The sequence below is a fragment of the Mustelus asterias genome, chromosome 5 (assembly GCF_964213995.1).
Source record: "Mustelus asterias chromosome 5, sMusAst1.hap1.1, whole genome shotgun sequence".
In the NCBI taxonomy this organism is placed as follows: Eukaryota; Metazoa; Chordata; class Chondrichthyes; order Carcharhiniformes; family Triakidae; genus Mustelus; species Mustelus asterias.
In genome coordinates, this window is record NC_135805.1 from 104,445,263 (window position 1) to 104,589,441 (window position 144,179).

The 144,179-nt window shown below is 43.0% G+C and overlaps 3 protein-coding genes across 14 annotated transcripts in view; 1 reads left to right on the forward strand and 2 right to left on the reverse strand.

Moving 5' to 3' along the window:
- Positions 1-12,261, forward strand: part of rock2a (rho-associated, coiled-coil containing protein kinase 2a) — a 193,398-nt gene extending 181,137 nt beyond the window's left edge. For 6 of the 12 annotated variants that reach the window (XM_078213127.1, XM_078213134.1, XM_078213130.1 and 3 more), the window contains 3 exons: positions 1,435-1,651; positions 6,350-6,448; positions 10,599-12,261. In XM_078213127.1, coding sequence (XP_078069253.1) covers positions 1,435-1,651; positions 6,350-6,425 — 293 coding nt within the window. In that variant the 3' untranslated portion in view covers positions 6,426-6,448; positions 10,599-12,261. Of the gene's footprint in view, positions 1-1,434; positions 1,652-5,772; positions 5,831-6,349; positions 6,449-7,559; positions 7,595-10,598 lie in introns of all 12 variants that reach the window. The other 6 variants (XM_078213128.1, XM_078213135.1, XM_078213129.1 and 3 more) reach the window with 4 other exon arrangements.
- Positions 12,262-22,858: 10,597 nt separating this feature from the next.
- On the reverse strand, positions 22,859-58,215 carry slc66a3 (solute carrier family 66 member 3). Its single transcript, XM_078213126.1, has 7 exons — positions 57,873-58,215; positions 43,947-44,029; positions 42,755-42,824; positions 36,469-36,526; positions 29,827-29,947; positions 27,931-27,972; positions 22,859-26,932 (listed from the first exon to the last, which is right to left on the reverse strand). The coding sequence occupies exons 1-7, from the start codon at positions 58,022-58,024 to the stop codon at positions 26,841-26,843; spliced, it is 618 nt and encodes a 205-aa protein (XP_078069252.1). The 5' UTR covers positions 58,025-58,215; the 3' UTR covers positions 22,859-26,840.
- An 18,842-nt stretch (positions 58,216-77,057) lies between these two features.
- cimip5 (ciliary microtubule inner protein 5) lies at positions 77,058-84,209 on the reverse strand. Its single transcript, XM_078213584.1, has 3 exons — positions 84,004-84,209; positions 80,360-80,399; positions 77,058-77,249 (listed from the first exon to the last, which is right to left on the reverse strand). Exons 1-3 carry the CDS (start codon positions 84,207-84,209, stop codon positions 77,058-77,060), a joined length of 438 nt encoding a protein of 145 aa, XP_078069710.1.
- Between the last annotated feature and the right edge of the window lie 59,970 nt (positions 84,210-144,179).

The window sequence follows — 144,179 nt, forward strand, 5'->3', positions numbered from 1 at the left end:
ACTGTAAAACTTTATCTATGAGTCAGGAGCAAGAAGCAGCATCAGCATATGCATCAGTGTAATGAACTAAGAGGTGAAAGGGGGGAACACTTAATTTTGGGACAAAGGATGTTCCACATATCCAATAAAGTCAGCTATAGCTGGGATCTTTAGCAGCACCTTTTATTTGGAGGAATTGAGTTGAATCAAGTGAGACATTACATAATGTGAGAAAAGTTGTGGTGGATGGAAACGAGTTGGTCCTTTATTCAAGGAAGAACTGAGGAGTCTTTGGGCTGTCTTGTGTGGAGTTTGGGCAGAAGTGCAAAAGAAAAATTTGATGTAAAAAGGAAGTAGTTACGGCCAGGACATTGGAAACTACTAAATGGGCAGAGGCTGTTGAAGAGCATCCACATTATTTTAGGGAGGCGCTGGCATTGTTGTATTGTCACTGGACTAGTAATCAAGAGACCCAGGGCAATGGTCTGTGGACCCAGGTTCAAATCCTACCGTTGCAGATGGCGAAATTTGAATTCAATAAAAATCTGGAATTAAAAGTCTAATGATGATCATGAAACCAACATTGATTGTTGTAAAAACCCATCTGAATCACTAAAATCCTTTAGGAAGGAAATCTGCCAACCTTACCTGGTCTGGCGTACATGTGAGTCAAGACCCACAGCAATGTGGTTGACTCTTAACTGCCTTCTCAAGGGCCAGCGAGGTCCATGTCCCATGAAGGAATAATTATTGCTTTTGATTCATTATTTTCTTGACTCTCCCACTTTCTCAGTCTCTCTTGCATCCTGTCCAATGTGCAGCCTCTGTTTCCCTCCAACACACTCTCACTATATACCTCTATATCTCTATCTCATTATTAGTGAACCTGCCTCTGTCACTCTTATATATGCATTTTCTCTTTCAGCTGCACACTTGCTATCTCAATTTCTCTTTCCCTTGGGCTCTGCATGCGCACATTCTCTCGACAGCTCCATTCTCACCTTCCTTGTATGTCTCTCTTTCCATGTCTTCTATTTCCCATATCCCCTAACAATCGTCTGGTATTTGCCTCATTGTTAGCGACCCCGACTTGACTGTAGGTCATCACAGCTGTCTTCACCCTGGCATTCAACATATAAAGGTGACCATTCTAATGGAAGGTCTCAGAACTGAAACGTTAACTTTGTTTCTCTCTCCACAGATGCAGCCAGACCTGCTGAATGTTTCTAGTATTTGCTGTTTTTTATTTCCGATTTCCAACATCTGCAGTGCTTTGCTTTTGTACTGTAAAAAGGTCACTGAATAATGATCTGGAGCAAAAACAAGATTTTTTTAAAATTCTCCTTAGCCCACAAAGGCTTTTAAATAATGTGGTACCCAATTGAGAGGGTCTAACCCAACATTTACATTCGATCAATACTGAAGATCATTAAACTCATTCTTTTTCCTTTGCAGTGAACTATGATGTTTCATCTGCAAAAGATCTGCTTTTATTAGCTAATTCAACAGAAGAACAACAAAAATGGGTGAGTCGACTGGTGAAAAAGATTCCAAAGAAACCTCCTGCACATGATCCCAACTTCCACAGATCTTCACCTAGGTCCTCAATGCGGGTTCCACCTAACCAATCGATGAGGCGGCCGAGCAGACAGCTTCCCCCAACCAAGCCAAGGTAAAATATTACTGATCTGTTCATTTTAAGCTTATATTTTTTACATTAATGAGAATTGTATACTGTGAGATGTGTTGTAAACTAGTGTAGCTCTGTCTTCGCAATGTTATTGACGATTCTGCTATTAACAGTATGTTTTGCAACATTTGGAATACTGAACATCATCTGCAGTTTCCAAATATGTTTTTTTTCAGCGTTAAAGATGTATGTCCCACATTTATCTAAATTAAAAACCAACCAGTCCAGTTCTGGATTTTATAGCCTTTCTAAATGTTGTTGCTTTGCCTCAATTGCTAGGGAGTGATTATATTATTGGTCTCGCATCCCAAAGGCATTGAGTTCAGTTCCCAACATATTGAGTTATGAAGTTGAATTTAAATAATCTGTTAATTAATGAAATAGCAACAAACAATTCACGACCAAACTCAACTGTTTCAATAATGTCTTTCAGGAAAAGGAATCTGACATCCCTCCCTATCCATTTCATGGGACCCTAGTCTGCACTTTGTGTTTCACTTTCAATGCCCTTAAGTTAACAGAGATGGGCAATAAATGCTAGCTTGTCTGTGCTGCCCATTAATATAGATATGAAAACTACATCCAGACCGCTCTTCCTTGGATACCTCTCTTCACTAACCAACCTCCTTTCCTTTTAAATTGTATGCTAATTAGCAAAAGGCATTCTTCATCCTAGCACAAGTAAGATTAATCTTTGTTTGTGTCTCTTAACAGCCTTTTAACATGTATCCAATTTGTTCTTACTATGTAGCTATATAATATCCACTATTGAATCCCAAATCTTCTCTTGTCAGCAACCTGATTGCTTATTCTGTCTGTAAGTTTTCTCCCACTACTGTTGAAGCTAACTTCTTATAGATATCAATCATTTAAGTTTGTCCTCTCCTCCGTATTGTGATCTTCATTCACAGAATTTGTAGAATCCCTACAGTGCAGAAGGAGGCCATTCGACCCATTGAGTTTACCCCGACTCTCCAACAGAGCATCTTAGCCAGCAAACACCCCATCCACCAACTCCACCCCACACACATACCTTATATCCATAACTCAGCGCATTTAACATGACTAAATGGACTGCGGCAGGAAACCACAACACTCGGAGGAAACAGACACGGGGTGACTGTGCAAACTCCACACTGTCATCCAAGGCCGGAATGGCACCTGGATCCCCGGCGCAGTGAGGCAGCAGAGCTAACCACTGTGCCACCCGTTGAGTTTCATTTTTATCCTTATGTTTCTACAGGCAACTTTCAGGCAAGTTTGCTTTTATTAGCCCTGCCTATGCTTATAAATCAACTATATTCCTATGCTGCCCATTGTAATGGCTACTCTTTTCCACTTATAGTCCCAGGAACATAGGACTTGGAAGCAGGAGTAGGCCATTCGCCCCTTTGGGCCTGCTCCACCACTTGGTAAGATCATGGCTGATCTTGTTACTGTCTCAACTCCACCTTTCCTGTTTGCCCTTCATAACCCTTGACTCCCTTGTCTATGAAAAATCTATCTAACTCAGCCTTCAATAAATTTAATGAACCAACCTTCATTGCTTTCTGGAGAATGGAATTCCACATATTAACAACTTGAGGAAAGGAGGGGCGGGGGGTGTGATTTATCCTTATCTCTTCATCTTAAAAGATGCTTAAACGTCTCCCTAGTTGCCCCCACAAGAAGAAACATCCTCCTGTTATTCATCCTGTCAAGTGCCCTCAGGATCCTGTATACCTTGTATGTTAATTATTGGTACATTGAAAACACTATCTTACTTTTAGGAAACTATACTATTTACTACCAATAATTTGTTGGTCATTTAATAGTCCTTTGTTATTCTCCTTATGCTGTGTAGTGCAACAATGTCATGGTCAAATGAAGGACATGATGCACAATTTACTTTTTATCAGTACAGAAAACCAATTTAGCTCCACCCTCAACATTAGAATGAAAATTGTGGGACTATACAGCTTTAACACTGCCAATTTTTTTTTAATGTAAGAATTTGCTTTGGTGTAAGAGACCAAAATTTGAATTTTGGTCCTAACTAACATTTGCCTACCTTATAAAAGGGAGAGAAAGCAGGTTTTTAGAGTATTCAAACACCACATGCACCATGCAATTGTTCCTTCTCTGGCAGCATTCACAGTACTTTGAAGAAATCTACAAATTTTGCTAAGCTACTGAAGAAGGACAAATAGCTCTGCCTAACTTGAAGTGATGGCTTGCTAATGCTGAGTGATTCTTCCAGGTTCTAACCTTTGATATCATAGAATCCCTACAATGGAAATGGAGGCCATTCGGTCCATCAAGTCTGCAACAACTCAGCATCTATCCAGGCCCCCTCCTTATCCCCACAACTCCACACACTTATCCTGCTAATCTCCCTAACCTACACTTCCTGGGACATTAAGGGGCCATTTAGTATAGCCAATCCACTTATCCTGCACATCTTTGGACTGTGGGAGGAAATCTGAGCATCTGGAAGAAACCCATGCAGACACGGGGAGAATGTGCAAACTCCATGCAGTCACCCAAAGCTGGAATCGAAGCTGTGCCCCTGGCACTGTGAGGGAACAGTGCTAACCACTGTGCCACCATGATGCTCATTTTGTTCGTCACATGAACAAAATTTAATTGTTCTGTGTAGGAAGGCACAGGCATGGGAAATGAAGCACTTCCTTAAAGAAATAGTGGTCAAATTCACTATACCTCTGTTTTTCCAAGTGAACAGGAAAGTTCCCATTCCCTTGGCCAGAGTAACTGGCATCTGACAGAAATTAAAAAGGGTAAGAAATAACTTTCAGAAACTTTGGGCAGCAGAGTGGCACAGTGGTTAGCACTGCTACCTCACAGTACGAGGGACCCAAGTGCAATTCCAGCCTCGGGTCACTGTCTGTGTGGAGTTTGCACATTCTCCCCGTGTCTGCGTGGGTTTCCTCCGGGTGCTCCAGTTTCCTCCGTAGTCCAAAGATGTGCTGGTTAGGTTGATTGGCCATGCTAAATTGACCCTAGTGTCAGGGGGAATTAGCACGGTATATATATGGGGTTACGGGAATATGGCCTGGATGGGATTGTGGTTGGTGCAGACTCAATGGGTTGAATGGCCTCCTTCTGTACTGTAGGGATTCTATGAGAAAGGATTAAATGCTGCTTTGTTTCTTGGGTGAGGGGCAACCAAGAAATACAAATAATATGTCTGGGTTGATATATTTGGAATTGTATCTTTTTTAAGGAACCAAACTCAAAATGTGTTTTTGACCCTTAATTTTGTTTGATTTCCTCTTTTGGAATAACTATTTTCTCCACGGATGGCTGTGGTTTCTAAATTCTTTTTTAACTATCGAAGTATCAGTATATTCTTAAACTCCCATTCTATTACTAGTTATGAACTGACAAAGTCTAATGGTGGGTGCAAGGCATTGTTGGGACTTATAAAGTTGCAACCATTTAGTTGGGATGCAATTTTTGTCACGTATGATTCTGAATTTTCATTCAGGTGTTTCTATAAATAATTGAGGGTTTCTGTAATGCTCCTTAAGCTTTTTCAAATAGCAAAATCACAATGCCGTTTTTAAAATGTTCCATATAATTCTTTGTTAATTTAGTGTGAAGTGAACCATTTTACTAATACCCAATATTTTGAGCTACGATTGCATGTATTTGTCATTTTTTATCATATCCCTTTCATGAAACTCGACTCTCTTGCCAGGTTTTGATTTCCAGACATCTTCCTGGACCTAACTGAAGTAGTCACCACTGTACTAGTGTGTGAGCCTTGACAGTAATTGGCACCAAGGAGCATCACAGCCCAGTTTGACCTGTTCTCATGTACTACCCCCCTTCCATTGCACAGCTATGTGGGAGCAGAAGTGTTGAGTGATTTTTCACTCCTATCCAGGCCAGGGAGATTAATTGTACTTCATCTAATGTTGTTAGCAATGTGATTAGCTAACCCAACACAAACACTTTTCTTTGTCTGATGGTTCTGCTACTCATTTGATAAACAAACTGAGCCAGAAGTGAAGTATCCAGGTGCTGTCGTATTATGTTCGTAATACTTCTCTAACATGTAAATATTTGCTTCATTTCCATCTTTATTGCTATTCTTGTAGCTCTGAGTCTGGCCCTATTCTCCGAATCATCCTACATTGACACATTTTAATAGCATCAGTAAGTTTAGAGGGTCACTTTCATTTTGCTCAGCACGTATCAACACTAATTTTAAGAGTGTTGTTCTAACCACTTTGTCCTGCATGATAATTTGCAACTATATCTTTGTAATCTGCATGGAAACTGAAAGTTGAGTTCCCAATTCATGCTTTGAAATGCAATACCAACCGTGCTTAGGTTTTGAAAGTCACCAGATCACATGCGTATTAAAATGCCCTAGACTTGGTCGCTTCTTGCATTTGTAAAAGCATAAACAACACTGCAAATAGTTTTAATGATGTAATTTCTTCTGCATTTGAATAAAGGAATACCAGAGGTGTATTTTGTTACTGTTTCTCCAAACCAGTGACCCAGTTCCGTGGTTGTAGGCGGTTTTCCGATGCCTTGTCCAATTGCTGTTTGTTCAAACAGGAGTCGTCCATTTGAGGAAAATGTTATTCATTGTAAAGAAATGTAAACTCTGAACACTGAATCAATGAGCATTCACTAAATCAATTTGCATTCCCTGAATTGTTACAGATTGCTTGATATGGCCTTTAAAGACTGGGACTGGCCATTTGATGATGATGATGATGATGATGTTTTTGATTTTTGAAGAAGTTGTTTTACCTGAATGGGGTAACCTATCAAAGTGTTGGTTTTGAAGTCTGCTGTGATGTTTAAATGAAGCATGGTTTGGTTTGTGTGCTACCATAATTTTCATTGAAAGCAGAAATTGCGAGAATCTTGTTTTGTAGCAGTGTGATTGTTGAAATAGGTACAGTTTTTGTAGTATTGCACAGAGTGGACCGTTCTATTGCCTTTTGGCTGCTATAGGTGGTGCAGTCTGATAATTCAGTGCCTGGTTTAATTCATAAATCAGTGATATGAATATTTTATCCTAGTATATTCCAAAAATAATTCAGCAGAAAGTAGTGTGATTGTTTTCAATTAGATATTTAACAATTAAGTTTTGTTTTTTGACACACAGGCCCAACTACTAATCACTGATTAGTGATTCCTTAATACAAAAAAGGGTGTTGTATTTTGGTTTGCACTGGACAATTTGCCATGAAATACCACCGTGAATTAGATATATTGAATAATGAATTTTTCATTAATGGAGGACTGGGTTAAATAAAAGTTGCATTATTCCAAAGGATAGAATCAATCTATGGTCTTTCTTTGGATTTGTAGTGATTTTTGTGACCTTGTAAACAAATGTACAAACATTCTATTTTCTGAATGTATGAAAACTGGCAAGCTTTTTTGGAATCAATCCTTACTTAGGAACAACTTCTAGGCAGATAGAGGATTTCTTAAAACTAGTTTTAATTTCACTAGTTCTGAAATTACAAGCAATGTACTTTAAAGCTCTATAGCTGTCAATTCATTAATTACTAGCATCGAAAATATTAAATTTAACAGAAAAAGATAGAGAATCTTCAGTGAGATAATTGAATCTTAAAGTAGTGTGGAGATATCCCAGGGAACAGGCAGGAAAACCTCCTTTTATGTGATATGGGTATACTAAAATATTTGGCACAACAACTGTAATTTTTGCCGCTTATCAGTGAATCTTTGGTATAATTACTACAATATAATTGACACTAGTTATCTAGACCCCAGCCTTCTAGGTGTTAAACACAAAAAAATGCTGTGTATGTGCAAGATGATTTTATGTATGCTTAACAATTAATTGGCTTTTTAATGAAATATTCTGGTTAATTAAGTTGAATTTATTTTTCAGTCTAGATGTGCACTTGATGATTAACTGCTCTTAGGGTTAGTTATTTACCTTTGGTAGATACAACACATAAAGTAATATGTGTTTTATTATAAGCATGCAAATTATTGTATCTGATGTGGGTTTTTTTCACCGTGCATGTGTTTCCATCAGTTCTATTAATTGAGAGTTTTAAAGACAATATAAGGAGAGATTAAGTTTTATAAAAGCACCACAAATGTTAACAAGTGAAGACATTCAGTGGGATGCATACCTGTGCCACACTGTGTTCATTCAACTTTATTACAATTATGCAACTCTTGCATAACAGCACAATGTTTAGGAGCAGAAGTAAGATATTCAGCCTCTTGAGCCTGCTCTGCCATTTGATAAAATCATGGCTAATCTGATTGTGGCCTCCATCTACTTTCCTACATACCTCTATACCCTTTGACTCCCTTGTTAATCAAGAATCTATCTTAACTTGGCCTCAAAAATGATCCTACCTCCACCGGTGTCATTTGTTGTTTTTTTTCTGGCTTCCTTAACGTATCTATATCCCTTTGCAAACTCCTTATGTCTTCACAACTTACTACCCTACCTATCTTTGTCTCATCAGCAGCCTTAGCAAGCATATATTCTGTCCCTTCATCCAAGTCATTCAATTGCTTGTAAATCGTTGAGGCTCCAGCACTGATCTCTGTGGCACTCCACTTGTTACATTTTGTCAACTCAGAAATGACCCATTTATGCAAACTCTCCCTTTCCTGCTTGCCAACCAATCCATTGTCCGTGCAAAGGTGTCACTCCCTACACCATGAGTTCTTACTTTGTGCAGCAGCCTTTGATGCGGCACCTTGTCAAATGCTTTCTGGAAATCTAAGTACATCATATGTACAGGTTCCCCTTTATCCATGTTGCTTGTTACTTTTCAAAGAGCTGTAATAAATTAGTAAAACACTATTTTCCTTTCACAAAACCATGTTGACTCTGCCCAATTGCATTGCGTTTTTCGTTATAATACATTCCAACATTTTGTTGAAATTCTTCCATTAGTTTTTGAGATATATTGTTTACAGACTAACAAACACTGAAGAAAGCATTACCTCCACCCACTCTCACTGGCAAAAGTAATAAAGCTGCAGCTGGAATTATGAATTTAGGTGATAATTTCATGCAGGAATTCTTGTATTATGGCACCCCCATCAAAATATAAAAGCATTTTAAAATATAAAAACATATAAATACATATATAGTAGTAATATTCTGTATAGATTTTATTTATCATATGGCTGAAGCAACTGGATTTCAGCTGATAACTTTCATGTTATTTTAGAGTGTAGTTATACTAACACTTAGCATTGATGCAAAGTCTAAGTGCCCTGCCCAGGAGGTTATCTTGCACTTAATGTAATCTTGCAGCTAGTTTGTGTGATAGTGTGTCACTAGCTTTGAAATACAAAATAGATAAGCTCAGATAATCTTTACAGATTTTCCAAACTAGATCATTAATTTCCCTGCTCTTTTTCCCTTTAAATCTCCCACCTCACATAAATGACACACCCGATCATGTCCTACATAGTCAGATACTAAGCATTGTGAAAAGCAGCTGGTGCCTGCTTTCTTTGGAACCTTCCTTCCTTGTGATAAAATAACTGGACCCAGATCTTCTGGTCTCCTAATCATTGGCGCACTCCCTCACCCACCCATTCACTAACATACTGAAAGACTATTTAAATGTTCCAAAGCTTTCCAGTGCATTAGTGAACACTACCAGAATACAGCAGCTTGTGCCATCAAATAGAGGGCGTGCTTACCTCCTTCCCCCACCACTGCCGAGACAATCCAGCGCTACGAGGGAGCAGTTCAATGGAAGGCTATTCTGTATTTCGGAAGACCAGGCCAGAAATACAGGGCAGAGTTGTGGTGCAATGAAATAAGAGCAGGTATCTCACCATGATTGCCACTTCATGGAAGATTCAGGCCCTGACCTCCACTCAGTATCTGCTTGAGGTAGCACATTTGATGGGCAGAAGCTATTGGGGATTGCCACCATCTGATACTTGGTGTTCATAATCTCATAGCTGAACTGAGCTTTTAAATGGCACTCGTAACTATTTGACTGCCAAGTTAATCTGCCTTCTTACTTGAAAGTCTACACTTGTGACGTTGGCAGGTGCCAGCAGGAAGGGACCTTAGTCACCTTCATCTGTTCCTAACTTGTTACCATAGTTAATAGCAAGTTATGTAAAACACTTGCTTATCGAGCAAAGCCTATCTGAATTGCCGAAACACGACATAAAAGATAACAAAAAGAAATAATATGTGGAGAATCATGTGGCTTTTCTTTGTACTACTATGGATTACTGTTTGCATTTATGAATTATTTGTTTCTGTATTTCTCTGTGAGAAGTCCAAATTACTCATTTGTGCAAAATTATGTTTTGCTGAGCATTGAATAGTAATTTCTCTGTTCTGCTAACTTTGAAAAATTGTGCAGAACATTCCAAAGTTAGATGAAGTTCTGATGGATTCTTTACGAAAGTATAATATTCAAAATTTTTGAACATCAAACTTGTTATGCTCATAAGGAGCATAAATACCAGCAGGGGTCTGTTGGACTGAATACCCTATTTCTATTACTGTAAATACTCTGGAAAATATTGTGAAAGCTACCCAGTAATGTAATTGATTTCAACTCAACCATACTTCATGTATTTGACATTGAATTTTCAGTTTCTGTTTCTTCCTAAATTGGATGTGACAGCGTTTTGACAATAACAAGTTTGAATTCAGCATTTTCAATTTTTCAGCAAGACTTTCATAATTGACATTGTGATGGGATAGAAGTCTGCTACTAGCATGATGTATTTTTAACAGCACTTCCTAATTAAGTGGATTTGCTACTTTTATCCTCCTTTATTAGAAAATACAACATAAAATAAGCACCCACCGTAATAGCAGTTAGCAATAGAAGGCTGCTGCCATTGCTAGAGGTGTTTGGTATTCTAGTTTGGGTTATAGGCATGCTTTAATTCTATTTATCTTTTGTTTCTTTTTCAGCTAACTGTTTGCTGGGGAATGGAGTTATACTGTTCAAGATGATGGGTTTCCCTCCTAATCAACAAAAAAGATTGTGTAATATGCTTTTTGACATTCAAACAAGAGTGCACAAAATGCTGCAATTTATTTTATATGAAAAAGAGCTAAACATGACTGTCTACGGATCAAAAGTTTCACAATAGTTTACAGCACTTTGCAGCAATGTAAAATTCTAAGCCTGGGAACAGTATTGGTCAGCTGCAATCCCAAACAGCAATAGAAGTTGATGTAAAGATGCCCCAGGTTCCTTGTTGTGCATAATCTCCAAAAAGCTCTCTTGGATGTGATACTACTTGGCAACCAAGTGAAATAAACACTAGATTGGTTGGGACACAGGATGGGAGAAAATGTGCGACTGCCCAATAGACCAGAATATTGTAAAGAAGAACGATGAATTTATGAGGTGTTTGCATCAGTTCAATAAGAATAAGAAACCAAATGTACCAGATGGTCATGTGAAAGTATGTTGTTTTGGAACAGCCCAAGAGAGCTTTGAAATTTCAGAGAGTTAGTCATACCTTTTCAGTTTTATGCCGAATAATGATTAGTCAAAGGAAACCTTCAGTTGTCTTTCAGTTGGCAAAAGTACATCACATGGTATGTATAAAGAACAAGCTTTTGTTATCACAGTTGCATCTATGCACTTGTATAAAGCCATAGAGTTTAACAGATTTGCTTTTGAGCATATTATAGGAAGCTGTATCTGAAAGGAATGTAGGAAACTGTATTCCTTCAGATTGAGGAAGTTTTGAGACTGTTATCGGTCAGAAATACACACTTTATAATGGGCAGCCCGTGATTTTCATTCATATCTAAATAACGCCTTAACTTAACATTTTCTAGATGTTTGCCCATCCTGTTAAATTGAAGTTTACTGATGACTGTTATAATGGAAATTAAATGAAAGTTTATTGTTAAGAGAAATAGTGCACTATTTTTACATGTAACCATTTGCATTGGCCAATTTTGAATGTGTTTCTATAAAATTATTGAAGAAAATATTTCAAATATGAAATCTTAAAAAGAACTAGCTCTAATGTACAACTGTTACTACCCATTGTAAACTAATTATACAAGGAATTACATGGTATTGGCCCTTTCAGTTATATTACTGTAATTGCAAATTTATGGAATTTGTAATCCATTAGACTCACTAAGTGCTATGAAACCTTATTTGCCTTGGTTTGTGTACCAGTCTAGATGTTTTATTTTCATTATTATTTCTAAAAAAAAGAGCATCCGTGTCTGTTATTTTTACTACAATCTCACGGCACATGTATAAAGATTTTCACAAACTCTAAAATGATTTAACTGAAGTCATACTGTAGGTGTACTTTAAAAGTTTGTATAGAGTTCTCTAATACTGTAGCTGTAGTGTAGACTCTAGTACGGTTGCAGTAGTTTGTGATGAGGACTCTAATATGTAGATGGGAAGCTGAGGCCTTGTAAATGGGGCACTCATGCATATATATTTTACATGCCATCTTACAAAAATACATAATTTATATTGGCTTGGCCATTTTGTATTTATAAAGGCTATCATCCTGAAATGCATGTTTTATACAACTACAGTATGCTGAAGATAATGTAAACATATTTGACAATAAAACCATTATGTAGCCTTTTTATTGTTTTGCATAGTTGTTAATGTGGTATCAGCCCACTCTCTTATATACGTGCACATTGTCATGATGTATCAAGTCTTTAAAGCTGTTTTTGGAAGAGTTTTTGTTCGCTTCAATGAAATGTAATCTTGTTTTAACTCATCTGCTTAAAGAATTTTTAATAAGCCTCTTGCTTTAAGGAAGTATTGCTTCACCCTATGTTGCAGAATCACAGAATTGTTACAGCACATTTGCCCAGTGTGTCTGCACCAGCTATCCATAGGAGCAATTTATCGAATGCCACTCCTCCACATTTTCCCTATAGCTCTGCATATTCTTCCTTCACAGATTACAATCCCTCTTGAATGTCTCAATTGAATCTGCCTCCATCACACACTCAAGCATGCATTCCATATTCTAACCACTCATTGTGTGAATAATGCTTTTTCTCATGTTGTCATTGCTTCTCTTGCCAATTTGCTTAAACCTGTGCCTTGTTGTTCTTGATCTTCCGCCAATGGGTATTTTTTTTTCCATTATCTACTTTGTCCAGACCCTTAATGATCTTGAATACCTCTATCAAATCTCCTCTCAACCTTCTCTTCAAGAAAACAATCCTAACTTTTCCTATCAATCTGCATTACTGAAGGTCCTCATCCCTGAAACCATTCTTGTGCATCTTTTCTGTATTCTCGTTAATGCCTTCACATCTGTCTAGAACTGAACACAGTCCTCTAATTGAGGCTGAACCAGTATTTTATACAAGTTTAACATAACTTCCTTTCTTTCATACTGTATCCCCTATTAATAATGATTAGAATGATGTATGCTTTATTAATCATTTTCAGCCTTTCCTGCCGCCTTCAGTGATTTATACACATATACCCCGAGGCTCCTGCATGCCCTTTAGAATTGTACCCTTTATTATATATTGTCTGTCCATGTTTTTCCTGTAAGAAGTTTAACAACACCAGGTTAAAGTCCAACAGGTTTATTTGGTAGCAAAAGCCACACAAGCTTTCGGAGCTCCAAGCCCCTCCTTCAGGTGAGTGGGAATTCTGTTCACAAACAGGGCATATAAAGACACAGACTCAATTTACATGAATAATGGTTGGAATGCGAATACTTACAGCTAATCAAGTCTTTAAGATACAAACAACGTGAGTGGAGAGAGCATCAAGACAGGCTAAAAAGATGTGTATTGTCTCCAGACAAGACAGCCAGTGAAACTCTGCAGGTCCAGGCAGGCTGTGGGGGTTACACATAGTGTGACATGAACCCAATATCCCGGTTGAGGCCGTCCTCGTGTGTGCGGAACTTGGCTATCAGTTTCTGCTCAGCGACTCTGCGCCGTCGTGTGTCGTGAAGGCTGCCTTGGCCGCCAGGTACACGGTACATAATCTTGCAACTCGGCCAATGTTGTCTACCTGATACGCTGCAGGAAAGGATGTCCCGAGGCATGGTACATTGGGGAAACCATGCAGACGCTGCGACAACGGATGAATGAACACCGCTCGACAATCACCAGGCAAGACTGTTCTCTTCCTGTTGGGGAGCACTTCAGCGGTCACGGGCATTCGGCCTCTGATATTCGGGTAAGCGTTCTCCAAGACGGCCTTCACGACACACGACGGCGCAGAGTCGCTGAGCAGAAACTAATGGCCAAGTTCCGCACACACGAGGACGGCCTCAACCGGGATATTGGGTTCATGTCACACTATTTGTAACCCCCACAGCCTGCCTGGACCTGCAGAGTTTCACTGGCTGTCTTGTCTGGAGACAATACACATCTTTTTAGCCTGTCTTGATGCTCTCTCCACTCACGTTGTTTGTATCTTAAAGACTTGATTAGCTGTAAGTATTCGCATTCCAACCATTATTCATGTAAATTGAGTCTGTGTCTTTATATGCCCTGTTTGTGAACGGAATTCCCACTCACCTGAAGAAGGGGCTTGGAGCTCCGAAAGCTTGTGTGGCTTTTGCTACCAAATAAACCTGTTGGACTTTAACCTGGTGTTGTTAAACTTCTTACTGTGTTTACCCCAGTCCAACGCCGGCATCTCCACATCATGTTTTTCCTACCAAAAAGAACCACTTCAAACTTCTCTGCATTAAATTTCATCTTCCACTTGCCTGCTCATTTCGCCAATCTGTTTTTTTGAAGTTCTTCACTGTCCTCACAGTTCACAATGACTTCCAAGTTTTATATCACCTGCACATTTTGAAATTGTGCCCTCTACATTAAGGTCTAGGTCATTAATATATATCAGAATGAGCAAGGGTTCCAGTACCAACCCCTAGGGAGCCCCACAACAAATTTTCCTCCAGTCTATTAAAAAATCTGTTAACCACTAATCTGTTTCCTGTCACACAGGCAATTTTGTATCCATTTTGCTGCTGTCGCTTAATCCATTAGCAATAATTTTGCCCACAAACCTGATGTGCAGCACTTTATCAAATGTCTTCTGAAAGTCCATGAACATCAATCAAATCAATAGCATTACCCTCATTAATGTTGTCTGTTACCTCATCAAAAAATTCAAGCAAATTAATTAAACATGATTTGTCCTTAGCAAATTTGTGCTGGTTTTCCTTAATTAATCCAAAAGCTCCCAAGTGACTATTAATTTTGACCCAAATCATTATTTATAGAAGTTACCCCATCAATGGGGTTAACCTGATGGCCTATAGTTGCTGGTCTTATCTTTACACCCCACAGTGGTCTTACTGCATCATATGTTTTTTCATGTTGACTATCTCCATTCTCCCAGTTTTTTTTATATTGATGCATTTGTGTTTGTTTTGCAATTGGGGAACATTTATTTGCAGATCATCCATTTTAGAACAATGAAAAAACTACGGCAAAATAGAGGCCATTCAACCCATCGTGCCTGCACTGGCTGAAAAAAAATTCAAAACTACCTATCCATTCTAATACCGCTTGCAGCACCTGGTCCATAGCCTTGCAGGTTACAGCACTTCAGATGCAGGTCCAGGTACCTTTGAAATGAGTTGAGGGTTTCTGCCTCAAAATCAGGAAGCAAATACGAGGTGTCCACCACCCTCTGGGTGACGGTTTTCTTCATGTCCACTCTAGTTCTTCTACCAATCACTTTAAATCTGTGCCCCCAGGCAATTTACCTTTGCGAGGGCAAACAAGTCTTTCCTGCCTATATTTTATCTAGGCCCTTATAATCTTTTCACTACACTTAAGTCAGTTGTACAAATTGAGAGTCAATTCCTGTTGAAGCAGTTGAATGACTGAGATTTGTCTTTGATTTGTTAAATTTAATTGATGCATTAAGATTGCAAATGTGGATGAGGAGGAAAAATCGATTCTGAATTGAACCAGCAACCCAGCCATGGGATTTAAAGCTCTCAGCAGATACAGTAGACATGTTAGTTATTTTTTCTCCTGCCAATCTCTTCTCTCATTAATCTTTCATTTGGATTTATTCTCTTCTTGGGTATAATTCCACAGACAAGCTCTTGTCCTTCACCCAGGTGGCTATAAATCAGATAATGCAGTAATGGTGAATGTTGGCAGATTATTTGACTAACAAGACATACCTCAGTCAGTCCAGTCTACATCCAAAACCCATTTACACAAGCAGATGCACATAGCCAGGAAGCTTTGGATATAGAGATTGATCTTGGTTGATAAAGGCAAATTACTGCAGATACTGGAATCTGAAACAAAAACAGAAAATGCTGGAAAATCTCAGCAGGTCTGACAGCACCTGTGGAGAGAGAGTAGAACCAACATTTCGAGTCTGGATGACCCTGTCAGACCTTAGCTGAGATGAACTAACGCATCACAACTGGGATGGAAAATCTTTCTGATCAGTGTGACTCTTACTGGACTAACTCAACCATTAGTGGAGCAGCATGAGATCATTCTAAGGATGCTAGCATGCTGTGAATATCAAAAATGTACTATGTGTGTTGATATTTGTTCATAGATGTCAGTTGAATCTGAATGAAATTGAAGGAAAAAAGTGCAATTGTGTAGGCCACAGAAATTAAAACTTGACTTTTCTAATGTTAAATTTAATATCTGGTTCCTCCCAACTTCTAACTAGTTCTACCGGAAATATTTGTTGCTCATTTTATTTAAACTTTGAAGTTATAACTTTTAAATGTCTAGAATTATTTCACTATAAATTTTTGGTGTGGAATTATAATTGCTTCTGTATTGAATGATTTGAATGTTGGATCTGCAGTTCATACTAGAGTCGCCAACCCTTCTGGAAAGGCTGGGAGTCTCCTGGAATCGGCATCAATCTCCCGGTGGCTTTTGAAAGCAATCCAGGAGATTTTAAAAGGCAAAGATTTTGAACTCCCCATTCACCATGCAATTAAAACAGTTAAATAACATTTCAAACACCCATCAGTTTGAGTAGATCTGTAGGGGATGAGATAGAGTTTTTTGTATCCATGCTGAGATCTGTCTGGCAGTTCAAGGTGCTGGTTTAATTATTCATATCCCTGAATTAGGAGGGTAGTCTGTAGACATTTATAAAGTTTAGCATCACATGAGTTGTAGTTGTCGCAAAAGTTGATGCACTATTAACTCAGTCTGGTGTAAGTGTTTTATTTGTTCTGAAATAAGGATATTCAATGCAACTCATGTTGGAAACCACCATTAAACATTTAGAAGTCCCCAAGGTGATTGTTGTGGGAGAAACCAAAAGGAAATGTCAAACACGAAATCTGGGAGAGTGGCCGAGGGCAATGGGGACAAGTTGGTGGGGTGCCTGAGAAACTGGCCTGTGGAAAAATTCATTTCCCATGCCGAGCTGCTGGCTTTCCATCATGTCACTTTCACTGACCTCTCCTGGAATATGTCCAGGCAACCCTGGTTCATACTAATCGAGAGGTGTCATCAATAAGAAAGGAAATTGGATCATTGGTGCAGACTGATGCTTGTACACCAAGAGCTACTGTCATTGGAGGGGCTTTTCCAGAAAGAAGGCCTTTGCCATTCTTTTATCTTTCCAATGAGATGTTAAATTGTGGCTCCATCTGCCCTCTCAGGTGAACGTAAAAGATCTCTTAACATTCAAGAGAAGGGAAAGTTATCCTAGGTGTCTTGAGCAATATTTATCCCTTAACATCAGTAAAACAGATTATCTGCTCATCACCACGTTGCAGTATAGGAAAGGATGTTACGTACAAATTGGCTGCCTTGTTTCCTACCTCACTGACTTCAAAAAGTATTTCTTGGATGTAAAGCACTTTGGGACATACTGAGGTTGTGAAATGTGTTGTATGAAATGTAAGCCTGTCTGGCTATTTTTCTTCAGATTACACTTCACAGCCCACCACCTGCTGACTTTGGGCCTGGTGACATAACAGCAAATTTTCAACCATAAGAGTATGTGGAATCCATGATTGTGTCTTGCAAGTTTTCTTTGTAGTTATTGATGGGTAAATCCTTGTGGTATAGGCCATGACACTTTAAAATGTCATCTGTAAAATTGTAATCTGGCATTTCTGTAAAGATTACATAATTACACTTAATTTTAGAATGTGTCAAAATTATGTTTATTTTCCTTTAATATTCTTAACCTATTTATAGTGTATTCCCTTTTTTATGCACTGCATCGTGTTACTTTTGATATCTTACAAAGTATGGCCTGTCTCCAACCTCCCTTCCAAAATCCTTGAACTTGTTGTCTCCTAAATATGTGCCCATATTGCCTGGAACTTCCTGTTTGAATCTTTCCAATCAGGTTTCTTTCTGTGCCACCAGCATTCCTTCTAAAAAAATTTTTCAACGTGCAACTACTGTTAAAAAAAGTATGAATTTCAGACCAATTTTGGGGTTATTTGCTATTAAAATTGTAGAGAACTGCCCCTTATTTTCAATACCACCACTTTTTAAACTTAAAAGGGAAAATTTGGCGGAATAAATTTAGTTGTGAGCTGTGTTGTACTGCACACTTTTGCCTATTGAGAATAAAATTGAGATTTTTCAAATTATTCCACTTGGGATCCTTACACTGAGCCGAGACAGGAGAATTACCCTACCATTCCAGCTGAATTCATACCCAAGTCAGAAGAGCTGAAGGAACAATACCTTGACCCTTGAACAAGATTTCTGCCTGTTCGTGGTCAATGGGTGGGAGGATGCCTGGCCTTCTGTGTTCTCATCATGGCTGTATCTCTTACTTAGTGTGCAGAAGCCTTGTGTTGGCTTGGAAATTGAGGAATGTTGCTTACAAAAACTCTCATTATTCCTGAATCTGATTATGGTCTAATTGGAGTTAAGAGGGCGATAAAGAGAGGCTATGCTTAAAAACAAATTTTAAAAATGTAGAAGACTGGATAAAATACAAGTGTGTTGACAACTGTGCAAGATAACCAAGGGACTATATACATGTTTATTATCATTAAAGTTATTTTTATTGCTAATCTAGTTGTCAGCGGTCTTCTTAAGAGAAAAATCCAACCAATATTTGGAACTTTGCTGTTGGACTGCAGATTTGACTAATGATTCCTGCTCAGCTCAAGGGAGCAAACCACCTCTAACTGGCCATCAGAAAATTATAAAATATTTATCCAGTATTTGCTGTCCACTAAAAATATAAATTAACTAAAAAATTTTAAATGCTACTACAGTGGCCAGGAGGCATACGATAGCTCAGTTAGCTCTGTTTATAATATTACCTTAACCTGGACCCCGATTCATTGCGTACTATGTTACTGCAATGTAGACAAGTAACCTTGAGGATTCTGTGACAAGTTTGAACTGCCTTCCATCTGGTTGTATGACACTTGAATTAAGCAAACTCATTGGCACAGTGGGTTGGCACTGCTGCCTCACAGCCCCAGGGACCTGGATTCGATTCCTGGCTTGGGTCAATGTGTGGAATTTGCACATTCTCCCCATGTCTGCGTGGGTTTCCTCTGGCTGCTCCGGTTTCCTCCCACAGTCCAAAGATGTGCGAGGGTTAGGTGCATTGGCTATGCTAAATTGCCCCTTAGTGTCCTGGGATCCGTAGGTTAGAGGAATTAGTGGGGTAATTATGTGGGGTTAAGAGGAGAGGGCCTAGGTGGGATTGTTGTTGGTGCATACTTGATGGGCTGAATGGCCTCATTCTGCAGTGTAGGGATTCTATATCTAATTTGACACTCCCTTTCACGTTGGGCAGGTTCAGCGATGGAGTAGATAATATCGTGAGAAGTACGAAGTCATGTTTTGTGTTGGTGTGCACATGTGACACAATTGTGTCATGCCTCATGCTAGTTTTAAACCCACATTTCTCACACAACTGCATTCTATCATGTTATAATCACTGACTAGTGGATCCCGCAAACATGCCTTTTAGGAGCACATTGAACCTGCCCCACGATGTCTTGATTGTGGTCTCAACTCCACATTCTCACCTACACCAATACTTTACTGTGAGCCCTTAATTAATACTGTCTCATTGCACATTACTGGATCTGAAATAGCTGTTCCCTGGTTTGTTCCAGAATGTATTATTCTAAGAAACTCTATGAACTCATCCTCAAGGCTACATTTACCAATTTGATTCATCCAATTGAGATGAGGATTGAAATCACTCATCATTGCAGTACCTTTCTTCCAAGTCCTCATTATTTCTTGACATATACTCTGTCCTACAGTTTATCTCCTATTAGGGACTATTAGCTACTTCTGCCAGTATCTTCAAAACTATTTCTTATCTCCACCCAAAATGGTTCTACATCTTGCATGATCATTTTCACTACTGCACTGTTCTTATTCTTCATTCTTCAGATCCCAGCCTTGGACACCTTGCACCCATGTCTTCGTAAAATCTAACATGTCATACTCACTCTTATTTGTCCTATCAATTCAACTATGTTGTTCCAAACCTGCAGGTGGAGGAGGTGGTTAAGAAGGCGTATGGTGTGCTGGCCTTTATCAATCGAGGGATTGAGTTTAGGAGTCCGGGAATAATGATGCAGCTATACAAGACCCTCGTCAGACCCCACTTGGAGTACTGTGCTCAGTTCTGGTCGCCTCATTACAGGAAGGATGTGGAAAAGATTGAAAGGGTGCAGAGGCGATTTACAAGGATGTTGCCTGGATTGAGTGGCATGCCTTATGAGGATAGGCTGAGGGAGCTCAGTCTTTTCTCCTTGGAGAGACGTAGGATGAGAGGAGACCTAATAGAGGTATATAAGATGTTGAGAGGCATAGATCGGGTGGACTCTCAGAGGCTTTTTCCCAGGGTGGAAATGGCTGCTATGAGAGGACACAGGTTTAAGGTGCTGGGGGGTAGGTACAGGGGAAATGTTAGGGGGAAGTTTTTCACACAGAGGGTGGTGGGCGAGTGGAATCGGCTGCCGTCAGTGGTGGTGGAGGCGAACTCAATAGGGTCTTTTAAGAGACTCCTGGATGAGTACAAGGGACTTAATAGGATGGAGGGTTATAGGTAGGCCTAAAAGGTAGGGATATATTCGGCACAACTTGTGGGGCCGAAGGGCCTGTTTTGTGCTGTAGTTTTCTATGTTTCTAAATGCTGTATTCAGATAAAGAATAAAGTCTTTTTACCAATTTTCCCTACTTGGACATTGCTTTACTAACACTACAACAATCAGGTTTTGTGTTTATCAATAACAATCCATTCCATGTCATCTGCCTGGCTTTGGATCATTAAAAACATTTTTTTTAAAGAAACAATATTCTCATTTCTTTTCTGCTAGAGCAGTGTTTCCAAACAGAATCAAGTTGCTATTTCTTTGCTTACAAAATTGGAACCAGAAGTGTCTGTTGTGCACATACTGGTGTCATGGGTGTAACACATATGCATCTTTCAACCTGAATTTAGGTAAGACAACAGGGAATTTGGGACAAAAACAGAAAATGCTGGAAAATCTCAGCAGCTCTGACAGCATCTGTGGAGAGAGAGTAGAGCCAAGGTTTCAAATCTGGATGACCCTTCATCAGAGCTTCCAGGAATGTCTTCCTTGAAGAAGTACTGCTCTTCTCTCCAATAGAATTTCTGTTAGTCACTTTCACCCTGTCCACCGTCACTGCTTTCCATTTCCCGCCTGGTGTTCAACAAGATGTTTACCAAAACTCGCTTTCACAACCATAGCTCTGATGAAGGGTCATCCAGACTTGAAACATTGGCTCTATTCTCTCCACAGATGCTGTCAGACCTGCTGAAATTTTCCAGCATTTTCTGTTTTTGTTTCAGATTCCAGCATCTGCTTTTGCTTTTTTTCTTGGGAAATTTGGAAGGAGATTAAGTTGTACCAATCCACAACCTGAAAAAAGGACATCTGGAAAATGATGGTGGAAATCAGTAGTTTTTCTTTACCCACATACTACAGCAGGAGGCACGATTAAGAAGTTTGAAGCTGATATAAAAGATGGATGTGTGGCTAATAGGAAGAAATCTGTAAGCTGCAGGATATCAATATACTTGTCAGGTGGGCAGAAAAGGGACAATGGAATTCAATCCAAAACATTGAGGTAATGTATTTGGGGATGATAACCAAGGCAAGGCATTACACAATAAATGGTAGATGTGTGGAGGAACAGAGACATTGGAGTGTACATATATAGATCCTTGAAGGTGTCAGGATAGCTAGCAGGTAAAGGTAGTCAAGAAGAGATCGAAGATCATTTCCTTTATTAGGTGAGGCCTGAAGTATCAGAGCAGACAGGTGCTGCTGTAACTTTTTTTTAAAAAAACTTGTTCAATCACAGCTAGAGTTCTGTGTACAGTTCTGGTCACTGCATTACAGGAAGAATGTGATCCCACTAGAGAGGATGCAGAGAAGATTTAAAAGGATGTGTTAGCGATGGAGAATTTCAGCTATGAGAGAAGATTGGATAGACTGATTGTTGTTTTTGTTGGTTAAGGGGAGTTTTAATTCAGGTAAAATTGAGGGGTAGACAGGACCTATTTCTGTTCGCAGAAAGATCAATAATCGGGGCATAGATAGAAAGTGATTGGTGGAAGGGAGTGATGATTAATGTTTCTCGCCCAGAGGATAGTGAGGTCCAGAACTCTCTGTTTGAAAGGGTAGCTGAGGAAGAAACTCCCGTTGCATTCAAAAGACAATCAGATAAGCACTTGAGGTAGCGTAACCTACAGCACTATGGACCAAGACTGGAGGGTGGAGTTAATTTTGGATAACTATTTTTAGGCTGCCACTGCACAATGGACCAAATGAGTACCTCCTGTGTTGTAAATCATTCTATGTTTCTATTATAGACTGGCTAGTGAACCTCGCTATAATGAATTACCTGTTAGTCAATGGTTCACCTACATCATCTGTTGATAAGAGTTGAAAATGTGAAAGTACACCCTTCAAAGGCTTTAGGCCAGACACAAATATTGCCTCTCTAAATTACAGAATGAGACAAGACACATGGAAATTGATAGTAATTTCTCAGTGCAATGGTGTCTCGGAACCAGGTAAATGATCATTTCTTCTCAACAATGGCACAATAAACTGTGATCCAAAGACAAAGAATAACTAGGATAATCTATAAAGCAAGAGTAATCCTAGAATAGTAAGTAAATGGTGAGAGCTATTATCATCATAACCAAAATGCAGGACATGGAAGCAGGTAATATTAGAGATGAGATACACGATGATAAATTCATAAATTTATGTAAAAATGGGTAGTCAAATGAAAAATATTACATTGTACAAGTGAACTTTCATACAATAATACAAACCTATAGTTTAAGTTTCATGTTTACTAGTTACTGCATTGCACTTGGCTATATATACAAAACTTCCAAATGGGGCAAAGTACAAAAGTAAGCTTCAATGATCTGCATTTTTTATTTCTCATCGGTAATCTGTATTACTATTTAGAGCTACTTATAGGAGTGCAAGCAGGAAATTACATTAAAATGGTTAGTTGGTGAATTTTGACCAACTCGCATTTTAACTAAGTATTAGGAAAAGAAACTTTAAAAACAGCTTGCATAAAGTCATCACCCAATATGTACAGCTGCACCTGTGGAAACCAATGGTGTGCTATTTGTCTTAACTAATGGGTAAGCCAGCATTTGGGTACAAATCCGGCATATACAATCTTCATTTTAAGCCAAATACAAAATACAGGGCTACATTAAAGGAACACAATTAGCTGCATTCCCCATTTATGGAATATTGGAATTAATACACCGCTTATCCAAACAATATTATGTACTGTATTGTATTTGTCTTGCAACATGTAAAGTCAACTGTAGCTGCCTCGTGATTGAGAAATTGAAGAATATTAATGGTTATACTTCCCTGCACACCTCAAATCACTTTCTAAATGTAATTATAATGGCTTTGTGAAGATTTACAGAAGTCTGTCTTCACTTACACTAGATTGATTCAAAGCATAATTGAAAAATGCAAACAAATATGTTCCAATTATTTAAATAAGTAATTATGAAATATTTGAAAATTTCACCACAAAATTATTTATAAAAATGCAGAACTGAAAATTTATACTTTCCTGGGAACGTTTCCTCTGGGGAAGAAAAATCATGATTGGCCTCTGTTTCCAACTCTAGTTATTTATGACATCTCACACAAAACAAATTTCTGTTAAATGCCTGCATGCTACACTGAATTTAGAATTTCAGGAAAACATTTATTTAAACAAAAGTAAAATATGGAAAGTTAAATATGAATTAATATTGTAACTACTTAAACCTTTTAGAACATTAGACATTAACTTGTAAGAAGTCCTACAGCAAAAAAAATTTTTAAGGCCACTTATTTTCAATTTTAAAAAATTCAACCTTTAGTAACTGAATTTCCAATAACTTGGTGGGATCATTTTAACACCTTTGTTCCCAACAGCTGTCAACACTGATAAAATATTGCAATTGCCGTATTCCCTGACCATACTGATTTCATACTTAAAGCATATGGGATCTTGTACTACTTGTATAGAAAATAGTCTGTGTTTTGTTATACTTTAATGTCATCAGTGCTCTCTGTCAAATAACAAGTGGGAGTTGTCACAATGAATAAAACAATGACAGTGCATTATGCATTACATTACTGCACCATCCCTTGTATCGAGTGCTGCTGAGCAAGTATTTGGAATGGTGCAAATAAACTCTTTTGAAAACACCTAATCTCTCCATATAGTACATTTTGATTTCTTTACAGATTGTACTTGCTACTTTTCCATGCTGTTTTTATCCTTCTGATTATCGTTCTCTTTTACTACTGTTCTAGATATCAAAAGTAAGAACTGATGACAAATACCAGGCACATAATGTCCATGATCCAAACATTTTTGGGGGGTTTTGGTAATCTCCCTGTTTCTGTATCCTGCCACTAACTCCACCTGCTCCAGAAGTACCTGTTTAATTCTGCTTTTGAGTTACAGGACACTATTGGGAATTGGTGCTATTTCAGCATCCATTCCAGAGATACTCTGGCATCCAGTATCTAAGGTAATCTCAGATGATAGTGTCATTTATGCTAGACAGCTAACAATGCACATGAATTGACACAAGTAGAATCGACAATCATTTTTAGAAATAGCAGTCTCAATATCATGGTGAGTACGGGGCTGCTGTTATGCGGTCAGGGAACCCAGAAGACCATTTTTTACCTCTGTTTTCTGGCTGCAACCAGCCAGATTGAAAGGCAGGCACTTTAATGAATAGGTAGACCTTCGACGGAGGTGAAGGGGAGAGGCTGAAAGGGTCAGAGTGGGGTGGGGGGAGGGTAGAGGAGTAGAAGCCAGACGGGCAATTGAAGACATGGGTGTCAGAAGGTTGGAGGCTAGAAGCGCATTTGGAAGGGCCAAGATACATCAATCTCAGGATTGGTGGCGGGAAAGTGGAAATTGAAGGCCAGAAGGGATATCAAAGATAGCAGCCAGCCAGTGAATGAAGCGGGGGGGAGGGGGAATGTTTTCCAGTCAAGGTTAAATGTAAAATAGAGATCAACTGTTAGGAAATCAACAGTATCATATTTAAATAACCAACCAGCCTCCTGTACCCTTTCAGCTCCAAGTACGTTGATTTGTGTCGAATAACTAATTTTCTGAAGGTAAATCCATAATGGGAACTCTGTTCCCATTTATATATTTTGTAGTCTTGCCCTTTATCAGCTCAGAAACTGCACAAGATCAAGCCCATTATTCATTACTAACGCAACCGCCTCTGAATATTTCTATGTGGTCCCGTTATTTTCCATTATGGGATAATTGATCACCCTCGTTGATTTTCAGTCCATGTGATAAAAGGGTACTCTGCTTCACAAGACCATAAGACAGAGGCGCACAATTAGGCCACTCAGCCCATGGAGTCTGCTCTGCCATTCAATCATGGCTGATATTTCTCATCCCCATTCTCCTGCCTTTTCCCCATAACCTCTGACCCCCTTATTAATCAAGAACCTTCATCTTTATTTTCCTTAGTGCTATTTTCCTCCAATATCTATTTTGCCACAACTGTGCTTCAACTATCTGCTCTTTCTTATATAATAATTGTTGACTTCTCTTGGAGTATTCCTCCAAAGGCCTGAAGTTCATCCACTCCAAGTCATAATTGTTCTTGCCACTATTGGGCTACTGACTGAGACTGCCACCATTGTACCTTGTCTTAGATCTTTGAGTATTGCTCTTGACTGATCCAATTTTGCTTTAGGTCATGAGATGTAAACATCAAGTACATCTGCTTGATGCAAGTCTGTTTCCTTGAGAGTGGCTGATTGTGGCATGGCTCAGAGAATAAACAAGGGGAATGAATATCCTCAGAGCTTTCCCTGCTGCACCACCACAATATTTCAACAAAACATGTTTGCATTGAAAGCTACAGCAGCATCATCGCAGGAAGCAGCCCTGTGGAATTTCACCTGGGCGACTGAAGAGCAGAATCAATATTATGCTACACACTAATTATGTTGTAATTCTATATTAAATGCTTATATAAGCAAATTAACAGCAGAAGTTGCATTTTACTACCTTTTGTGAATACAAAATATACCTTTAATTCATCTTATTGATGTATTTGCTTAAATGGAGTTGTAGGGCTGTTGAGGTAAGAAACTGATCCACAGTCAAAGGGTTTACACTCCCTTGCCTTTCAGATTTGACTTGAAGGTTAAAATTTAAACTAGTACTCGTCTTTATAGTTGTTACAATATTGTAACTTAGCTGTATTTAATGTAATAAGGGCCTTGATCTATTTTTCATTTGGCTTGAGTTAGCTGTGCAATATTCAAGTAGTAAGGTTTAAAAAAAGGCTTGACAATGGTTTATCCTCATCCACTTCACTGTTGGTTACAGTAAATTTCCAAATGGCATCCGTTGAGGATTAATAGACAAGAACTTGTACTTTAATCAGTTCTGTCCTTGGTTTATTCCACAATAGAATCTACCCACTCCTACGCTGACAGTTCAGGGTTCAAATTGATGGCTGTACCAAGAGCACATCATCTAGACATTTAAAAAATGAAATCAACATTTATTGGGCAAAATTCCTTCAGCGTATTTGTCTTTGCATCATTTTACAAAAGAATAAAGGTTAAAGTGTTCTTCACTGATTGTCAGCAATGCTGAATCTTTGATTCAATCCAGGAGACCAGTTGACCTGGCCACTAGTCCTCACCACGTTTAATCCTTTCTCTTTCCAGCTTTCCTGTAGTAAATGATGGTAGCGAAAACCCATGTATTCAACACACCAATAACAGCATAACGGAAAAGCACTGGAAAGAAAATCAAAAACATTACAGGATGTACCTTTAAAGCATAATTACAGACCGAACATAAAAATCAAGCCTTTTGCTTTTACAACAGAGGTTTGTACAGACCGAACATAAAAATCAAGCCTTTTGCTTTTACAACAGAGGTTTGTACAGACCGAACATAAAAATCAAGCCTTTTGCTTTTACAACAGAGGTTTGTAATAATCAAAGAGATTATTGTATTTTAATTTGCATTTACGTAAGGCACACAAGCATTCCCAAGGTGCCTTCTTGGTTCTAATGATATCAGCCACATACAGAATTGTTATGATGCAGATGGAGGCCATTCAGCCCATCGGGTGTGGTTTTATGAATTAAAGTGCCAAACGATTGAGTGAGAAAACGGGAGAGAATCGCGCTTTTATCTTGAGCTGCTAGTTGCAACCTTTGGCACTTAGTGCCAAACAAGTGCCAGGATGTGATTCTCACCAGCAAGGAGGAGGGGGTGGGGGTGAGGGAAGAGTCTTACCTCATTGGGGAAGCTGGCTGTTCAGCTCTAGGGGCGCCAGTGTACTGAGAGATCTCCTGCCACCTTCCCTCCCACCGCCAAGCGCCCTCTGTGCCAGTCTCTCCCACTACCCACCCCGCGGACATCGGTCCCCCGTTCCCACACCCATCCCATGGACATTGGAACCCCCCCATTCACCCCACGGACATCGGACCCCCCTGCCGATTGGCCCCATCTGCAGAGTTCTCTCCCCCCCGCCCGGGTCACCCTCACTCTGGCTCTGTCCCCACTTAGGCCTCAACCCTTTGGCCCTGCCTTGGCATAGCTGTGGTGTCTGGTGGGGAGTGCCAGGGTGCTTGGTTCTAGTGACATCTGAAAGATGCTTCCATTCAGAAAAAACTCTACAAGGTATTTTTATTTTGGTGACACATTAATCAGTTGAAATGTAGAAATTCTTAAAGTTAGTAATTTACAGTGATGTTCCCTTGGTAATTATGTAAAATCTATTCACCTGCGGTGTCTTGGGTGGTCATCAGAGTGGTGAAAATTCTTGCTGTATAAGAATAATAAAATTATTAGTAATTGCATCAAATACACCAAATATTCCACAGCCGACTGCTGTAGCAACTATGTCTTAAAAGTTCAACATTCTGCTAGCAAATCTTTCTGTTACCACAGTCATCTATTCCAATATTCTCCTGGCATTCCTTCCAGACTCCATCCAAATGTTTCCTTTATTTAAAATGTATTCACGGGTTGTGGGTATTGTTGGCCAGGCCAGCATTTATTGCCCATCCTTAGTTGCCCTTGAGAAGGTAATGGTGAGCTGCTTTCTTGAACTGCTGCAGTCTATGTTGTGTAGGTACACACACACTGTTGTTTGGGAGGGAGTTCCAGGATTTTGACCCAGCAAAGTCAGGAGGGAATTTCCAGGTGGTGGTGTTCCCAGGTATCTGCTGCCCTTATGCTTCCGATGGTAGTGCGTAGTGGTTGTGGGTTTGGAAGGTGCTCGCTAAGGAGCCTTGGTGAGTTCCTACAGTGCATCTTGTAGATGGTACACACTGCTGCAACAGTGCATCGGTGATGAAGGGAGTAAATGTTTATGGAAGGGGTGCTTTGTCCTGGATGGCATTGAGCTTTCGAATGTTGTTGGAGCTGCACTCATCCAGACAAGTGGAGAGTATTCCATCACACTCCAGACCTGTGCCCTGTAGATTTTGGGGAATCAGGAGGTGAGTTACTTGCCACAGGATTCCTAGCCCCTGACCTTTGTGGAGCCTCCTCCTGTTGTTTAATTGTCCACTACCATTCATGACTGGTTGTGGCAGAGCTTAGATCAGATCCATTGGTTGTGGGATCGCTTAGCTCTGTCTATCACTTGCTGTTTGACACGCAGGTAGTTCTGAGTTGTAGCTTCACCATGCTGACAGCTCATTTTTAGATATGCCTGGTGCTGCTCCTGACATGACCTGATGCCACAAGACTTCTGGAGGTCTGGAGTTGATGTTCAGGACTCCCAGGGCAACTCCCTCCCTACTCTATGTGCCGCCCACCATCTCTGCTGCTGGTGGGACAGGACATACCCAGGGATGTAGATGGTGGTTCTTTGGACATTGATAAGTAAGACATGATTCCAGTAGTGTGATTATGTCCAGCTGTTGCTTCATTAGTCAGTCGGACAACATCCCAATTTTGGCACAAGCTCCTAAATATTAATTAGGAAGACTTTTCAAGGTTGACAGGGCTGAGTTTGCCATTGTTATTTTCAAACCCTAAGTCGCATCTGATGGTCCATCCAGTTTCATTCCTTTGAGACTTTTTAGCAGTGCGAGTGGCTTTCTCAGCCATTTCAGAGGGCATTTAAGAGACATTGCTGTGGATTTGGAGTCACTTACAGACCAGACCAGGTAAGGATGGCAGATTTCCTTCCCTAAAGGACTTTAGTGAGCCAGATGGGTTTTTATGACAATTGACAACGGTGTCAAGCTCATCATTGGTCTTTTAATTCCAAAATGTCTTGATTGAATCCAAATTCTACCATCTGCTGCAGTGGGATTTGAATCTGTGTCCCCGGTGCATTACCCTTGGCTCAGTGACAACTGCCTCCCCTATTCCCTACAGATATCCCGTGCCAAACCAAACCTGTAACTCTTGTGCATTAACCTTCATTGGCTCCTGTCCACCTCATATCTAACATCTTCACCATCATGTGAAATCTCTCTCTGCTCTCATCCCTCCATAACTCTACCTCCACCAGGTCTAGCCATCGAGTCTTACAGAATTATCAAAGTTGAAATGAAAGTAAAACTGGAATTGTACAATCCTTTTCTGAGGTCTCAAAAAAGAACATGATATTGTTAAACTTTGCTTTTTATAAAAATGAGATTCCGTTCATGGTCACACTTACCACATATGGTATAGATAGCAAAGCCCCATGTCAGGGCACTGACTTGGCCAGAGTCACATGTCTTCCACAAAGACTGAAGTTGGGCAAACTTACTTAGTGCACTGATAAACGTGGACAAATTCTATAACGAAAAGAGGATCTGTGTTAATCATAAAAATTTAATCAAAATATCTAATCAAGCCCCAGGCACTTGATTTGTCCAAAGGAAATCTGAACTTGAGACAGTCACAGATGTGACTGTTTAAAAAACAGTTTTTTCCTGTTTATTCCCTGTAGGTTCATTCCACATACACATGCATGCACACGTAGCCATTCCAAGTCAAGACGGCATGCAGAATATCACTGGCAAAGCTATTCTTAGTCCAACTACTAAGGAGAGGACAAAATCTCAAATCAGTTCACTCAATGGCTTTCTCCAGCTTCTCCGGTTCACTCAGTGCTGCACTGAAGTATTAGCTTATGGTACATGCTCAAATTATTTGGACGGAAACTTGAACCACAGCCTCCTGATTCAGAAGCAAGAGTGCTACCACTGAGTCAAATCTGACACCTTAAAAGCAGCTACAGTTGATCTCAGTCCACATCCCTAGGTATCCCCATTGATTGGTGAAAACCATCTTGCTAAGGTTGAAGCCTGACTTCGTCACTTGTATTCCACTTCAGGACTTCCCCATCTTCCAGTGTCCACCTTTCTAGGCTCCGTGGGCAGAGAATAGTGAAGAAAAACACGAGAAAAAAAGTTAAGACAAGAGAAATCGAATAAAACAGCAAATAAGAAAAAAGAAATGGAGACGCAGATAGAAAAATAAAAGGGTGGTGGGACACTCAATTTCTGTTAACTTGCAGTTTCTAATTTCCCATTTTAATTTGCGCCATAAGATTAATCGTGAGCCTAAACAAGACCCTTTCTTCTGTTAGTTAAATACATGATGCTACTTGGAACAAAAATGTGTTTGATCCAGTTTTGGATTTAAGTGAAATAATTAACTATGTCTCATCCTGACATGTTATCATTGATAGAGGGAAGCATTATATTTAGAAATAAATATTACCAGTTTCATTCAGTAATTCAATTTGCAACACTAAAAACTGTATCGTCACCATGTCAGGTGGGGAATTGTCTGGGATTAATCACTAGGCCCTACATGATGAAGATAGTTTGCACATGTGATATTCAATGATGCTTCATCCAATGGCTCTTTTGAGAGAGATAACAAAAATGATCATTCATCAGAAAAAATTGCATCAATGTCTTGGGTTCGCAGCATTGGAAAATTTCCAGACTTTGTCATATCCAAGCTTTTCAATACAAAGTTACAAGAAATAAGTAAGTGCATTGGCATAAGTGACGCAGCATATAGCCAGGTAGACTGGCTGACTATTGTTAATGCAAATGAACCAAGTTAGCCCAGTTGTGAACTTTATACAAATTAGGATATTTACTTTCGCCATGGACAATAATAGCAAAACAAATGACTTTCAAAATAGCCTCCAACAGTTCCTGGAATCACAAAACTACCAGCAGAAAGTTCACTGAGGTACTGCTCTTTGACAGATTTTAGTTCAGTCCAATTTTTGCTCCGATAGCCTTAAATAAAAAAAGACAGGACTTCAAACATCAGCTTATTTAGGAGTGCTGTACAGGCAGGAGAATTTGTGAACAAAATCTTCCAGCTTTGTGTTGAAGTAGGCCATTTTCCAAAGCCATATTTTTATTATTATCTCATCAATATTCACCTCATTAAACATATTCATTTATTGGACTGATTTGCACCATTCATAACGTGCCCACAATGCAGAGGGGAACACCCGAATGGACATTCGTTTAAATCCCCCTCTGCACAGCTGAGAGACCTTTAATTCAAATTTGACAGAAGATCCTTATTCTGCCCAGCAACAGCACGAAGCTGCATTTTAAAACGGCCCTTGGCCAGAAGATCGGGATATCTGCGAGTCAAGACCTGGCAGTGGGATATATGGCACAACTGTACTGTAAATAAAATATTATGGGAATAAAATGGCCAAGGCAGGCAAAGAAACTTAATAAACCAGGATAAAAAGAATAAAAGATTAGATTAAATCCCCCGACACACAGCAGGACAAAATGACATTAACATCTAATCTCGCAAGCATAGAATACAGACACAAACATCGGAGGTCGATTTAGATAAGGGGACACATCGAGAGGATAATGGGAAACACATTAAAACACCGGGGCAAGAACAGGCAGTCCCATTAACACGGACACACACCATACAGATGCAAATTGACAAAGTCTACCAGGGAACTTCCTGACCGGATAGGATACATATTCTTAGTGTTAATCTGTTCGAATCGAAACTGCCCGCCAAATCTTCAGGGCAGCAATTAAAGAATCCCGCCACTTTTTAGGTATTGTAAAAATGTATGAGCAAATGTTCCCGCTCGAATTTGGATTCCTATAAATGTCCAGAGCGAATGTGTAAGTGTTGAGATCATCGTGGCCGAGCCACTATTTCTGAGCTGGCTACGCGGGTCTCCCTGGGATCCCAGTAATTGTACAATAAAGAAAAACACTTTGAACCTTGCCTTGAGACTCGACCTCTTGAATGCACTGGTACAAGGGATTTTTCCCTACAACAAAGTGTATCGATACTAGAGGGTGAGATGCAATTACAGATACTTACTGATATTAGTATAGCATACACTAAGCAAAAGGCTGTGGATCCTTCCAGACAGGAGGGGGAGAGAAAAAAAACAATAAAGTAGACACAGTGAGAAAGGTTTGGAAACGGAAGATAAACTTCAAAGCTGTAAGGCCCTTTGACCAGTAAATGAGGTTAGGAATGTGATGGCTCTGCAACAAATACATAGTTATCAGTATAAACATGGTGCTCACTTTGCAATCACTACCATCCTATCCAAACCCACCTTCAGTGTAGAATGGTTTTAGTTAGTTCAGCTTTACAGAAATTCTGGTTAATTCAGTTCCTATTTAAAAAACAACATACAGGAGGCACAATAAAATTGAAAGTGTTTAGATTTTGAATATGTTTGCAGCAGTTTTAAACTGTTCAAGAGATCAGCCATTCCACTATTCTGTTCAATTTTTCCAAACTAAACTGGACACGGAACACAAAATGCTATTTCTTCACATGTCTGCCCTGCAGGGCCAACTATGATATCCACAGCAATCAATGAAGGTCCATATTATACTGCAACAGATTTGTTTCTTTCATCTGATAGCTGACAGATCAACTTGGCAAAGAAGCTCTCATTCTGTGCTCTCGCATTCTTTCTCTGTCAAGCAGGCCACAGTATTCCATTAATACCACAAACTAAACTCTGGAGTTCTCCAGAGTCCATATCTCACTACATCTGACAACCAATGGCACAACTAACTGCACAGCAAACAACCAAATTCTCTCGCTGCTACTGGTGGCTGCTGAACCAATTGCACACCATCAGTTTCTACCAGGATCAACATCACTTGGGGAAATGTTACAATTTCATCATCGAATCCCACAGCAGAAAAGGAGGCGATTCAGCCCATCATTGTCTGCGCAGGCATTTTGAAGAAGCTCTCCAATTTAGTCCTTCCAGACCAGCTTTCTCTGCTTCAATCTATGTTTGTCCTTTTGACTTAAGGGTCCAACTGCCATTGGAAAGTTCCTATGGAAACTGCTTTCACCGCCCTTCCAGATCTTAACAACCCTCTGGAATTTCTCCTTTCCACTCTCACCCTTTCCAACTATTTTAAACTTATTAACTCAGATTACTGATCCACTTGCCTAACATAGGTTTCTCCCCACTTTCTCTTCCATCATTTGAATATTTATTTGATATATCACCTTAACTTGTTCTGCTCAAGAGACTACAACCCCAGCTTCTCCAATTACTCCACGTATCTGAACTCCTTGGTATCACCCTGTAAATCTCCTCAGTACACTCTCCAAAAGCCTTGACATCCTTCTTATAATGTGATGCTCAGAGTTATACACAATACTCCAGGTGAAGCCTAGCTACCTGTTTGCAGATTTAGAATGACTTCCTTGTTTTGTCATCAATGTCCTATTTGTAAAGCCAAATATCCCATTTACTTTCTCAACTGCCCTGTCAACTTATCCCATCACTTTCAAAGATTTGAGAAGATACCCCATATGATCATTCTGCTCTCACATCTCCAGCAATACAGTTCATTAGATTATACTACCTTTCCATGTTTTTCCTCCCAAAGTGTATTACTTTATGCTTCTGTGCATTAAACTGTACCTGCCACATGCTCGCCCGTTTCACCAGTCTATCTACATCTTTCTGAAGTTTGCTAATTTCTTGCTCATTGTCTCCTATGGTTTGTGTCGCCCACAAGTTTTGAAATAGTACTCCCAAGACAAGGTCACATGTACGCAACTAGAGAAGCAATGCTCTCAATGCTGATTGAACAAGTAGCAGCTATTTTTCTTTCATTTCAGATTTAGCCACAAAAATCACTCGGAGGAAACCTACTGATCTTTTCCTCGGGTAGTACTGAAGTGCAGAACAGAAGGATTACAACATACAGATGCAGAACTCAGATAATACATTATTTCAATATTCTACCTTTCCCCAACATCAAAATCAAGTTATGCTGGGTTACAGTTCTGACATTTCTCATTCACTTTCTCATGCTCCCTTTTCACATGTGAATCTGAGCAGCCTAATGACTGGCTAACAGCTGAACCTAAACCAATCCTCATCCAATAACAAGAACCTATACTTAAATAGCATTGCATATAGCACCATTCAATGTGTATGGCACATTGTATATGGCACCATTCAATGTATATGGCACATTGTATATGGCACCCTTCAATGTATATGATACATTGTATAGAGCAACTTTCAATGTATATGGCACCAATCTCAAACTGAAAAGACAGTAGATATATTCTATCTGCAGGGATAAAAACTGAATTTTAAATTTTGCATTAAATTTGTACACAGAGTAGCACAAGCTCCATGCAAGATCTACAATACGGAGCCACAGTTTCATTTGGCTGCTTTGCCACCATTGCATCCACTCGGGAAAATAGTCTGCCACTGAAAGAAGGCTTTAAAACCAGGGACAATACTAGAACTAACAATGCGCCAGGAATCTAAACTGTCTATTAACCATGGATTACCTGAGCCCTTCCGCAGTGGGTATGGTCGCTGCCTCTGAGCCGGAAGCTCCAGGTTTGGGTCCCACCCAAAAACTTGATGGCCAAGGAAGGTGCGTTTTGTAACGCGGCCAAACAGGTCGAGTGTGTAAACCTGTAAGTCCTTCCAAACACACCAATAGCTGGCGGTAAGAGCGGGAGAGACTCCTGGTCTGCCACACTTGATGTAGAGTGTCGCCCCTCAAGCTATAAGCCCCTGGTGACAGACTAGCAATCTGTTCCAGGAATTACTAACTGACAAAAGTATTCCTTAGTGCATCACTAGGTGCAGGAAAAGGATTGGAATAGAATCTGAGCCCTTCGGTTAGAAAAAATCACATGAGTACACACAATATGTGCAGCTAGATTAAACTTGTGTCGCATACAAGAAACTCCAGATTTCTCTAGAAATCGAGGATGCAAACTGTGCATGTCTGTATGGTGCATCACATTGATGTGCAGACAGTATTATGCAATGGCCAAAATCCTACTGACGTTTATGCCGACGGGATTTAACGGTTCTGCCGACAGCACATCCCTGCCACGGGTGTCCCGGTGGTCAGGATGCATTCAAGGGAAACTCCATTGACAATGGCGGGACCGTAAGTTCCTGCCGCCAGTGAGCAGCATACCGCCTCCTACCACTGCAGAACACACTGCGGAAGGGGAGGAAAATGCCACCCATTGTCTCAGCGAAATAGCAAGGCATTATTTTGTGCCAACATTAAATGCTAGTCAAGATAATCATGTATCTTGAAGTGCCTCTCATTCTCTAGTGTATGTAGGTTGTGACCTGTGTAATCTCGATACCTTCAGTCAAGAACAATATCTACTCCTTGCTGGATTCCTTAAAACAAGATTACAAGGTTTGCAAAAGCAACTCTTGAAGAGCATTTAGATGAGCTCTTGAAAGAGCATAGCATACAAGGATAGATAGGTGCTTGATGGATGGTGCAGACACATGGGCCAAAGGACCTCTTTCTGTGCTGTAAACCTTTAGGACTCTAATTACTCAAGAACTCACCATAGATTTACTTTTAAAATATTGTTTTAAAAAATTAGGTATTGTATTAGAAATGTACTTGTACAAAAACCAGTATACTCTCTGTGCTTGTAGAGGGAATACAAATAACAGTCCAATATCTGCTCAAACCTGCCTGCTTTTGTTGGATGCTATTTTTCCATTCACACACAAACTCCTGAAATGATACTTCAGCTGAGAATGCAAGGCAGAGAAAATGGGAATTCTGTTGTGCTCCAATTGAATTTTACTTCCTTGCAGCCAGGTACAGGTACAACTGGATGTCATTGATGCTTTCCTGTAGGCTAAAAGTTTCACTGTCTCTTGCCATTGGTATTACAAATGAGATCACTGGTGTACTAGTCAGTCCATCACTACATGAGGCAAATTAGTGTGGTCCACATCAGCAGCAAATTAATGGTTAAAGTAAAATATCATCCACAAGTTGTTTAATGGAATACTTACCATAGCTAAATCTATAATCAACCTATGGATTGTTATAAGGCGCCAACAAAGGATGAATCTGAATGCTGCTAAGGTAAAAACTAAAAATGGAATGCAAGTCAATTATATGTTGCATGCAAGAAATATTTTACCAACTGTAAACAACAAAAGCAGTTTATATTGTGGAATGCTTAGGAAAATTTAAAGGCATTATTCATTTCTAATACGTTGAGTTAAATCTTTCAGTTCGGTACTTTTTGTATTTCTTTAGTCTTAAATTCTACTGTCCTTATTTTCCATGAGCATTTCACACCAAGGTCACGTTGTGTTTGCTAAAGTCATAGAAGTTATTAACTCTCAAACTATCAGCTTAAAAGTTGTGGTCTTATGCATTTCTGCAGATTTTCTCTTTACTTTGAACTCTTGAATATTTTGGTGAGCCATCTGTTTTTTGCCTTGGACATCTATCTCTTTTAGCGTACATACTTCTGAACATGATACCATTGCAAGCAACCTGATGGATAGATTTTTTAATTCGCTCTCAGGATGTGGGTGTCACTGAGATGGTCATTACCCATCCCCAGGGCCATTTCAGAGGGAATGTTAATGGCGAGTGATTGGATCGGTGGTTTTTCCATGCTTAAAGGGTATTAATGAACCTGTTGAGTTTTTAATGACAGGATAATTGCTTTGTGGTGGCACCAGCCTTTGATTTTCAGATTATTATTTTTTTAAAACCAAACCCAAACTCTCAAATTGCCAAGGTGGGAACTTTTCACAATATTCATTAATGATTTGGAAGAAGGAACTGAAGGCACTGTTGCTAAGTTTGCAAATGATACAAAGATATGTAGAAGGACAGGTAGTATTGAGGGACAGGTAGTATTGAGGAAGCAGGGGGGCTGCAGAAGGACTTGGACAGGTTAGGAGAGTGGGCAAAGAAGTGGCAGATGGAATACAATGTGGAAAAGTGTGAGGTTATGCACTTTGGAAGAAGGAATGGAGGCATAGACTATTTTCTAAATGGGAAAATGCTTAGGAAATCAGAAACACAAAGGAACTTGGGAGTCATTGTTCAAGATTCTCTTAAGGTTAACGTGCAGATTCAGTCGGCAGTTAGGAAGGCAAATACAATGTTAGCATTCATGCCGAGAGAGCGAGAATACAAGAGCAGGGATGTATTTCTGAGGTTGTATAAGGCTCTGGTCAGACCCTATTTGGAGCATTGTCAGCAGTTTTGGGCCCCATATCTAAGAAAGGACGTGCTGGCCTTGGAAAGGGTCCAGAGGAGGTTCACAAGAACGATCCCCGGAATGAAGAGCTTGTCGTATGAGGAACAGTTGAGGACTCTGAGTCTGTACTCATTGGAGTTCAGAAGGATGAAGGGGATCTTATTGAAACTTACAGGATACTGCGAGGCCTGAATAGGGTGGACGTGGAGAGAATGTTTCCACCAGTAGGAAAAACTAAAACCAGAGGGCACAACCTCAGGCTAAAGGGACGATCTTTTAAAACAGAGATGAAGAGGAATTTCTTCAGCCAGAGAGTGGTGAATCTGTAGAACTCTTTGCCACAGAAGGCTGTGGAGGCCAGGTCATTGAGTGTCTTTAAGACAGTGATAGATAGGTTCTTGATTAATAAGGGGATCAGGGGTTATGGGGAAAAGGCAGGAGAATGGGGATGAGAAAAATATCAGCCATGATTGAATGGTGGAGCAGACTGGATGGGCCGAGTGGCCTAATTCTGCTCCTATGTCTTATGGTCTTATGGAGCTCACACTCTTTGAATCCAGCAGCATAACCACAATACTATTTATCCTTCTGCCTCCTTATCTGCTAAAGCAAAGGGATTCCTAGAAATCATCACAGAAGCCGTAGAATCCATACAGTGCAGAAGGAGGCCATTCGGCCCAGAGTCCACACCGACAGCAATCCCACCCAGGCCCCATTCGTGTAACTCCACATATTTACTCTGCTAATCCCTCTAACCTACGCATCTCTGGACACTAAGGGGCAATTTAGCATGGCCAATCAACCTAACCCACACATCTTTGGACTGTGGGAGAAAACTGAAGCACCCGGAGGAAACGCACGCAAGCACACAGACAGTGAACCCAAGCCGGGAATTAAACCCAGGTCCCTGGAGCTGTGAGGCAGCAGTGCTAACCACTGTGCCACCTTTATGAAAAACACAATTTGCAATATTTTTGGCATCAACTACAAGAAAGCCAAACTTCAACCATGAACTGAATACCTCGATCATGTCTGAGGAGTTGCATGTCCCTTGCATTGCTGGACAGAGCACAGGGAAAGGTTCAGATCAAAGCAAAAGACTGAGGATGCAGGATATCTGAAATAGAAGGGAACTGATCTGAAACTGTTTCTCTCTCTATAGATGCTGAGTATTCCCAACACTTGCTGCTTTTATTGCAAAGTAAGAACTGGTGCCAAATTTTCAAATGTTGGTGGGATCAAACCCTGGTGTGGGCAGTCCCAGAGGACCGCTCTGGAACATGATGTCTCCAGCACAATCTACAATTTTCAAAGTGCTGGCAGGTGGGAGGGAACACAGTGTCCACTCTCTTCCAATTAACATCCCATCAAGCTCTTCAGGAGCTTGTTAACTTGCCGGGGCCAATAAGACTGTAATTTTCAAAGGCGATTTCGGCGAACCCAAACAGTCTGAAACATGTTAATGTGCAACTGTTGGATTCCACAAGGTCTTGATCATAAGTAAGGTTCACAAACAATAAATAAGGTAAATGACAAGTTAATATGTTTCAGTTGTTTGGCAGTACAGAACTTGGGTATTGCTGAAAAAGAGACATTTTGTCAAAGCTATTCATCTTGTACTCATCAAGACAATTCACAAGAGTATCATTGCTCGTGAAAACAACACAAATTTATCCTGTATCAGAAGAGAGTACTGATTGGTTGGCAAGTGGACTCTGATTGGTAGAGTTGGTTACTAAGGAAAATGCAGCAGTTGATGCTGACTGACAGTTAACTACCAAGTATTGTTTGAAATTTAAAACAGGCAGCTTCACTGACTGGTCAAGTCTTTGCCCTGAGGAACGGCTCTCACTTACTTTGTTTTGCTGAAACAGATGCACTTTGTGTATATGTTCTTTCTGTCTGCAAAGGGCACTTTGTATCAATATATGTAGCTTCCAATACATGCAAATGCCCCACACTGTGAGCCCAAATGACAATCTTAAATTGGTTATAAGCATAATTCTTAGCACACTGAGGATTATTTAGCAAATGTTGTCCAATTATGAACTTGAATCTAATGTTGGACATAGTGTTGTGAGTTTTGCAAGCATGGGCTGGTTGGGTAGGGTCTGTAACTTGCCTCGTGTGAATAGCAGAAGGGACATGCTGTTTGGTATGATCTGCCAGTCTTTGGCCTGTACGTCTATAAACGTAGCAATGCACTGGCTCTGGAATTCATATTCCAGGTTACTTATTAGTGTGATTGGCAGAACGTCTTTATGACTTGACGGCAGCATCTTGTTAGTGCCAAATTCCACTTGTATCACTAATGCATAGTAGCAGAGTAAAACAGCTAGCTTCACCTGTTGCTCAAATCCAGGGTAATCTAAGGCAGACTGAGTACTTTTCAGAGCAGAAAATGGCGGCCTTAAACCCGTTGATAGGTTTATGTGATATACAGTGCAGCAAAATGATCTGATCAGAATAGCCATTATCCCAAAAGATGTCACTGATGTGTCCTGTTTCAGCATCAAGCTTCCTTGGTGAGCAAATGGCCTGAATCCTATTTACAAGGTTGTCAATAAGGCCAGTCCTATCGCGTGTGGGACTGTATGAATCGCGTTGTGGGTTTTGACCAGTGAAGGCAGGCGTGTGGTAGACCCTGCTGGACATTTCTCAACTAGAACATAAAGGAATAGGAGTTCATTTGACCGCTCCATTTCAGAGGTGAGTTTGAGCGCAGGATGGAGCTCATTAAGACGTGTAACGATATTATTACGTGTTGCTACGGATTTAAATATAACAAATGCATCATCCACAGATCAGAAATGTGCAAGGGCAGGATGCTAGGTGTCATTCCATCAAAGGCATGTTTCTCATGAAAGCCAACAACGATGTTTGTGGGAGCTGGGCCATAGCTACACCATCTATTTGGACATTTGGTGATTAAAACTGAACTCAACTGTGCGAGAGCTGAGTTGATAATTTTAATGAATGCAGATTCACGCAAGGCAGGCCCAGATCACCCCATGGTGCTTCCTTAACTGGAACATTGGTGAATAGACTCGCAATGTCAAATGAACACATGGACACATTGCTATCGATATGCAGTGTCAGAGTCCACTTGCCAACCAATCAGCTCTCTCTTCTCAATCGGTATCAATGAATTGTTTTCCCGACATTAGATTCCTGGATCACTGGGACTGTTTCTGAGTAAGGTGGGACTTGGACAAGTCAGACAGTCTGCATTTGCACCACACTGGGGCCAACATTTTCGTGGGCAAGTTTGCTCACGCTCTTGGGAGGAGTTTAAACCAGTTCGGCAACAGGAGGAGACACAGAGCATTAATTAAAATAGAGACACATCATGCTATAGTAAAGCATGCAAGTCAGCGTGAGTACAGCTATTTGAGTGTCAAGAGAGTAAGGCAAGGCTTTAATACTATGAGTGTAATAGGTAAGTCTGATGAGTTTAAGGGCCTGGATTGACACATGGAAGTGTGATATTGCTGTACGAGTCTATGACTCTACATGTGCAGCACAAAAGATCTTTATTCCCCAAATCAATTTCCAAACAGCAATGACTTGTTACGACTGAACAGCTCTTAGAGTCTAGAAGGTTCAAAACCTCCCCTCCTCTTCTCATTCTCCAAATATAATTTCCAGTCCCTTCAGCTAAGGCTTAATTCCCTGGTGCAGGGGATGATGCTGTCACTTGATTTGTTGTAGTAACTAACTGAACGAGAAGGGAAAGGATGTTGTCACAAACCACAGCTGCATCTCAGTCATCCCCAGTTGCTGATGTTACTCATCATAATATCCTAATCCTGGACAGAGGACACAATATGAACATGGCAATGCAGTATGTTGCAAGGCCATAACAGAACCAGGGTTTAAATATCAAAGTGTACAATTAAACCGTCAGATGGTGAGTAAATACTCACTCAAAACCTAAGACATGCAACAATCTATTCCCGTTGTTGTGATGCTAACATTACTTTCTCTTTAACCCCAACTCACTTCTCTTGCAATTTATACAATTGTGGCCACAGGCATTCAGATTCATCTCATAGAGTCATAGAATCCCTACAGTGCAGAAGGAAGCCATTCGGCCCATTGAGTCTGCACCGACAACAATCCCACCCTATCCCCGTAACCCCACATATTTACCCTGCTATACCCCTGACACTAAGGGGCAATTTAACATGGCCAATCCACCTAACCTGCACATATTTGGACTGTGGGAAGAAACCGGAGCACCCGGAGGAAGCCTATGCAGACATGGGGAGAACATGCAGACTCTACACAGTCACCCGAGGCTGGGATTGAACCTGGGTCCCTGGCGCTGTGAGACAGCAGTGCTAACCACTGTGCCACCGTCTCATTGTCACTTTACAATTAGCCATAGCTGAACTCACTCTAACTTGCTTGCTTTACGATAGCATGATGTGTCTCTATTTTAACTAATGCTCTGTGACCGCTCCCCCTGCCAAACTAGTTTAAACTCCTCCCAACAGCACGAGCAAACCTACCCACAAGAATAAGAGTAGTCCAGGGTGATATTGGGCGGCACGGTAGCACAGTGCTTAGCACTGCTGCTTCACAACTCCAGGGACATGGGTTCGATTCCCGGCTTGGGTCACTGTCAGTGTGGAGTTTGCACATTCTCCTCGTGTCTGCATGGGTTTGCTCCGGTTTCCTCCCACAGTCCAAAGATGTGCAGGTTAGGTTGATTGGCCATGCTAAAATTGCCCCTTAGTGTCCTGAGATGTGTAGGTTAGAGGGATTAGCGGGTAAATATGTAGGGATATGGGAGTAGGGCCTGGGTGGGATTGTGGTCGGTGCAGACTCGATGGGCCGAATGGCCTCTTTCTGTACTGTAGGGTTTCTATCTATCTATGATATTTACTTTGATTTTTTAATCGGCCTCTGCTCACTGCAGAATTGTTTGAGGTCAGAATTAGATATATGATCAATTACAGATAAGTCTCACCTTACCATAACACCAAATTTCAGATGGAACAAAGCAATACTACAATTAAATAAAAGAATTGCAAATGGATCCCTTATTCAGAATTAAACTGCAAGGATACAGTACTGTGTATGGTAAAGCTGTCCCAATGTTTCCATTATAAAAGAGAACACACATCAAGAGAATAGCATCTGCAAAACAAAGAATAATGCTGTAAGTGATATATGCTACAAACATAAGATACACAATTCACAGAAGTTAATCATTAATTCAACTTTTAATTCCCATGAAACCAACCAACTAAAGAAAACAATCTCATTTCTGCTCAAAGGGCCCCACCTGAAACATATAAGATAGGAGCAGGAGGAGGCCATTTGGCCCTTCGAGCCTGCTCCACCATTCATTACGATCATGGCTGATCATTCAACTCAATAGCCTAATCCTGCTTTCTCCCCATAACCTTTGATCCCATTCGCCCCAAGTGCTATATCTAGCCACCTCTTGAATAACATTAAGCATGTGTTTTCTCTTGGAGATGCTGACTGGCCTTGTAGCATTTTCTCTTATTTCAGATTTCAGACATGAACATTCTTTACTTCATCTACACCAGATAAAGTCATTTGTTGCATTTTTTGTCATTACAATACAGTCCTGTTGGTCTGTAATTGATAAACCTTGGTAACGTGCTGTCACAAAGGGTTAAAGTACGAACTCAGTTGTACCAGATTTCTCTGGTTATGTACATTTTGGATCAAAACTTGAAAATTATAAGAGTTTATGTACCACATTTGCCTATTTCTTCTCTACTCCCAAACTGCTAGCTCCTTTTACAACAGGCTGCCCAGGTGCCGGCAAGCACCGAGAGACCCATCGATTGAGTGAGTCAGAACCAAAGCCTGCAGCAACTTCCATGTACACTTTCCAGCAGAGATCGCCGGTTAGTAGTCAATTGAAGGAAGTTAGGGGATTTGCTTTTATTTCTCTAGCCCATTTGACTAAAGCTAATCACACAACCCAAATTCTGTGTTTTTAACTCTGCATAGGCCAGGAGCCAAATTTGTCAATTTATAGTTTGCAGTTTCACCATTTAGTACACTTTTTGTGTGCTAATTATAGACATTAGAGGAGGCGGGGCTGCCATTTAGCCCACTGGATGACTGAGGGCGAGAGCTTTTCAGCTGGAGTCATCCTTTCTTACACCTTAATGCACTGTGAATGTTCTGTTTAACCTTTACACAAAAACAACAGTAAGGTAGCTTTCCCTCTCCCCACATCCAGCCATTGTTCTAGTAGCATGCTAAATAATGAGTTACCTTGTACAATTAGGACTGGATACTCCAGGTATGTTATCAGTGGATATTCATAGTAAGTCTGGTACGTCAGGAAGACCAAAAACCTAAAATAGATGAAATCATTTGTTCTGAAATTTGTACTGCTGAAACCAGTTTGAAAGTCTGAAATTGTTTCCATATAGAGACTGGAACGTTCAGGTTACTTGAATAGGTTAACCACAGCTAGCAGCAAACACATCTGACCCAGAGGAGGATCTTTACGACAATGCCATCACCAAAATGATTTTGAATGAATTTGATGAACTCTTTGCTTCAGAGGCCAAAGCCAATGATTATGACGGGTTGTAAAATGCTTTGATTGAGGTTCTTTGTACAATTAATTGATTCAGTAAACCATGCAACATTAATTTCATATGAATTACAAATGTTATGTTTATTTTTTCACAAATCAATTCACTCCACATGATATCAAAAAATGGTTGCAGTCACTAGATATTACAAAGGCTACAAGCCCAGTCAACTGTCCTGAAGACAACTATATTCCAGAGCCACGTCCCAACCCAGGCTGTTCCTGTACAACTACAACACTGCATCCACCCTGCAATGTGGAAAATTGCTCAGGTGTGTCCTATCCACAAAATCCAAGGCAAATCCAACCCGACCAATTACTGCTCATCAGTCTACCCTCGATCATCAGCAAATTGATGGAAGGGGTCATCGAGCAGCATTTACTCAGCGATAACTTGCTCACTGATGGTCCGTTTGGGATCCGCCAGGGCCAATCAGCTCCTGATCTCTTTAACCCTTAGTCCAAACATGGATAAAGGAGCTGAACTTGTGGTGAGGTGAGAGTGACTGCCCTTAAGGCAGCATTTGACGGAGTGTGGCATCAAGGAGCCCTAGCAAAACTGGAGTCAAAGGGGAATCGGGGGAAAACTCTCCATTGGTTGGAATCATAACTACCACAAATGAAGATGGTTGTGGTGGTTGCAAGTCAGTCCCAGACCTCACTGCAGGAATTCCTCAAGGTAGTGTGTCCTAGACCCAACTATCTTCAGCTGATTCATCAATGACCTTCCTTCCATCATAAGGTCAGAAGTGGGAATGTTCACTAATGACTGCACAATGTTCAGCACCATTTGCTCCTCAAGATACTGAAGCAGTCAGTGTCCCTGTGCAGCAAGACCTGGACAACATTCAACATTGGGCTGTCAAGTGGCAAGTAACATTCACACCACACAAGTGCCACACAAAGACCAACTCCAACAAGAGAGAATTTAATCATCTCCATGGACATTCAATGGCATTGCCATCACTGAATCCCCCACTACCAACATCCTGGGGTTACCATTGACCAGAAACTAAACTGGACCAGCCACATAAATACTGTGAGTGCAAGGGCAGATCAGAGGCTAGGAATTCTGCAGTGGTAACTCACTTCCTGACACCCTAAAGCCTGTCACCATCTAAAAAGCACAAGTCCGGAGTGTGATGGAATACACGCCACTTGCCTTATTGAGTGCAGCTCCAACACTCAAGAAGTTTAACACAATTCTGGAGAAAGCAGCTAGTTGATTAGCCCCTCCCATCCACAAATATTCACTCCCTCCACCACCAACACACGAGGACACTTAGGGATTGGGAAACTTGCACATTATGCAGTTAGACAGTTCACAGTATGTAATGATTTATAAGTCAACCACTGTTTTTGGAAGCTTCAAAGGTTGACTTATACGCCATGTTCTACAGTATCTCAATGCTCTGCATACCAATATCCCATTTTCCTCTGAGATCGCAGCGTTCCTTCCATTCTGGACTTGTGTGCACAAGCAATCTTAATTGTTCAATAATTGGTGACCATGCCTTCAGCTGCCAAGACCTTGAGTTCTGGAATTCCCTCACAAAACCTTTCCATCTCTCAAAATGTCTTTCCTCCTTTAAGATGCTCCTTAAAACTCAACCTCTTTGCCCACTCCTATGAAACATCTTGGGAGGTTTTACTTCCTTAAAGTTGTTGCTATTAATAAACACAAACCATTTACAAAAAATTCTCACCTCTGATGCACAAAATTAATTTTTAAAATACATCAGATTACTTAACTCCTCACAAAATGTATCAGTTTTGACCTTGGACCCTAACTTTGTTAGCTGTTTTTCAATTCTGATCTGAGTCATCATGATGACTACCTCAGCAGTATTTGTCCCACAAACAGTACACATACAGCAATATTGATATACATCAATTGCACACCAGTTTCAGAAGTTTCCTGTATCCACTTTAATAAATGAATTCAGCAGTACATAATGGCATAATTTACTTTGTCACCATTATTCACTATGAAGGAATAATAACCAATTAAAGAATTTCAATGCCAAACACCTAGTTAACCAGCTACAACTGCGTGCACAGCAGATGCATTGATACTTGTCACTAAATCTTTCAGCAACAGTGCAGCTTACTCTGGTCTAATCACTAACATAAAACATTGCCCCTCTATCTCTGTAATCTTTGTGTTGTTACCCTTGAGTGAGACTAGGCTGTTCATTAGGGACTTGATCACCACTTTGGCAAAGGTTTCTGCATTATCTCCTTATACTGATAATTCCAGCCCTACTTAAACTAATGCCCTTAATTTAAATACCTTATCTCAAGGCCTTAACATTATTTAATGCTATACACATTAAGATAGGAACTGGCTAAATTGCTTAAGGTTGACTATTAAGTAGGAGACATCAACCTTAATACGCAACTACTGAACAAGTCTCAATAAGTACTAAGTAAAATTGTTGATAACCACATGCTGAACTTACATAAAATATTGTTTGGGTCAAACTAATGGATTTAAATTTGATAACTAAATGAAATAACCAATCGTCTTTACCAAATAATTTACTGACTGCAGATAAGTGACTTCTGACCAACCAGTAAGTAGACTCATCAGCCTATTAACTGTAGAGTCAGTGTTAAATTGACAAGACCATCTAAGAAATGAGGGATTAAGGTAAAGGAATGGGTGAAATGTCAAACCGTCTCAATTAATCGCTGTCACGATGCAAGTTATCCCAAAATAAATTACAGAGCAGATCATTAGAGAAAACAATTTCTGGATTTCTGAATGGACCATATATTAAATCAGAGCTAGATCAGTGGTTAAGCAAATTAATTTGTAAACTAAGTGCCCTAGTAATAAATTAAAATTAAATAGACTGCTCCAAAAGTTAATAACTAAATAAACTGGATCCTGAAGAGGAGAGAGAAGAGAGTGGCAAGCAGGTTTTACTGTATTGCTCCATTAAAGCTAAGTGTATTCCAGACTGAAATGTCAGATGAAATCGTTGTGAAGCTGACATATGTAAGCAAAATATTTTCAGGCAGAAAGAAAATCAAGTGCGACGTTCATCCTCCAAAAATATCTCAACTCGCCTGCAAAGTAACTTCGGGGAAGAATTTTAACTCCCAATATTAATGGTCACACTCTGTAAACAGTGCAATTCTGTCACAAAGAAAGAGGTTTCATGATGGCTCACTTTATATAACACAGTCTATGAAAGGTTTGCTCCCATGATCTTAAAAAGCTGGAGATTCACACACTACAAAAGTTAGGCAGGTACAAGGCAAAACAGATTTCCTGGTTCCCACCTGTTTTGCAGGCATTTCCAAAATGTAAAACTCATAAAATATACCAAATAACATTGTGCATTTTCGTCCTGGGGGATTCTAATTGGTATAAAATGTATGAAAAGTTTTCTTCTCCGAGGAGAAAGCACAAATTAAAATACAGTGCAATTAATATTTGTAGAATTTAAATATTCCCTGTCTTTATCGGGAGGGGTAAGAGTTCTGTGCAATAATATCTGCCCATTTTAGTTCCTGATTATCAATGCTAGCATCTCAACACCAACAGAGGAATTGTTGTCCATCCACATAATGCATCTGACCTAAAACAGGTACGAAGCCAAAACTCCTCCTGGCTAGATGATGCCATTGTACGCCTTCTAAATTACTAATGAGCTTGTAGAAATAGAAACCTGAAGCATCTCAATATTACATGTACAAGTGCAGCACTAGACGTGTACCTGGCTTTCATTTCCCACTTGTCCTAAAGTTGTATCTTTATACTTCATCTGAATCATTGCCAGCACATTGGGAAACCTATCCAGGACTAAGCTAAAATTTGTTCCCTCAAAATGTCACGCCATTCACTTCAGTTCTTCGGCTGCCCGGATTGCAGTTTTATGTTAAGACACATTATGTTAATATTTCAATTTAGTTTTATTAGCTGTTACATTTCCCATATTTGACAGGCACATGCTCATCAATGTGACAGCAATCAAACCTCAAGTTGCTCAGTTATTCCAGTAATGTTTTATGTCAAAGTTTTTAACTTTAATAGCAAATTTCATTATTTATGTTGTGGTAACCCAATTATTCTTTTGTCTGTCTCTCAGCCCTACCTTACTCAATGAATGCTCATAAAGACAGGACGATTAAAACTCCCTCGCAGTACTTTCCTCGAATCAACCAGGAGAATGCTTTTTGTCGTTAAGAGAAGGAAAATGATCCATTTATCTCCAGGCAGATACGCCTGTAACAGCAGAAAGTCCAATCTGACAAAGCTCGTTATCCAAGTGAAAGCCAAGTTATTCACTCACTGGCTCCCTATTGGGCGGCACGGTGGCACAGTGGTTAGCACTGCTGCCAAAGTCCCGGGTTCAATTCCAGTCTCAAGTGACTGTGTGGAGTCTGCACGTTCTCCCCGTGTCTGTGTGGGTTTCCTCCGGGTGCTCTGGTTTCCTCCCACAGTCCAAAAGACGTGCTGGTTAGGTGCATTGGCTATGCTAAATTCTTCCTCAGTGTACCTGAACAGGCACTGGAGCAAGGGGATTTTCACAGTAACTTCATTGCATGTTAATACAAGTCTACTTGTGACAATAAAAAAAACTATTACAGGTTATATTTCTTAGCTTCACATTTCTATTAATTTACATCTGCACCAATTACAACCACAGCGGCCTTTTGGCTAAGATCAAGTGTAGTTATGCGGATGCTGCACTTGGTTGAGGTCATTGGGTTGCATTTAAGCTTCATATGTTTCATATGAAGCAATTTTTAAAAGCGGTGTCTCGGCCTTTTGGCTAAGATGCAAATGAGATCAAGCCTTGGAGGAGGAATTCTCCGTCTACTCCAATCAGCTTGGCTCATGCAGATCAGGCCCAAGACAGGGTAGAGGATTGCATGCCCTGTCTTGTCAGCCTGGATCGGAACTGTCTCAACTTGTTGAGACTCTGAATTAGACTTGATTTGATTGAATTGGAAAAGTATTTTTAAAAATTACAACCACAGAAATTATTTCATGAAATTCTCAAATTTCAGTGCAAAAATCAGAAAATTAATTCATTTGGAAAATTCCTCTACATATGTGTTGTCACAATTCTGTTCAAAAATTAATATTCACTGCACCAACCACTATGTGAGGTTAGTGCAGTGAATATTGCAACATAAGTTTTTTTTTAAAAAAAGGATTGCCTTGAATTTTAGGTTGCATACAGTCTATCTAATTCTTTGTATCAAACAGGAAACCAATTTGAAGTCCCTGGCAATTCAGTGGAAAGTTTTAACTGCATGGTGCAATTTTGAAATGTGCAGATGACACAAAATTTGCAAATTTGCAAAAACTGGCTGGCGAAATGGGTGAACCTGTGACAAATGAAACTTAACACAGTGTGAGGTGATGCATTTTAGGGAGAAGACATTGTATAACATTAGAGGGGGTACAAGGTCAGAGAAACTCGAGGTGTTTGTGCCCATATTTCTGAAGGTTGCCACCTTCAGACAAGTTAGCAAAGCAGTTGATAAGGCAAATGGGATCCTGAGATAGATAAATATAGGCATAATCTACAAAAATCAGAAGTTATGCCAAACCTATACAAAATTCTAGTTTAGTCCCAGTTGGAATTGTGTAAAATACAGAATATCTGTCACACTTTAGGAAGTAAGAAGTCTCACAACACCAGGTTAAAGTCCAACAGGTTTATTTGGTAGCAAAATCCACTAGCTTTCGGAGCGCTGCTCCTTACCCGATGAAGGAGCAGCAAGCACTCCGAAAGCTAGTGGATTTTGCTACCAAATAAACCTGTTGGACTTTAACCTGGTGTTGTAAGACTTCTTACTGTGTTTACCCCAGTCCAACGCTGGCACCTCCACATCATGGCACTTTAGGAAGGACAGGAAAGCTTTGGACACAGTAAAGAAAAGAATTACTAAATGGTTCCAAGGATAAGGGATAAACTTGAACAGAATGGAGGAGTTGGTGGTGTTCGTTTTCCCCCATTCATTCATGGGATGAGGGTGTCAGTGGCCAGGCCAGCGTTTATTGCCCATTCCTAACTGCCCTTGAGAAGATGGTGCTGAAATTGCTTCCACAATGTACTTATGCAGGGAGGTTGAGACTTCTGAATGAGCAACAGTGAAGGATTAGTGATGTGTTTCCAAGTCAGGATGATGTGTAACTTGGAGGGAAACCTGAAGGTGGTGGTGTTCCCATGGGCCTACTGCCCTCGTCCTTCTCAGTTTGAAAGGTGCTGGTGGAGGGGGATCCTTGGTGAATTGCTGCAATGAATTTTGTAGATGACACAGAATGTCCCACTGTGTGCTGGTAGTGGAGGGAATGAATGTTTAAGGTGATGGAGAGGGTATTAATAGACTCCAGGATGATGTCAAGCTTCTTGAATGTTGTTGGAGTTTCATTCACCTAAATAGGTGCGCAATATTCTGTCAAACTCCTGACTTGTGCTTTGCAGATTGTAGACAGGCCTTGGGGAATCAGGAGGTGGATTATTCGCAAAAATTTACCAGCCTCTGACCTGCTCTTGTAGCTACAGTATTTATATGGCTCGCCTGGTTCAGATTCTGGTCAATGGTGACCCCAGGATGTTGATGGTGGGAATTCAAAGATGGTAATGCCATTGAATGTCAAGGAGAGATGGTTCGACTCTCTTATGTTGGAGATGGTCATTGCCTGGCACTCAGTGGTGTGAACGTTACTGGCCACCTGGAATATTTCTGTGCTGTTGCTCCCTCAGCGCTTCTCCCAAGTAGTGCTCGATATGAAGGAGTACTGATTCGTCAGCTGAGACAGTGCCGTAGGCAGTAATCAGCAGGAGATTTCTGTGCTTATTTTTGGCTTGATGCTGTGACTCTCTCTGTCTCTCTTTCTCTCGCTCTCAACCGCTTGCTGTTTCTCTCTCAAATCACTGGCTCTTTCTCTCTCAAATCTCATCCCCATTCGCTGTCCCTCTCTCTCTACCCAACAATTATGACTCATCGACTCACTCTTCACCCCAAGTATAGAAAGTTGTAATGGGAAAATGTTGACACACACACTTTGTCAAGGATATGTCAGCAGAAATTAAATTGCTGACATAAGTGATACGGACGTAGTAATTTTTACTGAGAAAATAGATCTATTGGGGATGAGAAAAAGCCGAAGGCTTATACATACTTGACTACATTTACCAATGTTTACATTCCAGATCTCTTGGGGTATGCTACAGAGAGGTGTACATCACCAGACGTCCATGCCACCTTAGCCAAGCTGTCTTTCCATTTTGGCTCCAGCCTCCCACCTCACTTCCACACACATTACAAAACCTTATTTTGAACATATTCTGAATTACATCATCCTACCAAAAGGCTTTTGGAGATCTAAGTAGGCGATGTTTGCTGGCTTACTCGATCAACCATTCCAGGCATCCTGTCAACAAAACTGGATCAGCTGAGCATTGATAATCACTGATTTCTGTAGTGCATCCCCGAATGCTCCTTTTAATAGCTCATGATATTTGCCACTAACTTCCCCATCACAGAGGATAGACTCACAGATCGATGATTCCCAGGTTTGGATAAGGAGACCTCCTATGCTTTTCCCTCATTCTCTAGCATCACCCGAGGCCTCAATATGGTATTGAAATTCTTTACCGGGCTATCACATAACCCACAAAAAATTCATTCGTATAGCTAAATATAAATATTAGCCAGGACCCTGGAAATAACTCTTCTAGCCTTCTTCAGAACAATGTCATGGGATCTCTTATATCCATCTGATATGGCGGCAATTTACTGCTTCCTTTGAAAGACAGCATCTCTGACAATGCGGCACCGCCTCGGTTCTCACTGGAGTATCAGCCTAGATTTTTGTGCTCATGTTTCTGGAGCGAGACAAGAACCCCACAAACCTCTTACACAGCCAGCAGTGTCACCTGCAGCTGTTGTTTCTACCCTGAGCCTTTCTAAATTTATCCAGCACCTTTTCCCTTGTGATCTGCCAACCATCTTTCCATAAAGAAACTTCCAGGTTCATAAGTGCATTTTTAAATTAGCATGATTAATACCAGACTAAACTGAAGAAGATAAGATTGCGAGGAATGAGGAAATTCACTGAAAGTTCCCCTCCTTTCACAGAAGACCCTGTCAAGGACTCTACTTACCTACTTAATAGTGAGGAAATGTTCTGCATTAATACTCTCCGATCCTATGTCATACAGAGGCTTACTGTGATTACTTCATTATTTAAAATTTAACCCAGTTCTGTATAGAACACTATACCCACACAACAAGCAAGTCTGATTATGAAACACTCCTTACCAGAGAGACCACAGTTTTCAGACCACTCTGTTTGACATGGTTGCACTGTCCATCACCTTTAAATCAAATTCACCTTTGTAAATGTTTCCATATATGCAAAGATTGCACGAATGATTGCCTGTGTTACCATTATTATTTTTAACAAATAAGTCAAAAAAAAGTTTATCTATTAGTGTCACAGATAAGGCTTACATTAACACTGCAATTAAGTTACTGTGAAAATCCCCTAGTCGCCACACTCCGGCGCCTGTTCGGATACACTGAGGGAGAATCTAGCCTGGCCAATGCACCTAACCAGCATGCCTTTCAGATTGTGGGAGGAAACCAGAGCACTTGGAGGAAACCCACGCAGACTCCACACAGACAATGACCCAAGCCAGGAATCGAACCTGGGTCCCTGGCAGCAGTGCTAACCACCGTGCCGCCCAATAGGGAGCCAGTGAGTGAATAACTTGGCTTTCACTTGGATAAAAATGTCACATTGGGTTTTCTGCTGTTATAGGCATATCCACCTGAAGATAAATGGATCATTTTCCTTCTCTTAATGACAAAAGACATTCTCCTGATTGATCCAGAGCAAGTACCGTGAGGAAAATGCAAAAGATTAATCAGGTATAATTTTTTAAAAATCTTTCTCACAAGCAAATGAATGCCAGGTAGAAAAGAACCAGCCATTTGGTGTAAATTTAATATTCTATTTATGCAATTAAGTCATTGTCCTAGAATTTCAAAACCTTTCAACAGCACAGGGCCTGAGGTTATAACCATCCCTGACTTTGGGCTTGCAATGGCAGTTTAATGATAGAGTTTTTATTTAAGTCTATGCAACGACAAATTTATCCCACAAGCTGAGAAAATAGAGCAAACCAAAATAAAAACTAATCAACATTTGGGCGTGCTGTTACTTTTAAAAATCTTTCACAGGATGTGAGCCTGCTGGCAATGCCACAACTTGCTGCCAATCCCTTGAGATGGTGGTGAGCTTCTTGAACTTCTGCAAACCATCTGATGCAGGTATATCCACAGTGCTGTCAGGGAGGGAGGTCCAGAATTTTGACCCAGTGATAATGAAGGAACAGCGATATAGTTCCGAATCAGGATGGTGAGTGACATGGAGGGGAATGTTCAGGTGGTGGTGTTCCCATGTGCCTGCTGCCCTTGTTTGTCTAGGTGCTAGAGGTTACAAGTGTAGGTGCTGCTGAAGGAGCCTTGGTGAGTGCATTTGGTACAGTGTGTCGGTGGTAAAAGGAATGAATGTTTAAGGTGCTGGCCTGGAGTGTCAATCAAGTTTCTTGAGCTGCACTCATCCAGACAAGTGGAGAGTATTCCATCATCTGACTTGTGCCTCGTAGATGGTGGACAGGCATTGGGGAGGCAGGAAGTGAGTTACTCGCAGTGCAATTCCCAACTATCAAAACAACTCATTTTGTCCAACACTGTAATTTGTATTAAAACAGTAATAATGCTGCTAGTTAAAGCGAGATGAGATATTTTAGGATCCGGTCTAAATTGTGTCTATTTCAATGTACCCACATCATTCTAATTTGGATCCTCTGGGACTTTAGATAAGACTTATCTGTCTAGCTTGTGTACAGTAAATGGGGATTCAGATTTTTGAATACCTCTGATTTTCAGAAGTAAATATTTCAAGTTACAGTTTTATAAAGGGAGCAGTATACCATAAATGGTTCTGTTAATGGCAGAATCATAAATTTCATTTTGCCAATCACTATTATTTTCACATATTTTTACTACACAAAACAATCCATTCTAGATAACGCAATGTCATTTTTGCACTAAAATTCCAAATGACTTAATAATTCAAGTTTTAAATAACTTTGACTTAAGAGCAGAGTCTCATATTTCTACTGTTATTCTGAGATCTAAGCCTCAGCTTGACCCCCATTACCAGAACAGCATGTGGTAAACTCACTTTCAAATCTGTAAATTAAATTTCACTGGACCAGAGTACAGTATGTTCCAAAGTGATGAAAATTGGCTAAGCTAAATACAAAAAGGCATAATTTCAAAGATTAAACATACTGCGGCTTTATAATGGGCAGCACGGTGGCACAGTGGTTCGCACTGCTGCCTCACAGAGCCAGGGACCCGGGTTCAATTCCCGGCTTGGGTCACTGCCTGTGTGGAGTTGCACATTCTCCCCGTGTCAGCGTGGGTTTCCTCTGGGTGCTCTGGTTTCCTCTCAGTCCGAAAGACATGCTGGTTAAATGCATTGGCCATGCTAAATTCTCCCTCAGTGTACCCGAACAGGTGCCGGAGTGTGGCAACTAGGGGATTTCCACAGTAACTTCATTACAGTGTTAATGTAAGCCTACTTGTGACACTGATAAATAAACTTTAAAAAAAAACTTTTAAAACTTTAATGGCTTCTCAAACTTTCCTTAACAAAAGCACAATGTGTTTTTAAATACTATTTTAAAAAATCTATTTAAAGCTGGAAATAATGAAAACATGTTGACCGTTCCTCTTCCCTTCCGATGAAAATGCCATTTTTACATCAATTCTGCTTTCCGAATAGAAAAAAAGAATAGACACAAAGCATTTGTATGCTTCAATCAACACTTAAAGAACAAAGAGAACAATGAACAAAGAAAGTTACAGCACAGGAACAGGCCCTTTGGCCCTCCAAGCCTGCACCGACCATGCTGCCCAACTGAACTAAAACCCCCTACCCTTCCGGGGATCATATCTTTCTATTCCCATCCTATAATGTATTTGTCCAGACGCCCCTTAAAACTCACTATCGTATCTGCTTCCACTACTTCCCCAGCAGCGAGTTCCAGGCACCCACCACCCTCTGTGTAAAAAAACTTGCCTTGTACATCTCCTTTAAACCTTGCCCCTCGCACCTTAAGCCTGTGCCTCCTAGTAATTGACTCTTCCACCCTGGGAAAAAGCTTCTGACGATCCATTCTGTCCATGCCCCTCATAATCTTGTAGACTTCTATCAGGTCGCCCCTCAACCTCCGTCGTTCCAGTAAGAACAAGCCAAGTTTCTCCAACCTCTCCTCATAGCTAATGCCCTCCACATCAGGCAACTTCCTGGTAAATCTTTTCTGTACCCTCTCCAAAGCCTCCACATCTTTCTGGTAGTGTGGCGACCAGAATTGAACACTATATTCCAAGTGCGGCCTAACCAAGGTTCTATAAAGCTGCAAAATGACTTGCCAATTTTTAAACTCAATGCCCCAGCCTATGAAGGCTAGCATGCCGTATGCCTTCTTGACTATCTTCTCCACCTGCGTTGCCACTTAGTGACCTGTGTACCTGTACACCCAGATCCCTCTGCCTATCAATACTCTTAAGGGTTCTGCCATTTACTGCATATTTCCTATCTGTTTTAGACCTTCTAAAATGCATTACTTCACATTTGTCCAGATTAAACTCCATCTGCCATCTCTCCGCCCAAGCTTCCAACCGATCTATATCCTGCTGTATTCTCTGAGGTCCTCATCGCTATCTGCAAATCCACCAATCTTTGTGTTGTCCGCAACTTACTAATCAAACCAGTTCCATTTTCCTCTAAATCATTTATATATATTACAAATAGCAAAGGTCCCAGCACTGTCTCTCTCTCTCGGTATGTCTCTCTCTCTCTCTCTCTTAGGTTATTCCTCTCTAATGTGCCAATACCATCATTAATTAACAGAGTCAACATCTTTTCATCTTTTCCTAGAATTCAGTCCATCGCAAGTATTCCCTTCAATATTCAGGTCTGAATCTCATGTCATCGACAGCCATGTCTCTGTACTAGCTCAGATTTAAGATACCAGACTCAGAATTAAATTTAAAACATGATGTTCAGTAAAATTAATCAGCTAGTTTTTAAGTTTGGAGTAATATCACTGGCATTAATTATTTTTAAATATTTACTAGAATTTAGGAATGAAATGCATGTTTTTTTAAAAATACATTTCAGTTCTTAAGTAATAAGCTAGTTAATTTATTGAGGAAGGGATGCTGATGTCACCCTCCTCCCCATGGAGCCACTCCAGCCACCTGTCAATCACCTGCCACCTGAGAATATGAGAATATAGGGGGCATGGTTAGTAAGTTTGCAGATGACACCAAGATTGATGGCATAGTGGACAGTGAAGAAAGTTATCTCCAATTGCAACGGGATCTTGATCAATTGGCCAGTGGGCTGACGAATGGCAGATGGAGTTTAATTTAGAAAAATGCGAGGTGATGCATTTTGGTAGATTGAACCAGGGCAGGGCTTACTCAATTAATGGTAGGGCATTGAGGAGAGTTACAGAACAAAGAGATCTAGGGGTACATGTTCATAGCTCCTTGAAAGTGGAGTCACAGGTGGATAGAGTGGTGAAGAAGGCATTCGGCATGCTTGGTTTCATCGGTCAGAACACTGAATACAGGAGTTGGGATGTCTTGTTGAAGTTGTACAAGGCATTGGTAAGGCCACACTTGGAATACTGTGTGCAGTTCTGGTCACCCTATTATAGAAAGGATGTTATTAAACTAGAAAGAGTACAGAAAAGATTTACTAGGATGCTACCGGGACTTGATGGTTTGCGGTATGAGAGGCTGGATAGACTGGGACTTTTTTCTCTGGAACGTAGGAGGCTGAGGGGTGATCTTATAGAGGTCTATAAAATAATGAGGAGCACAGATCAGCTAGATAGTCAATATCTTTTCCCAAAAGTAGGGGAGACTAAAACTAGAGGGTACAGGTTTAAGGTGAGAGGGGAGAGATACAAAAGGGTCCAGAGGGGACCACAGAGGATGGTGAGTCTCTGGAACAAGCTGCCAGAGATAGTAGTAGTGTCTTTTAGAAAGCATTTAGATAGTTACATGGGTAAGATGGGTATAGAGGGATATGGGCCAAATGCGGGCAATTGGGATTAGCTTAGGGGTTTAAAAGAAAAGGGCGGCATGGACAAGTTGGGCCGAAGGACCTGTTTCCATGCTGTAAACCTCTATGACCTGTCAAACACACCCCCTTACTGCCAATCACCTGGTGCTGCCTCTCAATTACCTGTCACATATCAACCACATCCACCGCCTGATGTGGTCACATGTCAACCACATCCACCGCCTGATCATCACCCCAATGCCTGTCAATTACCTGCTTCCTTTCAATCACCCCCTGCTGATGCCTGTCACTCACACCCCCTGTCTGTCACTCACACACTGCTGCCTGTCAATCAGCTGGTGCTGCCTGCCACATGTGAATCACCCCCTGCTGGTGCCTGTCAATCACCTGCTATCTGTCAATCACATCCCCTGCCTGTCAGTCAGCCCCCGGCCGGCCTGTCACTCACCCGGTTAGTTCCAGCAGCAGGCTGCGGACGCTGAGCCCTCGGGCATTTTTTGCGGCGATGACTGTGATAATCTGGGGTAGTTTGAGCACCATGCACACAGTCAGAGTGCTAACATTGGCTACCAGCAGCAGCAGCGCCCAATCTGGCTGCATCTTCCCGCCTGCTGCCGCTTTCCTACCCCCGAGGCCGGAATAAATATTTAAATAAATACAAGCAGCTTTTCCGGATACGCCCAGAAATGAATATTGAGCTGGGAGGCGAGCCGTACCCGGCTGAGTGCTGGAGGTTCCTCTCCACTTTCCTTACATCCGCCTCCCTGGCTGTACAGCAACTGCACAAGCTCAGGGGAAAGAGATTACAAAATAAGAACAGTGTGTATCGCTGCCAGTACACAGGCATTGGGAAGATGTGCATGTACTGCAGTCTCAACTCAGCTGCAGCTTGAGTGTAACTTGCCAACATTGTGAGGAGGGGCAGATTTGGAAAGTTAAAGAGGAAGTAAGGGCAAGGCAATGGTAATGTGGGTAATGTGTGGCAGGAAGGGACAGAGTGCACAAACATAAGAGTGCGCCAGCAAATAAGGTCAGAGTGGGGAAAAATTGTTCTTAAAAAAGAGAGGCTGGAATGTTACCACCATTCACGCCAGCAGGATTTTCCTATCCCGCTGCAGTGAATGGAGATTTGGCTGGGCACCAAATTCTCCGACCTCGCTGCAGCGGGAACGTGGCGTGAATGACTGGTAAGATCGCACCCAGAATTTAGAAAGCTCTTTGTCTGAACGCACACCTGTCGAGGCGTGCACTCAGGCCTGTCATTGTAACAAGGTGGAAGAACTGACAGCACAAGTGGATATAGATGAGTATCTGATAGCCAATATAGAGACACGGGGCAGAACGTTCCAACTCTTTTCTCAAAGTCTCAATTTAGGCAGGAAAAGTGGTGTGTCAACCACCAGCTGTGATGTTGGCTTTTCCCGCCGCATTTCTAAACACTTTGGAACAGGAGATGGAAGGCTCCTGAGAGAAACCAGTTACCATATGGACCTCCGCCACCCCCTCCCCCGGATATCTCTCACCAGCAACCCCCCCTGGGCACAGAACTCTTCCTGCATCCCCCTTCCCCAGGGAGCCCTCACAGACAGACCTCCCCCCAAGCAGTGCCAGGGTATTGCCTGGACATGACTATCTCCCCCCCCCCCCCCCCCCGCCGGGGGGGGGTGGTGCTTACCTGCGCACCCCTGGTGGTTTCTGTTTGCCAGTTCCTGTTTTTAAATACCTGCTGTAAAACCTGCTGATGTGACATCATGCCACCCAGAGGTGGGAGGGGGAACTTTTGTAAATGGGGGAATGTTACAGCAGGGAGGCTGCTAATTATATTAAGATGTATTTAAATTGGGTTCCCATCATTGCATGCCAGGAACCCTGTTACATCACTGACAGAGAACAGGGACAATGAAATGGGGAAATCTCACTGTTTTTGGTTGCAAAGCGATCGCCACTGAGACCCGAATGTTCAAGGATATTTGACATTTCAAAAGGAAAAGGATGGGAGATAACTTTGTTAATAAATATTTGAGATCAATACAGTAATGAGAAATGATCTTGCTTCAGAGGACCAAAAGTCCATTTTGCGTGGAAATAAGAAATAGTAAAAGAAAGAAGTCACTGATGGAAGTGGTTTATAGGCCTGCTGACAGAAGTTACACTGCAGCGCAGAATATAAAAGAAATAGTGGGGGCTTGTAGGAAAGCTACTGCAATAATTGTGGGACATTTTAATCTTCATATAGATTGGGCAAATCAAATTGACAAAGTAGTCTGAAGGATGAGTTCATGAGTGTGATTAGAACAATGCATTCTTGAACCAAGCATGTGACAGGATATTTCAGACCCGGTAATATATAAGGCGGCAGGATTAATTAATGACTTTAAAGTAAATGATTCTCTGGGTAAGAGTGGTCATAACGTAATGAAATTTCACATTCAGTTTGAGGGAGAGAAATCTGGGTCTGAAAGGAATGTCTTAAACACAGATAAAGAGAATGACAGGAGTTTGAGGACAGGGTTGACTAAAATGGAATGGAAAATAAGTCAAAAGGATAAGACAATAGAGAGGTATTTCTGGAGATATTTCATAACTCTCAGCAAAGTTATAGTCAATGAAAAAGGGACAACTCTACAAGAAGGATGCACCATCTGTGGCTAAGGAAGTTACAGATGGTATCAAATTGAAAGAAAAGGCGTAAAATGTTGCCAAGATTAATGGTAGAGCAACAGATTGAGAACATTTTAGAAACCAGCAAAGGATGACTAAAACAAAGGGAAAAGAAAACTGGCATGAAATATAACCGCGCATGGTAAAAACTTTACAATTATATAAAAAGGAAAACAGTCATAAAAGTGAGCATTTGTACCTCAAAGGGTGAGACTGGGGAATTATTCAAATTTTCTGTCCCGCCCATGACGATTCCTACTGTGGGCAGGACTGGAAAATCCTGGCCCAAGTTTAACACATGACCACCTTATCATTAGTACTCAATGTCCACTTCATTTCAGCTGGACTCTGATCATGAGTGCTTCAATTTCAGATATTTCTGATCCCAGCTTTGGACACTTTGTCCTCCCATTTGATGCTTCTGATACTCCGAATGGATTTCATGTGGAACCTGTCTGACTAGGTGATCCCAGGCATATGTGATGTTAGGTATTGCCACAGCTTTGTACACAGCAAGTTTTGTTGTAAGTTTGATACCTCGTTTCATCTTACCAGCTGTTACCAGCTGTCACAAGCAGTGAGATTCCTCTCTGGTTGTCGCATACAGATTTTCATCCTTGTCTTTTATTCTTTTATATCTGGGAACAATCGTGGCACACTTTAACCCCTGAGGAAAGGTTTATTGATCCCATACACTGTGATATAATTGTATAAATTGACTGGCTAGCCAGGGTCCCCCCTAGATTTTCAGTCTCTTCTAGGATTTTGTCTGAGCCTGGAGCTTTCCTTGAGGGTTGGGATCTGATGGATTTGTCAATCTCCACAACACAATGGATGGTTTTCACATTTGTGCCAGTCTAGAATTTTCTCTACAGCCACCCCATTTACAGTGGGTGGGTGATTAAACACAATCCTAAAACAACCAGCCCAGTGCTCTTTGCTAACTGCCTTTTCTGTCAGGAGAGAACAGATGAGCAGCTGCCTAAGGGAAGACTATACGCAGTCTGTGGAAATTCCTCATGTTGATCAGCATAGACGCGAAGCTCTTTGACTTCCTGCCATGCATCTTCCACAGCTTCTGTTGTAGGTCGCCTTTACTCTCCAAGTGTGATTTCTGAGTAGCAGATGTATTTTGGTTTGCCAGTCATGTTGTATTTTTCCCCGGTATAAGTTCCTTAATCCGATCATCGTTTTTATCAAACCAGTCTTGGTGGTTTCTTTCCTTTGTTGCTCAGACAACATTGGCAGCCTCCAGTGCTGTTGACTTGAAGTTTGACTGTGGCCACTTAAACATTATCAATTGGGTCTTCTGCTGTTCCCTGGGCCCGACCCCGAATTGTTTGCAACATTCTGCAGATGTAGGTTTGTGCACAACTAGCTTCCCTGGGAGTCAAGGGCATGTTGGATTTTGTTTTGGGTGAATAGTAGATTTCATCTTGGGGTGTAGAATTCAGTGGTCAGTAGAGCACTGCGCTCCTCTAACAATGGTGATCATAACATATTTTATGTTGCTCTGCTGGGTGAGGGGAAAATCTATCCAATACCACTGTTTAGGTCTTGGGTACACCCAAATATTTTTGTACTTTGCCTTCTGTCTAAACATGGTGTTGGTGATTGACACATTCCAGTGGGTGCACTGACTCAGGAGAATCATGCCGTTGCTGTTGCAGTTCCCCACAACTTGATTCCCGAGGACACCATCCCAAATCAGATAGTCAGCTCCTACTCTTGCTTTGAAGCCCCCGTCATAATCAGCTTATTCTTCCGTGGAGTATTTGCAACAGCTCTGTTCAGGTCCTCATAGAATTTGTCCTTGGTATCCTCAGGATTGGTCATTGTCAGGGTGTAGACACTAATGCTTGCCCCATAATTATTGTGTTTGAGAGGTAGACATAGAACCATGAGGCAATCCTTTATGTCCCTAGGGAGAGTATCCAAACATTTTATGATGGCAGATGTGATAGCAAAGTCAATACCTGCCTCTGGTCTCTCTGACTTTGACTTGCCTACCCAGAAGAATATGTCATCTGGGGATACCTCTGTCAGCTGACCCTCTGCTAGGTGGGTTTCACTTGAAGCAGCAATATCAATATTGTATTGTAATTGTTCCCTGCCATCCAAAGCAATTCTGCATTGGGGTGGGGAACTATTGTCTTATCAAGTACAAGTTGTATGAACCAAGAAGTTGAGTAGAGTTCCCATTTCTTCTTTTTGTCTCACCCATAATATAGTGTAGTTTGTGGGTGAATATTAAAGGAGTATATTCTGGGATACAAAGGGATGTGTGAGGAGTTGGTAAGGTATGCACACAAGAAATATCTGCATGTGAGTTGTACATGAATAACCTGCTTTGCATTTTGTCCATTAATTAATCCTTGATCCTTAATCAATGCTAATATATATACGTCAGCTCCATCAGCTTAACTCTTATGTAATAGCATCTTGTATGGCACCATATTGAATGCTTTCTGATAAGCGAGGCTATTACACAAAAGTAAAATTTAAAGGTGTCAAACAAGTAGGCTTACATTAACATTGCAATGAAGTTACTGTGAAAATCTCCTAGTCGCCACACTCTGGCGCCTGTTCGGGTACACTGAGGGAGAATTTAGCATGGCCAATGCACCTAACCAGCACATCTTTCAGACTGTGGGAGGAAACCAGAACACCCAGAGGAAACCCACGCAGCCATAGGGAGAACTCCGCACAGACAATGACCAAAGCCGGGAATCGAACCTGGGACCCTGACACTGTGAGGCAACAGTGCTAACTACTGTGCTACCATGCCACACACACAGCTCATGTATATATATATATATGTATATTAACATTGATTAAGGATTAGTTAATGGACAGAAAACACAGTACGAATAAAGAGCTAATTTTCAGTATTGCAGCATATAACTGGTGGAGTGCCACAAGGATTCTTTGGCAAGCTCAATAGCTTTAGTCTTTAGTAGGGAATCGGCATGCAGGACTTTCTGTTCATCTTATGATTTAGCAGTGTGTCATCTTCGGCCATTTGGGTCTCAGCTATTTACAATCTGGATCTGTGACTTGAATGATGGGACTGAGTGCAGTATATTCAAATTTGCTGATACAAAGCCAGATGGGAAAGTTAGCTTTGAGGACGATGCAAAGAAGCTGCAGAGAATTGTTGACCAGTTAAGTGATTAATTGGGCAGCAAGGAGGAATGTAAGTGTAAATAATGTGGGGAAGTGTAAAATTACCGAGATCGTTCGGAAGAATGGAAAAGCAGAATGTTTTTTTAAAAGTGAGAGACCAGTAAATGTTAGTAGGAAGAAGGATTTGGTCTGCCTATACACAAATCACCAAAAGTTAACGTCCAATTGTGGCAAGAAATTGAGAAGGAAAATGGTATGTTAGCCTTTACTGCAAAGGGATTGGTGTATAAGAGTAAGGAAGTCTTACTGTAATTATATGAGGCTTTGGTGAGACCCTCTCTATCATAAATATAACCTATTTCCACCTCCATAACACCCCCAATTCTGCCCTCTTCCCCAGCCAGTCTGGTGCTGAAACACTAATCGATGGTTTTGTTATCTCCAGACTCAACAATTCCAATGCTCTCCTGGCCCACTTCTCATTTTCCACCCTTCATAAACTTGTGCTTTTCAAAAGCTCAGCTGCCTACATTTTAACTCACACCGTGTCCCTATCACCCACCACCGAGGTGCTCGTTGATTGACACTCATTCCTAGTACACAAAAACCTTGATTTTAGAACTCACATTGTGTTCAAATCCCTCCATGGCGTCTCCAAGATCTTTGCTTTCCTCCAAGCCTGACCTGTGCATCCCTCACTTCCTTTGCCTCAGTATTGGTGACCGTATTGTAAGCCATTTTAGCTCTGACCAATCACACATAATTCAAATCAGATCTTAGTGGAAGCTGATGTACTGTAACTGTTCAGGACAGCCTCATAAATTGGGATGCATCAAAATAGTGAAACAACAAAAATCAAAACTAGTCTGGTGCATAACCATCTTTACTGCCAGATCTTTGCATGACATCTTACAACAAAAGTGAATACAGTCTAACGTCTTGATTATTGCAACATCTTAAAAATATGAATATAATGTAACTGCTAAAAATAAAAGAAAAAATGACTCGTGGGTGAGGTCTTTTGATGCTGAAAGTGATTATTGATTCTGTTTTTTGATGGAAAACAGTAATCCTAAACCTCCGTGATTTCTCTTCCAATAATTAAAATTCAAATGTTTGAATCTTTTGACCCAATGAACCACTGCTAATCTCTAGCTCTGGCACATCTTCATTTATATCCCATGCAGCTTCTGTTTCTGAGTCTTTCAGAGGAGAAACAATTGCAACCATTTCCTCTTGCTTTTCGTGCCAAATTCTTTGGCAAGCTCTATAGCTTTAGTCTTTAGTAGGGAGTCGGCATGCAGGGCTTTCTGTGCTCTTATGATTAAGCAGTGTGTCATCATCGGCCATTTCACTTAACTTCCTTTCCTACTTTTCATTTATTTCCCTGTTCTTTAAAGTGTTCACTTTTCTGTTCAGATTCCAGGAAGCTGAGATTCAGAAATATCATGCTTCTGTGAGACTACCTTTCGAAACTTCAGTTTCTTCGAGCTGTTTATAGCAGCCACTTCCTTTGTGCAGCTCCGAGCCACGCCACTAGTTTGAGCCATCTGTAAATTCTAAGACTTCCTTTCTTTCCCCAAATAACACTAACAAAGAGCTAGTAACCAGCGGGCAAACTGGTTCTGAGGTGCATTTACCATCCAGCCAATTAGATTGAGAGGTGAAAGCATCAGTTTCAAAGCCAGCGGGTCTCATTAAAGGGAGATTCCAGTTACACACGCATGAGAATTGCAATAAAATAGACTTTTCACAACTGGAAATGCAGGCTGAACAACAAGAATTCGAAAATGGTTCCGTTAAATTGGAAATTGCACTTGAACAATTTACTTTGGCAGATAAGGTCAAGGAGAATCCAAAGAGATTCTACAAGTATATTGAGCGCAAGAAAGTAACTAGGGAGAGAATCGAGCCTCCTAAAGATCAACAAGGTCGTTCGTCTATGCGTGAAGCCACAGGAGATGGGTGAGATCCTAAACAAATACTTCTCGCCAGTATTTACTGTGGAGAAAGACATAGATGTTAGGGAACTCGGGGAAGAAAATGGTGATGTTTTGAAAAGCATCCACATTACAAAAGAAGAGGTGCTGGAGATCTTAAAACTCATAAAGGTAGATAAATCCCTGAGACCTGATCAAGTGTATCCCAGGACATTGTGGGAAGCAAGCGGAGACATTTGTATCACCGGCAGCCACGGGTGAGGTGCCAGAAGACTGGAGGGAGGCAAATGTTGGACCATTACTTAAGAAAGGTGGCAGGGAAAAGCCAGGGAACTACAGACTGGTGAGCCTACCATCAGTGGTGGGTAAGTTGTTGAGGGGATTCTGAGAGACAGGATCTACATGCATTTGGAAAGGCAAGGACTGATTAGGGATAGTCCGCATGGCTTTGTGTGTGGGAAATCGTGTCTTACAAATTTGGAAGAGTTTTCTGAAGGGGTGACCAAGAAAATAGATGAGGGCAATGCGGCAGACGTTGTCTACATAGGCTTTAGCAAGGCCTTCGACAAGGTGCCACATGGGAGACTGGTCAGTAAGGTTAGATCACATGGGATCCAGGGAGAACTAGTCAATTAGGTACAAAATTGGCTTGCCAACAGGAGAAAGAGGATGGTGGTAGAGGGTTGTTTTTCAGACTGGAGGCCTGTGACCAGTGGTATGCCGCAGGGATCAGTGCTGGGTACACTGTTGTTTGTCATTTATATAAATGATTTAGAACATAGAACATAGAAAAAATACAGCACAAACAGGCCCTTCGGCCCATAAGTTGTGCCGGTCATGTCCCTACCTACCTAGGCTTATATATAGGCTTACCTATAACCCCCAATCCTATTAAGTTCCATGTACTCATCCAGAAGTCTCTTAAAAGACCCTATCGAGTTTTCCTCCACCACCACTGACAGCAGCCAATTCCACTCACCCACCACCCTCTGAGTGAAAAACTTACCCCTGACAGCTCCTCAGTACCTACTCCCCAGCACCTTAAACCTGTGTCCTCTCGTAGCAGCCATTTCAGCCCTGGGAAAAGGCCTCCGAGAATCCACCCGATCTATACCTCTCAACATCTTGTACACCTCTATCAGGTCACCTCACATCCTTCGTCTCTCCAAGGAGAAAAGACCGAGCTCCCTCAACCTATCCTCATAAGGCATGCCAACCAATCCAGGCAACATTCTTGTAAATCTTCTCTGCACCCTTTCAATCATTTTCACATTCCTCCTGTAATGAGGCGACCAGAACTGAGCACAGTACTCTAAGGGGAGTCTGACGAGGGTCTTATATAGCTGCATCATTATCTCCCGACTCCTGAACTTAATCCCTCGATTGATGAAGGCCAGCACACCATACATCTTCTTAACCACCTCCTCTACCTGCGAGGCCAATTTAAGAGTCCTATGGACCCAGACCCCAAGGTCCTTCTGATCCTCTACACTGCTAAGAGCCTTACCCTTGATATTATACTCCTTCATCCCATTTGACCTGCCAAAATGGACCACTACACATTTATCCAGATTGAAGTCCATCTGCCACTTCTCCGCCCAGTCTTGCATCCTATCTATGTCACGCTGCAGCTTCTGACATCCCTCCAAACTATCCACAACACCACCAACCTTCGTGTCGTCGGCAAACTTACCAACCCATCCCTCCACTTCCTCATCCAGGTCATTTATGAAAATGACAAACAGCAAGGGTCCCAGAACAGATCCCTGGGGCACTCCACTGATGACCGACCTCCATTCAGAAAAAGACCCATCTACAACCACTCTCTGCCTTCTGCAGGCAAGCAAGTTCTGGATCCACAAGGCAACAGCCCCTTGGATCCCATGCCCTCTCACTTTCTCGAGAAGTCTTGCATGGGGGACCTTATCGAACGCCTTGCTGAAGTCCATGTAAACCACACCTACCGCTTTTCCTTTGTCAATGTGTTTAGTCACATTTTCAAAGAACTCCACCAGGCTCGTAAGGCATAATTTGCCTTTGACAAAGCCGTGCTGACTACTTTTGAGCATACTAAACTTCTCTAAATGTTCATAAATCCTGTCCCTCAGGATCTTCTTCATCAACTTACCAACCACTGAGGTTGGACTCACCGGTCGGTAATTTCCTGGGCTATTCCTATTCCCTTTCTTGAATATAGGAACCACATCCGCAATCCTCCAATCCTCCAGAACCTCTCCCGTCTCCATCGACGACGCAAAGATCATCGCCAGAGGCTCTGCAATCTCTTCCCTCGCCTCCCACAGTACCCTGGGGTACATCCCATCCGGTCCCGGCAACTTATCTATCTTGATGCTATTCAAAATTTCCAACACATCCTCTTTCTTAATGTCCACATACTCAATCTTTTCAGTCTGCCGCAATCCTGTAGTACAACCACCTAGATCTTTTTCCACCGTGAATACCAAGGTAAAGTATTCATTAAGCACCTCTGCTATTTCTTCCGGTTCTGTACAGACTTTCTCACCTTCACATTTTATAGGTCCTATTCCTTCACATCTCATCCTTTTACTCTTCACATATTTATAGAACGCCTTAGGGTTCTCCTTAATCTTACCTGCCAAGGCCTTCTCGTGACCCCTTCTGGCTCTCCTAATTTCTTTCTTAAGTCCCTTCCTACAAGCCGTATACTCATCTAGATCCCTATCATCGCCTAGCTCTCTGAACCTTTTGTACACTTTCCTTTTCTTTTTGACTAGGTTCAGCACAGCTTTCGTGCACCACGGTTCCCGTAACCTACCAAAACCTCCCTGTCTCATCAGAACGTTGTCATGCAGAACTCCAGACAAACATTCCTTGAAATTCTGCCACCTTACTTCGATACTTTTCCTCGAGAATACCTCCTTCCAATTTACGCCTCTAATCTCCTGCCTGATGGCTTCATATTTCCCCTTACTCCAGATAAACACTTTCCTAGCTTGCCTGATCCTATCTCTTTCCAATGCTAGCGTAAAGGAGATAGAGTTATGATCACTATCCCCAAGATGCTCCCCCACTGAGAGATCCGACACCTGTCCAGGCTCATTAGCCAGTACCAGATCGAGTACAGCCTCCCCTCTTGTAGGCTTATCCACATGCTGTGTCAGGAAACCCTCCTGAACACACCTAACAAACTCCTCCCCATCCAAACCCCTTACCCTAGGGATATTCCAATCGATGTTTGGGAAATTAAAGTCTCCCATCATGACAACCCTGTTATTACTACATCTCTCCAGGATCTGTTTCCCTATCTGCTCCTCAACATCCCTGTTACTATTGGGCGGCCTGTAGAAAACACCCAGCAAAGTTATTGACCCCTTCCCGCTCCGAACTTCCACCCACAGAGTGGACAATCCCTCCACAGCTTCCACCTTCTCTACAGCTGTGACACTATCCCTGATCAGCAGTGCCACTCCCCCCCCCTCTTTTGCCTCCCTCTCTGTCCTTTCTGAAACATCTGAAACGCGGCACCTGAAGTATCCAGTCCTGCCCCTGTCCCCAAGTCTCCGTAATGGCCACCGCACCACACTTCCATTTGGATGAGAATATAGAAGGCATGGTTAGTAAGTTTGCGGATGACACCAAAATTGGTGGTGTGGTGGACAGTGGAGAAGATTTTCCAAGACTAAAACGTGATCTTGATCAACTGTGCCAGTGGGCCACGGAATGGCAGACGGAATTTAATTCAGATAAATGTGAGGTTTTGCATTTTGGTAAGACAAATCAGGGCAGGACTTACACAATTAACGGTCCCTGGGAAATGTTGTCAAACAGAGAGACCTAAGGGTGCAGGTACATAGTTCCTTGAAAGTGGCATCACATTTTTCCCTGGAGCGTAGAAGGATGAGGGGTGACCTAATAGAGGTTTATAAAATCATAAGGGGCATAGATAAGGTGAATAGCCAAGGTCTTTTCCCCAGAGTAAGGGAGTCCAGAACTAGAAGGCAAAGGTTTAAAGGTGAGAGGGGAAAAATTTAAAAGGGACCTGAGGGGCAACTTTTTCACAGAGGGGGTGGTGCATGTATGGAATGAGCTGCCAGGGGAGCTGATAGAGGTGGATACAATTACAACGTTTAAAAGACATTTGGACAGGTACATGAATAGGAAAGGTTTCGAGGAATGTGGATCAAATGCAGGCAAATGAGACTAGTTCAGTTTAGGAAACCTGGTCGGCATGGACAAGTTGAGCCGAAGGGCCTGTTTCCATGCTCGGATTTTCACAGTAACTTCATTGCAGTGTTAATGTAAGCCTAATTGTGACACTAATAAATAAACTTCAAACTTTTGAACATTGCATAACTATTTTGATTTCTATATATATATTGAACTTCCCAATGAAAATAAACTCCCCTTATAATTTCCAACTTTTTTTTTCATTCGTGGGATGTAGGTGATCATTGGCTAGGCCAGCATTTATTGCCCATCTCTAGTTGCCCTTCAGAAGTTGGTGGTGAGATCCCTTCTTGAACTGCTGCGTCCATGCGGTGCTGTTAAGGAGGGAGTTCCAGGATTTGACCCAGCCACAGTGAAGGAACAGCGATATATTTCCAAGTCAAGATGGCGGCGAATGGCTTGGACAGGAACTTCCAGGTGGTGGTGTTCTCAGGTATCTGCTGCCCTTGTCCTTCTAGATGATAGTGGTTGTGGGTTTGGAAGGTGCTATCTAAGGAACATTGGTGAATTCCTGCAGTGCGTCTGGTAGATTGGATGGTGGCAAGCTTTTTGAATGCTGTTGTAGCTGCACCCATTCAGGCAAGTGGAGAGTATTCGAACAAACTCCTGACTTGTGCCTTGTAGACGGTGGACAGGTTTTGGGGAATCAGGAGGTGGATTACTCACCACAGAATTCCCACCTTCTGACTTTGCTCTGGTAGCCACAGTATTTATATTCCTAATCCAGTTCAGTTTCTGGTCAATGATAACCCTAACATGTTGATAGTGCAGGATTAAGTGATAACAATGCCATTGAAAGTCAAGGGGTGATGGTTAGATTCACTCTTGTTGGAGAAGGTTATTGCCTGGCACTTGTGTGCGTGAAAGTAACTTGCCACTTGTAAGCTAAGCCTGAATGTTGTCCAGGTCTTACTTCATTTGGACATGGACCTCTTCAGTATCTGAGGAGTCACAAATGATACTGAACATTGTGCAATCACCAGCGAATATCCCCACTTCTGACTTTATGATGGAAGGAAAGTCATTGATGAAGCAGCTGAAGATGGTTGGGCCCAGGACACTACCCTGAGGAACTCCTGCAGGGATGTGCTGGAACTGAGATGAGTGACCTCAAACCACCACAACCATCTTCCTTTGTGCTAGGAATGATTCCAACCAGCTGAGAGTTTTCCCCCTGATTCCCATTGACTTTAGTTTTGCTCAGGCTCCTTGATCCCACACTTGGTCAAATGCTGCCTGGATGTCAGGGGCAGTCATTCTCACCTCACCTCTGGAATTCAGCTCTTCTGTCCCACATTTGAACTCTCTCCCGGCTGTATACTACTGTGCCACCACCTCAGCTGATGCTGTCCTGCTGGTGACACAGGAAATATCCAGAGATGGGTGGTGTCTGGGATATTATCTCTAATGTATAATTCTGTGAACATGACTATGTCGGGCTATTGTTTGATTAGTCTGTGAGACAGCTCTCTCAATTTCAGCACTAGCCCCCAGATGTTAGTAAGGCGGACTTCACAGGGCGGACTGGGGTGGGCTGTCATTTCCAGACAGATAAAAAAAATCCCACATCACTTTTCAATGAAGATATGGAGAGTTATAAGACCATAAGACTTAGGAGCAGAATTAGGCCACTTGGCCCATTGAGTCTGCTCCGCCATTCAATCATGGCTGATTTTTTTCCCATCCCCATTCTCCTGCCTTTTCCCCATAACCCTAAGCCCCTTATTAATCAAGAACCTATCTATCTCTGTCTTAAAGACACTCAGTGACCTGGCCTCCTCAGCCTTCTGCGGCAAAGAGTTCCACAGATTCACCAATCTCTGACTGAAGAAATTCCTCCTCATCTCTGTTTTAAAGGAGCATCCCTTTAAGAACATAAGAACATAAGAAATAGGAGCAGGAGTAGGCCATCTAGCCCCTCGAGCCTGCCCCGCCATTCAATAAGATCATGGCTGATCTGAAGTGGATCAGTTCCACTTACCCGCCTGATCCCCATAACCCCTAATTCCCTTACCGATCAGGAATCCATCTATCCGTGATTTAAACATATTCAACGAGGTAGCCTCCACCACTTCAGTGGGTAGAGAATTCCAGAGATTCACCACCCTCTGAGAGAAGAAGTTCCTCCTCAACTCTGTCCTAAACTGACCCTCCTTTATTTTGAGGCTGTGCCCTCTAGTTCTAGTTTCCTTTCTAAGTGGAAAGAATCTCTCCATTTCTACCCTATCCAGCCCCTTCATTATCTTATAGGTCTCTATCAGATCCCCCCTCAGCCTTCTAAATTCCAACGAATACAAACCCAATCTGCTCAGTCTCTCTAAGCACCTAAGGTTGTGCCCTCCAAAAGAGAAAATGCTGGAAAATCTCAGCAGGTCTGGCAGCATCTGTAAGGAGAGAAAAGAGCTGACGCTTTGAGTCCAGATGACCCTTTGACAAAGTTCATTTGATCCATATGAAAATTGTCCCAGCCCCCCAGCCAATATTTATCCCTTAAACAACAGCAATTTGGCCAACATCACACTGCTGTTTGAGGGACCTTGAACTATGTGAACTGGCTGACATGTTTTCCTTATATTACAACAGTGTCTATAATTCAGAAACATTTGGTCAGTAAGATACTCTGGGATGGAGTGAAATTGTGAAATTATAAATAATGAATTTCTTTATTTACTATTCTACAGTTGTTAGACTTTCCAGAGGTTTGTCCCATGTATACCACAGTTTCCTGGGACTGCAAAAAGTGAATGGGTTAAATCCTCCATGGGCCTCATTTCAGGTTGGAGTGTAGATTGTTGGGCAGTGGGCAGTTTGCACCATGACATCATCTTGATGATGTAGCTTTATTGATCTTTGGGCAAGCTGTCAGTGTGAATCTCACTGCTCACAGGCAGCTCGCTCTTTACAAAGGCATCAGATCCAGTGACCTTGCTGCTTCTCAAAGCCAGCCTTTAAATCTTAAAGGGAAAGTGACATTTTTAGTGGTGATTTCTGGGAAGCACATTTGTATAATGTTTGATCATCAACAGCCAGGGTGCCTGGTTTTTGGAAGGCTGCCATAGAGCTGCTGGTGACAGAGATGACAACCAGGCAGCAGGCTGATCCTCTCTCTTTTTGATGGCAGGTAAGCCCCATTATAGATCAGCCAGACGGCAGGAGCCTGACACAACCATGCCTGCAGGTTGCTGATAGTGAGAGTCAGGAGACACCTTGGCTGAATCACATTGCCCAAACTAGGATAAACAAGTTTCTGCTGAAGACTAGGCATTTAGTGGCCCATGGACCCGATCAATTACATGGAGAATGGTGTCTGGACACAGCCGTCAATATGATTCCCTGTAAAATGTAGGGTCCAGTGAGCAATATGGAAAGATCCAATGTAAGAATCACTGGAGTCATAGGTGCTATGGTTCGTGCACAGTGAAATCTACCTGTTGCAGCTGCAGCCAAACCCTAAGAAGCCCGGGTCACTAGCACTATTTTTAATGGATTCACTGACTAGTAAGAAGTCTCACAACACCAGGTTAAAGTCCAACAGGTTTATTTGGTAGCAAATACCATAAGCTTTCGGAGCAATGCTCCTTCGTCAGATGGAGTGGTCTCTGTTCTCAAACAGGGCACAGACACAGAAATCAAATTACAGAATACTGATTAGAATGCAAATCAGTATTCTGTAATTTGATTTCTGTGTCTGTGCCCTGTTTGAGAACAGAGACCACTCCATCTGACGAAGGAGCAGCGCTCCGAAAGCTTATGGTATTTGCTACCAAATAAACCTGTTGGACTTTAACCTGGTGTTGTGAGACTTCTTACTGTGCTTACCCCAGTCCAACGCCGGCATCTCCACTTCACTGACTAGGCCAGTGTTTATTGCCCATCCCTAAATGCCCTTGAGTGTTTTGATAGCTGGAATTTTATTCACATGTTTCTAACTCGATGAGAATAAGATGTTATTATGCCAATGCTATTGAACTATTCCTGTCTATTTCCTGAGCAAAGCGCGCCATCTGCTGGTTTTGTAACTAACTGAACAAAACATCAGGATTCATCTTACATTGTTCATTCTTATTTTTTAATGAAGGCGTTAGAATTTTTAATTGGAAAGGGCCATTTAGCCCACACCCTTTCTCAGACATCAAACTCATCCACTTATCCTCTCACCATAATGGGATATATTTTGGAATTCCAGGGATGCAGGATTGAGGTCTGCAGAATTTTTCAGGAACAAGGACCAATTTCTATCCAACTAATGGGAATAGTGGGGAAATAGGGAGGCAAGCTGTTTACCAAACACCCTGGAGGGACAATAATCATTCTGAAGCCACAGAGTCATTGTGCCGACACCAGTTCTGCTTTCCCATATTTCATACACCATTGTATCTGTAATGAAGTTTTAGAATCAAAAGCTCCCAAATAAAGTACAAACAGCTGAAGGGTTACAGTCCCTCTTGTGCTTCTCTGAAACTGGCAATTAATGATTTATTCGGAGCAGTTTTCATTTTGTTGGCCTAATAACTTTGATTAATTGTAGAATCATAGAATCTTACAATGCAGGAGGCCATTCAGCCCATTGAGTCTGCACCGACCACAATCCCACCCAGGCCCTATCCCCACACATTTACCCTAGCTAGTCCCCCTGACACTAAGGAGCAATTTAGCGTGGCCAATCCACCTAACCCACACATCTTTGGACTGTGGGAGGAAACCGGAGCACCCGGAGGAAACCCACTCAGTCACGGGTGCAGACTCCGCACACACAGTGACCCAAGCCGGGAATCGAACCCGGGTCCCTTGCACTGTGAGGGAGCAGTGTTAACCACTGTGCCACCAACCCCCTTGTATTTAATGTAAGAATTGCGACAGGTGCAAGAGAGAAAAATAATCTAAATCCCATCAGCAAAGGCTGAAAAGACAATATTGTGAGCCAGCAGGTTATTGCTAACTTGTTATTTTAATTGCAGATGAACTGATTTGCAAGAAACAAGTAAATAAAAAGTACGGCAGTTCTACATTTGTTCTTCTGTTTATTCCAATTAAACTAGATTTAGTACAATTCATTATTCTAATAATCCACAATAGAAATGTTGCTCCTATTGGAAAGAAAATTTTCTGAGAGAGAGATATCTTTTGATTCTAAACTCGCAGGGTGCAGCCGAATGGTAAAAATGCACAGTGCCCAGTTAGTTTGGGGACGTAGGGATAAAGGTATTATTCGGTGCTCATCAAGAGCTTTGCACAAAGGCAGCATGTCTTGGGAACTGGGGTGTGAGGTCAGCATGTCCAACTTGCATGGCACAAGCTAAATGAATTGACAGATGCTTGGACAGACCATGCAACCTGAGGCCATAACATTTTCCCTGTCCACCAAATCCGACATTCAGTTTTAAAGAAAATATAGTGACATAAACAAACAGGAAAAATAAATATATCAACAAAATTGGTTAATTCTTTATTAACTCCTCGCTAGGTTTTCAGCAGATTTACTACAGAACCAAGGGAGTTATTTAATGTATTTGAGAGAGCGATCATTGTGAATTTTGGGTTAAATAGAGAGAGAGGTGTCAGTACTGGGCAATGGCAGCACCAAGTGCTTACTCCCAAGTGGCGTCACAGGGACACAGAGAGCCAGAAATGGTTAAGAAAAATCGCTGTGCTGCATTAAGAAAAAAATATTTCCTCCTTCCAAAGAACATGTAAACTATCAATCTAGATGCCGCGTCACTCAGTACTGATGAGGTGCTCAGAATGTATTGAACCCAGATCACTCTGACCATTTTCTCCCCGATTTGCAATGGTTGGCTTCACTTTGGCTCAGGTCTTTTTAGCAGAGGCGGGTGTGATTTTATGGTGTTGGCCACACATCCTTTGTTAAAGCTTGCAATAGGTAAACATATCAGGACTCAGGTGTGGGGTAATGGTGGCAATGGGTGGGAAGTGTTAGTAGAGATGCTGCTTTATGCTATACTGAAACTACAATTATTTGCAGGGTCACAGGTTCTGACAATTCTTTGCTGTCAAACTGGAGAAAGTTAATACTGAGAATCACATTCCACTTCTTGCAGCTAGTGTTAGAAGAACAAAGAGAACAAAGAAAAGTACAGCCGAGGAACAGGCCCTTCGGCCCTCCAAGCCTGTGCCAATCATGATGCCCTGACTAAACTAAAAACAAACCTTCTGCCCTTACCCGGTCTGTATCCCTCTATTCCCTCCCTGTTCATGTACCCATCCAGATGACTCTTAAATGTTGCTAATGTGCCTGCTTCCATCACCTCCTCTGGCAGCGCGTGCCAGGCACCCACCACTCTCTGTGTGAAAAACCTCCCCCGCACATCTCCCTTAAACTTTCCCCCTCTCACCCTGAGCCTGTGCTTCCATGTAATTGACACTTCCACACTGGGAAAAACCTCTGACTATCCACCCTGTCTATGCCATATCAGGCACTTCCAGGTTCGGTGTAACTTAGTAAAACCCACTCCACTTAACAAACTGTCTCAGTCCTAATCTAAGAAGAGCCCCTCTTAATGCGCCAGTGTGAGATTATTTTAGTATTTTGCATATCGACCATCTTCAGAGTCCTGTGACAGTCATTATTGATACCAGTTAGGAGCTGTTTAATTCGATAAGACCTAAACCTTTTCAGGCTGGATTGTGCCTGTCAAACAAAGGATCAGTTTGCGATGACTTTAAACCCAGGACCCAGAGATGAAAGACACAATTGCCAATGAAATGGTGAATAGAAGGTGGGGTGCACGCTGGCACAGTGATTAGCACTGCTGCCTCACAGTGCCAGGGACCCGGGTTTGATTCCCGGCTTGGGTGACTGTGTGGAGTTTGCACATTCTCCCCGTGTCTGCGTGGGTTTCCTCCAGGTGCTCCGCTTTCCTCCCACATTCTGAAAAACGTGCTGGTTAGGTGCATTGACCCGAACAGGTGCCGGAGTGTGGTGACTTCATTGCCGTGTTAATGTAAGCCTTACTTGTGACTAATAAATAAACTTTAACTTTTGCATGAGAGGCTAAAGTCAAAGGGACAGAGAGTTTGGAAGAAGAGAGGTTTGTAGGGGCAGCGAGGTTACAGACATAGGGAGGGCGATACTATGCAAGGAATTAAATCCAAGAATTAAACCCCCACCCACCAACCTGCACGTTTGATCTCTCCTCCAGCCCAACAACCATCGATGCCTCCAACACCTCCAATGTGTCTCCATCTCCAAAATTTACCCTCACCCCCACTACCCTCGATGACTTTGCCCACTCCCTATGGATGTGTCTCTGGCTCTCCTTCTCCACCAATGTCTCTGGTGCCAATCACCAGCATGTTTCCAGCATCCCCTCTCCCATTCTACTGTCTCCTGCCAATTGATACATGCATCGCTTCCCCCCCCCCCCACCGCACCCCGGCTGTGGCCTGGTTCTACAGACTTTCCTAGTAGCTGAGAGCCAACCAGCCTTTTAATCTGTAGGAGAGGAAATACAAATATTAATCAGGCGCTGCTCTTAATTCCAGCAAGATCTGAAGGAAACCCACTCTTTTGGGTTTCTCAACCACTAAAGAGCCCCTCCATGCCAGCGTCTCGCCAACCCACACCCATCAGTGCCACAGCATCCAACTTAATATTAGGGCTTAAGTCTCTAATCTAACTATTTCTACAATAATTCAAGTATTTCCCTGAGCATGTCACTGCTTAATGACATTCTACTTTAATATGGAATAAGCTCCATGTCCAGTTTTTTCTTTCGGTTTTCCTTCTGAAGACGAAAGTCCAGCTGTATTAGTGCCTGACCGAGCTCGGTGTCTATTCTGCTGCCACAGGTCTGGTTTGTGGTATTTGGAACCTGGTCAGAGAACTGAGGGATGTACTCAGGGAGCGGTTCATGTATTTTTAGTTGTCCCTGGAAAACAAAAGGTTGAAACAAAATGCAAAGATGTGCAGTCAATACCTTGTTCATTCCTGTAAAATGAGGCCGCAAAGTTAAAATCCCATTGTATTAATTTGTGTTCAAGGATCTGTTAATTGAAGCCTATCCACTCTCTAAAACAAAGCACTCAGCAAACTTTCACATTAAAGACCTTTTGTTAAAACAATACCCATAGGTGGTTTTATAAACACTTTGCAGATCCAAGTAAAGTTAATGCCCTCCCAGAAATGATCATTTCCATCAAATCATACATCACTCAAATGGGGCGGCACGGTGGCACAATGGTTAGCACTGCTGCCTCACAGCGCCAAGGAACCGAGTTCAATTCTGGCCTCGGGTCATTGTCTGTGTGGAGTTTGCACATTCTCCCCGTGTCTGCGTGGGTTTCCTCCGGATGCTCCAATTTCCTCCCACACTCCAAAGATGTGCGGGTTAGGTGGATTGGCCATGCTAAATTGCCCCTTAGTGTCAGGGGATTAGCAGGGTAAATGTGTGGGGTTACGGGAATAGGGCCTGGGTGGGATTGTGGTTGATGTAGATTTAATGGGCTGTAGGGATTCTATGATTCTATAAAATGTCATCTCGTAATACCGTTCGTAAAATAAGGTTTGCACTGATACTTCCATCAGGGTGACACTCTTGTGATTTCACCAGAGCTGGTGGTCGGCTGCTACAGATCAGTTTGGGCTTCCTGACATCTCAAAAGGAAATCGAGTCAGACAGCAGCTCCTCAGCTGCCACCAGGCCAGTCTGGCACAGCCAGGTTTCTGGCACCATCGCAGCTACTGGTTGGACTGAAGGTGAGAGAGCAGACACGTAGTCACCCTGACAGACAGCCACAATTTCCAGTGCTGGACATGGCCCCATCCTCATTAACGGGCTGCAGCTCATCACACCCACTGATGTGAAGGGGCGCAGACTGCAGTACAGGAGCGAGGCCTTAAAAAACCACGTCACCTTTATCCATTCGCTACCATATTGCACTCAATGAACGTTCACATTAAAGACTTGTTATGATAACATACCCATGGACTGTTTCACAAACAGCCTGCGGACCCAATTAAGATTGGGTCTATATTAACCTCCCAGAAAACCTCATTTCCATCAAATTGGGGTGGCACAGTAGCACAGTGGTTAGCACTGTTGCCTCACAGCGCCAGGGACCCGTGTTCAATTCCCGGCTTGGGTCACTTCTGTGTGGAGTTGCACATTCTTCCCGTATCTGCGTAGGTTTCCTCCGGGTGCTCTGGTTTCCTCCCACACTCCAAAGATGTGCGGATTAGGTGGATTGGCCATGCTAAATTGACCCTTAGTGTCAGGGAGCAGGTTAAATACATGGGGTTATGGGGATAGGGCCTGAGTGGGATTGTTGTTGGTGCAGACTCAATGGGCTTAATGGCCTCCTTCTGCACTGTAGGGATTCTATGATTTTATGAAATCATATGTCACCCAAATGTCATCCCATAATACCTATCATAGCAAACAGTTTACACCGATACCTCTATGAGGGTGATACTCTGAGAGGTGGATGCAAAAGTCTGGATGGCAAATGTCTGAATTTACATCCCAGCTGGAAATGTTGGTGACACAAACGCCTGCTGCCAGGCCGCTGCATGCAGTGACAGTGGAAGAGGCTGCATGCTCCAGGCTCGATGGCAGAGTGGAAATGCCAGGCAAGAGAACATTGCTCATGTTGGCTGTGGATTCCTTCAGCATGTCAGACATGGTGCTGAAGGTCTTCAGCAGGCTTCCCAATACCTCATTCAATCACTCAGATCCATGAACGATTTTTCTTCATTGGCAGGACACGTGACGTCCACGTCTTTGGTACTCAGCAGAGTTAGAAGAGGACAGATTGTCTCCTGTGTTTGTGCTGTCACCTGTACCTGCTGAATTGTGCAGTGTGCTTCATCAAGTACAGGCCCCTATTATTCACCACCTATTACCCCTGGGTGATAATGTTTGTGATGATGTTTAAGAGATATGCATTGAAAAGCAATAAGTCATGGACATATGTTCTTTGTTTCAGTGCAGGAGAAAGCTTGAGGGCATGATATGTATATTTAAAACTTAGAAGGGGTAAATTCAGAAAGATACATGCTATAGGAGAAGTGATCATATAAAGAGGTGTATATAATCAAGATGTAAAGAGCGAGAGAGGGTAGAAGCTACAAGATATATTTTTCTTGGAGACTGTGTGACTTTTTTCTGTTCACAGCAGTACATCAGAGATGGTAAATATATGTATTGAGTGCCTCACTTTCTGGGGTAAAACCATTCTCTCTCTATTGACCTTCAAAAATCTGTTGCAAATTCAGCCCAGGTCTTTGCATGTAGATGGGAATGTGGAATTTGAAACACAAGTAGATCAGCCACCATCTTCTTTAAATTCTTTAACAAATTCTTTAACTCATCCCACTTTCTCCAAATCAAAGAGTAGCAATGAGTACCCGCATGGGTCCGAGCTATGCTTGTCTTTTTATGGGGTACGTGGAACATTCCTTGTTCCAGGCCTACCCAGCTCCCCTCCCACAACTCCTTTACCAGTACATTGATGACTATTTTGGTGCTGCTTCATGCTCTCGTCCAGACCTCGGAAAGTTTTTTTAAAAAGTTGAGCTTTGACAAAGGGTCATCTGGACTCGAAGCGTCAGCTCTTTTCTCTCCTTACAGATGCTGCCAGACATGCTGAGATTTTCCAGCATTTTCTCCTTTGGTTTCAGCCATCATCTTATTGAGTATAATCCTTCTAACTGAGAGACTGGGATATACAATCAAAGCTAGAATCAGGAATTGCAATCCTCCATGCTTTCAGCCTCACTTTGATACATTATGAACAGACAATGGTGGGATTAAAAATATATTATTTTATCTTATTAATATATTATACATAACATATTATGTTTTTATATAATTTTATACATTATTATTTTTATATATAAATATCTTCTTAAGACTGAGAATATATCAGCAATACAAGTATGCTGCAAATGTGAAATCCGTCAAAGGCAGATTTATGGAAAAGTGTTTGAGATTCTGATCCTTTTGTGTTACACATATCATATATTAATTGCAATTCTTACCTTGGCGTCATAATCTTTGAGAAAGCTCCAGTTATTCTCCCTGATAAGACAAAGGACAAAATGTTAATACAGTGGGCACTAACATGGCAACATGGCAAAGGAAGGTGTCAATGTGATAATTAAAACACAAATATGTTTCCTGAACAAACCAATTTCTTTGAAGATGGTAGCTTGGCTTCAGAAATAGAAAGATAATTTGAAGACCAGATCAATCATATCCAGGCAACAGACAAGTAACTCCAAAGATGTGCTGGTTAGGTGCATTGGCCATGCTAAATTGCCCCTTAGTGTCCTGGGATGGGTAGGTTAGAGGGATTAGCGGGGTAAATATGTGGGGTGATGGGGATAGGGCCGGGGTGGGATTGTTGTCGGTGCAGACTCGATGGGCTGAATGGTCTCCTTCTGCACTGTAGGGTTTCTATGATTCTATGATTTTAAGTAAACAAAGGTCAGAACTTATTTACAGAAAGCATAATAGTTTGCAATAATCCCAAAGATTATGTATGTTGTTCTAGACTTCTAATTGCCAAACTATAATAACACATTGCACTAGTACAATTACAGGGGCAATTTTATTTTGTAATTGGAGGCACAGACTGTGTAAATTCACAATAAGTTACGCAGTTGTACTATATCGTGTAACAACAACAGTTAGGACAGACGGATGTTGTTACCTAATCCTTCACAAAAACAGTACTTTATACACATTGCATCATGAAATGAAGTTATGTATTGAGTAGCTAAGCATCACAATGTGGTGAAAATGAAACAAAAGAAGTATCTGTGAAAGTGGTGCTGAGACTAACTAATAAAGCTGTATCAATCTGAGAAAGTATCACGATGTAGCTTGATTGGTGATGAGAAAAGCCCTCTGAGTCAAACCCTTCCTGCATGCTTAGAGTCTCATGCCTCTGCATGCTGCCCTTGAGGCAGCTGCGCTGGAGCACAGACTGATGCCTGCCTGTTTCTGGAATGTACCTTTACAAAGGAGGTCATGAAAAAGATGCATTGGTTTTTGTTGAGGTGCTTCCCAAGCAGCTCTGCGATGCAGGACATTGTGCTCTGCAGCTGTTCCCAGAGGATGCGTTCTGAGACTAGCATCAATTGCTGCTGGAGTACCATCATAGAATCATAGAATCCTACAGTGCAAAAGGAGGCCATTTGGCCCATCAAGTCTGCACCGACCACAATCCCATCCAGGCCCTATCCCCATGACTCCATGTATTCATGTATTTACCCCAGCTAGTCCCCCTGACACTAATGGGCAATTTAGCATGGCCAATCCACCTAACCCGCACATCTTTCATCTTAGGTGAAAGTCAGCCTCTGGTCTGCCTGAAACTTGTTGGTCTTCCAGTGCAAAGATCCATCAATAACAGGGTGTTGCAGATTGGCATATTCCAAAGTCCTGGACTACATGCCAAGGTATTCACTAAACCAACCACCACACAAGCTCAATGGGAAAAGGAGACTGTCTATGGTCCTTCTGCCATAGTATACCAAGGGACAGGAAACTATGCAAATGGCCTGGGCGGTGACCTAGTGGTATTATCGCTAGACTATTACTCCAGAAACTCAGCTAATGTTCTGGAGACCTGGATTCAAATCCCGCCACGGCAGGTGGTGGAATTTGAATTCGATAAAAAATATCTGAAAAAATCTACTGATGACCATGAAACCATTGTCGATTGTTGGAAAAAACAATTTGGCTCACTAATGTCCTTTAGGGAAGGAAATCTGCCACCCTTACCCGGTCTGGCCTACATGTGACTCCAGAACAATATGTGGTTGACTCTCAACTGCCCTCTGGCAACTAGGGATGTGCAATAAATGCTGGCCACCAGTGAAGGAATTTTTAAAAAAAAACCCTTGGGCAGTATCTTTGTCATGAAATGTATATTGTAAATGTTGTAAATATCACATGCAATTTTGTTTTTTGTAATTTTATCGAGGCACTTCAGAGTGCCCCATGCTATAAGAAAGGAACTTGAACTGTATTGCACTTTCCAGTAATATCCAATCTGTTCTGGAATGTAATTTTACCAATTTTTATGAATAAAGTATATTTTTTTGCAGGGTGTGGGGGAAAGCAGGCAGAATGGTGGCCGATATTGTCGGACAAAATGCCATGTAGTTTTTTGATGCATCAGGTAGAATGTAAGTTTATATTCAGAATGGGATGTCTCCTCCACATTATATGAAATTTGTACACTTGCCACAATTCTCCAGTTTAAGAGGTCACACACCTAAAGCAGAGTTTCACCTGTCAGCAATGTAGATGTAGAATTTGGGCACTCACTCACCATTATGGGGAGGAGAGGGGGCACAGATCAGGGTCATGGTGGCATAATCACACAATGGCATGGGCTCGAAGTACCAGCCGCTCCTATTCCGTCAGTCTTTTTCACACATTTAAAAGTTTTTTTTATTAGTGTTACAAGTAGGCTGACATTAACACTGCAATGAAGTTACTGTGAAAATCTCCTAGTCGCCACACTCCGGCGCCTGTTCGGGAACACTGAGGGAGAATTTAGCACGGCCAATACACTTAACCTGCACATCTTTCGGACTGTGGGAGGAAACCGGAGCACCCGGAGGAAACCCACACAGACACGGGGAGAACATGCAGACTCCGCACAGACAATGACCTGAGCCGGGAATCGAACCCAGGTCCCTGGCACTATAAGGCAGCAGCTAACCACTGTGCCACTGTGCATTTCTGCTCAAGGATATGTAGTGTGTCTGATCTGGAAAATCATTTGGAAACTCTAATAGAAGCGCTGTATTTTCAAAAAAGTATGTCTACAGGGAAAGGAATTTCCCATGTTGAAGAGGAAAGAGCAGGGGAATGGGAATAATTAGATAGGTACTTTAATGAGCTGACACAGCCACGATGGACCGAACAGCCCCCTTCTGTGCTGTAAGATTGAAAAGAAGTAAATAAAACATCTATCTCAAACAAATTGTCCTTCCCTAGTAGAAAACAGTGTATGAAACCTTGGTGATTTCTTTGTTATATATATACGTTTTTACAGGGGATCAAGGTGGCAACGGAGCGTGGCGACGTCTTGTGAGTTGTGCCCAGCATACCCTGCAATTCTATCTTTTACTCTCATTCTATGCTTTTAAAACTCCAACTCTTATAAATCTCTAATAATGCTCTAATTCAACATGGACTTACCTTATATTAAGTTGATCTTTCTCTACACCCTAGGTATGACGGATGTGGAGATGCCGGCATTGGACTGGGGTTGGCACAGTAAGAAGTCTCACAACACCAGGTTAAAGTCCAACTGGCTTATTTGGAATCACGAGCTTTCGGAGCATGGGGATCTCCAAGAAGATTGAGCATATGGACACTTCATTCACCTGATGAAGGAGCAGCACTCCGAAAGCTCGCGATTCCAAATAAACCTGTTGGAATTTAACCTGGTGTCGTGAGACTTCTTACCTAGCTATGACTGTAACACTACATTCTGCACTCTCTCCTTCTCTATGAACTGCGTGCTGTGTGTGTACAGCGCACAAGAAACAATAATTTTCACTGTACACTAATACATGTGACAATAATAAATCAAATCAACTCAAATTAAAATGCCATCATGTTTAACTTTCAGCAGAGAAGTGTATTTAAATGAACTCACCATTCTTTGAGCCCTCGCCATTCTGCTCGGATTAACTCTCTCCACACTTGGTCTTCCTGGACTGTCGCCAGGTATGTGGGCTTGCCCTGGGTTCTGCTGTTCGCTGCCGGTTTGCTGTGGCCGGTGAGGATATCAGCGTTCGGCCTCTCCGCCAGACGATAGCCGGCAGAGGTGGTTCTGTTGAGATGCAGCTCCTTACTCCCCATCCTGTTGCATGCACAGCCCAGCCGGCACTGTTATTGCTGATAGAGCAACTCCAAGACAATGCAATGGGGCAGCTGTGATTTCTTTCTCTCTCTTTCTCCTTTTTCTGTTTGTTGGGGAAATGCCTCTTCTTTCAATCCAGCAGGAGGGAAGTTTTCAGCTGAAGCAAAGTAAAGAGCAACCCTCTCCTCTCCGCCCCAGGCGTGTACCAGGTAACAGCAGCTTGTTTACTGTCGCCAGTGGAAACGGGGCTGTGGAGGGAACAGCCAGCCTAATGATAGCGGCTCCTGGGGCAGACCAGAACCACCAGAGTAAAGCACCCAGAAACCAGTCAGTCAGGAAGACAACCCAGAGAGAGAAGCAGGCACACGTGGCCAGAAGGAACCCCTTACTGGCTCCCTGAAGGGGAAACAAAAACACAGTTCAACATTTTCAAAAAAATCACTCCATCACTGGAGTTAAATTTTAAGGTTTACCAAGACCAGTTCAAACACGTTTTACATAAAATGTAATGTGTATTTATTTATTAGTCACAAGTTGTAGGGGAGTCCAGAACCAGGGCTTACAGTCTGAGGATTCAGGGTCGACTATTTGGGACGGAGATGGGGAGACATTTCTTCACCCAAAGAGTGGTGAGCCTGTGGAATTCATTACCACAGGAAGTAGTTGATGCCAAAACATTGTATGTATTCAAGAGTCGGCTGGATATAGCACTTGGGGCGAATGGGATCAAAGGTTATGGGGAGAAAAAAAGATTAGGCTATTGAGTTGGACGATTGGCCATGATTGTGATGAATAGCAGAGCAGTCTTGAAGGGCCAAATGGCCTCTTCTTGCTCCTATCTTCTTTGTTTCTATGTTTCTACATTCAGTAGGCTTACAGTAAGACTGCAATGAAGTTACTGTGAAAATCCCCTAGTTGCCACACTCCGGCGCCTGTTTGGATACACTGAAGGAGAATTGAGCATGGCCAATGCACCTAACCAGTCTTTTGGACTGTGGGAGGAAACCGGAGCACCCGGAGGAAACCCACGCAGACATGGGGAGAATGTGCAAACTCCGCACAGACAGTGACCCAAACCAGACCCGGGTCCCGAGCACAGTGAGGCAGCAATGCTAACCACTGTGCCACCATGCTGTAGCTGAACCACACATTTCCAATTTTTACTGTTTTATTTGCTGGAAGAGTTCCTCAGCTGTGGACCCTGCTGTTTATTGTGGGCAGCAAAATAAAACGAAGGATTCACACAAAGACTCAGTTGCCTGATGGGGTGGGACTTGGAAGTGGGGATGGGGGGGGGTGAGGATTTTGAATTGTGTGTACTGCTGGGCCAGGACGTCGAAGGAGGTTCATTGGGACGGTGTGGACAGAATACAAGCGACTGGGTTTTAGGTGGCTTGGAAACCCACAAGAGGGATTGGAGGAGGACAAGGGGAAAGAGCGTGGTAATGAGGAAAGAGCTGAGCCCAGAGTGAAGGAAACAATCAGCAGTGGGATGAGGCAATTGTGGTGGTCGCTACCGTGGCTGAGGCGGGAATGATGCCTCCAAGGGAGGAAGAGCATTGGAAAATCTTCAGAATATCCATAGTAGCTGGACAGGAGGCTGGAGAGGAGCGGCATTGACAGGGCTGGGGGGCAGAGGGGAGAATGTTGCAGACAGAGGAGATGGGAGAAAAATACTGAGGATGCTGGAAATCTGAACTAAAAACAGAAAATGCTGGAAAAACTCAGCAGGTCTGGCAGTATCTGTGGAGAGAACAGAGTTAGTGTTTTGAGTCTGTATGACTTCTTCAGAGCTCTGAAGAGTCATAGAAACTAGAAGCAGGAGTAGGCCATTCAGCCCTTCAAGCCTGCTGTGCCATTCATTTTGATCATGGCTGATCATCGAATTCAATATCCTGATTCCCCCTTCCTCCCATATCCCTTAATCCCTTTAGCCCCAGGAGCTATATCTAATTTCTTCTTGAAATCAGACAACGTTTTGGTCTCAACTACATTCTGTGGCAGTGAATTCCACACATTCACCACCCTCTGGGTGAAGAAATTTCTCCTCACCTCAGTTCTGAAAGGTTTACCCCTTATCCTCAAACTATGACCCCTAGTTCTGGACTCCCCCACCATTGGGAACATTCTTTCTGAATCTACTCTGTCTAACCCTATTAGAACTTTATAAGTTTCTATGAAATCTCCCCTCACTCTTCTAAACTCCAGTAACCGACTTAGTCTCTCCTCATATGACAGACCAGCCATCCCAGGAATCAGCCTGGTAAACCTTCGCTGTACTCCCTCTGTAGCATGGACATCCATCCTCAGATAAGAACAGGAAAACTGCACACAATACTCCAGGTTTGGCCTCACCAACACCCTGTACAATTGCAGCAAAACATCCCTATCCCTATCCCTATCAGTAAGGATAGGCAACAACACCTCCTCCACGATCATCCTCAATACTGGTGCCCCACAAGGCTGTGTAGTGAGCCCCCTACTATACTCCTTATACACCTATGACTGTGTGGCCAAATACCCCTGCAACTTGATTTTCAAGTTTGCTGAAAACACCACCGTAGTGTGTTGGATCTCAAACAATGACGAGACAGAGGACAGGAATGAGATAGAGAATCTAGTGAACTGGTGCTGCAATAATAATCTCTCCCTCAATGTCAACAAAACCAAGGAGATTGTCATCAACTTCAGGAAGCTTAAAGGAGAACATGCCCCTGTCTACATCAATGGGGACAAAGTAGAAAGGGTCGAGAGCTTCAGGTTTTTAGGTGTCCAGATCACCAACAATCTGTCCTAGTCTTCCCATGCCGACACTATAGTTAAGAAAGCTCACCAACGCCTCTACTTTATCAGAAGACTAAGGAAATTTGGCATGTCGGCTACGACTCTCACCAACTTTTACAGATGCACCATAGAAAGCATTCTTTCTGGTTATATCACAGCTTGGTATGGTTCCTGCTCTGCCCAAGACCGCAAGGAACCCCAAAGAAAGTCTTGAATGTAGCCCAATCCATCACGCAAACCAGCCTCCCATCCATTGACTCTGTCTACGCTTCCTGCTGCCTCGGCAAAGCAGCCAGCATAATTAAGGACCCCATGCACCTTGGACATTCTCTCTTCCACCTTCTTCCATCGGGAAAAAGATACAAAAGTCTGAGGTCACGTACCAACCGACTCAAGAACAGCTTCTTCCTTGCTGCCATCAGACTTTTGAATGGACATATCTTGCATTAAGTTGATCTTTTTCTACACCCTAGCTATGTCTGTAACGCTACATTCTGCACTCTCTCGTTTCCTTCTCTATGAATGGTATGCTTTGTCTGTATAGCGCGCAAGAAACAATACTTTTCACTGTATACTAATATATGTGACAATAATAAATCAAATCAAATCAAATCCCTATGCGCAAATCTTCTCGCTATGAAGGCCAACATACCATTTGCCTTCTTTACTGCCTGCTGTACCTGCGCGCTTACTTTCAGCGACTGATGCACAAGAACTCCAAGGTCTCGTTGAGTATCCACCTCTCTCAATTTGCACCCGAGTCACCTTGTCTCAAAACGTTTCACTCTGTTTCTCTCTCCACAGATGCTGCCAGACCTGCTAAGTTTTTCTGTTTTTATTTTACATTAGAGGAGATGGGTGTGGGAGTAACTGACCCTGGAGAAGGCAGGAGACAAAGGGGCAGCAGATATAGGTGCATGGGGCCTTTAAAGGCTTTATATTGAACTAGTAGCGGCCTGAGCTTGATGTCTCTATGACCATTCACAGATCTATTTTGTTTCAAATCACTAAAAGGAAAGTAAACTCGCTGATCCTGTTCTCCCAATGGGCAGTCAGACAGAACAGTTCAGTTCTCGAACTTACACTGTTGGACTTTGTCTCCTTATTGTCTGCATGGGGCTGGTGAATTTACTGAGTTCATAGCGTGGCAGAAATGTGGCATATTAAAATGTCTTCTTTCTGGAAGGTCTGTCTGTGTCTCTGTGTTGGATAGGCCTTCCTTGGCTTGTATCTCAGACCATTGTCAGTAACAATTCTGGTTAGCTCAGCAGCAGTAGATGTCCTCATGGTATCAGGGTTGCCTATTGGCAGGAGTTCCGCAGAAACACCAGGAAAAGAACATGTCTATATGTTTCTTTCAGGGACTTTTCTGGCTCCTCCACTGAGGTTAAGGAGACCAAATGAGCCCCCCCCCCCCCCCCCCCACTTTCGATGGAGGGTAGTTCTAGAATTTGTGAATGACAGTTTTAATCAATGGCATAATATGATTATGAAACATATCTTTTGATGTTTCTTTGTCTTAGTTTTGATTTCAAAGCAGTTTTACTTTACCCTGGTTCTTCAGTAAATTTCTAATTCACTTGACAACTGATAAACTGGGTCAATGGAATAGCCAGTGAGATATCTACATGATTCTACGTCTAAAGTTTATGTCATATATACAGGTCAATTTGATGAGTTTTACCTCTAAGAGCCATGAAAGCCTCAAGGTATTTTACTATTCAGCAGCAGAGACAATGCCAATTTAGGTAGTGTTTTGTGCAGTGTAAGGGAAATTGTACTGGATATTGTATGAGTTTAGTATGAAATTCAGATTCACTTGTAAGGGAAATTGTACTGGATATTGTATGAGTTTAGTATGAAATTCAGATTCACTTGTAAGGGAAATTGTACTGGATATTGTATGAGTTTAGTATGGAATTCAGATTCACAGGTTTTAGTAAAATGATAAAGTAGATTTAGGTCTTAGTGAAATGATAAAGTAGATTTAGGTGAATAGTGAGATGGATATGTAACCTAAAGTAACTTCGTGTGACCTAATATAATCAAGTGTAGTCGATATGATCAAAGTGGAGGAACTAGAGAAGTAATATAGCAATCACTAATTAAGGAAAGCAGACAACAGTCACTTAAGAAAACAAGGAAGACTGCTCGGTGGTTCAACTTAATAGTGAACCATAAAACCATAAACCAGCAGAGAGAATGTCTTTTCTGCTAAACACATTAGTGGACCATAAATCAGCAGGGGGATGTCTTTTCTTCTAAACACATTCGCCTTAGCTTACAAAACCACGATTATTATACAAACAGAAAAGTTCAGATAAGAGCAAGAGTTATAACCACCATGATTTAAGAGACACAGAGATATAACAGGGAATGACCAATTGCAAAGAAAACAGATAAAGGGTCAACTAAAATAATGATGGCCAGAGAAAGAGCGGGCTGTAGGGTAAGATTACAACCAAGGACAGGCAGTAAAAGGGAGATAAGGATCTTGAGATAGGAGGCTGAAATGTACATAAAAGAGTGTAAGCCCAAGAGCTCTTTGGAGTGTTCCGGACGCCCCCGGCTTTATCTCTTATGCTGAGAAATAAAGTCTTTTTGCTTGAAAGATCGCTGCTCAGACTCTCTGTTTTAAACTGATGTGAACGAATTGTCGTCCTGGGGAACCACGACAAAATTGGCGCTGCTTAGCAGGGTTGGTGAGAGATCGCCCAGAAAAGCATCTGGAAGGAGTAGCGGAGACGGTGGTCCAACCGGAACCGAGAAGTCCCCAGCCGGCCTTCTGCCAACAAGGTAAGCAGACTTGCATGCATGTAAATCCTTGTGGTCAGAAAGGGGTTTTCTCGAGGCCCGGTGCGCCCGGCTCTCTGCTGGTCCTGGATCTCCCCAACCTAAAAAGATATCCTGCACAGGTAAAACCAAATTGTGTAAAAATTTTGAGAGACTGAGTCTGATCCGAAGAGCAGAATTTTTGCATGCAAAAGCGCGCTGCGAATACTGTATTGTCTGTGAATGGGTAAAAAGTGAGACGGGAAAAAGGCCGAAAGCTAAAGTAATGCAATTAGGTTAAGTCAAGCGGTTTGGAGCGGGTTTTTCAGGTCACGACTTGCCCAGAAGAGAGTAAGTGTGGGAAAACCTGCCAGTCCAAACCTACCCAGGACCTCGGGTAAGGGACGTCAACCGAGAGGGAGAGAGATCAGTGAGAGATCACTCTCTGACCTAATACAGTAGCCAAAAGCACAGGAGTGGATTTTAACCACAGGAAAGGGGAGTAGCAGCTAGAATAGAGGAAGTAAAAGACCAGTTTGAACAAACTGGTCTGAGACAACAGCGTGAAGGACAGAAATAAGAGAGAGAGTCGGAATATAGGTAGGGTAATAACTAACAACTTGAAAAATTACCCTGACAAAACTGCCTGGTGACAAGATTGAAAATAACTAATCTTTGAATAATAACAAAAACGGAAGCAACACTGGATTGGAAAAAGATTACACACATAATTAACTTAGAGGAGATAAAGAATGAGTGGCCGTATGTAAAATGGGAAAGAGTAGTCGATAGGAATTGGATAGACGAAATAAAATTGGAAACCCTAGAGAAATTAATAAAGGGATCTGACCGATACAGGATTCTTATACACATAGACGAGCAAGTGAAAACCTACTACCCTCTGGCCCGGGAGAGGAAGATAGTGCCGGGACAGGGGACTACGGGGAAGTGGATATCAGGACCCCGGTTAGAATTACAGATAGTGGCAAAAGAAATCCAAAGGAAAGGTAAACAGGGGACTGAGCACGGAAAAACAATACAGCAAGTAATAATCACTGTGATACCTAACTCTGACAGATTAAGTGACAAAAATTGCGACAGTGATCCAAAAAGACGAGTAATGGCGCACCAAGTTAAGACACCAGTGGAGATATTAGGGGATAAGTTCCCAGCCCTTAGGGGAGATATAGAACACGTCTCTAAAAAATGGGCCAAAAGAACAAATAAGACCAATACACAGTGGCCGGAGGAAGGCACATGGTCCATAGAGAGATGTGAGGACCAGAAGGGAATGATAAAGAACTATAAGATTAAGGATAAATCGAGCAAAAGAAGGGAAAAGCGAGAAAAGGAGTTAGAGATATTAGCCCTATTCCAACAAGAAGGGAAAGAGAGAAGAGGGGTATGGAGGGGAGGTAGAATGCAGAGGCCAGTACAACTTGAGGAAAAAGCAAAATTGGAAGATTCAAACGTAGCCCCACCCCCATACTTAGAGAAACAGAGCTCCATGGGACTGTACCCAGTTATATCAGGCACAATGAATTTTGAGGGAGAATATGACATAGAACAGATGACGAAGGAGGAATGGGCACAAAGGGAGAGAGAAAAGAGACAAGATATAGAGAGATGGAAGGAGAAACAGAAGAGAGTAGTGAAGACGAAGGGAGGCAATCAGTGTTAGGGGTGCAAAGAAAATCAAGGCGGGAAAGGCACCCACCTGTAAAGTTTCCAGATGTGGATAGGAGAGGGAAAAGGGTATTCCCGGTGATTCTGAAGGGTGGCAGACCGCAGTATATCCCTTGGTCAGGTCAGGATTTGCCTAATTTAATTAATGAATTACCCAATATTTTGGATGGGGCTGGAAGGTGGATTGGACAGTTGGAGGCAGGGATGGTGGGAAAAAGGATGGCACTGGGCGACATCAAAGCTCTCCTGACAAAGGTGCTAGGAATGGACCAAATGGCGGAAGTAATGAGACGTGCTGGCATCCCGACCGCAGCTTATGACCCAGCGGTGGATGGGACACTAATGGACCAGTACCGCCAAGACATCTGGCAGGCACTGCGGGATATGTACCCCAATCGAATGGATGTAAAAACCCTAAAGGGAGAGCCACTGGGTGAGGAGGAGAATGCAGCGGTGTATGTGGAGAATCAATTAAAAAGGTGGAGAAGGGACACGGAGAGGGACATTCTAATAGACCCACTGACCAACTCCATGTTCCGGGCTGCAATCCTAGAGGGCTTGCCAGCCCCAGCTAAGACAAGGCTGGAGGAAGTGGTGGGCTTGGACTCAAAAAATTACCGAGAGTTTGTGGATTATGTTGCCCATGCAGTAGAGAGACATCGCAAAGATGAAAAGAATGCAGACAAACAGCTGAAGGAGGTACAACGTAAACTCCTTCAGGCACAGTTGGAGGAGATCAAAAGCAAGGATAAACTGAAGGCAAAAGAGGATCTCGCACCCAGAAAAATAGCACCAATGATGGTGGAGCAAAAGCCAGAGGAAATACCTGCACTAATCAAAGGGGGGAGCGGAGATGGAGGCCAGCCCGTCGTAACCTATAACATTTCTGCCTTCCCACTGTCCATGAACCCAGGAGCCTATGGCCTAAATTATCAAAACCCATACGCCCTGCAAAGTCAGACTGACTGGAATAGAAATGGGAAAGGACAGGGAGGTGGTAGGCCACCCTATCAGAATCAGAGAGGACAGGGACAGGTTAATCATCAGACTCCGAGACAGGGACCACTGCCTGGCCCTTCAGGTGTGTGTTGGGGGTGCGGGGAGGCAGGGCACATAAAAAGGAATTGCCCGCGGAATTTCCCCAGACAGGGAGAAAACCAGCAGCAGACAGGCCAACAACTGATCCAAGGATCGCCAAACAGCATCCCGATGTTTCAAGGGCCGGTAAACCATCAGAATTCCCCATAGGGAGGCCCAGAGAACCCCGAAATGGTAGGACAGCACGTACAGATAACAGAAACTGCAGAGCAGGAACCTATAGTTAACGTTAGAGTAGGAGGGATCGAGGTCCCCATGATGATAGACACCGGCGCCACATGTACGTGCATGCAAACGAAATATGCGGATCACTTACCATTGTCAAACCAGTTTGTAAAAACTGTGGGGTTCTCGGGGAAAGTAACATTAGCTCGAATGACGACGCCGGTGCCTGTTACCATTGGAAATAAGACAACCCATGTACCTATTTTAGTATGTGATAAAACTCCTTTAAATCTATTGGGAAGGGATGCAATCCTAGGTTTAGGACTGAAATTAGAATGCACTGAACAAGGAATTGATTTGATGGGAATGTATCCACTTGAAATACCAGGAAAGGAAGGGGTTAATGTATATTGGTTGGGAGATATAGAGGAACAAGTTAAAAAACAGATATGGGAAGTTTGGGGAAAGCTTATAAACACTTGGGTTCCACAAGCCAAATGGCCAAGAACAGAATTACACAGTACAATGATATTTGATGAAGGGCAGGAACCTGAGATACAGGAGAAATGGGAAAGGGAGGCAGGACGAGAACAGGAAATAAAGTCAGGAAGTATTTTAATCGGACTAGAGGGAGTAGCCCTCACAATTGTTAGGAATGAATGGGTTAACAAATGGTTCTCTGTATCTGGGGCGGAGCCACATGTCACATTGAAAGTGAATCCGGGATACAGATCAAAAGACCTAGGACCAATGGTGTTGAGAGCACAAGATTTAGAATTTGTCCAGACAGACAATGTGGATATTTGGACGTCCAGCAATGGACAAATGACGAAAATAATTTTGGATGTTAAAATGCTTGGGAAACCGAAGCAGATAACAATAGGAGTGCAAATCGAGAAACAGGAACTGGAGTGGAGAGAGAGGTTAGAGCAGGATTTGAACTCTCTCCCGCAGGAGTTGTGGTCCAGACAGGACACGGATGTAGGGAGGGTCAAAAACGCTAATCCAGTTGAAGTCAGATTAAAGATAGGATGCCAGGGGCCGTATAGGCCGCAATACCCAATCAAGACAGAAGCAATTGAAGGAATTAGAGGGACAATTAAGGGATTGATAGAAGCAGGGGTATTAAAAGAAACCCGGAGCAGGTGTAATACACCGCTACTACCAGTGAAAAAGGCGGACGGAGAAAAATGGAGATTGGTGCATGATCTAAGGGCAATTAATGAGGTAGTGGAAGATATGCCAGCAGAGGTTCCAAACCCTTATACCTTGATGACAAATATACCACCTGAAAGTAGATGGTTTACTGTAATAGACCTATGTTCGGCATTTTTTAGTGTGCCACTAGCTCAAGAAAGTCAGTATCTCTTTGCATTTACGTACGAGGGGAAACAATACACATACAATAGGATGCCCCAAGGATTTAAACATTCCCCACATGTATTCAATCAGGTGTTGAGAGCAGATTTAGAAGGAATACAGTTGGAAGGAACACTGATACAATATGTGGATGATTTATTATTATGCACAGGAACACAAGAACAGTGCAGGAAGGATAGTTTAAAACTATTGAAAAGGTTAGCAGAAGGGGGCCATAAAGTTTCCAGGAAAAAGCTGCAGCTGTGCCAGAAAAAGGTAGAATACTTGGGAAGAGAAATATCAGCAGGACAGAAGGAGATAGCTTCACAGCAAATAGAAGCAGTACTAAAAGTTCCGAAACCACAGACGGTGGGACAAATGATGACATTTTTGGGAATGACAGGATTCAGTTCAGAATGGGTGGAAAGCTATGCCGAAAAAACGCAGGCACTACGAAAGATAATGAAGGAGGCAGGGTGTGACGAATTAAAAGCCAAACTAAAATGGGATAAAGATGCTTCAGACGCATTTGAGAATATAAAGAGAGAAATGGCACAGGCACCAGCCTTGGCTTTACCGACCTATGACAAGCCCTTTGACTTATTTGTGAGTAACAGAGAAGCCGGATTTGCTACAGCAATGTTAATGCAGGAAAATTGCAAGGGTAGACGAAGGCAGGCTGTAGCATATTACAGTACCAAGCTAGACGACGTAGCGATGGGATACCCTCCGTGCTATCAAGGCCTGGCAGCAGCTTGGTGGGCGTACGAAAAGGCAGCCACGGTCACAATGGGATATCCGATAAACATACATGTATACCATAAGGTAGCTGAATTGATTGAGCAAGGAAAATTTGTGCTGACACCTGCTAGGATCCATCATTATCGAATGCTAACCACATTTCCAGATATCACGATAATAAAGTGCAACAGAGTAAATCCAGCTGATTACATGCCATTACCTCATGAAGGAGAAGAACATGAATGCTTAAAAGAAGCAAAAACATTTATGAAACTGAGAAAAGATTTAAGAGCAGAGGGACTAGTGACAGAAGGGAAAAGGACACTGTATGTAGATGGCTCATGTTACAGGGATCACTTAGGAAACCACGCAGGCTATGCCATAGTTGAACAGAAAGGGGAAACACTTGAAGTCATAGAAGCAGAGAAATGTGAACAGCCCTGTTCAGCCCAACTGGCAGAACTTAAAGCATTGACCAGAGCATGTGAGCTAGCAAACGGGGAAGCATTGGAAATTTATACTGATTCGGCCTATGCCCACGGGGTCTGCCATCTGTTCGGGGCAATATGGAAGCAAAGGGGATTTATGAAAAGCGGAGGAGGACCAATACAACACGAAGGTCAAATCAGGGCTTTAATAAGGGCCATGATGGGTCCAAGGGAATTAGCCATAATTAAGTGTCAGGCGCATAAAAAGGGAGCAGACAGCATCACACAGGGAAACACCAAAGCCGACAAGGCAGCTAAAGAAGCGTCAGGATGCATTGAGGCTACGATAGCCCCAGTAGAAATAGCAAGGCCGCACCCAGGGCCAGGTATGGGGGATATCGAACCTCATATCACATTAGAAGATGTAGCACAGTTACAGGAGGAAACCTCTGTAGCTGAAAAGGCAATGTGGAAAGATAGAGGAGCACTACAGGGACAACAGGACAGGATATGGAGAAATGGGGAGGGATTGGTCATAGCACCCACATCATTACTAACCGTACTAATTAGCGAAGCGCATGGAGTGGACCACTGTGCAAGAGGAGAAGTGGCTAGAAAGATCAAGAAGGAAGGATTCTGGTCACCATACCTGCAAAACTCGATTGACTACATACTAAGTCAGTGTGAGGTGTGTGCTCAGAATAACATCAGGAAGGGCATTACTGCCCCAATAGGGCATATACCCATTCCTGAAGGACCATTTAAACATCTATGCATGGACTATGTGGATATGGGAAAGGTGGTAAGAGGGAAAAGATACATGTTAGTGATTATTGATAGATTCAGCAGATGGATAGAAGCAACGCCATCCAAAGATCAAGGATCTGGAACGGTGATTAACTTCCTGTCAAAAGAAATTATCCCAAGATTTGGTATACCCACGCAATTAAGTTCAGACAATGGATCTGCTTTTATAGGAAGGGCACTGAGAGAGACACTCTCGGCACTCCGAATAAAGCAGAAGTTTGAATGCGTATATCACCCTCAATCCCAAGGAATGGTGGAGAGAGCAAACGGGACCCTTAAGGCTAAAATAAGCAAAATTTGCAGTGAAACAGGGAAAAACTGGATAGATGCTCTGCCATTGGCTCTAATGCAATACAGGAGTCAGGAAAACAGAATCACACATTTGAGCCCACATGAAATGATGACAGGAAGAGTAATGCCGGTACCTAAGATCAGGGGATCAGGAGGTCCTACGCTAGAATGTTCAGATCAAAGCACAAAAGAATATATACAACAATTAACTGTTATACATAGAACTATATTTGAACAGGAAAAAGCCAAGGAGGAGGAGAATCCGGTAACAGAACATCAGATCAAGCCTGGAGATCGAGTATACATCAGAAAGTTCCGGAGACGTTGGAACGAACCGAGACGAGAAGGACCGTTTGAAGTCACCAAAGTGTCTCCCACGGCTTTGCAAGTAGAAGGCAGTACACTGTGGTATCACTTGAACCATTGTACCAGAACGATACCAGGGGTGGGGGAGAGAAGGGAAATTGAAGAAGTACACAGAGTGGATAGAGGTGATAGCGAGGAAGAAATAGAAATACACGGGGAGAATCGTGGGGAGGAGGAACAGGGCCAAGGAAGAACAAAAAGAATAGAGGATGATGAAAGTAGTTCTGTACATGAGCTGGCTGATGATACAAATGCCCAGCCTGAGCCTATTAGTCAAGATGCCGAGGGAGGTGAGGACAGGGAAGGGGCCCCATTCCCCACCTGGGAGTTGGAAACTATTTCCCTTAGGAACTTCAGTGACCCATAGAAAAGGAGAATGGGATACAGAAGACATAAGGGTGCAAAATCAGGAAGATAGAGTATTAAGACGAATAAAACGTGAACGATTAGTGAGCACAAATACTATTTGGGAAAAAGCGCAGAAAAACAAATGGTGGAAATGGGCTGAGTATACAGGTCAGAGAAACAGTGATGGGAAAGAGTGTGTAGTATGTGCATCAGAGAAACCTAACACCCAAGTAACTGATATACCATGGGGATCAGGAGACTGTAGAACCAGGAAACAAAGCTGGAGAAAGGAAAATTGCCGTCCATATACCACATATATAAGGTATCATATGATAGGGAATCGGAACTACTCGTATGAGAATATAGACTGTTCCGGATCCGCATGTGATAACCTTTGTAAAGGTGAGCCGCCGTTGTGTCAATACCACTGCATCCTGTTTGCTGGGGTAAAAAAGGGCATCTACAACTTGACCCACAGATGTCCAAAGTGGCCAAAAACGGCAGTGGACGCGGTCCCAAAGGAATGGAGTGTAGAGCCCAACTTACAAATCCGAGATTGCTATTGGAGGGAAAGTAGCACAGGAAGTAGTGTGGGAAATTACACAGGAGAGTGTGAAAGGATTTGGAATATAACCGATGCTCTTTATCTGATCCTCTCAGGAGGGGGATGGGCACCCCCTCCTTTTGTGTTAGACTATCAAGAAAATCAACTGGCCGATCTCTGGTGGCTTTGTGGCCCGGAGAAAGGACTATTGGCAAAATTACCACAGAATTGGAAAGGACTATGTGCTCGAGTTATGCTTGCCCAGAGCATTGTGATACTACCGGGGGAAAGAGAAATTAAATCACAAAGAATTAAGAGGGCATATACCCCTGACCCTACGATAAAATTGGACGCAATCGGACAGCCCCGCGGCATCCCGAATGAGTTCAAAGCTAGGAACGAAATAGCTGCAGGGTTTGAATCCCTCTTTGTTTGGATCACACCCAGCAAGAATACTGAGTGGATCAATTACATCTATTATAATCAGCAGAGGTTTATTAATTATACGAATGATGCCCTGGAGGCCTTAGGAGAGCAGTTGGATGCGACCAGCAAAATGGCGTGGCAAAATCGACAGGCGTTAGATTGGCTCCTGGCAGAGAAAGGAGGGGTGTGTGTTATGTTTGGGGATCAGTGCTGCACATTTATCCCTAATAACACTAATCCAGAGGGGTCATTTACACAAGCCATGAATAAGTTAAGAAATCTTAAGAAAGAAGTGAAAGAAAATGCTGGGTTTGGGCATGAGGTATGGAGTTGGCTGGACAGAATATTAGGAAGATGGGGGGCGTGGTTTGCCAAAGCTGGAGCTGTAGCAATAGCAACAATAATCATTCTGGGATTGATATTTTGTTGTTTTTTACCCGCCCTGAGATCCTTCCTTACCAGAGTGGCAGCGCGGCAGATGGTGACGCGGGTGCTAAGCAGCTCACGCTCGAGAGAAAAAACAGAGGAATGGGAAAATCTTGAGCCGCCCCCGCTGAGTGGATTCACAATGACCTTGGTCGAAGTTGAAACTCGTCACTCTGTAAAATAACTACAATAGTGGAAGATCACCTTGTGGAAACAACAGCACCTTGCTGAAGTCCGCACGAAACCAGGAGAACTTAGTCTGTACACAGGAATCAGTCTTTTTCCCTTCCCTAGACAAGAGTGGGAAGGTTTTTGGCTGATGACTGTCAGGGGCAGGCAATCTGGAGGAGCAACCCAAAAATCAGAACCGGGATAGACAAATTATGATAAAGTTAGAATAGGGACACTGATCCCTGACCAAAATATTCGGCTCCTCCACATCGCCTGCAAAAAGTGATTAAAATAAAATACAAATGGGATCGAGCGAGGGGATTATTTGAGCTTGGTAATTGGGATGAGGCTAGGGAATAGCCTCAAAGGGGGGACTTGTAAGGGAAATTGTACTGGATATTGTATGAGTTTAGTATGAAATTCAGATTCACTTGTAAGGGAAATTGTACTGGATATTGTATGAGTTTAGTATGAAATTCAGATTCACTTGTAAGGGAAATTGTACTGGATATTGTATGAGTTTAGTATGGAATTCAGATTCACAGGTTTTAGTAAAATGATAAAGTAGATTTAGGTCTTAGTGAAATGATAAAGTAGATTTAGGTGAATAGTGAGATGGATATGTAACCTAAAGTAACTTCGTGTGACCTAATATAATCAAGTGTAGTCGATATGATCAAAGTGGAGGAACTAGAGAAGTAATATAGCAATCACTAATTAAGGAAAGCAGACAACAGTCACTTAAGAAAACAAGGAAGACTGCTCGGTGGTTCAACTTAATAGTGAACCATAAAACCATAAACCAGCAGAGAGAATGTCTTTTCTGCTAAACACATTAGTGGACCATAAATCAGCAGGGGGATGTCTTTTCTTCTAAACACATTCGCCTTAGCTTACAAAACCACGATTATTATACAAACAGAAAAGTTCAGATAAGAGCAAGAGTTATAACCACCATGATTTAAGAGACACAGAGATATAACAGGGAATGACCAATTGCAAAGAAAACAGATAAAGGGTCAACTAAAATAATGATGGCCAGAGAAAGAGCGGGCTGTAGGGTAAGATTACAACCAAGGACAGGCAGTAAAAGGGAGATAAGGATCTTGAGATAGGAGGCTGAAATGTACATAAAAGAGTGTAAGCCCAAGAGCTCTTTGGAGTGTTCCGGACGCCCCCGGCTTTATCTCTTATGCTGAGAAATAAAGTCTTTTTGCTTGAAAGATCGCTGCTCAGACTCTCTGTTTTAAACTGATGTGAACGAATTGTCGTCCTGGGGAACCACGACAGCAGCTGCTTTGCTTTTGAAATATGTTCAGCAGGTCTGGTAGCATCTGTGGAGAAAGAAACAGAGTTAACGTCTCAGGTCAATGACTGTTTTGTTGGAACTGGAAGAGGTGAGGTACGTGACAGGTTTGAAGCAGAGGCAGTGAATGGTGGCAGGGGAAGAACAAAAGGGGAGGCCAGTGATAGGGTGGAAGGAAAGAAAGATTAAATGACAAAAGAGTGATGGTACAAGACAGTTCGAGATGGTTATGAGAAGGGGTAAAGAAAGAAAAGGTGGGTGTATAGCAGTGGTTCCCAATCTTTGGGGCGATCCTATTTTCTTGTCTTGCCGGTCGATGGCCGGGCAGGCTGGTAAGATCACGAGAGAGACAAAAAAATGGGTTTGCACCTGGTTTTTTTGCCTCTTGTAATCTTACTGGGCCCAGATTTCCAGCGAGATCAGCCTTGCACTGTTCCTGGGTGTGAGGCTGATTTCAATATTTAAATCAATGTTAATTTTGATTTATATATCATTCGTGAGCCCGGTACACAATTGTCCGGCCTCACTTGCCTTAACGGCCTAGCTGGTGAAGGTCCTCACCGGCGAGGATCACATATGATTGCATTTTCAAACTCGCCCAAAAACTGGATCTGAAATTCTTCCGTTTTCATGTTGGTTCGGCGCTTAGGATTGTTTTGATAAGATCGCCCCCCCTCTGTTTTTAACTTCTCCCTGTCCTCTTGCCTGTTTTTTTAAACCTCTTTCTGTCTCTCGCGCTTCTCCCAGGGTTTTTGCACCCTTTTTGAGTTTTTGCTTCTTGTGCTTTGTCTTCAGCTCCAAGTCCCGTTGGTCATGCACACGGGCCTGACCAACATAGAAAACCTAAACCACGCATGTGCAGCTCATTTCCTGCCAGTGCATACACGGGGGGGTCCCAAGATTCGTCAGGTCTTGAAGATGCCAACCACAGAGCTGAAGATGAAGGTTAGTTTTAATTTAATTACATGAAGTTTGAATCATTTTGAATCTTTTTTCTCAGCACACTTCGGGAGCGGGGAGGTGGGAGGTGGGGGGTGGGGGGTGGTCTTCACAGCACAGCAGTGTGTCACAGCACAGAGGTTGGGAACCACTGGTCTTGAGGGGACATGAATGGGAACATTAGAATCATTACTGACAGCTGTAGACCAAATAAAAAGAGAGACTTCTGAAAATGTTGAATTCAACATTAAGTCTGGAAGATGGTCAAGTGTCAAATGAGGTGGTGTTCTTTGAGCTTATGTTGAGCTTTATTGGAACAATGTAGGAGGCTAAAGACAAAGAGGTCAGAGTAAGAGCAAGGTGGAGAACTAAAAGGACAGGTGACTGGAAATTCTGATACACTTGTGGGTTGAATGGAAATGCTTTGCAAAGTAATTGCCCAGTGCAAGAGACCACATAGTGAGCAATAAATGCAGCACGCTAAATCGAAGAAGTATAAGTAAATTCCTGGAAAGGGTGTTAAGGGACTTGGATGATGAGAAGGAGGAGTTTTATCAGCTCTTGCACCAAGACCAGAAATTCCTGCCCGAGGTCAACGCACCTTTGCGTTGATGGTCTGCTGGATTTTCTGTCCCGCTCGCTACTATTCCCATGGTGGGTGGGTGGGATGGAAAAATTCATCCCCTAGTGTGTCTATTTCTCCCTCACAACCCACAGCACTGCCTTGTTTGCGAGATGCCCCATTATTCTGTCGCTTTACAACTAGATTTAAAAGCATAAAAAGATTGAACGATTTCTGGCAAAGCAGAAATAAATCTATTTTGTCGAGTGGCAAGGACAACTTTTTAACTGGTGATTTATTTACAGCTTAAATGTCATAAAAAATTGGAGAAATGTTTTGATGTATGCTTTCATTCAGCACTCTAAGTATCTGCAGCAAGTTTTCAAATGTGAATCAAAGTGAGGTTCCCAGTTAAAATGCTCGCTGGCTACCTTCCTGTATAATTTCAAGTGTTGCAGGTCTAGGCTACATTTTAAATGCATTTGTGGGATTATAGACTGGAGCGGCGCATGGCCTGCTGTGCCCACGTTGGCTCGATGCAAGAACAATTCAGCTCAGCATTGATTAAATCATAACACATTAATAAAATAGTAACTAATTTATTGTGGTCATAAAATCCCTATAAATCTCCCAGCAGGTCGCCAAAGCTATTTACTCGAAAAATAATTAATTGAATTGATGCAAATCTTTAATTCCTTTAAATTATGCCACTGCAAAATCATCCAGGGATATTATTTTACTGTCTTCGTGGCAGTCACGATAAAAGAATCATTAGTGCAGGAAATTTGAGATTGCTATTGAATTTAATGGGCCATGGTGTTATGGAAGTTAACCTCTCACTGTTTTGCAAGGATAATGCCGGAGTGGCACTAAAGTCATCGATGCCATAACTCCCTTCCTCTTATGTTGGACGTGGAATGTGCTCTCCATTGTAGACATACCATTACAATGGTGTAAGTCCATAGGAAAATCTGGGGCATTTATCAAACTATACTATGTACTATAATCTCAGAATAAAATATATACCTGGTGTGATTCTGATTTTCCAAACTTGCTTTGTTGAAATAGAAGGATTTTTTTTTTATTCCATTCTTAAATTTACAAAACCAATGCTCAGAATGGACCAGGCAAACCCAAATCTATTCCTTGCTTGCCCCAAAAAACAAATTCAAAATCCAATTGAATCCAATTCCGGGTCCCCACGAGAGAAACATATCCAAGACCCAAATTGACAAGATAAGGCATTGCACCACATCTTGGGCTTGATCTGACGCTTGATCTTAGCCAAAAGGCCGAGAAGTGATGCTTTGTTGAAATAGGAGGATTGTGGAGCCAAGGCAATTGCCAGAGAAGACTCGGGTTACCTGAAAGACTGCGATTGTTTACACAAGTACCACAGAGGGCACACTGACTGCACATTGCAATGGCAGTGCCTGCATCAAAGATAGCACAAACCAAACAGAGCTGGAAAAGAATTACACTTTGAGCTAACAATGCTCTCTCCTCTTCTCTCAAAAAACAACTGCTTTTTTAAAATGTAAGATTGTAATGCCTGATACCAGATAACTATTGTGTCAGATTGAGGCAGTTCCTCAGATAACCATTTCGGGGGAGGGGGGGTGGCGGTGGGTGGAGGAAGGGAGCATGAGGGGAGTCAGCGAGGGTTTGGGAGAAGTGTGATGAGATCTCAGGAGAGGTTGAGGTGCGGGCAGCAAGTAGGTGGCATACAGCCAGGGCAGAACAATGGCATCAGTGGTGGGAGGAGCAGGGGCAATGGATGCCAAGAGGGCAAACGCAAAACTGTTCCTGTTCAGCATCAGGAGTTGCAGTGTAACTGAAAAAATTAGCGCAAACATGTCAAACTTTACAAATCCCACTTGTTTGTTTAAGGCAGTGTAATCAAATGTTGGTACCATGGCAACACAGGCTTTTGTGTGCAGTTCAAGCAGAAGAAATCTCTCTACAAGTGCAGGCTAATGCTGAAAACATTTAACTGAGGTCTATATACAATTTACATTTAATTAGGAGCAGAACGTCCAAAATTGAAGAATATGCTTTTAATAATAAATCCCCAAATTTACGATGAGTTGATTAGTCGTGGGAATTTAATTTTGTTCAGGATTTGGCCTGAAAGGGCAGAAATTCAAGTAGTTATACAAAAAAAAGACAGCTTCCTGTCCCCCTGTGACAGCTGTTATTCCACTGGGGTTGGTTTAGCTCAGTTGGCTGCATGGCTGGCTAGTGATGCAGGACAACGCCAACAGCGTGGGTTTGATTCCCGTACTGGCTGAGGTTATTTATTGAAGGCCCTGCTTTATCAACCTTGTCCCTCACCTGAGATGTGGTGATTAAAAAATAATAAAGTTTGTTTGTCAGTCACAAGTAAGGCTGACATTAACACTCCAATGAAATTACTGTGAAATTCCCCTAGTCGCCACACTCCGACGCCTGTTCGGGTCAATACACCTAATCAGCATGTCTTTCAGAATGTGGGAGGAAACCGGAGCACCCGGAGGAAACCCATGCAGACACGGGGAGAACGTGCAAACTCCACACAGACCGTGACCCAAGCCGAGAATCAAACCCGGGTCTCTGGCGCTGTGAGGCAGCAGTGCTAACCACTGTGCCACCGTGCCGCCCTTAATTAAATCAGCTCTCCCTCTCAAAGAAGAAAGATATCTGGAATTAAAACCTACCGATGGCCATGAAACCATTGTCAATTGTCGGAAAAACCCACCTGGTTCACTAATGTCCTTTAGGGAAGGAAATCTGCCATCCTTACCTGGCCTGGCCTACACGCGACTCCAGAGCCACAGCAATATAGTTATCTCTCAACTGCCCTTGGGCAATAAATGCTGGCCAACCAGTGACGCTCACGTCCCATGAATGAATAAAAAAAAGGAGAGCAGCCTAGGGTCATCTATGACGACTTTACCTTTTACTCATCAGGTCTCCTGATTTAATTACAACAGTTGATGTTGTACAAATCTAGTTGTCCATAGTTCCTTGCTGATGATTTATCCTTGCACCATTTTATGAAGGTTTCTGAATGTATAAATATTCTGCCAAGAGAGAATGAAATGTAGTTAGCTCTTAAGGAATAAGGTGTGTCAGTGACCTCCTTTGTGCAACTGTCAACAGCAAACGGAGAAATATTGCTCCAGCCTGAACAAAGCAGGCGCAGAAGCGTTCATTGTCATAGTCACTTTCACAGTCACTGGCAATGTGATCCTTGTTCTATTATAAATTTCAGTCATGGCCTCAGCTGTTAGCAGATTTCAGTGAGGATGATCTTACTGAAGAACAGATGTCACACATGTTGTTTCTCACTGAAGTTCAGGGGGAGAATTGGTCCCTGTACATCTTGGGTGGATATGGCCTCTGAACAAAGAACAAAGAACAGTACAGCACAGGAACAGGCCTTCAGCACATCAAGTCTGTGCTGACACAGGTGCTTCTCTAATCTCATATTTTCTTGCCTCTGTGTGGTCCATATCCCTCTATTCCTCCTATTCATGTATCTGTCCAGATGCCTCTTGAACGTTGTTATAGAATCTGCTTCCACCACCTCCTCCGGCAATGTGTTCTAAGCATTCACCACCCTCTGTGTGAAAAACTTATCCCTTATATCTCTTTTAAATTTTCCCCCTCTCACTCTCAACCTGCGCCCCTGAGTAATTGACCTTTGACCCTGGGAAAAGGACTCTGACTATCCACTTTATCCAAGCCTGTCATAATCTTGTCAACCTCTATCAGGTCCCCCCTCATCTTCCGACGCTCCAATGAAAACAATCCAAGTTTGTTCAATCTTTTTTCATAGTCCATATCCTCCAAACCAGGCAACATCCTGGTAAATCTATTCTGCACTTTTTCCAGTGCATCAACATCCTTCTGGTGGTGTGATGACCAGAATTGTACACAATACTCCAAATGCGGCCTAACCAAAGTCTTATACAGCTGCAACATGATTTTCCAATTCCTATACTTAATGCTCCAACTGATGAAGGCCAGCATGCCATACACCTTCTTAACCACCTTGTCCATCTGAGTTGCCACCTTCAGGGAACTGTGGATCTGCACACCTAGATCCCTCTGTATGCTAATATTTCAAAGGGCTCTACCATTCACTGTATACATTCCTTCTGCAGTAGACCTTCCAAATCACATCACCTCACATTTGTCCAGGTAAAATTCCATCTGCCATCTTTTGGCCCAGGTCTCCAGCCAATTTATATCCTGCTGTTTCCTTTGTATCCCCTGACAATCCTTCTCACTATCTGCTAGACCCCCAATTTTTGTATCAGCTGCAAATTTACTAATCAGATCACCTATATTTTCCTCCAAGTCATTGAAGTATACTACAAACAACAGAGGTCCCAGCTCTGATCCTTGTGGAACATGCTTGTCGCAGACCTCCAGTTAGAAAAGTACCCTTCCACTGCTACTCTCTGCCCAAGGCAGTTTTGCATCCATCTTACCAGCTCACCTCGGATCCTATATAACTTCTGCTGCGACTTGTATCTTCCTTCCCTCTTTTAGCAGCTTGTTCTGCTCTGCATGGTTTATTCTCCAAGACATGTTGTAATTCAAAGGGAAAACCTATTGGTGTACCCATGTCTGGGAGCAGTTCTGTTTTGCAGAAGCCTTGAAGTCAGCAAAAATGCCTTGAGCACCTGTTAACTATAGTACTGACCCAGCCCGAACCCCATGGGACTCCCCCAACTACCTCAACCCCCAACCAACCCCGGCGGGAACCCACAACTACCTCCCCACAAGCCTCCATGAGACCCTACGACTGCCCGCTCCGAGTTCCCTGGGGGGAGGTTGGGGGGCGGGGGGGGTGTTGGCACAAAGCACTTGTAGAATTGAAGCAACAGTCAGAAGAAATAAAAGAGCAAGTCACATGTAAGTAGTTGATAATCTCTTTAAATAACACGACCCTTCCTGTTGCCGTGTTCAGCCATGTGAGATTACAACAGCAACATGAAATCTGTGTGGTACGCTGGCTGACATCATGATCTGTCTGCTCTGCATACCTTTGATGGCCAGTCACTATATCCAAGTTAATGCCATCACCAAGGTGCCAGGGCAGTTTATACCAGAAGGATGTCTGAATGCCACAACATCACTTCAAACATCAAATAGCAGCACGGTGTCACAGTTGTTAGCACTGCTGCCTCAGGTTCAATTCCCGGCTTGGGTCACTGCCTGTGTGGAGTCTGCACGTTCGCCCTGTGTCTGCGTGGGTTTCCTCCGGGTGCCCCGGATTCCTGCTACAGTCTGAAAGACGTGCTGGTTAGGTGCATTGGCCATGCTAAATTCTCCCTCAGTGTACCCGAACAAGCACTGGAGTGTGGCGACTCGGGGATTTTCATGGTAACTTCACTGCAGTGTTAATCTAAGCCTACTTGTGACACTAATAAATAAACTTTAAACTTTAAATAGTATGCGTACGGATATGCTGAAAATGTTTTTTCAGTGAGCAGGCAGAGTTAACAGGCAGCTGCCACAAGAGGGCGCTTCCTACCTTTCTGTTCAGTTACGAGTGTACCACTGTTCTGAGTGCTGACAATTTACACAAAATGATGTACAGAACCAACATACATTTGAGTGGCATTAAGAAACAATGATACTTGCTCCGTGGATTTAACTCAGTGGTATTGTTTACTGCTCATTATAAGGAATAGCAGCAGGAGGCATTATGAACCATTCAGCTTACTGGGTTCACTCCGCCATTCAATAATATCAGGAATGAGATAGAGAATCTGGTGAACTGGTGCGGCAACAGTAATCTCTCCCTCAATGTCAACAAAACAAAGGAGATTGTCATCGACTTCAGGAAGCATAAAGGAGAACATGCCCCTGTCTACATCAACGGGGACAAAGTAGAAAGGGTCGAGAGCTTCAAGTTTTTAGGTGTCCAGATCACCAACAACCTGTCCTGGTCCCCCCATGCTGACGTTATAGTTAAGAAAGCCCACCAACACCTCTACTTTCTCAGAAGACTAAGGAAATTTGGCATGTCAGCTACGACTCTCACCAACTTTTACAATTGCACCATAGAAAGCATTCTTTCTGGTTGTATCATAGCTTGGTATGGCTCCTGCTCTGCCCAAGACCGCAAGGAACTACAAAACGTCGTGAATGTAGCCCAATCCATCACGCAAACCAGCCTCCCATCCATTGACTCTGTCTACACTTCCTGCTGCCTCGGCAAAGCAGTCAGCATAATTAAGGACCCCACGCACCCCAGACATTCTCTTTTCCACCTTCTTCCATCGGATAAAAGATACAGACGTCTGAGGTCACGTATCAACCGACTGAAGAACAACTTCTTCCCTGCTGCCATCAGACTTTTGAATGGATTTACTTTGCATTAAATTAATATTTCTCTACACCCTAGCTATGACTGTAACACTACATTCTGCATTCTCTCGTTTTCTTCTCTATGAACAGTATGCTTTGTCTGTATAGCGCACAAGAAACAATACTTTTCACTGTATGTTAATACATGTAACAATAATAAATCGATCAATCAATCAATCATATCATGGCTGACCTGACTGTGGACTTAGCTCCACTTTCCTGCCTGTCCCCCATAATCCTTAGCTCTCTTTATCTCTCAGCCTTGAATATATTCAATGACCCAGCCTCCACTGCTTTCTTCTAGAGAAGACTAATGACCTTCTCAGAGAAGAAATTCCTCCTCATCTCCACCCTAAATGGGAGTCCCCTTATTTTCAAACTCTGTGCCCTACTTCTGGATTGCTCCATGAGAGGAACCATCCCACTATCCGCCCTGTCAAGCCCCCTCGGAATCTTATATATTTCAGTAAGATCATCTCTAATTCTTCTAAACTCCAATGAGTATAGGCCCAACCTACTCAACCTTTCTTCATAAGACAACCCCTTCATCCCAGCAATCAACCTGGTGAAATTTCTCTGAACTGCTTCCAATGCAGTTATGTCCCTCCTTAGGTAAGATGACCAAAACTATACATTGTACTCCAGTTGCGGTCTCACTTTTGCTCTTCCGACCAGTACCCACATGCTACAGCTGCAACACATCACCTACCCCATCATCTTTATTGAACTGTATTTAATTCATTAAGTTTCAAGTTTAGAAATATCACTCAACTGCTATCTGTAGTTATGCCAATAGTTAACAAGTTCAGTTGTAACCATAATGCAATATTTAATGAGGCACAGTGGTTACATGGTGACACAGTGGTTAGCATTGCTGTCTCACAGCACCAAGGATTTGGATTCGATTGCAGCCTTGGGTGACTGTTTGGAGTTTGCACATCTTTCCTGGTTCTCCGGTTTCCTCCCACAGTCCAAAGCTGCGCAGGTTAGGTGGATTGGCCATGCTAAAATACCCCTTGGTGTCCAAAAATGTATAGGTTAGGTGGATTAGCCATGGTAAATGCGCGGGGTTACAGGTATTGGGCGGAGGGGTGGTCCTGATAGGTGCTCTTTTGGAGAGTCGGTGCAGACCCGATGGACTGAATGGCCTCCTGCTGCACTGTAGAGATTCTATGGTTCTACTTACATCTCCCCAATATTGAAGCAAACTGAAGACAACAAAGGCTCCTACTATGAGTGCTTAATGTTCTATCTTTCAATATTTGTAAACCATTTCTTTCACTGGCACTATCATTTAACACTTTCATATTGACAAGCAGATATCAGTTATAAAAATATAAATCTTAACGTATCTTCAATAAATTGGTAGTGTCAGATGAGGAGCTTGATAAAAGGATAATAAGGTTGAAGAGAAAGCATAACTAGTGTTTATCTTACATGGAAAGATGTTTGGAAGCCTGAAGGGCAGGATAGTCGTCACTGAATAATGTCCAGTGATGGAAATTAGATCATGTAAAGCAAACAGCATCCTAGCTTTTATTACTAGGGCAGAGTACAAAAGCAAGAAAGTTGTGTTGAACCTGCATAAAAGACTAATTCACCCTTAACTGGAGTATAGTGACCAATTCTGGGCAGCACACTTTAGGAAAGATGTGAAAGTGTTGGAGAGAATGCAGAAAAGATTCACAGGAATGGTTCCAGGGAAGAGGAATTTCACTGACATGGATATATTGGCAAAATTGGGACTGTTATCCTTGGAGAAGAGAAGGTTGAGAGGAGATTTGATGGAGGTGTCCAAAATACACAAGGAATCTGCAGTAGATTGGGACAAATTGTACCCAAAGGATCAAGAACAAGAGGGAACAGATTTAAGATAATTGGCAGAAGCAGCAATGGAGCAATGAGAAAAAACATTCAAGCAGTGAGCAGTAAGGACCAGGACTGCACAGACTGAGAGTGTTGGAGGCAGATTCAATCAAGGTTATTATTGGAAAGGGAAGAATGTACAAAGTTGTGAGGAAAAGACGGGAGACGGCAGCAGGTGAGTTGCTCCTTCAGAAACTCAGCATAGAAACGATGGGCTGAATGGCCTCCTTCTGTGCTGTAACAATTCTGTGATTTTGTAGAAGGTTCATTAATGAATGAACTATGTCAAATGGTGACAACTGATCTGGAGAATTCTTCAATTGTCTCCAAGCACTCTGCATGTGGCTGTTAAATCGAGAAGAAAGAGTGAATTTTATAGGATGGGGGGGGCATGTTGCTCAACTCCTGTGAGAAAAGTCAGTCCCATAGATTCATAGATGTTACAGCACAGAAGGAGGCCGTTCAGCCCATCATGTCCATGCCTGACTCCACTAATCCCACTTTCTAGCGCTTGGCCATAGCCCTGGGTGTTATGTCAGCGCATGTGAATATCTAAACACTTATTAAATGTTATGAGACTTTCTGACCTTTCAGGCAGTGAGTTCCGGACTCCCACCAGCCTCTGAATGAAAAAGTTGCCCCTCACTCCCCTCTTAGCCATAAGACCATAAGATAGAGAAGCAGAATTAGGTCATTCGGCCCATCGAGTCTGCTCTGCCATTCAATCATGGCTGATATGATTCTCATCCCCATTCACCTGCCTTCTCCCCATAATCCTTGATCCCCTTATTGATCAAGAACCTATTTATCTCTGTCTCAAAGACCTGGTCTCCACAGCCCCTCTATCTCTTACCTTAAATCTACGCCCTTGGTTATTGACCCCTTCACTAATGGAACAAATGCCTTCTTATCCACCCTATCTTTGTCCCGCCTAATCTTATACACTTCCATCAGGCCCCCTCTCAACGTTCACTGTTCCAAGGAACACAGATCCAGCCTATCCAATCTCTCCTCATAGCTCAGACCCTCTAACCCAGGCTGCATCCTGGTAAAATCCCTCTGCACCCTCTCCAGTGTAATCACATCCTTCCTATAATGTGTTGAGCGGAACTGCATGCAGCACTCCATTTGTGGCCCAACCAGCATCTTATACAATTCCAGCATGATCTCCAGGCTCTTGTACTCTATAATATGAATCTAATAATGGCAACTATCCCATATATCTTTGAAACCACCTTACCTACCTGCCCAGCCACCTTCAGGGATCTGTGGGTATGCAGTCAACAATCCCAAACCAAGTGATGTTGATAGAAAGGCCACTCTGCAATGAAAATACGCTGCGGGTGGCCCCTACAAGCTCAGTGTGGGATTTCCACTTCTTAGTGGAAGGAAGTCCTGCTCTCCAGTGCTGCCAGCAGCATTCAGGAAAACCCGCCAGCAGCTTTTACAGTGCTAGCAGCACTGTAACTCAGTAGTGGGCAATATTAGGACTGCAGGCAGTCTCACAGAGAAGATAACATGAACTTAGGCCCGCTCCCGCAACTGTTTCCATTTCATCGATGACTATTGATGCCGCTTCCTGCTCTCGTCTGGACTTGGAAAAACTGATCAATTTTGCTTCCAATTTCCACCCTCCTCTCACCTTCACATGGTTTATCTCCGACACTTCCCTTCTCTTCTCTTCCTTGACGTCTCTGTCTCCATTTACGGTGATTGACTGACCACCAATATTCATTACAAACCCACCGGCTCCCATACCTACCTCGACTACAGCTCCTCACATCCCGCTTCCTGTGAGGATTCCATCCCATTCTCTCAGTTTCTCTGCCTCCGTCGCATCTGTGTGTCACCTTCGAAAATGGTGCTTCTGACATATCTGCTTTTTTCCCTTAACTGATGTCTCCCCCTCCCCCCCCTCACCTGTGGTTAACGGGGCTCTCAACCAGGTTTCACCCATCTCCCGCATGTCTGACCCCACCCCTTCCCCTCCCTCTCAGGAACATGATAGGGTCCCCCTTTGTCCTCACTTTTCATCCCACCAGCCTTCGCATTCAAAGGATCATCCTCCGCCATTTCCCCCAACTCCAGCACGATGCTACCACAAAACACACATTCCCCTTGCTCCCCTGTCAGCATTCTGCAGGGCCTGCTCCCTCCGTGACACCCTGGAGCATTCCACTCCTCCACCATCCCAAACTCCCCATCCCCTTCCCATAGCAGCTTCCTTTGCAATCGCAGAAGGTGAAACATTGGTCCCTTTACGTCCTCCATCCTCACTATTCAAGGCCCCAAACACTCTTTTTGGATTAAGCAGCGTTCCCCTTGCACCTCCTTCATTTTGGTTTATTGTATTTGTTGCTCTCCGTGTGATCTCCTCTACATTGGGAAGACTAAACGCAGGCTGAGTGGCCGCTTTGTGGAACACCTTCACTAAGGCCGCAAACATGACTCCACCCTTCCTGTGTGTGCCATTTTAATTCAGCACCTTGCTCTCATGCCCGTATATCTGTCCTTGGCTTGCTGCAATGCTTCAGTGAAGCCCAGAGCAAGCTGGAGGAGCAGAATCTCATCTTCCAGTTGGGCATGTTGCATCCGTAGGGACTCAACATTGAGTTCAGTAACATTAGATTTTGATCTCTCTCTCCATCTTAAACCCCCTTTTCTTATTTTTAAAATATCCCATGCATGTATTGCCTCAATGTAAAAGATCCCCACCCTTTCTCACACCAGGCCATCTAACCTTTGTTCTTAAAGTTGCTGCTTTTTTTGCAGTTTCTACATTCTCCTTCCTTTCTGATGCAGAGTCTATAGACTCGAAATGTTGGCTCTGTTTCTCTCCTGATAGATGCTGGTGGACCTGCTGAGTTTTTCCAGTGACTCTGTTCTTGCTCCCTTCCGTGTAGAGTCTACTGTAGCCAAGTGGATTATGGGCACAATTGATTCATCCAATGATACATAATGATATGTACAATGATACATGCACTATACAGAAAAGGATCCTCCAGGTGTTTTCCTATACATAGCCCAACACCCATTTCAATTGCCATAAACCAGTCTAAGTTCCTTAATTAATCGAATTATCCGAATACTGACTTGGTGAAATATATGTGGGGATTTTTGGGTCTCCTTGCAGCCTCCCCGTGGTGTGTTACTCGCAGTGGGAGTTGACATACCATTCACTGGCGGCAGGGTCTTCTGGTCCTGCCGCTGTCAATGGGATTTCTAATTGAGTGCACCCCATGCTGCCGGGAAATCTGCGCTGGGGGTGCACCATTGGCAGGACCAGAAGATCCCCCCGGCACAAAGAGGCGGTAAAATTCCGGCTAATATTTACATAATTTGGTACTTTTTTTTAATAAAGGCAAATAATATTGGAGACTTCTTAGCCTTAACAATCAATATTGAAATCATTATGAATGAGGACTGAGGAATGAAGAAATAGTCAACCAATATCAATATTTCAGTGTATGTAGAGCTGTGGATTCAGTGCTAACCTGTCACTGAATCAATTCTAGATGGCAGAGGTAAGAAAATCAGGAATCAGCACCTCACCTACACTCAGTATTGCGTTTGACAATCTGAGACTGAGATGGTGACAAATTGACTTCAAAGAAACATACATTTTGAAAAATTGAGAAATAATGCTGAGGGGACAATACTTATTGTGCAGCTTGTTATGTGGATGGTTTTAGATGATCAGCTGGTGGAGTCCACTGGCCAGTTTTCTGGAAGAGTTTTAACAACACCAGGTTAAAGTCCAACAGGTTTATTTGGTAGCAAATACCATTAGCTTTCGGAGCGCTGCTCCTTCGTCAGATGGAGTGGAAATGTGCTCTCAAACAAGGCACAGAGACACAAAATCAAGTTACAGAATACTGATTAGAATGCGAATCCCTACAGCCAACCAGATCTTAAAGATACAGACAATGTGGGTGGAGGGAGCATTAAGCACAGGTTAAAGAGATGTGTATTGTCTCCAGACAGGACAGCCTGCAAATCCAGGAGGCAAGCTGTGGGGGTTACTGATAATGTGACATAAATCCAACATCCCGGTTTAGGCCGTCCTCATGTGTGTGGAACTTGGCTATCAGTTTCTGCTCAGCGACTCTGCGCTGTCGTGTGTCCTGAAGGCCGCCTTGGAGAACACTTACCTGAAGATCAGAGGTTGAATGCCTGTGACTGCTGAAGTGCTCCCCCACAGGAAGAGAACAGTCTTGCCTAGTGATTGTTGAGCGGTGTTCATTCATCCATTGTCACAGCGTCTGCATGGTTTCCCCAATGTAACATGCCTCGGGACATCCTTTCCTGCAGCGTATCAGGTAGACAACGTTGGCCGAGTTGCAAGAGTAGGTACCGTGTACCTGGTGGATGGTGTTTTCACGTGAGATGATGGCATCTGTGTCGATGATCCGGCACGTCTTGCAGAGATTGCTGTGGCAGGGTTGTGTGGTGTCATGGTCACTGTTCTCCTGAAGGCTGGGTAGTTTGCTGTGGACAATGGTCTGTTTGAGGTTGCGCGGTTGTTTGAAGCCCAGGGTGAAGAGGTGGTTGTGATTTTGAGAGCTCAGATTCAGTTGTGTTGGGCCAGCAAACATCATGAGGCCAAATGGATATCCCAAAGCTCACCAGATTGGGATCAATGCCAACATTGGGACATCGCATATTGGGAATGGTAAGTCCACTGGTATGTGAGGGAGGGGGGCAGTTACAATCACAGAGCGACCATCTAAAGACAGTTTCAGACCAGGTTTTTTTGGGGGCCCTCAAGGGCTGAGCTTCTTCTGTTGAATGCTCCTGGAAATAATCGTAGTGTCCACAGTGCACACTCTGACCATTTCCAACTGAGGACCATATTGATATTTTCCATACGATGTGGTAGTGTATTCACTGGGGGTTCCTCGCTTTGCTGGGTTTCCCTGGAGACGGTGGTGAAAATATTTGCTCTGGTGATGGTGTGGAGAGTCTGTGGATGTTGGAAGCAAGAGGTGACAGGTGAGTGTGAATATCTGCAGGTTAGGATATGAATAGCTTACATTTGTTTGAATTGGAGTGTCTCTGAAGTGCACTCAGAAGAGTGGTGAGGAAGGTGTTGAAAGAGTCTGTACCTGGCAGAGAAATGAATGAGGGTTTCGTTCAGTCTAGCTTGGAATGGATGTGGGTGATAGTTCATCAATGGAATAGGCTGGCTACAAGGTTTGAAACTGTGATCAAGATTAACTCTGAGAGTCATTTTTCGTTTTCAATATATAATGAATGATGCTGGGTCAACAGACCAGAGAGAGTGTAACCAGCTCAGACCAGAGAGAGTGTAACCAGCTCAGACCAGAGAGAGTGTAACCAGCACAGACCAGAGAGAGTGTAACCAGCACAGACCAGAGAGAGTGTAACCAGCTCAGACCAGAGAGAGTGTAATCAGCTCAGACCAGAGAGAGTGTAACCAGCTCAGACCAGAGAGAGTGTAACCAGCACAGACCAGAGAGAGTGTAACCAGCTCAGACCAGAGAGAGTGTAACCAGCACAGACCAGAGAGAGTGTAACCAGCTCAGACCAGAGAGAGTGTAACCAGCTCAGACCAGAGAGAGTGTAACCAGCACAGACCAGAGAGAGTGTAACCAGCACAGACCAGAGAGAGTGTAACCAGCACAGACCAGAGAGAGTGTAACCAGCTCATTAAACATTGTGTCATTATTGTGCTTTGAGATGAGGAATGATGAGATCAGTGAACAGGAAGTTTCTGTTACAAATGTCAATGGTTTCATTAGTGTCTTCATAATTAATGAACTTTGACGCAATTGTTCAAGTGTCTGCCAGTTTGCAAACTGCAGGGCACCACTTTCTTCACATGAGATTGTGCCACGCAATTTCTGTACTCACCTTACAGTCACCATTAAGGTTGCGCAATTTGACGAAACTGGAGCACTGACTATTCAACCATGAAGCTGCGAATGGGATATCAGCTAAAACAGCAACTCCATATCACTACATACCGCTGCTTACTTTCGCCTCCCCCAAAGTTGTGCTCCAATTCATCACCTCTCCTGAAGCCAGCAGCTCATTCTGGGACACCATGAATGCCTGTCACCTGCCCATATCCTGCCCATGTGACCTTTTTCCATGGTTCACATTGGACAGCCTGGGCACAATTTTAATCCCTCACTCACCCTCTGGTCAGGAGAAGGTCAGCGTGGTTTTAAAATATGAGGGCAATATTAGATTTTTATATAATGTACATTTGTAGTTTTATTAGATATTAATTTTTACTCATTTTATTGAAATGTATATATTTTCTAGCTTGATTCTATGGCCGTGATCCACATGTCTGAAATTCTAACTCTAGCTGGCAACACGACCCTATTCGCACCACTTTAAAATTTTATAAATTCATATCAAGCTGCTGATGAGGCTCCCACCAAAGGAAGATGGCTTTGTTCAAAAGCCATAGCCCATTGTCATCATTGGCACTAGAACTACACTGAACTGTAACCTCCCTGCCTCCCCATTAGTACTAAGGATAAGGTGATCCCTGTAACTCCCCTCCTCCTCATTAATGTCAGGGTCTTCGCATTGGCTATTTCATATCGTAGACATAGACCATCAAAACCATATTGGATTTTGCCTCAGTAAGTCACTATACGTGTGCAGTTCCAGCAATAGTCACTAGATAGCAATCATAAGCAGCAATGTGAGCTGACAGTTTCTCTCCAGACTGTGCGAGGATCCTGGCAGGAACTCATTTCTCTCCTGTGGAGCAATTCCCGACCAGTCCTCCTTGTCCTTGGTGGAAGACACAACGTTTTGCTTTATTTTTCTGCTGTTATATCTGTCCTTGTTGTTTCTGTTGAACAATTTCTTTCATTTTCGGAGCTTTCAACAAGCTGAATGCCGAACATAGTTGTCTCTTTATCATTAATAATGCAGGTGAGATTTTGGCTGTAGAATAAGCGGTATTCCTACACATCAGTAGGAATTGGTTGATACGTTTGATCAGCGAACCTAATTCCCTGTTTGGTCGAAATGTATATTTCATGGTTCAAGCAAAACGTTCTGCTAGTCCGTTCATAGCAGGATGGTATGGTACAGACCTAATATGTTGAATAATAATCTCTTTCAAGAAACTTTTGAATTCATGGGAGACAAATTGAGGACCACTGTTGCTTACCAATTGCTCAGGGAATCCAAGCCTACTAAAGATTTCTCTTAACCTCTCAATCGTCTTTTCTGATAAAGTTGACTTCATTATGGCGATTTCTGGCCACTTTGAATGAGCATTGACAGTTACTAAGAACATATGTCTTTAAAATAGTCCTGATAAGTTAACGTGCACCCATTGCCAAGTCTCTTCCAGCCATTCCCATGGATGCAGCCGTGCTAACATTGGCAGGTTTTGTGCCTTCACACATGAAGAACACATTCCAGCTTTCTCTTCAATCTCCACGTCCAATCCAGGCCACCAGATCCTCTCTATTTCTTTCATGCACACAATTCTGCAATGGTCCTCCTGCAATTTGTCTAACACTCATCTTCTCAACGGTGGTGAAATTATCACTCTGAATCCCCAAAGAAGACATCCTGACTGTAAAAACAACTCTAACCTTCTAGTGGAGTATGGGTTCAAGTCAGGTTTTAGTTCTGAGGCCTTGCCTCATAGTACCATGTCCATTACTTTGGAGAGTATCGGATCACTCCGAGTGTACTACTTTACTTGTCCTGAAATGACAGGTGTATTATCTATCTGTTCAAAATAGAGGGTACTTCTGCTTGAGTAGTTTGACAAACTACTTGCTAGTGGTAATCATGAAAGTTCATCTGCATTACAATGGAGACTTGATTGTCAATATTTGATAGTATAAGTACGTGCAAGAAATGCACATCCTACTTGCTGCCAGTGAAGGAATTCCTGTATGGTCCAAAAATTCTCATTTAAGGGCGACGGTCCATCAACAGTGTGAACTTTCTTCCGTACAGGAATTGATGAACTCTCTTTACTCCAAAGATAATCCCTAAAGCTTCCTTTTCTATTTGTGTTTAGTTACTTTCAGCTTTGCTCAATGTTCGAGACGCAAAGGCAATGGGTCTTTCTTCACCCGACGGGTATGGTGTGAGATACCATTGCTTCAGCACCAGAGGGCGATGTGTCACACGCCAACTGTAGGGGTAGGGTAGGATCGAAATGCGTAAGAACTTCAGATTTGAGTAATGCTTCACAAAAGCGTTATTGCTTTTACAAGATGTTGAGAGGTCTGGATAGGGTAGACTCTCAGAGGCTATTTCCAAGGGCTGAAATGGTTGCTACGAGAGGACACAGGTTTAAGGTGCTGGGGGGTAGGTACAGAGGAGATGTCAGGGGTAAGTTTTTCACTCAGAGGGTGGTGGGTGAGTGGAATCGGCTGACGTCGGTGGTGGCGGAGGCAAACTCGTTGGGGTCTTTTAAGAGACTTCTGGATGAGTACATGGGATTTAATGGGATTGAGGGCTATAGATAGGCCTAGAGGTGGGGATGTGATCGGCACAACTTGTGGGCCGAAGGGCCTGTTTGTGCTGTGGCTTTCTATGTTCTATGTTCTATGTTCTATTGCATTCACCCAAGCATTTCCACTTCTTGTCCTGACGTGAATTACACAATTGATCCCCCCTTTTCTTGACATCTTTTGTGGAATCTGAAGCACTCTGCAATCACCAAAGGCTTCAGCGAATAGTGCGTTTGCAGGATCTCCAGGATTTGTTCATTTTTCCACTGCCTGGCTTCTCCAGGAGCAGTAAACTTCTGAGAAGATTGAATGTTTTCTCCTCCATCACGCGGAGGAATGTGAGAACCCTAATATAGGAGCCCCATCGCTCCACATTTCATCAAAGGTCCCATGGTGCCAATTTCTTCCTAATGGAAGTTCCCCATATGCACCCTTTGGAATGTGTTTTCAGCAGTTATCTTGCTTTTCCCATTTGAACAAGGCAACACCACCAGCTTCTGCCTCTTTTTTTTAAGCACCTCCAGCTCTATAATTGCTCTCCAGATGGTCGTTACTCACGTCCACCTCACGTCCATGACACCCAGAGCACACGCAAGAACTTTTCATAGAATCATAGAATCATAGAATCCTACAGTGCAGAAAGAGGCCATTCGGCCCATCGAGTCTGCACCGACCACAATCCCACCCAGGCCCTATCCACATATACCTACATATTTACCCACTAACTCCTCTAACCTACGCATCCCGGGACACTAAGGGGCAATTTAGAATGGCCAATCAACCTAGCCCGCACACCTTCTAAGTCTTCTTTTCCCACTTTTGGTTAATGTTTTTTTCCTCCTGGGTGACGAGTAAGTGCTATTCAAAGTTCTCGTCGCCACGTTCTGTGTTGCGTATTGTGGCACTGACGCTAGGAAACATGGAGGGTTAAACAAATTGAGCTTTATCTACAGTTCACTATGGGCTGCTTCTTCATGCTAGCAACCTCCCTGTGCTCGCCACCTGTGACACCACTTCTCCTGATATATTAACAGTACTTACTGCAGCTACTAAAACTCGATATAAATACGTTTTCCCATTCCCAAAACACACTGTGAGTTAACATCCACACTTCCCATTATAAAACAATATTTGCTTTAAAGAGAAATGCTGAATTTCAACTCTTTTTACTCAAGATATTTTCAAGCCAATGAAATGAATACGTTTTGGTTCCATCCTTTTGCTAAATTATTTCCATTTCCCTAATCACCATGTTAAGTCAGTCACCAAGGTATTGAAAAGATGCTGCCTTTATTTACCTGAGCAGCTGTCTAAAACATCCTACACTGAACCTTTTGTCCAACTGTTGCATACGGAAAACCTAACGCTTATCTCGTTTCCCCAGTCTCTTCTTAGACAAAAAATAGCACACACATTCAAGGTCACATGCCCCTTTTTTCAGATACAGATAAGGAATGGATTCTATTACAATACCAAAAGCTGTTTGTGATAAGTCAGCTGCAAAGTAATATGTAATTTCCTTCGTCAGGTAGTCGTTGATAATTTAACGGTACAGTATTCACTGTTCATAGAGCAATCTCCTCTACATTACTCCATTCACTCTGCAAGCGTGACCCCGAACTACTGCTCATTTGGTATTTTAATTCTCATCCCTGATCCCACTCTTCCTGCTCTGTCCCTGGCTTTCTGCACTGTTGCATTCTAATGAAGCTCAATGCAAGCTGAACGAACAGCACCTCACTTTTTGATTACGCTCTTTAAAGCCTCCCGGCCTCAACATTTGATTTCAATAACTCCAGTTCTTAACCACTGTTCTTTTATTGGTGCCATCATGGGTGGTATGGTGGCACAGTGGTTAGCACTGCTGCCTCACAGCGCCAGGGACCCGGGTTCGGTTTGGGTCACTCTCTGTGCGGAGTTTGCACATTCTCCCCATGTCTGCGTGGGGTTCCTCCGGGTGCTCCGGTTTCCTCTCATAGTCCAAAGATGTGCTGGTTAGGTGCATCGGCCATGCTAAATTCTCCTTCAGTGTACCTGAATGGGCTGGAGTGTGGCGACTGGGGGATTTTTACAGTAACTTCATTGCAGTGTTAATGTAAACTTACTTGTGACGCTAATAAGTAAATAAACTTAAAAATAAATAAACATTGCCATTTACATCTCCTCTAGATTGATTTTTACTTGTTCCAATACTGGGCGGAATTTTCCACTCTGGAAAAAGTGTAGTGGTGGATGGAAAAAGCCACGTGCTTCCTGCTGGCCGGAATGGCAGGTTTCGGCTTTTCAGCTCATTAAATACGCATGAACAGGAAGCACATCGGATCTCTTGGCAGGGCAGGCTGAGATCTATCCGTCCGTCATTATCTCATGGATCATCTTTCTGGCTGCCACCTCTGGGCCTCCAGAGGATGTTTGCTAATGTCATCACAGACAACAGGGGCAGCAGTCAGCAGGTTGCCTTCACCTCTGCTGTGAGTGTCAGGGATGCACCAAGACGCGGCGGTAGGGTTAGAAAAACATTCGGAGCACTAAAGTGTTCACAATCTGCGTGGATTTTGAATTAATGTAAATAGATTCCGACTCATCCCACCTCTCATGTTGTGTACACCTCTTCAATCTGATGATATTCCTTGTGATCATTCAAATGTAGCAGAATTTAGCCTCTTCTTGCAGATATCTCATCATGTGCGTCGGCTTTACGGTGTGTGGAACCATCTCATCACAGTCTCTGTCCGCTCTGTGCTCAGCACCAAGTATCAGCCTCAACGAGCTTTGTGGTTGGTCCAGCTGTTCCTGAGACCCACCCCAGAGGTTCATCTAATGTTGAGTCATGAGTCTAGATCCTGGAGGTTTATTTAGTTCCCTGATGCTTCTGCATTGTAAAATGCTCAATGTGTATCTTAGCTGATGAAATGTGGACGCGCACAAAGACAATTCCCCCTTCATTGTCCTGCATGCATTTCCCCTCAGCCTCACGTGTGCTTTACGTCTGCTGCTGAATTCTGAGTTTTTATGTGCTCCCGTCTCCCTGCAGTGTTTTCTCATGCCCATGGTTCTGTACATCACCCCAAGATTAGTGCCCACCTCTATGTTTTCAAGCGTTTGAGCTTGTTGACACATGTTGGCCAATGTGTCTCCGACTTGATAGTTAAAAATGTGTGACCTAGAGGCTCCATGGCTGACATGGACATGGGAGGATGCAGTGCTGGACCACGAGGTCTGGCTAAGGGCCCTATTTTATCATTTTGATTCTAAGTGCTGGGCAGACTTGAAACTGGGAGTGTTTCAGATCCAACTTTTAAACCTGTTCTCAGGTGCCCCCATACACACTCTGCCTGAAAAAATAGCAGCGATTCCGAATTGTGCTGCACAAGCCTGAGGGCGGGGCTTAACCCTGCAGCTCCGATCGGCACCTCCAACTGCGCATGTGCAGAAAAAAAGTGTTAGAATTACGCTCCTCTACCACTTCATCCCTGGGCTGGATAGTGCTTCCCCATGGCCCCCACAGACATTGCCCCACCCCTACAACATTACTGACCTTATCCCCCCACCCCCTCCGCTACCCAGACCGATCGTGGGCCCCTTCCCTCCCTTCCCCTTCACTGATCACAGGCAGAGAGGCAGTGGACTCCCCCTTCCCCCTCACCGATCTCAAGCAGAGAATTGTCAGACCCATCTCATCAACCCACACCACCTCCACCCCCCCACCCCCAACCCCGATCTCAGGCAGAGAGCCGTTGGACGCTTAGCACTTACCTCCTCACTAACTGGAGCACCCGAATCGGACTTTTATGGAGCATGTCTGTTTCGCGCTGATTCTGGGTGGGCGAACACGGTGGTAAAGGGGGAAGTGCCGGTAAGGTTGGGCGTGTAGCTCATTAAGTCAATTTAAATGCATGCAAATGCATTTAAATGGCCAACACGCCCATTTCGGACACAGTCCCAATCGTGGCTATTTTGGGGCCATTGGTAAAGTGGGAACTAGCGCAGAGGCATGCGCGGATCGCACTACTCACCTGATGCCCAAATTTACAAAGTTTTCGCGCCCAAAAACAGGCACAAGTTGATGGTAAAATCCAGCCCTAACTCTCCGATGGCCAATCAAAATGGGTTTGCGCAACTAACAATGGTTTTGGTGTACCTGATGTCCATGTATATATGTTCAAACTGTTGGATGGAAATGTGTAGCCTTGAAATGGGATCAGAGCAAGGTTGCAATACATCTCTGACATTTGCTCTTCATTATCAACCCTTAAGGGCTAGATGGAGTGTCAGCATTTTTGAGAGCACAGCTACCACGGCTGGATTTCAGGGGAAAGTGGGAGACTCCAAATGGAGGCATGTTCAAGAGTGCCAGGCAGGTTTTAGATCTGTAAAGTTTTCAAGGTGCAGTGAAAGGTGAGCTGAACTGCAGCCTCGCATCCATCACTGAGAGTTACAGCTGCCTGTGTCCTGAGGATGGATGTCAAATACTGACTATGATGAAGAGGCGGCAACACTTGTCTTGCGCGAATGATTGACTGTGTGGAGAAACTGCAGTGCAGGCTCCGAATCTACCTCACACATGAAGGTGCTATCCACTGAGTGAAGATTTATCTCCCTGGGGTCCTTGTCACAATGCAGGCCTGCTACCACAAGTTCACTGAGGCTAGCAGTGCTGCTCCAGCCCCTTGGAGGCTGCCGTAGGCCGAGGAATGTTGGCAAGATACTTGAGAAGGCTGCACCATCTCAACTGTGCTGGCAAAATGCCCTGTTGCAGCTATTATCACGTAACAGGAAGGCCACATGCTCCCAAGGCTGTCTTACCTTCCAAGGATAATGACCTTGTGACACTAGAGTGTAACTATTCCATTCAGAGGTTGAGGAGGTGCATTGAGATGAGGAGGGTAGCAACAAAGGTGGTAAGGTGGACCCAGCATGGAGGGCACTGGTGAAAGAGGATTTTAGGCCTCCTATGAACATGTTCCTAAGGTTGATTTCCAAGTTTTGCCACAGAGCAATGAGTTTCTTTAACTGAAGAATGTAATCTCTACTTCCTTAGAGGGAACATCATTTTCAGTGCAATCTCACTCTTAGTCCTGCCACAGAATCTCATTCATTTCAGAATATCATAGAATCATAGAACTCTACAGTGCAGAAGGAGGCCATTTGGCCCATTAAGTCTGCACCGACCACAATCCCACCCTGGCCCTATCTCCATAACCACATGTATTTACCCGAGCTAGCCCCCCTGACACTGAGGGGCAATTTAGCATGGCCAATCCACCTAACCCGCACATCTTTGGACTGAGGGAGGAAACCGAGCACCTGGAGGAAACCTACGGAGACACGAGGAGAACTGCACAGACAGTGACTCAAGCCAGGAATTGAACCTGGGTCCCTGGCGCTGTGAGGCAGCAGTGCTAACCACTGTGTCACCATGCTGCCCCGGTAAAGAATAGTCTCGCAGGCAATGTTAGGTAGGCACCACCCCAAAAGCATGTGGTCCCATCATGGCGATGAAAACATTTACTTTAAAACAGGAGATGGGGATATTCACTGTCAGCCAAATGTGCATCCTTCGTTCATAATTACACCAGTCCTCTTTTTGTAGGGTTGAATTCCCCCATTGTCTGCAAATACACCTTCAATGCCAGGTTTTCAGTTACTTGCTGTGTTGATCCACTGTGTATCTGAATATGATGTGCATGCACTAAGCAATCCTTTAGATTGCCCAAACTTCCTCAAAATCAACCTTGGGAGTTCAGAAAATGGGTTATGATGTTCTTCTGTCTCTAATTTCTCAAATGAAATTCCATCCCAGCTTCATCTTTGCATTGCTGTTATTCATTGCACTGAGAAAAATGTGCTTTCACAGAAGGCAACCCATCGTTGAACAACTTTATTTACACCTCCCCAACAGAATTGGCAGCAGGGAGGACAATGTAACAATATGCTTAGTTCTTGAAATGTACTACAATGACTCTGGGCAGAATTCCCATTCGCCCTGCTGCCGGCGAGAACGGAGAATTTGGCGCTCAGCCAAACCTCCATTCATTGCTGCAGCACCGGAGAATCCCAGTCGCGGGTGAGAGAGGAATTTTTCGGTGAGACTTCGACTTCCTGCTCAGTGTGAAGGAATACAAGAAACCCTTGTGCGGCAGACTGAAAGAGAGAGAGGTTTTTGGTTTATTTCAAAACCCATATTCATCAGAAACATTCATGGTACATTTCACTGATCTTTTTCTAATTGAACGTAAGTGCAGAAAATACAGCTTTATGAAGAGAGGACCTATGAATTTTTCAAGATAAAGCTTTTCCTGTACACTATCCTGTCCAGGATAATAGATATAATTTGTTCACTGCTTTGTGTATTCATCTAGATAAAAGCACTTTGTTCCTTTAAAGAAATAGTGCCAGTATTTCATCATTACCACATATGCCTGAGTTTGCATGAAATGAAATTATTTCTTCAGAAGAGCCTTTAGTCTTTCTGACATTATTGACATTTGTTTGCAATAAATTCAGTGACTTCACTACATTTTCACTCTCTCAAATTTACTCTCATGCTTTCAGTGAGACTATTACCTCACAAAATGCTTCTGGAAGATAAACCAATAGACATGATTGATAAAACAATAAAATAACAATTTTAAACCAATAATTATACCTTGCTCTCATTGAACTTTGCCTGTCTGCACTTTTCTTTTAGTCGATGCCAAGTCAAAGAGAAAGGTTTGATCGCAGGAAACAAGAGTCTCAATTAAGTCAGAATATCTCCAGTCGATTAGCAGTTCTAGCATGTAAAAGCTTCACCGTTTCTAAAAGCGGGTAAAGTGTAAGCACCGTGATAGAAAATATGTGTTAGTCTGTGAAATGTTACTGTCGTATAGACAGTCCTGAAAATTGAAGACCTGTACGCAATGCTGGCAGGAGGTCAATCTTACACAAAGCTGGATGTGAGTCATGTGCACCAGCAACTCAAATTAGATGACACACACAAACGCCTGTTCCAGTACGCGTGCCTGTCTCTTGCCCTGTCTTTGTCCTTTGGAGTATTACACATGCCATTAGAGAGTCTGTTACAGGGGCTACTGCAGGTTGTAGTAAACCCTGATGATGTCCTTATAACTGAATCAACAGAGGCAGAGCATCTAGCAAACTTAGAAGAGGTATTAAGAGGAGGCGTTAAAGAGATTTCAGGAGGCTGAAGTTCACCTCAAGAAAGGGAAGTGCACCTTTCAACACTGAGGTGACCTACCTGGGGCAACATGTAGATGCACAAGAATTACACCTCAGGGAAGACAAGGTCAAGGCAATATAGGTGGAATCTGCCACCTCAAACACAACACAACTCAAATCATTTTTGGAGATGGTAAACTACTAAGGATGTTTTTTTACCAAACTTATCGACAGTACTGCCCCCTTGCATATTCTGCTAAAGAAACACCATCATTGTTTTTGGAAGCCTCCCCGGGGGGAGCTATCAACAGAGTAAAGCAATTGCTGCATTCCTCAAGCTGCTAGTGCACTTTGACTTATCTAGAACCTGCGACATCCCTCCATATGATGTTGGTGTGGTGTTGTCCCATGAGATGGACGATGGCTTGGAAAGGTTGACAGGGTATGTGTCAACCCTCTCGGGGACTGACAAAGGCTACTCACAAATCGAGAAGGATGGACTATCAACAGTCTTTAGCATCAAGAAATTCCACCAGTACTTACATAGTAGACACTTCACCATCATTTCTGAAAAACGCACTTGGGATGAGTTCCCTGCTGACTCCCTCCATCCTAAAAATCCTGGTTATGGAATGTGCTAGAGGATCAGGGGGCAGCACGACAGCACAATGGTTAGCACCGCTGCCTCACAACGCCATGGATCCAGGTTCAATTCTGGCCTTGGGTGACTGTCTGTTTGGAGTTTGCATGTTCTCCCCATCTCTGCGTGGGTTTCCTCCGGATGCTCTGGTTAGCTCCCACAGTCCAAAGATGTGCAGGTTAGGTGGATTAGCCATGGTAAGTTGCCCATTAGTGTCGAAGATGTATAGATTAGGTGGATGACTCTGGTAAATGCACTGGGTTATGGGGATAGGATGGGGGATGGGCTTGTGTCAGATGCTGAGTTGGTGCAGATACGATGGGCTGAATTCCCTCCTTCTGCACTGTAGGGATTCTATGAACTATGATCAGCTTCGGCTAAGAGGAAATTTTAGAATTAATTGTCTAGAATTAATGACCTACAGCCAACAGCCACAGGAATCAATCATCAGAAGATGCCATAGGAATGGCAACAAATACGACTTTTCAGAGTCCAAATTGTTGGAACAAATAATGGAGTTGTTCATTGCCTCAGCTTCAAAAAAACCTCTTGGAAAAAAAGAAAGTTCGCAGCATTGATGCACTGCTAGACGATCTTAGGGAGTAAGAAGTCATTGTAGCCAGACAGTAGCATCCACGTACCTCATTTGTATTACACATAGATAGCACAACGTTATGGCTACAGTAGCCAGCAATGAAAGTGAAGCAACTCCACTAACCACACCTTCCCACACCCCCACATACAGTTTCACTCTCCTCTGGAATACAATACTCTGGGACAGTTTTGGGACAAGTGTTTCCATCTGGCAAAAGCTTCATGCCAGCGGTTGAGGCTAGCAAAATTATTCCTGTTGATTCATCGGTTGATGGCTTATCTAGCGTTTGATATTAATATATCATTTTTATCTGCCTAGTTTTTGCAGATTGGGAAATGTAATTAGAAAATATAATTTGATGGAACGCAAAACCACCAGCTTGTGTGATTAATATTACTGTCAGAGCTTCAAACATTGCAATGTAACAGAAACCACAGGGCTTCAGAAGCTGAATTGTACTTTTAGGTGAACTGCAGTGTGAGATTTTGTCCTTAGGTTCACAGCACTTTTTCATTGGGAAAAATTGTTTTTTTTTCTTGCCTTCAGTGTTCACACTTCAGTACTGCAGTTTCATTGAGATTTTTAAAAATCTCTTTGCTATTGTGAAGTATAAAAATGCTTCTGAATTGAGGATTGCTGTTGTAGAAATTGTGGTCGAGATATTCCCATCCCGACCCACAACTTTTCTGGCGGGTCGGGTGGGAGAGGCGCGTCGCCAGCCTTGTTCCGGGATTTGCACATGTGCCAGGAACGCATGCGATCTCCCAGAGCTGGCGGACAGTTGCTGATCAGACCATGCTGGAAACCGGCAGGAAGGCTGGTAAGTTATTTGAATCTGTTTTTAATATGTTTTAAATGTCTTTTACATTTCATTATCAAGAATTTACCGGTCCTGATTGAATCTCCTACCCCGCCAGGAGTACTTCATTCCAGCAGGGTTTAGAGTAGCTCCTCACGTTCGGGGAACTAGCGGGAGATCCCACTGGAATGAAGGGGGGGCAATCGGGGACCCCTAGGGGGTCGGATGGTGGGTGTGGTGGCCCCTGGGCATGGGCACTCTGGCAGAACCAGCCTGTGCCCCCTGGCACTGCCCAAGGGGCAAAGTGTCCATGCTCAGGGGGCACCTTGGCACTGCCCATTGAGCACTGAGCAGTGCCAAGGGGGCAGAACCTATTTTGGGCAGGGTCTAAGGGGGGTTGGGGGGTGCTTCCACTGCCACTCTGCATTGGGATCAGTCTGTGATGGAGGGAGGGCAGTGTTTGGGGTGGGCTGGTGGGGGGCGGGGGGGGGGGGAGTGGTCTGCTGGGGTGGTCCTGTCTCCCGGGAGGATCTGATCCCAGGAGGGATCAGCGGGGGGGGGCGGTGGCCTGCCAGGGTGAGGAGGGTGAGGAGATCGCCACTGCTGGGGAGGGTGGGCTGGACATCTGGGTGCTCCAGGCTGCGGGGAGGGGGGGGTCAGTGCAGGCCCGGGAATTGTTGTGGGGGCCATGATCGGGCCATGGTGGGTGCTGGAGGGGCAGCACTGCGGTGGTCCCGGGCTGGCCAGCGACTGAGCTGACAGATCAGGGCCACTGCGCATGTGCAGAGTTCCAGAGCTGTCAAACTCTGATGTGGTAAGGAGTCTAACAACACCAGGTTAAAGTCCAACAGGTTTATTTGGTAGCAAACGCCACTAGCTTTCGGAGCGCTGCTCCTTCGTCAGGTGAGTGGGAGATCTGCTAACAAACAGCAAACAGAGCATATAAAGACACAATAAAGAGGCCGAATGCCCGTGACCGCTGAAGTGCTCCCCAACAGGAAGAGAACAGTCTTGCCTGGTGATTGTCGAGCAGTGTTCATTCATCCGTTGTCGTAGCATCTGCATGGTTTCCCCAATGTACCAATGTGCCTCTGATATTCGGGTAAGCGTTCTCCAAGGCGGCCTTCATGACACATGACAGCGCAGAGTCGCTGAGCAGAGACTGATAGCCAGGTTCCGCACACATGAGGACGGCCTCAACCGGGATCTTGGGTTCATGTCACACTATCAGTAACCCCCACAACTTGCCTGGACTTGCAAAATCTCACTGGCTGTCCTGTCTGGAGACAATACACATCTCTTTAACCTGTGCTTAATGCTCTCTCCACTCACATTGTCTGTACCTTTAAGACTAGATTAGCTGCAAAGACTCGCATTCCAATCATTATTCATTATTCTGTAAATTGAGTTTGTGTCTTTTTATGCCCTGTTTGCTGTTTGTTAGGAGGCTCCTTCGTCAGCTGACGAAGGAGCAGTGCTCCGAAAGCTAGTGGTGTTTGCTACCAAATAAACCTGTTGGACTTTAACCTGGTGTTGTTAGACTCCTTACTGTGTTTACCCCAATCCAACACCGGCATCTCCACATCAAAACTCTGATGTGAACAGGCCCCACCCCCTGGGTTTTAATGTGATTCACGATTGTGATCACTGCATTGCACAGAGTGCGGAGATTCGGGTGAGAAGTTGAACTGACAAAACAGTCGGGATCTAGAACAGTTTTCCCGCCAATTCAGCGCTTTTGGGAGAATCGCTCCTTGTATTACAGTTTCACTGAGTAAACACCCAAATCCAGTAGTTGCTTCTGTTACTTCAGTAAGAAGTTTAACAACACCAGGTTAAAGTCCAACAGGTTTATTTGGTAGCAAAAGCCACACAAGCTTTCGAAGCTCTAAGCCCCTTCTTCAGGTGAGTGGGAATTCTGTTCACAAACAGAGCTTATAAAGACACAGACTCAATTTACATGAATAATGGTTGGAATGAGAATACTTACAACTAATCAAGTCTTTAATTCTGTTACTTCACACATACAATATCGATTCAGGAACACCACTTTCACAGCGGCACCGTACTGTTCCTTTATGAAAGGTTTTGCTGTTGGCAGGTTGCATAGGTTTATCATTGATGGAAAATGTGATCACATCCCACTGTAACTATTCGCACCTACGAGTGCTTAGTGAGAAATGATCAGGAGTTTGAAGGAAGAAGTTTGAGGGTACTGACAAGGTTGCCAGTGGCTACAAGACAAGGGACACTCAATTCAACATGAAACACAAGAAAGATGGGGCAAAGTGAAACTTTTGTCGGCATCACACCTCCAGATGTGATGCCTACAAAAAAGCCTCATTAGCCTCATTCACTGCTCAATTCATGACATCCCCATCACACAGCCACCAACAATCTCCATCAATCAGTATTCCTAACTAACATTCATATATTTCACCTCACCCTCACACACATTACACTGCTGCAAGCTTCACATCTATCAGCTTGCAAAACCTATTCACACACACCACCCAAACACAGTGGATAATCCTCACTGACACAACTCTATCGCTCTTACAGGAGAAGATGGTGCACATGTGGACAGAGCAGAAATTAGCCAGAGGGGAAAGGTGCATCAACATATGTTGCCCCTATGGAAGCGATATATTCACCATTATCTGGCGGGTTATTGCTGAAGTTGTGCCTACCGGTGGGCTGAATCCATTGAGAATGGCAATATTTTCACACCTAATCCACCTCCTCACAACCCACTTGTCCAGAATCACACAAGCTTCTTCAGATTTACAAGCTGCAGATGGTGTCAGCATGCACCTCTGAATCTCTCTTCTCCCTTTAGCACAACCTTACCCTTTATGCTATTTTTCTTTCAGATACCCAAGAAATGAAACCTGGCCAGGCAGGAACAGCAGCAAGAGAGTGATGGTGAAAACTCAGTTCACACTCAGCTCCCAGCTCAGTTACTGACACTGCATTTATCCTAGAGGAGAGAATGGAGGTGAGATCTGGACATGGTGAAACATCAGACACAGGTGACCTGCATCCAGGGTAGAGGGCAAGAAATGTGTGAGTGCCAGCTCAGTGGTGGGTAATATCACACACGTGTCCTGCTGCAGGGACTCAGGTGAGACAGGCTGACAAAAAAGGCTGTACATTCTTGGTGATATTAGAAAGCTGACCAGGATGCCTGTGACTCAATGTCAAGGAACATGAAGGAGTCCAGCACCAACTGGACACAGGGATTTGTGCAAAGCTTGGAGCCCATCCTTTCTAGCATGGAGCTGGGAGATGATTCCAGCAACCAGCGTCTGATGACACAGCTTCCATTTCAATGTAAGCACCTTTCATCAGAAGTCTGAATCCTGATGTGGAAGCTCAACTGAAGTCAAGAGTCATGAGCCATGCAAGCTAACACCTTTACCAAGGTGGCATTTGGCACAATTTGTGTCAAAAGAAAAGCTGTGGTGCAGATGCCATTTTGGATCCTAATGGAACATATAGCACCCAACAAAGGGCACTATCCGGTCTGATCCTTTCTCTCAATGTCTTAATTTCTGGAAAATGATTGCCTACTGCACATAATTCATGATAGGACACGCTTTCTTGGATTATGCATGAAAAAGAGAAGCATTACATTATTATGTTCAGATGTTTAGATATACGGGGGATGGTTAGCTTCGAAGGCTAGAGTGTGGTTCAGAATAATGCCAACAGTGCAGGTTCAGTTGCTGTTCTGGATGAAGTAGACATTGGTCCTGCCTCTTTGCCATTTCCCTGACAGTAAAAGGAAACGGCGCAACAAAAGCTGCCCAGAAAACAGCTCAGGAGATAATGGGCTGAATCTTTTGTGGAGTGGCAACCATCATCAGGGACACAGTTGGGCACAGTGCCAAGCTGGTGCTCAAATAATGAGCTGTGAAGCAGACGGATCCCTCGGGATTGCAGGGATTGCCTGTCCTGTTAGCTCAGTGAGTGCGACAGTGCAACGAGAGAACCAGCACCAGGTTATTTGATTTGATTTAATTTGATTTGATTTATTATTGTCACATGTATTGGTGTACAGTGAAAAGTATTGTTTCTTGTGCGCTATACAGACAAAGCATACCATTCATAGAGAAGGAAATGAAACAGCGCAGAATGTAGTGTTACAGTCATAGCTAGGGTTTAGAGAAAGATCAACTTAGTGCAAGGTAAGTCCATTCAAAACTCTGATGGCAGCAGGGAAGAAGCTGTTCTTGAGTCGGTTGATACGTGACCTCAGATTTTTGTATCTTTTTCCCGAAGGACGAAGGCAGAAGAGAGAATGTCCGGGGTGCGTGGGGTCCTTAATTATGCTGGCTGCTTTGCTGATGCAGCAGGAAGTGTAGACAGAATCAATGGATGGGAGGCTGGTTAGCTCAGTCAGGAAAGGGGAGTGACCAGAGTGTGGTACAGATCGATAGCCAGTGAGGGAAAGTGACTAAAACAAATAAAACCATCATTAAAACTGGGTCACAGAAGGTTGTAATTATAACAGGTTGCTGCAGGAGTTGCTGAACAATAAATTGAATAAAAAGCAAAGACACCTTGGGGGATATTTTCCGGTCCCACCCACCACGGGAATCGTAGTGGACGGGGGAGGGGGGGCGGACCATGCAAAGGTCTGTTGCTTTGGGCAGAATTTTCCGCGAGTGTGACCAGAAAATCCCGTCCCATTACTCTGTGGTGTGTTCCCACCATAACCCTTCTTCGGGCCTTGATCTGTGCCGATGGCCTAAGGGCCTGCCTTTGTACATGCCATGTTATATGAAAAGGCAAATTTGTGACTCAGAAGAAAAAATTATTAATACTTCCTATCGACAAAATCCTATACTTTCAAAAAGTAAATAATTCAACATTTTCTGCACTTTCTGTACTTAGTAGGAACTGTTTAGGAAGCAAAGTCGAAACAAAGGCAAAGCAAAGGGCGGCACGGTAGCACAGTGGTTAGCACTGCTGCTTCACAGCTCCAGGGTCCTGGGTTCGATTCCCGGCTCGGGTCACTGTCTGTGTGGAGTTTGCACATTCTCCTCGTGTCTGTGTGGGTTTCCTCCGGGTGCTCCGGTTTCCTCCCACAGTCCAAAGATGTGCGGGTTAGGTTGATTGGCCAGGTTAAAAATTGCCCCTTAGAGTCCTGAGATGCGTAGGTTAGTGGGATTAGCGGGTAGATGTGTGGGGGTAGGGCCTGGGTGGGACTGTGGTCGGTGCGGACTCGATGGGCCGAATGGCCTCCTTCTGCACTATAGGGTTTCTATGATTTCTATGAAACAGATACCGAAGGCTGATGCTGCTGAATTTAAATAGAATGGAAACTATCTTAAATGTAGGAAATTGATACTTTAAAATGAATGTGGTGAAGACATATTGTTGGAGCTGGACGATCAGTCTGGTTACATTCCTATCAATGGACTGTTAATGAGGCTTTCACCTTCAATGAATCGTGGTTTGGATTTCTCTCATATGTTTGTCATGATCAAATTTGACATTCTTTATGCTTAGAGAGCTTGAAGCAGCAGAATTTATCTTTTATCGATGTGCTTTCCTTTTAAAACATGTTTATAATAAATGTAATGTTAAATACACATTTTAAAACATTGATATTATATCATAGAATCCCTACAGTGCAGAAGGAGGCCATTCTTATTCCATACATTATCTCTCACCAAATGTCTTCCTTTCCCTCTTATGAAGGTATTGACTCCTTGCTGCAGTTCCATGAGTACTTATCATTCTGATGTACCTCAGCCACTGTTCATTGACAACAAGTATTGTCATGCTATTCAATCATGAAGGAGGGTCACCATCGCATTCACATGCAATCCTCCCCTCATCGAATGTTCATAGATATGTATTCTCCAGACAGAGTCACTTGTTAGGAATTAGGTGCAGGAACCCATGCCAAACAATCTCTCTCTAATTCAGAGACACTGTGGTCAGTTATCATCCCTCTACACTTTCTCTGGCCGTGTCAATAAATTCAGCACCGTTTGCAAATACAATTTGGTTACTTTCCTGGCTTGTGGGTTTAGTTACTCATTGACTGGCCCACCCGGCAGTTTGTAATTCTCTTCACTTATATTTTATATTTGTTGTTTTGAAAATTGGGATGACTCTGACATTCTAGTGTTGGCTAATTTATGTTTGGATAGCTGCAGGGTGGGTGCCTCTGCTGAATATGGTCCAGGGAAGGAGGATTGAAATGCAGCATGATGTTTTCAATAAAGGCACAGATCCTTTTGCTTGGAGGTAAATAACAATGAAAGAGCTGAAATTTTGTGCACACGGCGTTGGCAAATTAAGTATCACCTGAGATACGCTGATGACTTCTTTCTTTGTCTACTCGTAGCGTCCCACAAAGGCCTCAGAGATCAGAAGGAGTCAACATGGGTCAGGATCCCAAAGGTTTCGGACAGCAGTGTAGAAAGTGACACCAGTGCTGATGGTGTACCCCTCGTAACCCTTCAGGTGAAGAGGCACTGGAAATCCTGCTGCTACCCGGGTACATGTGCAGCCCTCTATCATATCATTGTGTTAGCTAATGTTGTATTGTCACCGACCTGCATGAACAACAATGCGCCAAAAAGCAAACAGTGCATGGAACTTGTATGCCTGCTCATGTCAAAAATGGCAAGAACCTTGTTAACTTCTCCTTTCTTTTTCCTGACAGAAGGATAAGACTGTCCAACCGGAGGTGGCTCAGCATAACAAGATACAAAGTTTGATGTCAGAACATAATGCGGCCTAGGGTCATCTAGCAGCAATGCAATTTTAGGATCATGTAGCACCGACCCAGAATCAGCAAATGCTGCTGGCTGTTCAGAAGCTGGAGACAGAGAGGCAGCCGTGCAGCAAAGGCTGGAGACAGAGAGGCAGTCGTGCAGCACAGCTGGAAACAGAGAGGCAGTCCTGCAGCAAAGGCTGGAGACAGAGAGGCAGTCCTGCAGCACAGCTGGAGACAGAGAGGCAGTCCTGCAGCACAGCTGGAGACAGAGAGGCAGTCGTGCAGCACAGCTGGAAACAGAGAGGCAGTCCTGCAGCAAAGGCTGGAGACAGAGAGGCAGTCCTGCAGCACAGCTGGAGACAGAGAGGCAGTCCTGCACCAAAGGCTGGAGGCATAGAAGGCAGCCATGCAGCAGGAGCTGGATGAGCTTTCTCGGATCAATGGAAGCCTCCAGGGAATGTTTGAGGAGCTATCAAGGAACAATCAATGCTCTAGGAACGATTTCTCAACACCCACACACAGAGCAATATGCATTTAGATAGCTACAGTCCTTATGACACAGTTTAAAGTTTAAAGTTTATTTGTTAGTATCACAAGTAGGCTTACATTAACACTGCAATGAAGTTACTGTCACCACACTCCGGCTCCTGTTTGGGTACACTGAGGGAGAACTTAGCATGGCCAAACCGGCATGTCTTTCAGACTGTGTGAGGAAACCTGAGCATCTGGAGGAAACCTCCGCAGACACGGGGAGAACATGCAGACTCCTCACAAACAGTGACCCAAGCTGGGAATCGAACCCGGGTCCCTAACTTTGAATGCTGAGGAATCGTAGAAGCTGAACTATTTTTCTGGCTTTCTGTTGCAGCATGAGGACCAGAGCAATCACATGGGGATGCAGCCGCTTTGTGATGCCTCTCGGAGCAAAAACCCTGCTCAGGCCTGCACAGAATGAAGCCACACCCATTTTCCTTTGCACAGCTGGAGAGGCAAGCAGAGGCGTGGAAGCTTTACTCTAATAGATGGGAAGTTATGCTTTTCTCACTGTTCCAGATTTAAACAATGCTAGTTGACACTCAAAATATGCTTAAAAGTGATGACTATCACAGGGGGTGATGACATCTGCATTCAAACAGACTGTATAATAGACTGCGCGCAGATCACTGATGTAGTCCTTTTTTAACCCCTATAAGTTCAACTGCAGGGTGGTCCGGAACTCGCTGCAGTGGATAAATGTGACAGTAACAGTTTTAACAACACCAGGTTAAAGTCCAACAGGTTTATTTGGTAGCAAATACCATTAGCTTTCGGAGCGCTGCTCCTTCGTCAGATGGAGTGGAAATGTGCTCTCAAACAGGGCACAGAGACACAAAATCAAGTTACAGAATACTGATTAGAATGTGAATCCCTACAGCCAACCAGATCTTAAAGATACAGACAATGTGGGTGGAGGGAGCATTAAGCACAGGTTAAAGAGATGTGTTTATTGTCTCCAGACAGGACAGCCCGCAAGTCCAGGAGGCAAGCTGTGGGGGTTACTGATAATGTGACATAAATCCATAAACCGGGATGTTGGATTTATGTCACATTATCAGTAACCCCCACAGCTTGCCTCCTGGACTTGCAGGCTGTCCTGTCTGGAGACAATACACACCTCTTTAACCTGTGCTTAATGCTCCCTCCACCCACATTGTCTGTATCTTTAAGATCTGGTTGGCTGTAGGGATTCGCATTCTAATCAGTATTCTGTAACTTGATTTTGTGTCTCTGTGCCCTGTTTGAGAGCACATTTCCACTCCTTCTGACGAAGGAGCAGCGCTCCGAAAGCTAATGGTATTTGCTACCAAATAAACCTGTTGGACTTTAACCTGGTGTTGTTAAAACTCTTACTGTGTTCACCCCAGTCCAACGCCAGCATCTCCACATCATAAATGTGACAGGCCAGAGGACAAATCCCCTGTCTCTCCAACCCCCAGGCGACAGCTGTATGGGGCACTGATCTTCTCAGAGACAGCTCCATATGTGGCCATGTTTGCCCACGCTTCATAAACAGTGGATTGCAGCAAACTGCTAAGCCTGCCCTCTCGCCCAGGAAGATGAGCGCTGTCAAAGGTAATAAAGGTAACTGTTCACCAGCACCATTTACTCATAGATTGTATTCACTGTAGGTTTCACATGCCTCTGTTTTTGTCTCTTCTCTCCCCTGTGATATACCTCATTTGTGATACAGCTGACTATACCCTAAATTTAATGGTTTCAAAAAGGCAATGTTTAAGTTCTCCATCTTTTCTCATCTGTAGCATATTTCCCTCATCATTTGAAGAAGAGCAAGGATGAGGTCTTAAAGGAGCAAACAAAGCTCAACAGCTACATATTGGAGAAAACTATGGACTTAAACCGGAAGACCAAATTGGCCCGCCATGGGACAGTAGAAGGTGCATGTTCTCCTTCCCTTTGATCCAGGAATAAAGTTATCATTGACCTTCCTTAACAACACCTTCACTCTACATTTATTTTTCTCTCTGTGATTAATGTTGAATTTTAATTTTGTGTGGTTGGCATTTTTCTCAATACATTTTGCACCTCTTTTATATATATTTTTATTTTGAGTGCTTGGCCCAACTGCAAATCCGCAGAATCAGTCTTACTTACAAGTATTCAGGATAAAAGTATGCTTGGGCGGTAAATGGAGCTGGCTTGTATTGGACCAAGGTGATTATTTTTTCCAGTTTATTCGCTGTTCTTAACATTGCATTTGTTTTTATTATTTAATGCATTTATTTGTCAGATTTATTGCTTAATATGAGTTGATGCTCAAGTCTGCACCAGCAATAAATCTGACAAATAAATGCATGAAACAATAAAAATAAATGCGTTTAGTTGGACCAAGCACTCAGAATAAAAGTAGAGTAACTGGAGGCCTCTAGTGAATGACTACATGGGACACTAGTGGAGTTCAGGAACTGGATGCACAGATGTCCTCTCAACAGCAGAACAGGAAGATCAAGCTGACTTGAAATGAATGACTTTGTTTTAGGTTGCTGCATGTGAGGTTCCAAACGAAAATCTCAAAATCCATAAGTAAATGTAAACAGATTCAAATAGAATTGGTAACAGTAACTATTATAAATCATGACCTTCAGACCTGAATCTCCAATCTGCACTCCTGTTGGGTGAGATTCCTTACCAGGAGCAGCATCGAAGGAGATAGTCATCAACTTCAGGAAGCATAGCGGAGGACATGCTCTTGTCTACATCAATGGAAACAGAGTAGAAATGGTCGAGAGCATCAGGTTTTTAGGTGTCCAGATCACCAACAACCTGTCCTGGTCCCCCCCATGCCGACACTATAGTTAAGAAAGCCCACGAACGTCTCTACTTTCTCTGAAGACTAGGGGAATTTGGCATGTCAGCTGCGACTCTCACCAACTTTTATAGATGCACCATAGAAAGCATTCTTTCTGGTTGCATCACAACTTGATATGGCTCCTGCTCTGCCCAAGACCGCAAGAAACTACAAAGGGTCGTGAATGAAGCCCAATCCATCACTCAAACCAGCCTCCCACCCATTGACTCTGTCTACACTTCCAGCTGCCTCAGAAAAGCAGCCAGCATAATTAAGGACCCCACGCACCCCGAACATTCTCTCTTCCACCTTCTTCCGTCAGGAAAAAGTTACAAAAGTCTGAGGTCATATACCAACCGACTCAAGAACAGCTTCTTCCCTGCTGCCTACCTCGCACTAAGTTGATCTTTCTCTACCCCCTAGCAATGACTGTAACACTACATTCTGCACTCTCTCTTTTCCTTCTCTGTGAACGGTATGCTTTGTCTGTATAGCACACAAGAAACAATACTTTTCACTCTATGCTAATACATGTGACAATAATAAATCAAATCAAATCATTTTACAATCTTAGAATTTAATATTTTGGTCTATAATTTGGGGAGTATTTTGAATTAAAAAACCTTCCTCTTAGCCTTAAACTCATGAAAATGCAGCTAGAACTGTTTTGATAAAGAAGTTCCTCCTTGAAAATGTCACGAAGAGAAAGGCAGCCAGTCACTGCTGAATAATAGATCACATTAAATGAGATGAAGATTCTAGAAATTTTATGATTTACTTGTATGTGAGGAAGAACATTTCACCAGGAAATTACATTGGTTTATTTGGGGCTAAATGTTAATGGGATCCATGCTGGTTGAGGAAGCAGAAACCAAGACAAAGAGCTTTTCTTTATTAAGAGTGTTTAATCTCACTCCACTTAGTGTCCCAGCTATCCCCTGTTTATATGCTCATTTAAAAACCCATGAACCGTAAGATGAAGTAGAAAAAAAGGCTTGCATTTCTGAAGCGTTTTTCATAATCACAGAAAATTTGTAAAAGCACTTTACAACTAATGAAATACTTTTGAAGAGTAGCCACTATTGTAATGTAGGAAACGGGGGAACCAATTCTCATACAGCATTCTTTCCCAAACAGCAAGCAATATGATCAGGTTTCTGCTTTTGGAATATTGAAGGGATAAATATTGGTTAGGACACCAGGGACAACTCGCTTACTATTCTTCAAAATAGTGCCATGGGATTTTTTATGTCCAAACAAGAGGGAAAGGGAGCCTCAGTTTGACTTGATTTGATTTGATTTATTATTGTCACATGTATTAACATACAGTGAAAAGTATAGTTTCTTGCGTGCTATACAGACAAAACATACCGTTCATAGAGAAGGAAACGAGAGAATCAGAATGTTGTGTTACAGTCATAGCTAGGGTGTAGAAAAAGATCGACTTAACGCAAGGTAAGTCCATTCAAAAGTCTAACAGCAGCAGGGAAGAAGTTGTTCTAGAGTCGGGTGCTATGTGACCTCAGACTTTTGTATTTTTTTCCAGAAGGAAGAAGGTGGAAGAGAGAATGTCCGGGGTGCGTGGGGTCCTTAATTATGTTGGCTGCTTTGTCGAGGTAATGGGAAGTGTAGACAGTGTCAATGGATGGGAGGCTGGTTTGCGTGATGAATTGGGCTACATTTACAACCTTATGTAGTTCCTTGCGATTTTGGACAGAGCGGGAGCCATACCAAGCTGTGATACAACCAGAAAGAATGCTTTCTCTGGTGCATCTGTAAAAGTTGATGAGAGTCGTAACTGACATGCCAAATTTCCGTAGTCTTCTGAGAAAGTAGAGGCGTTGGTGGGCTTTCTTAACTATAGTGTCGGCATGGGGGGACCAGGACAGGTTGTTGGTGATCTGGACACCTAAAACCTTGAAGCTCTCGACCCTTTCTACTTCATCCCCATTGATGTAGACAGGGGCATGTTCTCCTTTATGCTTCCTGAAGTCAATGCCAATCTCCTTCGTTTTGTTGACATTGAGGCAGAGATTATTGTTGCCGCACCAGTTCACCAGATTCTCTATCTCATTCCTGTACTCTGTCTCATCATTGTTTGAGACCCGACTCATTACGGTGGTGTTGTCAACAAACTTGAAAATCGAATTGGAGGGGAATTTGGCCACACAGTCTTAGGTGTACAAGGAGTATAGCAGGGAGCTGAGGACACAGCCTTGTGGGGCACCGGTGTTGAGGATGATCATGAAGGAGGTGTTGTTGCCTGCCCTTACTGATTGTGGTCTGTGGGTTAGGAAGTTCAGGGTCCAGTCACAGAGGGAGGAGCCGAGGCCCAGGCCCAGGCCACAGAGTTTGGAGATGAGTTTCGTGGGAATAATAGTATTGAAGACTGAGCTGTAGTCAATAAATAGGAGTCTGACATAAGTGTCCTTATTATCTAGGTGTTCCAGGGTTGAGTGCAGGGCCAGGGAAATGGCGTCTGCTGTGGTCCTGTTGTGGCGGTAGGCAAACTGTAGTGGATCCAGGTAGTCTGGGAGGCTGGAATTGATTAATATCACATCTGAAAGACAGCAGCTCTGACAGTGCAGCACTCCCTCAGTACTACATTGGACTGTCAATCTAGATCTTTATTCTCAACTCCTGGAGTGGGGTTTGAATATACAGCATTGTGATTCAAAGATGAGGGTGCTACCAACTGAACCACAACTGATCATGCGTAGGCAATAAGTGCTGGTCCTGTCAGTGATGCTTTCACATCCTGTGAATGAATAAATTAATGAATAAATAAAAAGAAACAATAAAAATTGGAAACATATAACAGATGTAGGATCGTTATGTTCTGAAAGAAAATCCATTAATGTACAGGTGGCATGGTGGGTAGCACTACTGCTTCACAGCTCCTGGACCTGGGTTCAATTCTAGGCTTGGATGACTGTCAGTTTGGAGTTTGCACATTCTCCCCATGTCTGCGTGTGTTTCCTCCGGGTGCTCTGGTTTCCTTCCACAATCCAAAGATAAGAACATAAGAACATAAGAAATAGGAGCAGGAGTAGGCCATCTAGCCCCTCGAGCCTGCCCCGCCATTCAATAAGATCATGGCTGATCTGAAGTGGATCAGTTCCACTTACCCGCCTGATCCCTATAACCCCTAATTCCCTTACCGATCAGGAATCCATCTATCCGTGATTTAAACATATTCAACGAGGTAGCCTCTACCACTTCAATGGGCAGGGAATTCCAGAGATTCACCACCGTCTGAGAGAAGAAGTTCCTCCTCAACTCTGTCCTAAACTGACTCCCCTTTATTTTGAGGCTGTGCCCTCTAGTTCTGGCTTCCTTTCTAAGTGGAAAGAATCTCTCCACCTCTACCCTATCCAGCCCCTTCATTATCTTATAGGTATCTATAAGATCCCCCCTCAGCCTTCTAAATTCCAACGAATACAAACCCAATCTGCTCAGTCTCTCCTCATAATCAACACCCCTCATCTCTGGTATCAACCTGGTGAACCTTCTCTGCACTCCCTCCAAGGCCAATATATCCTTCCGCAAATAAGGGGACCAATACTGCACACAGTGTTCCAGTTGCGGCCTCACCAATGCCCTGTACAGATGCAGCAAGATTCTATCCCCCTTGCGATATAGGCCAACATCCCATTTGCCTTCTTGATCACCTGTTGCACCTGCAGACTGGGTTTTTGCATCTCATGCACAAGGACCCCCAGGTCCCTTTGCACAGTAGCATGTACGGATTAGGTGGATTAGCCATGCTATTTCGCCACTTGGTGTCCCAAAATATGTGGGTTAGATAGATTATCCAGGGGAAATGTGTGGAATATTGGGGACAGGGTGGGGGATAGGGCCTGTCAGAGAGTTGGTGCAGACTGGGTGGGCCAAATGGCCTTTTCTGCACAGTAGGGATTCTATGGGTCCTATTTTACCATTTTGATTCTAAGTGCTGGGCGGACATGAAACTGGGAGTGTTTCAGATCCAACTTTTAGAGCCATTCTCAGGCGCCCCCATACGCACTCTGCCTGAATAAATATCAGCAATTCTGAATCGCGCTGCAGAAGCCTGTGGATGGGGCTGAACACACCCAAAATCCTGCAGCTCCGATCGGTGCCTCCAACTGCACATGCGCAGAAAAAAGAAGGATAGAATAATGCTCCCCTACCACATCGCTCCCGGGCCAGATATTGCCTCCCCCTGGTCCCTACAGACACTGCCCCACCCCCACAATATTACTGATCCCCCTTATCCCCCCCCCAACACCCCACTACCCAGACCGATCGTGGGCCCCACCCCTTCCCCTCCACCGATCTCAGGCAGAGTGGCAGCGGACTCCTCTTCCGCCCCACTGATCTCAGGCAAAGGGGCAGCGGATCCCCCTTCCCCCCACACTGATCACAGGCAGAGTGGCAGTGGACCCCCCCTTCCCCCTCACTGATCTCAAGCAGAGTGGCAGCGGACGCCCCTCTCCCCCTCACTGATCACCGGCAGAGTAGCAGCGGACACCCCCTTCCCCCTCACTGACAACAGGCAGAGTGGCAGCAGATACCCCCCTTCCCCCTCACTGATATCAGACAGAGTGCATGCAAATGGCCGTCGCGCCTGTTTTGGGCACAGTCCTGGTTGTGGCTATTTTCGGGCCTTGGTAAACGGGAACCGGCGCGGAGGCGGGCGCAGATTGTGCTACTCACCTCACGCCCAACTTTAGCAAGTTTTCGCGCCCAGAAATAGACGCAACTTGATGGTAAAATTGGACCCTATGTGTTCTATGAATACAGGTGATCTGTCTACAGATGGCACTACCCTTAAAAGTATTGATAGACAGAGGGTTCTGGGTGTACAGGTACACAGGTCACTGAAAGTGACAACACAGGTGGAGAAGATAGGCAAGAAGGCATATGGCATGCTTGCATTCATTGGCGGGGGCATTGAGTTTAAAAATTGGCAAGTCATGTTGGCAGGTCACTGAAACCGGCGGCACGGTAGCACAGTGGTTAGCACTGCTGCTTCACAGCTCCAGGGTCCCGGGTTCGATTCCCGGCTCGGGTCACTGTCTGTGTGGAGTTTGCACATTCTCCTTGTGTCTGCGTGGGTTTCCTCCGGGTGCTCCGGTTTCCTCCCACAGTCCAAAGATGTGCGGGTTAGGTTGATTGGCCAGGTTAAAAATTGCCCCTTAGAGTCCTGGGATGCGTAGGTTAGAGGGATTAGCGGGTAAATATGTGGGGTGGGATTGTGGTCGGTGCAGACTCGATGGGCCGAATGGCCTCCTTCTGCACTGTAGGGTTTCTATGATTTCTATGATTTCTATGTTGCAACTTTATAGAACCTTAGTTCGGCTGCACTTGGAATATAGTGTTCAATTCTGGTAGCCACACTACCAGAAGGATGTGGAGGCTTTGGAAAGGGTACAGAAAAGATTTACCAGGATTTTACTTGGTATGGAGGGCATTAGCTGTCAGGAGAGATTGGAGAAACTTGGTTAGTTCTCACTTGAATGACAGAGGTTGAGGAGTGACCTGATAGAAGTCTACAAGATTATGAGGGGCATGGACAGAATGGATAGTCAGAAGCTTTTTCCCAGGTTTGAAGAGTCAATTACTAGGGGGTACAGGTTTAAGGTGTAAGGGCAAGGTTTAAAGGAGATGTACGAGGCAAGTTTTTTATACAGAGGGTGGTGGGTGCCTGGAACTCGCTGCCGGGGGTGGTAGTGGAAGCAAATACGATAGTGGCTTTTAAGGGATGTCTTGACAAATGCATGAATAGGATGAGAATAGAGGGATATGGTCCCCAGAAGGGTAGGGGGTTTTGTTCAGTTGGGCAGCATGGTCAGTGCAGACTTGAAGGGCCGAAGGGCCTGTTCCTATCCTATAATTTTCTTTGTTCTTTGCATTCATTATTGCAGTTCCATTCTCTATCCCTCTGTGGAAAATCAACAGCACTTAGTGAGTACGTTGTTCTAACTTTGTTTTAAACTGAGGGTCATGCGTCTCAAATATCTCTTTGCTTTGTCTACAAAGGTTGTAATTTCTCACCACAAAGAGGAAAGGGCTGCAATATTTGCGTTACTCTGTTCAGGGCAATTTTATTCTCTTAAGCAGTTTCAGGAATTCAGGCATGCCAGAGCGAAAGCATGCTGAAAAGCTCCTCTCAGTGATTTTTATCTTTCATGAAAAGGAAGGTTTTGTGCCTTTAAATAGCACAGAACAATGCTCAAAGTACCATTATGTTGCCTTTGGGGTGCCACTTAACATGAAATTCACAATGTGTTTCCAATGAGTATTGAAGATGAGCAGTTAATGCAAACTCAGTAATGTACCCATTGAACATTCAGGCAAGTACTTGTGCATAATGTGCCATTTATACGTATGCAATATTTATGCAAAAACCGGCATGAAAGTATCTGCAAGTTAAGTTTTCCAGGTAAGTTTTAGCTGGGTAGAAATTTCATTGTCTCAGCCTGCAGGGGCAAGCTGGATGCAGGGAACAATTCTTGCTCTGGAGCAGTGTGGTGAACCATCGTTGGTTCCCACTGGATAGTACTGAGCCAGGGGCTGGCCAGTACTACAAGGATGTACATATGTTACTGTTGGGTTGTGCTATTGTTGCTGTTGGGGTTAGGGTGGGGTTGTTACACCTTTGTATTGTAGTGTTGTGGCACATCCCAGTCGGGCTCTGCCTCCTGGGAGAGGTATAAGAGTCCCTGCTCTGGCCGGGACCCCTTCAGTCTGGGATCGTGTATATAAGTTCTGGCAGCTTCATTACA

What these genes read in the sequence shown, in the direction of transcription:
- cimip5 (XM_078213584.1), bottom strand. Translation starts at nt 84,209, where the DNA reads ATGGGGAGTAAGGAGCTGCATCTCAACAGAACCACCTCTGCCGGCTAT. An exon ending in TGGCGAGGGCTCAAAGAATG is followed by an intron (nt 80,400 to 84,003) that starts GTGAGTTCATTT and finishes TTGTCTTATCAG; the next exon opens with GGAGAATAACTGGAGCTTTC. An exon ending in TCAAAGATTATGACGCCAAG is followed by an intron (nt 77,250 to 80,359) that starts GTAAGAATTGCA and finishes TTTGTTTTCCAG; the next exon opens with GGACAACTAAAAATACATGA.
- slc66a3 (XM_078213126.1), bottom strand. Translation starts at nt 58,024, where the DNA reads ATGCAGCCAGATTGGGCGCTGCTGCTGCTGGTAGCCAATGTTAGCACT. An exon ending in CTGCTGCTGGAACTAACCGG is followed by an intron (nt 44,030 to 57,872) that starts GTGAGTGACAGG and finishes CATCTATTTTAG; the next exon opens with GTTTTTGGTCTTCCTGACGT. An exon ending in TCCAGTCCTAATTGTACAAG is followed by an intron (nt 42,825 to 43,946) that starts GTAACTCATTAT and finishes TTTGTTTTGCAG; the next exon opens with ATGCTATTCTCTTGATGTGT.